This window comes from Enoplosus armatus, chromosome 20 (genome assembly GCF_043641665.1).
Source record: "Enoplosus armatus isolate fEnoArm2 chromosome 20, fEnoArm2.hap1, whole genome shotgun sequence".
NCBI classification, from domain to species: Eukaryota; Metazoa; Chordata; class Actinopteri; order Centrarchiformes; family Enoplosidae; genus Enoplosus; species Enoplosus armatus.
In genome coordinates this window covers 13,500,909-13,625,484 of record NC_092199.1, presented here as the reverse complement: position 1 = coordinate 13,625,484, position 124,576 = coordinate 13,500,909, and the positions used below count along the sequence as shown (strand labels likewise).

Sequence of the window (124,576 nt, the reverse complement as noted above, 5' to 3'; positions counted from 1 at the left end):
ATGATGGACATTATTAAATAAAACCTAGAAAAACACTCCCACATGTCAGACACACACAGAGTAAATGTGAAACCTTCATGAGACACAAAAACACGTCTCATGTCTCATCTCACATTTCACTATGAGCTCTTTTATTTAAAAGCTAAGATCAAACGCTTGTGAATCTTTTCCTGCACATACTTGAATTGATTGTAATGTGCGGCACTTTCACGGACCTCCCTCTCAATTTCAATGTCTCAAAAAAAATCCGTGTATTAAAAAACTTCATTAATACTTTGCTGTGGCTTGCATTAATCTGTTGCTTATGATTTGACATATCCTACACTGCCCACCCCTGGTCCTCATGCACACAGGCTGTTCACTGTTATATGTTGTTTGTTCATTTTGCAATGAAAGGCAAAAGCTGTGTGTCAACTTCTGGACTGTTAGTTAATATCTAATCGTATGGCAAATCACCAAAACACTTAATAATTGCTACTTCTTCATCCTAAATAGCAAACTATCGATTGATAACTGAAAACCATCATTAACAAGGTAATAATTAAAGCAGAGGTCCAATACAGCATTTTGTTCTATTCTTATATGATCAATTTTGCTAATTTTAGTAATAAGGCTGAATTCAGTAAAGAAAGCATATTCTTCATCATGTCTTCATTTTGGATGTGAGATGCTAGGCAATAGTTCTGGCAGTTTTAACATCAGTGCCAACAGCATCAACCTCAGTAGAATCACAGAAAATAACTGCTTGAGGTCGTCCATCATCTCAGCTCACAGCTTCATTTAACAGGAGAGATGAGGGAAATGTGATTCTTTGTGCTTGAAATAACTTTCATGGTTTTGAGCTCTGCTCCGATGCTTCAGAAAACACGACTCATTAACCTCAGGATTTATCCAAATACAAATCTCTGAATTTCAAATGTAGGAGCTGCTCGAGCTTGCCTCGAGACTGAAAAGCTCATAAACGAGCGTATTTGATAAGGTTTGGCCGGCCAGGGTTAACTTCAGCTTTTAGTTCAAACATGGGAGCAAATTGATGAAAACAGTAACAGAAGATAATGGTGACAAACGCTCATTGACTAAAGAACAACAAAGTAAATAAGTGACACAGACGTCAAGATGGAAAGCAAAGATTCAGATTAGCTGTGCAACAAAACGACAACAGAATATGACGGGAAAACATCCTGAGCAATAAAATGAAATAACATGGGAAAGAAGTGTGATAGTGTGTGGGAGGCTGTGCGTGTGTGAGTGTGTGTGTGTGCACGTCACTCTGTGGGATACTGTTGAGTTATGTGCAGTACGGTTCATTAGACAGGCCCCAGGTCTTTGTTTGAAACTTGTTATGAGATGCAAATTCATCGCTGCAGTGAATGTAATTACTCCACCGTGGAAAGAATCTGCATTATGAAGTCAGTCATAGTAACCGTGAGCAACTTACTGACCATGTTTACAAGTTTCACAACACTGGTGTAGTGTGGTCCTTCCACAGCTGGAAAGAAAGCAAAACTAAGCTGCACCACAACCAAATCATTATTAACTAGAGACCAACAAGTCGACGTTCTGACCCATGAGTACTGAGTACACCCACAGTACACCCACATACTAATGTAGTATTTTGCGTGAACGTCCGTGATCCACAACTTAAAACCAATGTGGGCCAGGGGTGTAAATGGCCCCTTTCATATTTCCTACCCCCCTACTTCCAGCCCCCTTGCTCGGACCACATCCATCTTCGAACAAGGCCTTCATTTTGATCTCAAATACACACCTGCAAAGTTTCGTGACTGCATCTTGCAAAGTTGTGATGCTATCACGTCGACAAAATAATATAAACACCTGGCAAAGTTCTCAACGCCGCTTCTGTGGTACAGTACAGTAGGTGTCTCCAGGTCCACACGTTGCCATGACGACACACACACACACACACACACACACATACACACACACACACTCACAAGGTGAAAACAAAACCTGCAGTCACTGCTGACTACATCTGATGTTTAACTTAATGAACCCTGGTGAGACTTTAAAGAAGACACACAGCCACTGTGTCTAAAAAGTGATTTGTTGATGGGTGCAGGTACATTCAGAAACGTATTTAACATAAATGTTCACATAACATAAAACTGTTGAAAATGTGTGCTGACCATTCACCATGTAGGGTCTACAGGCAGGCACTAGAGGGCAGCACCTGTTCATCATCCAGCAGGGACTGATACAGCACTCCTTCTAACCGCCAACAGCATGACTTTCTCACCATCTCACCCACCCTTAAAGGATATGCTCATGTGTTTTGACATCTTAATCCACACGCACACACTGGCCGTTGTAATTGTTCCTCTTGTCCATACAGGCCACAGATTAATCCCCTCTTGAAGCATTTTCAACAGACGTGATGGGACACAACGGAAAGATGCATTCTAAAGTTCAGCTAAAGCCAATATAAAGCTTCAGCAGTCTAAGTTAGACGGACCATATCTTCCAAATTTCAAATACAGTACATTCAACTCAGTTCAAAGGGGCTGTATTGATGACATGACATAATACATTATGAATGTGAGGTGTGTGGTACAGGTGTGTAGTTATGCAGGTGAGCCAGAGCCTGCCAGAGAGAAGTCAGGCTGGCGATAATGAGTTCACTCTAACCATGTGCCCCCACATATTTCACTCGTGAGCCTTGATAGTACTTGTTGCATAACTTTCCTCACAGATAGCTGGGAACTGTGTCATGTATTACTGGAGACAGAAAAAAACTGCTCTGATGGATGTGTTATGCAAGTCTGTTGGTTTTGGAAGTGACAACACCCTTTCTTTCGCCAGTCTTCTTCCTGAAACTGCCTTTGCTCGGCAGTCTGGTCTGGTATTAAACTAAATCCTGGTTGTGGTGCTATAGCAACTAATCCATCCAAAGTTTAGAACTTTTTAATTTAAGTTTTGTTTAATTCAATCATTTTAAAATAATATATATAAATATGTATATCTTTTATTATAAAAAATACATTTCTGCCTTTATTAGATAGTGACAGCTGAAGAGAGACTGGAAAGGCAGGAGCGAGAGGAGATGACATGCAGCAAAGGGCCGGGGCTGGAATCCAAAGTTTAGAACTTTTAAGACAAATACAAGTGAGCTGTACTTGACCAGCTAACGTTGTAAAAATGTTACCAAAATGTAGTAGGTTTTTGCCTTTGCCTTATTTGCCTTTATTTAAGCATCTTTAGACCAGGATGAGTAATTTTGTCATTTGGTTTCAAAGGTTTTCCAAATCTGAGCCTTTACAATGATTAATATATTTCCCCTCCTTCATAGAGCAGTATTTACCTACTTTTTGTGAAATAGCTGTGTACAACACTTGATGTACAACACTTGTATTTAATTCATCTACATGTGAAGTTTTCACAGAATTTGTAAATTTTCACAGATAGAAATAAATGGGTTGATTGTACATGAGAATATTTATGCGCATCAAGATGTTCCAAAACAAATTTGATAGAAATATTTCCAACGCTATGGGCCTTTTTCACAGAAGATATTTTAAGTGTAAATAATACAATTAATGATGGCTGAATTCCATTCAGCTGCTTCAGTGTCAGGGCCCTTCCTGTCCTTTCCTTTTTCAAATTGAACTCTGAACCCTGAACAAAAGCTCAAACCTTTAAACTTTTCCATTCACAATTCCTGCAGCCGTGTCGCCATATTCACATTAGAGCTATAATTAGACTTTCTGTTAGGTACCAAGAAGAGCCTCCTTCCTTTAAGGAAGCAAGTAAATAATCTCTTCATCAGGTCATCAGCAGTTTAATGGTTCACTGCATGTGCTGCAGAGCTCTTGCAGGTTCTCAACTCTCGGATACTCATTCTTTACATATTGAAGTGACTGCATTTATTCTGTCCTATGAAACATGTAGGAATATTTTCCTTTCCTGTTCGTGTGGACATCATCTGCATCTCTTAGCTCTCTGCACCCTAAGATACTGTATTACATAAAAAATAGCAGCCTTATATAATGAATGTTTCTGTTCAATGGCATTAAAGGTAATTACACATAATAATGCTGGCAGTGTAAAAGAGTCTCTAATATACTCTTTGCCTTCTTCAGCATTACTGGCTGATCAAAAGCACATCTTGTGGCACTTCCTGAAGGTTCCTGGTTACTGTAACAGTACGCACACACACACACACACACACACACACACACACACACACACACACACACACACAGTAGTGTGGGTGTCTTTTCCCATCAGAGGTGTGTTTCTGACTAATTATTCACCTCAGGGTTCCTTGTGTTTGTCAGTACACATAATAAATCCTTTCTTTACGTGATGGCAACTCGCCCTCCTGCACACGGAGAGGAGTTACCATGATTCTTGGTAAGAAAAATACCGCAGACCTATTTCCTTTTACTGCGCGGTAAATGAATGATGATATAATCACATGAATGATGATATAACCACATGAATGATGATATAATCACTTTTGTCACATTTTATTGAGCAAGCAGAATATAATATAATGATGGAGGTTCATAAACTAATCGGACTAAATCTTCAGTAATGTAAAAATGTAAAACTGATGTCATATTGTGGTGATATATTGCACAGATCCGTTTCATGTCACAGAGTTTGTGACAGTATGGAACAATGGCAATATATCACTTCTAGACATTTTTGATAAGCACTAAAACAATCCCTTGAAATGTAGGCCGGCTGGATTTGCTCACTGATGAAAGCAAGTTAACGCCCAAAACACTGAGTCTGTTTTCTCTTTGTCGACTGTAATGTAATGGTGTTGGCTGTATGCATCGTGTTTACTGATTAAACATGACCCAGCAATCACGTGCTGTATGTTTTAATAGTTCTATTGTGGCTCAGTCTTCCGTCACTGTACAAGTTCAAAACATTTGGTGCATGTGGCCTTCCAGCTGAGAGTTTTTGTTTGCCTTTCGAAATCTCAAAGCTCTGCTCGCTGCTCCATGAGGTCGTACTTAGGCTCAGCAGTGTTTTAACGTCATCCTGCTAACATGCTCACAATGACGATGCTAACATGCTGATGTTTAGCACCACCTAACATTTGCTAATTAACACTCGTATTGTGCAGCATTTTGATGGAAATACACTGACTGGTTTCAGTAACGCAGTCAACCCCTGCAGATATACGGTATTATCATCTCAGTTACAACAAGTCTCACTTACTGCCTCTTTATCATGGCTTAAAAGAAAGAGATTTTTCGTGTTGTCATATGCCACAAGGATATGCTGCCCAAAACCCTCCACAGTGTTTCTGATGCTGATTCACAATGATGCAACAACACTATGAATGCACGAAATGGCCCTGTACTCGCCCGTCAGCACCGATTGGTGTGAATGTTTAGTGGAAGAGGAGCACAGGGTCCTGCACAAACACAAAACTGCAGCCTTCCAGCTACAGAGTGCAAGAAGGGATTAACAATGTACTTAATGTGCTTCTTTTCCTGACGATTACCCCGTGAGTAGAGAATGCAGAGTTCTTTCAAGTTCACCAAGTTTTTCAGGGGAGGACGAGAGAGTCAGGAATAAAGCCGGGGCAGCAGATCCGTGAAGAGAGTGGGCAGACTACTGACCTCTCTCTGAGGGAATTTCCACAGGTCAGTGAAGCGTCCAGGAGAATACTTCAGTCACAGCTTGGAAATATCCTGGTCCCAGCCACTATTGTTTGTTGACTTCACTGTCAAATAATAATTGAAACTTAAGTAATTTAAATAATGTGAGGTCCATTTTCTTTTGCACATTCTCTAACTGATTACAATCCTACAAATGGGTTATTTAGGGACTGCAGGAAAGTTATTAGGATGGGGAGGGGGACGACATCATTTGTCCGTACCTTCCAAAACCTTTACAAATGATTGTAGAAAAATGAGTCCATTTTAGTTTTTAGTTAAAAATACAATGTTTAGTTGAAAATATAATGTTGACCATTGGTTGGAAACGGAAAACGAACAGCTGTTTCCTGTGTTTAAATAACTCTCAGCAGCTGTGATCTCAGTGTCACACTGCATGTGACAAGCCAAGTTAAAGTGTTTTTTTAGAAATAAACAAGCATTCATTACAAAAGATGAGCATGGGGTGTGGAGAGTGACTGCATCAGTAGTGGACAGAAAGCATGGATAAGTGTCGAAGGCAGGGAAAGCGAGAGGTCCTCAGGACAAAGTCATGCCCAATGCTTCAAACAGAAACAGCTGATCAGTCATGTGAGTAAAATGTTCGCTCCCTCCCTGACTGCGGACTCCTGAAGGAGAAGACAAGTTAGTCCAGTGCAGGCAGAAAGGGAGGCGTCTTGACAGCAGTGACATGTTTGTGACACCAGAACACACCTGAGCTACATGTCAAGGTGAGTGTGTCATCAGAGCTCTTAATACAACTTTACAAGAACACAAAGCCAGTTCAATCAGGAGAGACTTGATATGAGTGAACGTTCATTTATTCATTGGCACATGCAAATAAAGAAAATGCGATAAGTCCTCTGTGATTAGACCCCATCGTGGCGCCATCGTATTTGAAAGGGGGTTAGAGAGCCGTGATTATTAGGATGCCCCCCCATGGAGCCTAGACACTGGTGGTGGTGATGAGGGCTGAGATCGGCGGGTCGCAGCAATGCACTGAAATGACAACTGACAGCAAGCGAGAGGAGAACAGATTTAAGTTTTGACAGCCACACTATGATTGGCTGATGGAGATCATGGCAAGATCTGGTTGGATAGAGAGAATAACTCCCAGTCAGCTGAGATTGGCAGAGAGAGAGAGAGAGTGAGAGAGAGTAAGTCTCCCTTGTGTTACTTCACGCACATTTTGATGGCATGATTCATTCATGTGCCACATACAGTATTTTCTCTTCTTGACTGTGAGAAAATGGCATGTGGGCAGCATGCAAGTGTCAAAACGATACCAGGTCAAAGTATTTTCACATTTAGACTTCCTGCTTCCTTTGTTATAAATAGTAATCTTCGATATGACATAACTGAAATGTTAAAAGTAGGTTAGAAGACTAGACGGGAAGAGAACAGGAAATACTACAGATATCCTCTACAGTCTTCAATCCATACCACGATTATTTAAGTAATATACTGCATTTCCCGGGATTCCATCCAACAGCTTTTCTATTCATTTGATGGTGTATTTAAGCGTGGAGACTGACAGAGATAACAGTACTTGTCGTGAAAGTGTGCAACTTTTGGTCCATTGAGACTCCTGTCTGTGCAAAGGAATGTGCGTCAGCCTCCTTCTTGACAGATTTTTGATTGATAGCAGCTCTAACAAGAAGTCCTTGTGCCTCTCCATTCTGAGGGTCTGACACCAAACCTCAGGTCAGTATTAGTATTATTACACACAAACATCAGCCAATTTCCCACTCAGACTCTGCCATAACAATACATGCGCACCTCCTGACAAAGACATCAAGACACTGTCAGTTCCTCTTTTATGAGGAAAATGAACATTATGTGTACGGAAGAAAACTGTTTCTAATAAATTCAACAGTTTGAATCTGACATTCACTCCTGGATGTCTCATTCTTTTCCAAATCTTCGGGACAAGATGGAGATTCTTTTATTGGGTCCTACCAAAGACAAACAGTTACTCCAGGATAAACTCAGCTCACATTCACCTAAAACAACTAAACATTTGAAAGTGCTTTTTGACAACATGACTTTCAGCAGACAAGCGAAATGTCTTTCAAAAATAAGATCATTCCTTCTTTGAGGACACTTTGACAGCAGTAAATTCCCCAGTTTTGTCTCATCTGTATTATTCCAATACACTCGTGTCTCGGCCAAAATAGCATGCACCATTTTCAACTGCAACAAAATGCATCTGCACAGCTTTTAACCACATCCGGTAAATATGGATATACATGTAGATATAGACATGTTAGTCCTATTGTTGCTGGCCTCCATTGGCTCCCAGTTACTTTTAGAACTGATTTAAAATGTTTATTCTTAACTTAGAAACCCATTCATGGCCTTGCTCCGTCTTACATTAGTGACCTCTTGACCTCCAGGCTATACATTCGTTGACACTTGTGAAGTGTCAACGAATGCCTGTGGGTCAAGTGCACCGTTGTAGTCAGGGCCCTGAGGCTTTGGAACAGCTTGCCAGAAGATCTCAGGTCAGCTAGCTCTGTGTCTGCTTTTAGATATCTTTTTATTTTGTGTTTTCTCATGATATGTATGATTTCATTGGTGCTTGTGTTATCTGGCGTCTCACTCATACATACTTGTGTTATTACTTGACTGCTGTTTTTTTAACGTTTGTTGCTTTCATTTGTGCAGAACCATGTAACCTTGTTGACACTACATAAGTAAAGATTGTCATTGTCATAATTATTACTTTTGGCCAGTTATCCGCATGAACAAAAAAACATCACCAAAAAGCAAAATGTGTCCAGAGGTGTAGAAAACATCACCCGTAGCTTTGGCTGCATTTCTCTGTCACCATAAGAATCTCTTATATGCTCAAAACGACATTTGTAAAAACATTATGCTGCCCGCTCTCCTCTTCTGTATTCATTAAAGAGGGACATTTTGTTGCTTAAGTACAAATGTGATTTTATTAATATGAACAAGTGAGTTCTTGCAGGTGCATAAAAATTGGCAACAACACATTCATACAATAAACAGCAGAACAAAAGTAGAAGGTAATCAGTACGCGTCATCCCATTCTGCCTGCTGACAGCTTGTTTACCACACACACCAGATCTGATATAAGCTGGTAAAATATAACAGTAAAAAGTTAAAGTACTGTGAATGATATAGCTAATAAAAGGTGCATGATAATCTAGTGATAATATCTTTTTTTTCCATCTGTCATCAAACAGTTCAGCATTGACTGATGTATTAAAAACTGTGTGAGGAGAGAAACATAAAATACAGTTCAGTGTAAATATTCAACCTCTTCAACTCCACTTCAGTTTCCCCCTCAGGGGCTTCAAAGCTGAAAAAATATTATTTTTCTACTGTATGAAAACACACATTCTCTTGTACCTGCTCCCTCTAACGCTTCACTGAAGCTACATTATTCTTACACTGAGTGAAATACTCAAACCTAAGATGCCACGCTCCATTTGGTCCAATGGAAAGTCCATCTCATGGAATTTAGCATACTTTTATCTTTCCACTGCTGCTATCTCTTCAATCATTGCTACTAGAATTATGAGAGATATGAACAATGGCTGACAGACCCGTGGAAAGGTCTGTGGGGTTGAACAGGTTAAATATTTTACATGAAGACATGATAAATCAAAAAGATTTAAATAAACAGGAGCAGAAGAACATAACTTAGTCCAGGATTTGTAGTGTATAGTGTCACTGTGTGGTTCCCTAGCGGCTGTGGATGGACTCTGGCTGAATCTGAAGCCGGGTCTTGGTGGCCAGGGCTGCCTTGCGGGTCATGGTGGTGCAGCGAGTCAGGATCTCCTCAGTTTTGGGTCTGGGTGGTACCCTGGGAGCGACTGAGGCCGCCTCGCTGCAGCGGTCGGAGAGGCTGAGATCAGGGCTGCTGCGCTCACTGTCGCTGGCATCAGGCTGGTGCCGCTGATGCTGCGCCTCCTCTTTCAGACTGGAGGAGGAGTCGCTGCTCGAGGAGAAGCCGGAGAAGCTGAGCTCGGTGCTCGTGTTGCTCATGCTGCGCGTGCGGCCGTCAGGGACCGAGGCGCCCCTCTCTGTCTGCACCTGTGACCAGGTCTCAGAGAGGATGTCCAGGGACTGGGCCTTGTGGAGACGCCCGCTGGGCACACTGGGCTCTCCTCTGGACTGACCTGCAGGATGCAGCTGTGGGCTGTTCTCCTCGTTGATGCTGGGTGGATAAGAAGCCTGAGCCTCCCTGCTGGTGGCCAGGTTCAGAGTGGAGCTGTGCAGCTTTCTCTGCAGGCTGTAAAGGCCTGCACGTGGGTTGTTGTATGGTTGCAGGTACATGGAGGGGATGTAACCCGCCTTGCCATTGAATCTGAGGAGAGAAGGGAAGTTATTTCAAGCTGTAAATCATAATCCAACAGCGTCCAAACTCAGGCAACATGCTTATGGTTTTGTTTGCAGTGCAGACAGATAAAATCAGGATACCTGATGAGCCACCAGCCATCATCAGACTTCCTCAGCACCTCCACCACAGAGCCAATGGGCACAGACACCTCGTCAGCCTTCTTAGTCGAGTAACTCCTCACGGCACAGTACAGGGCACCTAAAGGTGACAAGAAAACAAACAAGCTCTAAACAAGAAAGCAGGCACTGCTGTACAGCTGAAATAAGGACAAATATGCACATTGTCTTTATAAAAATGATTAAAGGGCACCCCCCAGTGTTACTTCTTTGTAACAACTAGGCTTCACAGTAATATGCTGAGTATGTGCATCTCACAAAAGTACTGATCAAGCTTGTTAAACGAGATGTGTGACCTCTATGTGCCTTCTTGCACATTCAAATTCAACTGCGGCTACAAGTAAGTATCTCACCTCCTAGCTGGAATCCAGCGTCATTCTCTTCCTCTCCATCCCATAACTCCAGGAAGGGAGCAGGAAACCAAGCCAGGCGCTTGTCCTCGTTCTCCACCAGCCACCAGCCTGCAGAGAAAATAAAACACACGCTCAGCACCAACAGAGATGAGTGCGAAGGGAGCTGAAGTTCAGGGAAGAAGGTTTGTAGATGTTTAGATCAAATACTAAAGCGCTGACCTGCAGGGTCTTTGATGAGGACATCCAGCTTCTCGTCCACCGCAACCTTAAAAGGACGATTCTTGGTGTCCTTTGTCTCGTACGCAGCCACGCAGCGGTACGTCTGGGTGACGAACGGGTGAGTGACACCGCCCGCATGCTGGCGGGTCACATCACCCCCTCCTCCGCCTGGGCCATCGGGCAGATCATCACACAGCAGGATCATGATGCTGAGAGGGAGAGAGAAGTTGTGTTGAAAACTAACTTCTCACATCATTTGAACCAAACACAGACGGGACAAGCCTACCTGCTCTTGGTGAAGTCTGGCTGCAGGTCCTGGTCTTTGGGCATGAAGAACTGTGTGACCTCTGAGCTCTGGGTCACAGTTTGGTCGCACTTCAGCAGTTTGTCACAGTAACTCTCCAGGAACTTCATGCGCTGGACAGAGCGCTTGGATCCCTTCTGCTGGAGGCTGCTCCTCCTGGCCTTCCCTGGAGACAGCAGAGGAAACGCTTTCATGGTCAATACTACCTTTACCGGGAAGAAGACTAGCAGAAGAATGGAGGATGCTTCGAGGATACAACAATTGTGCCTCAGAGGAGAGTTAAACTGTTAGCAGAGATAAACTGTTTCAGTTGGCTCTTCCTCTGATTACTGTCTGCTTATTCAACAGGGTTTCACAGGGTTTGCTTATTGGAGACCATGTAAATGTAAATGGGTCAATCAGATCAGTTGAAATAATCTTACCTCTAAATTTGGGGATCACTCTGTCGTTTCTCCGGAAAGGGTTCATATGAGGGAACCTCTTTTTCAGCTGCCTCTGTTTGAAAACCCCCCCCCCAAAAAAAACATTTATATTAATTATTATTCCTACTACGTAAACAGCACACTGAGTACACTAACTGCTTTTTCTTTTTTTTTTTGGACTTACATGAAATTTCTTGAAATCCTGGAAGGACCTGTAAATAATCACTTCAGTCTCGTCAGACCACAACACAGACATCATGAACATCTGTGGAGACAGCACATATAAATGATCAGTCGGGCCGGAAACATTCTCAAATGCAGCAAAGATATATTCAACAATTCAAACAAATGACGTCTGAGGTCTTAACTCGCCTTGAGTTTTGGCGTGTCCCTGAGGACGGCTCCTATAACACGGGCCCTGATCACAAAGCGCTGTTCACCGGCCATCGTGCGCTTCTTTGTGTCTCTGCTGATGAATAGCTGCTCTGTTGGCCTTGAGTGTCTCCGGCTCACCTGCCTCTGCTGCTCTGCCAGCTCCGCCGGTCAGCTGCGGTAAATATACCTTTCACAGAACTGGGAGGGGGAGGGGGGAGGGGGGGGGCGGAGTCTGGAGTGAAAAACACCTGAGAGCTGGAGAAGAGGATGAAAACAGCAGCAGCAGCAGCAGCAGCGCTCTGACAGGTGACAGGTCACACATAACAGAGATCATGCAGGGGAATGCAGTAGAGCTGGAAAAGTCAATGTCATGAAAAGGATGAAACGGAATGACAGAAGAGGATTATTTAGGCTACACTAATAGCAATTAATGACTGACAATGTAGCCTAGAAACAAGTAAGAAGACCTGATTTGTTAACAATTTCATCACATCATTGGTTGAAAATATGCTACATGTCTCCCATATCTGCCCCTGTAGTCACCGCTTATGGTAATATAATCATTTATGTTATTGTAAAAGCTGGGATATTGTTACACCTTGACCGACTTGAACCCATTAAGAGATTCACTTTCTTGCCAAGAGATAGATGAGAAGACTGACACAGCCAGGAGGTGGTTAGCTTAGCTTAGCGCAAAGAGTGGAACCAGGAAGTTACTGCTCCTGGCCAAGAAGAAGGCCAGCACATATCCCCTCCCAAAACCACGATATGCCATTGTTTTGAGTTTAAGTTAATTCAGTTTTTGTATGAATTAAACAAACAAGAAATGACGCGTGAAGTAGTGAGCTTTACAGGTGCCGGCCGTTAGCTTTGGGCAGAGCCAGGCTATCTGTCCATTCTTTATGCTAAGCTAAGCTAACCACCTCCTGGCTGTAGCTTCATATTTAGCCGACACACATGAGAGTGGTATTAACCTTCTCGTGTAACTCTAAGAAAATAAGCATATTTCCCAAAATGAGGGTAGTGGAGGTATATTTCTCATAATACAGGTACATTTTTCAACTTTTAATGTTGACACAACCATTGGAAATAAAGATATTTCTTTGAAGCAAGCAAACATGTTTTTGTTTTCTCAAGAATTTATTACAACATCAGCTGCTCCACTCCTGTCTTTCTCAATCGCTTCCTGGCATCTCATGCATCCTCAACGCCCCTAATTAAAAGTTTCTTGCACGTGCAATCACTTCACACTTGTCATCTGGCAGCAATATCCCTTATCAGGAACCAGTGTGGAGAGCTGTGTGTGTGTGTGTGTGTGTGTGTGTGTCGGTTGGGACCGGCTAAACAGGTAAGAGCGTGCATGTGTGTGTGTGTATTGGGGGGAGCAGGTGTTTCTTCAAAGTGAGGGTTGCATGAGAGGACCAGAGTCAGAGGGGGTTATGTCAACCACTCATCAGATGGATGTGGGTGTGGAGTCCTTGTCTGAAGTGATGCCAGGATTTTATCATGCACACACACACACACACACACACACACAGACAGATACACACAAACACAGCGTTATGGTGTAAAAGGTCGGGACTGTCCAGCCTTGTGTATGACCTGAGAAGATGTCAACACCTGGGTGTAAAGCCACATGAAGTTTCCCACACTGAACAAGAGGACCATGACTCTGAATTTTTGGGGCATCTGTTGATGACACAAGAGCGGGCAACGGTACAGAGAGCAATACATGATGTGTACTGTATGTGGGTGCAAAAACACACTAAAACACGTGGAGTCATTCAGTCCATGGACACATAGGACGCACATGGCTTTATAGCATGCGTTGCGTGCGATCATGGCATGACAACAATCTTATATATGTCCGTTGTTATTCCTGAGGGGTAGGTCCACGCCTCGGAATATAGGGCTGCACTAGTGCAACGATGTCATCCACAATGTTTATCACACTAACTTCTGTCTTCACCTCTGCTCCACTATCAGCTTCACTGCCAGCAGGCAAATCGGTCTCAGATTTTGGGCCAAGAATTGATGCAGTAATTATGACAACATTTCACACAGATGTTTAATGGGATACAAGTGTTACCCAAAAGGTCAACTTCACTGTGATATCACGATAATTTTTCTGGCCATTATTCAACACCATAACTCAGGAACAGAAGGGGAGAGTGTGATCATATTTCACAGTTGGTCAGACACTGAATAGGCGACACTTCTGACTCAGAGGTCAAAGGTAATATAAGAATGAATTGGGCAATTCCAGATTTCTCATTTACAATGAGTAAACAATAATTAGCACAGTATGGGCGTCATTGGAATCACGTGACAACGTATTACATGAATCCGGACAGATATGGACGCAAACTTCAACATGACCGGTTGGCGGAGGGATACCACAGCAGGGCGGTAATTCCAGTTTAATCTTATCACAGTTTTCCCACAAAATAAAATCTAATCAGAAGTGATAACTCAAGACATATTTGAGGTAGCCTGGTTTCAAACCTTTGAAACACAGCCTAACAAAGAATGCATATTAAAATATTATATATAAACAATAATACAATAAGAATACATGAAATCTTAATTGGACTACATAATATTAAGTTATGTATGAATAGGCCACCAGATACTGTCTAGTCTAGTTCCTAGATGTCTGTAAATGTGATTACCTTCAATCAAAAAAAAAACAATCAACTAATCATTTTATATATTACATTATGTGAACACCATTTAAACATTTAAAGCATGAACTTTTTAAAAGATGTAGGTCTAGGTTTTGCGTGTAATGGGTTGTAATTGATTCTGAAGAAAGAAAACAAGAAACTTAACGAATTGGCAAAAATCTACAGGCTTGTTTTAACACTTGGTGTTTTGACGCCTAAACGAGACAACAACAGAACATTTCACTGCCTTAATTTCATTTCACCTGTCCTGTTTTTTTCTCACTTGGATCAAATCATAAGTCATCATAAATCTCCTCAGAGCAATGAACAATAGTTGATGAGTTGATGTTGTTTGTGTGCATTCCTCAGGGCGTCAACACAGAGGACTCAGGAGGATCATTTGTAGGCTTAATAGATGGTAAGATTTTATGTGAGTCTTTGTGAGGATCAGAGTTTAGCTATGCAGTGGATCTCTGTGTGTTAATAATGTCATAGCTGGGATTAATAGCTCCTTCTGTCAAAAAGACCTTTATTCTTGTCTTAAAGCAAAAGCATTTTTTCACCAGGACTTTCCACATAGCACCACACAGCATCATTTTGTCTGATTTGAACTGGCTTCACAATTCCTTCTTTGTTTGGCGTTGCCTTGAAACTGACAGTGGAAATGTCAGAGGAATTGTCCAGGTGCACAGCTCATACTGTAGCTTTCATTTTTGCTCTATCGCTCCCAAACATTTACAGAAATATGAGTGTTACCATCATGCAAAATTCATTAGCTGAAAACCAAAAACATGCACGTATTACCCTGACAGATTCTGTTGCATTGTAAGGGAGTGTTGAACAAGCAAGGAGAAGGAAGCAAAAATATGTTCCCTGTTTTATCATGAGGAAGTAATTTATGTTGTGTGTTTCACTGACAAGTTGCACGTGTATGTGTTCTACTGTACAAATCAGGAAAAAGCTCAGCCGACCAAAAAGCACACAGGTGAGAGGACGTGACCTGAGAGTTTATGGCTTTTAGCACAGCCCCTGACAGACACTGGCAAGCTCTTCAGGATGTAAAAGCATTGCATGCGGTCTTAGAATCATTAATGGGTAAGACGTGAACTTCATGTTTGCTATCAGTTACACAGACTTACATTACGCACTGAACCATTTGGCCTGCATTTAGTGGTTCACTTTTGGAGAACCATAGGAGGACATTGATGGTCTCACACATACTAGAGAAGTAGCTCAGTACTCAGTAGCTTAAAGAAATGTGTCAGTCTGTGATGAAACAAACAGATACCAAACGTCTGTTGCACCGATTCGCCTCCAGCCAAAGAAAACTGATTAGATTATATGTGTGAGTGTGACAATGTTATTGCGCCATAAAAGATAACATGATTTGGAAACTCTACTACTATTACAAGGAAGCTGCAGATATAGACTTGACACTAAACTTGCAACATAATGGGAAAGCTGTTAATTGATACCATTACGGAAAAGTATTTGGTAAATATAGGCTGTCCAGGAGTCTCCGCAGAAGAAGGTGGAGTCGTGGATAAGGGTGTTTTAGATAGTTGTTATCACAAGGAGCCAGAAGCTGTGCAGAAGTAAACAAACAAGTGACTGTACTCATACAGTCAAGGCCAGGAAATCTGGCCAAAGAGATACTGGCTGCAGTACTTGACACACCCTTGAGGAACATTAGTCACCCAAAATATAATAGGCGATGCTGAAATTACTCATGTGATTCACAGTTACGGTAAATGTTTTATCAATATTCTTTGTTTTTTGTTTCATTTTTAACCCTGTGTTTTATTTTTGGAACATGTCTATCCTCTGGTATTATTGTTTTGAGATTCCGTCCAGCTGTTGTGTGTGACACTGCAAACCCTTCAAATTATAAACCCCTCTGTAATGACTACGTGACTACTGACTGACTACAACTTAATTTGGTTTGGCAATCCACAGACTAAAGCCAACCAGAAGTAGCTCTAACCTATTTGTTATGACAAACTTCCTATTTCTGCAGGTGTTCATTTGGCTTTATTTTTTTTTTTTGTTCCACTTTTTAGGCATTTAGTGTGGTTTGGTAATTCTGATGCTCTTATTTGTAATGGATATTTATGACTACTGCTTTTTTTTTAAAAAGATAAGGCTTCTTAGGAAGAGTGAAGAGTCACACAAATCCATGACGTCACAAAGAAGACACACATGTTGTACAAGTTAGTCATCTTGTTCTTGGACTGTACATCTGACATACATGTACTTTACAATACTTCCTTCCACTTAGTGGGGATTGTAGTGGGAAAATACAACACATTCTTTTCCCACCCTTAAGAGTTCATTTATGGTCACAGGATTGCATTTGCATTGCTTTCTTTACGTTTTCTTGGCTGTGTGTTATCAGTTATCTGTAATTACCTTTTATTGGGGCTTTGTTTCCTACAAGGTAATGATTGTCAAAGAGAGTGACATACGTCTTACGAGTGTTCACATTCTTTGCTGTACATGCTGTGTAAAAGCAGACCACTCTGAGATGCAGTACGGTCAGCCGTCCGTCTGCAGACCACAAGAACAACTCCCTTCTGTTTCCTAAAATTCCCACGACAATTTTGGTGTCAGAAGTGGGATTCCTTGGGCGTGAGACGACAGCGGGAGACGACATTTTGCTGCTTATTATTGGCTGGTTCTGGAGAAAAGACCAGGGTCGGAATAGAAGGGGTTCTGTATAACCGACGGGTTACTAGGGCAGGTCCGGGACCGCTAGAGAACCGCCTACAATGGGTACCAGTAAAAGTAAAGAGACAGTACTGCGCAAGCCTATCAGGTACCAGAGGAGACTGGGCAATGGATGAGGCAGAGTAAGGAAGACCACCAGTGGCAAGAGAGTGTATGATGCTGAAAGTATGAATGTGTACAAGTGTCGTTTGTCGGTGTGTTGTCATGCTCAAAGGAGTGTTTGTATGTTGTCCAAAGAGGAAATTGACATCTTTGTGCAAACGGGTCACGCCCCAGATTCACCTGAGTTTGCAGATATTCCACATACTCTTTGGGCTAAAAGGGAATACGATGTGGAATTAATCGAAGGAGTGGCACCTGCGGAGGTGATGCCAAAATCTTGTTTTCGCCCACGTAAGGAACAATATCCATTAAAACCAGAAGCAGTGCAAGGACTAACACCTGTGTTTGAGTCACTGTTAAAAGCTAAAATCATTGTTCCATGTGAAACTTCACCAGTGCGTACATCTATCTTTCCAGTCAGGAAAGTTAGAGATGCTGGCAAGCCAGAGGAGTGGAGCTTTGTACAAGACCTGCAGGCAGTAAATTCAGAGGTGCACGCACGAGTACCAAATGTGCCTAATCCACGTACTGTTTTATCGCAAGTTCCACCAGAGAGTACAGTTTTCTGTTGTTGATATGGCAAATGCATTCTTCAGTGTTTAGGTTTTACCTGTTCTTGTGGAACTTCCATTCTGCTTGGTTTCATTGATTGAGTCAGTTGGGTGTTAACTTGATGTTTTTGTGCCTTGACTTTTTTGGGGAATTGATTCCCTTTTATGTGGACATGATGTTTACCATGTTCTCCATCTTCTTTTAGCATGTTAGCATGCTTACACTGCTGAGTGCTGCTGAGGCTGATGGGAATGTCATTGGTTTTGCAGGTTTTGGTCACAAACCAAAGTATTGGACAAATTTGACTTGATGATGGCGCTAGAGAAAAAGTGGGATCGCAAATCCTGAGAGGAACATGAATGCTTGATGTCGTTAGTTTTCGAAACATTTCCCTCAGAACCACAAATGCCAACCTAACCTCAAAAGTCAGGGGATCACCAAAGTCTCTAGGATTTTATTGTTGGGGAACCACGAATGTCTGTACAACATTTCATAGCAATCCATCCGGTAATTGTTGGGATATTTCAGTCTGGACCTAAATGGTGGACGACCGACTGACAGACCGACAGTGCCATAATGCTAGCATGGCTAGAAACCCATAGGACACTTTCAGAAGTGTTAAGGGTTCAATGTATTGATAAATGTGGCACATTTGTTTGTTTGAAATCAACTTCTTGAACTTTGTGACCTGCAAAACCCAAGAAACAGACTCCAAGTACTTTTTTTAATAGCACTTTTGTTGTTTTGTTGTTTAGAATTGATTACAGACAGTAATATAGACAGCATTTTATTGACAATGTGGTTTCTATTAATCAGGTCGTCTCTTTTGATTCATCTTGTGTTTATTAGTAATGACACTTCTGGAAATGAGGCGGCAGTGTCCGTGCCCAAAGTAACACAATGAAATAAAGCTGGTGCATTAGCTGGCAGCATTGTGGTTGTGCCAGTTACGCGGCCAAATTTCACGCCTTCGTCAGAAGAAACAAAGGATATTCCACTGAACCGCAACTACACACACACAAAGGCATGTGAAACTAATTACCAGTTGCCAATTCAGGGGAACTGGAATATGGTGTCATACCATTTATGTAATATATAGTTGTGCAGGTTTTGGCTAATCAGAATCAGAATCAGAATCAGAAACTGTTTATTGCCAAGTAACATACATTACAAGGAACTTGCCGTGGTCTGGTGGTGCTACATTTAGTTTTTTTAACATATAACATATAATCTGACAGACAACAAACAATATAAGGTAAATAGATAAATAATGTGCGAACATAAAACGTATAACTTGTGTTTGTGTGTGTTTGTGTGTGTGTGTGTGTGTGTGGGGGGGGGGGGGGGGGCAATGTAAGTCTTTGGCCATGCTCGTCAGGTTGACTGCAGAGGGGAAGAAACTTTGTGGCGGGAGGTTTTGGTCCTGATGGACCGCAGCCTCCTGCCAGAGGGGAGGGGGTCAAACAGATTGTGACCGGGGTGGGAGGGGTCGGCAGCGATCTTCCCTGCTCTCCTCAGGGTCCTGGAGGACCTCTCTGCGCGTCTGTCCTGATGATGTTCAGCTCCCACCGGAGGTCCTGGCTGATGATGGAGCCCAGGAAACGGAAGGACTCCACAGTGTCCACTGGAGAGTCACACAGGGTGATGGGGGCGGGTGGGGCTGCGCTCTTCCTAAAGTCTACAACCATCTCCACTGTCTTTGAAGCGTTAAGCTCCAGGTTGTTGTTGTTGTTGTTGTTGTTGTTGTTGTAGCTGGTGGGTGAGTGCGCGCTGTGCGTCCTGCACGTTGGCCTCCGGTGGAACGTAAACACCGACCAGAATGAATGAAGCGAACTGACGGGGGGAGTAGAAGGGTTTGCAGTTAATGAAGAGGGTGCTATGCCGTCGGATCACTGTCACGTCGTTACACCAGCTACTGTTGATGTAAAAACAAATACCTCCACCCTTTGTTTTGCCGGAGGGATGACCACGACACGATCCGCCTGATTCCTAATGCGCCTGCCAAAGCCACATCTTTTGTTTTGTGTATTAATACTGGCTGGCTGACTGACTGATAAACTACCAAAATGTTTGTATTGTGTTGTCTGCTGCGTGCTGCACCTGCTTTTGACCACATTCTTGACCGACCAAGCCTTGAAAAGTGAAGCCAAGTCAAACAGCCAGACAAGTTTGGTCTGAGGTTGCTGTGCAGCACAGAAGTTAAACCCTCTTCATGAGGGTGCCCTTCCTCTGCTGCCACCCTCAGGCCAGACTGCGTTGCTGCCCCACGCGTGGTGAGGATGTGAGATCGGCAAACCAGTTTCTTTATTTCTCACCATCCAAAAACGTCATCTTGCTCAGTTGAAGGTTTGTTTGCCGGTATCACTTCTGCCGTCACTGGAAACTCTACATTCCTGAGTAGACAACGGCACAGTTATTACAGTAGGGGGCTTAACAGTGACAGATCCACATTCCAGTCTGATTTATGTTGCAACATGTCAGGCCTGCAGGTAACACATACACTCACATGTTCACACAAAGTACACGTATACATTTCATGAGTACTTTCAAAATGTTGGCAAACCACACAACTGACACATGAGAGGCAGTGCCTTAAGACAACTAGCTTTTTTTCTTTTTTGTCTAAGCCTGAAGGACCAGGAGCCTCTTGTTTTGTGTCATTTTTCTTGTTTCCTTACTGCGCTTTTTCTTTCTTCACTTTGGTAAAACAGACTTGTGCTTTCTGTGGCACTGTAACTGTCTAAAGTTCAAAAATGCAAGCTGTATGTGTTTTACCTGTGCAGTTTCCACTCAGAAGCAGGCACAAGAGCAAAGATAGTCACAAACTCTGCAGCCTGGTGGAAATGATGGCGTCCAGCACTTAGATTGTGAACCTACAAGAAGAGGAAAACACCTGCGGGAAATGGGGACAATTTCAAAAGCAGAGAGCTGGCTAGAAACGTAAGCCATGTTTTAGCCATGCTAGCAGCTTTTGGTCCAGACTGAAATATCTCTACAACTATTATATGTATTGCCATTTTGTTTCGTTGAGAGATCCATGGTGACCAGAGGATGAATCCTAAGGACTTTGGTGCCACCAACAGGTTAAATTCTGTGAAATATCTTAACGTCTACTGGATGGATCGGCACAAAATGACTGGTGATCCCTAATTTTTCCTCTGGCGAACCATATGGTTTACATTTATGGTTTTGAATGAAATGTCTCAACAACTGTTGGACAAACTGCCATGAAATCTGCTACACACAGCTCTTTCAAATGATTAGTCCAACATGTCCATATTGCTACTCCCTCTGTGTTCCTGCTTCAGAAATGCTACATGCTTTATTATGAACGACCCTAATTGCTGTAAAAAAAGACACAAGATTTAAAGATTCAGATGTCTGTCAAAGTTACACAGTACCTTTAAGCCATGTTGGTGCATGCTTTTTGTACATATCCCCACCAGTGGGCAGTGCAGGGTAAAAAGTGACAGTTCAGCACTAGGACTCTCGTATAGCATGCAAATACACTACCAAGTTTATTGTTTGAGGAAATCATTTTTTCTATCAGTCAAATTTTGATGAACTGTATACAATTCACAGTCTGATTTAGCCTTTAAGATGAGTAAATAACTTGATAAGTAATGCGGTATGAAAATATTAAAAACATAATGCGGTATATTGGTCAAACAAGCAAGACACAGTGAAGGGGGTTTTGATATGATTTTTTTTTAAAATCCATAATCCATTCTTTACAGTCACGCCATCAATCAAATCCAGGCTTATTCTCAAACAAACACACTTCTGATCTGTTATAATACAACTCTGATAAGCTTTAGAAAGATGGCACCGTCACATGGAGAGGGAAAATGATTAGGGAGTGTTTTCATAGGCAATTTAACAAAAATATTTCCTTTAATGAAGATAGATTCTTTTTTTCCATATACTATAAGGATAGAATAAAATTTTGTCTCTGAAAACTGAAGGTTTTTATGTTGGGAGAGTGCTATGTTGAAAGTGTTGCATAGTCGAGGAGACATAAATGTAGGGATCTTAATTTAAAATGACACATAAGGGAGTAGAAAGCTCTTTGTTTGACGCAGAGTGCAGGGTAAAAATACTCTCTCTTTTTGAATACTTTTATGTGATTGTTTTGGTTCTTAATGCCCCCACCCAGTCAAACCCTTAAAAACTAGTGAAAAAGCTTGACCTGCCACCTTGATGCTTGTGTGCACGTGAGTGTAAAATCCTGACTGCAAGCATTAGTAACGTATAGTTCATCTTTGTGCAAATGTAACTCAATAGAACAAGATCCACAGCAATCACGTGATAATAATCTCCCAAGCAGTTGTATGAACACGGGGGGAAAAAAGCTCGTTTTGTGTCACTCACATCGCAGCCTTTAAAAGTGCCACTCTGCATCCATCATCTAGAGTAAAATAACAAAATATCTTCTTGGCAGGGAAACAAAGAACCAGCTTAGCTTTAAAAAAAAAAAAGAAAAAAAGAAATACTGTCATTCTAGCTTATGGGCTGATTAAAGCTCCAATCAATCATGAACTCACACTTCTCTCTTGCTTTGTCTTCCACACAGACTTGGTGATTCACTTCTTTAGGGATTGTTTATAAGAGCCGACTCCTCATGAGGAATCCTTGTCCAATGGCAGTCAAATGTGTTTATGTTGTTCACTCCGCGTCGGCTGGATGAAAGCTGGAAAACTTTCCTAGTCGCAAAACAAGAAGGGGAATTCCCAGCTCAGCTTATAAAGTGTCTCGAGATACTGTGCCAAGCGTTTTTTAAAACCAGACGTTAAAACAAATGAAGAAAGGGGTACACTATATGAGCCACGCCCAGTCTCTGCTGCTGGTTCTAACTTTACAAGCTCCAGCCCGGGAGCAGAGCTGCACTTTCCTCTCATCTCATACATACATTCATTTGTCCAATATCCCGCCCACTGGTCCATTAGCTGTCCATCCACTTATTGGGAGCAAGTAAGAGTTTGCACTTCTCCAAAGCCCAAATTCTCATCCCCAGTCGTTCTCCTTTTCCTCCTCAGTAGCATCCACAGACCTCTGCTTTGCCTGAAGTCTCTGTCCATCATAAAAAAAAAAGATCCACCGGCTGATGTCACCGGAACTCGTAGATGGCTGCACTGTGCTCCGGAACGTGGGTGAGGTTTAGAGACTGGTACCTGCAGTGTAACAACACAGTATATGTTAGAATATGTGTATGTGTTAGAAGTACATGGCATAGGTTAGAAAAACACAAGGGTGTATACGGCAATCTTGAATAATCACAAGCTCCCTATTTTATGAAATCTTAATCTGAAAAAGCATGTACATGATGCATAGGCATGTTTGCTTATTCGTCAAGGCTTTTAGGCTGCATAACATCGCTGTTCAGAGAAAACCATGCATCTCCAAATCATGAACTTTTCATGAGCTAAAATAAACCTTTTCAGCCTCGTTGAAAATGCTTTTTTTCAGATATTCCAAAGGTTTATTTAGTTTAAAGACGTAATCCTTAAGATTTTATTTGGATGCTGTTTATTGTCTGCATTTTTTCTGCAATAGTCATTCAATGTATTTACATTCAGAAATGATCTTTTTATATTTTAGTTTTGATTGTTAGTGGCGGAGTGTGCCATTCCCACACTGCCTTCACATGCACGGAACATGCACGTAATCCAGTGTAATTTTATCTCATTGATATCAGCCTCTCTGCTTACTGTTCACTGTCGTTACACCATATTAGAGGTGAATTAAGTTACTGCTGCTGCTTCACATTAAAAGCGTTCAACTAGCAAAACACGGAGTGGCTTTTAAAAGTGAAGAAGTTACCGGAAACACAATGTATTTGTCACGAGGTTAGCGCTGACCGTGGTCGTTCATCAAAAATGCATCTACAAAATAAGACAATAGCCATTTCCAGCATTTCTTTTTTTACAGCTGATCAGTTTAACTTTTTGCAGCGAATAACATGAAGAGAACAAGAAGGAGCAGCCACAGTGAGCTGTTCAATGAAGCGCTGCAAGTGACAAGCTGCACACCTTCAACTCCTCAGCAAGGTAACCGACTTTTACTATGCCCTGCTGTTGTGTGGTAAACCACTTGGGCCATGAGCAGCATGAAATCAGATCGAAGTTGCTCATAGCATGATGGAAAAAGGCAGACTACTGACTGACATATTTATTAAAACTATGTGAGCTTGTTTGGCTTTACAGTAAACAGACACACCAGCTGCTCTCCTGTTGGAGAGCTGGAGGAGTTTGCTGTCGTATTAAACTGCACTTGCTGTCACAGCGTTAACCGGGGGTGTCACCGAGGATAGGACTGAAATTTGAAGAATAAAAAATGAGAGTTATTATTATTCACCCAAATCATGTTTGGAGTTTATCAAAAGTCTGAAGTATTTATTCCTTCCAGTTGGTTCATTAGGCCAGGTGAGAGCAATACCAGGCACTCATTTGTTGTTCTAAAATGTGCCTGAAAAATCTGAATTCACTTGATTCTTCTGACACAACAGCAGTCCAGTTTGTCAAAAACAACCCCAAAATGAAAGGGTTTGCTAGAATGAAACGATGGATGTTGACATCTGAAAGCCAAAAGATAATTATACTTGAGGAACAAAATGAATCGAGGGCAAACCACAGTCTGGGCTGATGCTCATATTCAGCTATTTCTTCATAGGTGGTTTGCAGGCTTCACACCAGAAATGGTAAAAGGCAGCAAAGAGCACAGAGTCGTTCCAATAAACAAGCTACCTATACGTCCATAAACAATATTCACATCACAGTTGATGCTGTTTTCTGTCCTAAAGTCATAGTAAGCGAGACACAGGCGCAGACTGATCATTTTCCACTTTTGTATTCTGCGATCGGAAAGGGAAACAAAACTGCTTCCAAGTATTTGGTCAGAGAAGGGAATAAAAAAATAAAAAAAAACACTGCATGGAATGGAATCAGAGGGCGTTTGAAACAATACCTAAACCATTATGTGCAGAGGGAGTTGAAAGAAATGCCAAAGAATGTCAAATAAAAATGAAAACACTAAAGATGGAGTACAAGCAGGTCTATAACCAGGCAGTACAACCACATAAATCAAATGCAACAAACTGTGGGTCCGATTGTGCTGCTTCATCCATATAAGGTTATACACAGTCCAACCTGGAGCTCCCACATTCATTTACTAATCATCTGAGCAGCTCCCATAGAAAAAATAAAAATTAAGGGCACCTTGATAGAAGCTGCAGAAAGCTGGACATTGTGTCTGTTAATGAATATCCCCACCCAAATGTTACAGCTGGTCTGGGATTTGATCCAGCAACCTTTCAGCCACAAGCCTGCTGATCCGTAAAATTACTCAACTTCACCTCACAGTAACTAGTGTTGTGCTGCGTTACCATTCAGAGCTCCTGTGGTAGTAGTAGCCCTCAATTGTTGCTGTGGATTTCTGGAAGCAGATGTAGTAGAATCCGGCAAAGGAAGCTCCGCTAATGTCTTTGATTGTGTGGTCAGGGACCAGAAACTGCTCCTGAGGGGACAGAAATAGCAGCAGCTGCAGTTCAGAGGTTGACTTACTACGACATATGGTCAGGCTCAATTTAGGCAGTACCTTACCTTCCACCTCATGAAAATATAGTCAGAGTTCTTCAGATCCTCGTAGTCAAAATCATCCGAGTTGAATGTCTTTGCATACTGGTAGAAGGCCTGGAACTTGCCCTAGAGACAAAAAGTAGAAAAGCATTATGTCACGATAAACCAGCTTGCTGTAGAGCACTTGCGTAGACTATTAATGAACAAGCTTACCCAGTGTTTACGATCCACATCTTCATCTGCATCCCATTTGCGAGTGAGAAAAGGCCGCTTCCTGCTGATGATCTCTCCAGCGAAGAACGTGGTCAGAGTTGGGTATTCCTGCGAGGGTGAACAAAACAGAGAAACCGATGTTTTGTTTGCTCTGGTGCAGCCAACATGCCCTTTTGTATTTTCTCATCTTTGTAAGTGAAAGAACGTCACACCCAATGCTGATGATATATAATACTGTAAATTATGATATTTTTATACACACTAGGAATACTATGTCAATACTAATACTAAGTCAATATTTCTCACAGAATTGCTTCTTTAATACTTGTGAATGCCAACTACATTATAGCTTGACTTTACCCTGCAGTCCAATGAGATTGATTTTACCTAGGTAATGCCTTTTCATGGCATTTTACGGCCATTCTAGCCAGTGTGGCAACAAAGTCTTGCTTACTGCACCTTTAAAAGTTGACATGTTACTGAGCCATACTGTCACATGCGTGCTTTATTTACCACTACAGGCCTATGATTCAGGAAAGGTTTTCTGTCATGTTCTGTGTGTTTGTTAGTTTGCCAGGTAGCTTTGCTGTGCTTGAATCTGTAGTAGCATAACATGACATCCTCTAGAATGGGAGAGCCTGGACCTGGACTTGGACTGTACCAGTATCTTAAAAAGGACACACACACACACACACCCACTATGAGCAGTGGCCAGACCTAGCTTAAATCAAACACAATGACCAGACCCAGCTTAAATTATTTATGTTTGTGGCTTAATAAAGGGAATTACTCCTCTCACCTCGGTCAGCCCTTTTATCTTCAGGTAGCCACACAAGTAGGAATCCTCCATGGTGACATGCTTACAAAGAAAACACAATAAACAACAGAGAATGTTGACATTTACTTCATATGTGTATTACGTGGTTTCTTCTACATTCAAATGACAGTGAGTGGGAATGCTGTGATGTGATTTTATGAACTGAATGAAAGATATCTGACGTTAATATCCTCTCACACGACACAGCCATAAACGTGCAGGTTTGAAATGGTCTTCGTACAAATGCAGAAGCCAAAAATGATTAAATCTCTATAAAGTGGTATCTTTGACAATAACATTAAATAAAATGTCTCTTAATAATTGAATAGGGATCCTAGTAAACAGTCGCTGGCACTGCTACATCCACAGCTAGCTAAGCGAGTTACTCAACGACAGGCCAGGGCTCATTGATTTCCCAGCTGTCAGTCATCACGCAGCCCGTTTGACAGTTCATCAAATGCCCCTGACAGCTCGCCTGAATAGTAAAATATCCGCTACACAGCCCCACCTGCAAAACAACTTCTACGTCGTAGGAGTTCCCTTTGCTCTTCTGGTGGCCCCTGAACTTGGAGCCGCTGTACAGCAGCGACGTGACAACACCGGGCTGCTGGGTGTTTATCGGTGGCGGCGGGATAAGCGAGGCCGAGGATATGAAGGCCGCGGCTGGGGAGTCGCTGAGGTATCCAGCGGGGACAGGCATGGCTCCCGCTTCGCTGGCTGGGCACCGACCGCGGGCAATTGCCGTCTGAGCGATGGACTCTGTCGGTACGAAGAGGTGAAGGGGCACTGAAGAGGTCCACCAACATTCAAATTCCCCCTGATACCTCCACAGTTTAGTTTACCGGGAACCAAGCTCCCAGAAAAGTAAGTGGACTTCTACGCGGCGCCGTAGGCAGCAGAATCCGCCCTTCTCATTGGCCGACTGAGTTCACCTTGCTAACATCTTCAACGCTCATTGGTTCAAATTGCGGAAGGCTTTATGGGAATATTGGGGTGTAGTTTGTTCCTGTTGTGTAAGGGTGAGTAGAAGCACTTATAAAACTACATTTCCCAACTATTCAAAGTAGTAGTGACGCTATCTGTTAAGCACAGAAGGTCACACGCGTGCTTTTGAACACAGGAGCTGCTATGTGAAAGCTGAGGAAGAAATGTGCGGCAGTATATAGAGAGATAGTATGCAGTTTTCCAGTACAGTATAAACGGAAATAGATGCAAATACTAAAAACACCCACTCGTATAACAATGTTGCATCTAATTAACTAACGAACTGCGGTCAGAAACAGGTAGCCTAGCAGAAACAAATAGCTAGCTGTTCAGCTAGCTTTTCTTAAAAACATTACATCTTCACACGTAACTACAACTATGTTTAGGAACCTTGTTAGACTTCAGAGTCAGCTTGGAAATGCCATATTTCTCGGTAAAGTGTGCCCAAGAAATCAGCACTTTCGCTTTGCTTTGAAATACTCCACAGCCACAGCAGGTAAGATAAATTATCAATGTGGATAGAAAATCTGCTGCAGCAATACGTTTGTATAACTTAACCTCGTTGTGCGAGTGTTGACTGATGTGATGTTTCCTGCTGTTTCCAGAAAGAAAAAGATTTTATCAAGATGTCAGTATATCTCAAGGTGAAGGTAAGTGTCAAATGTCACTAGTTAATACTAGGTCGAGTATGGCTGTTCTGCTATGGAGCTTTCTTTGTTGGTAAATAAGTGCATATTTAATGTTTTTGATATAGAGACAACGGTGTTACTCAGCTGTTCCATGTCATTCCTCTGCTTAATGAATATTTCCAATTTCTACATTTTCATGTAGGTGGTTTATATGAGATAAACCTAGACAGACGGAAACTGAAATCTCCTGGAGGGAAGCTGTTCACAGTGCCAAATGAAGCCCTGGCCATCGCCGTGGCAACCGAGTGGGATGCTCAAAGGGACACACTCAAGTTCTACACTATGCACCTGGTACGGCCTTTGACCGGCAATTGGAGAGAATTAAAGTAGTGTTTCTTATACTTGGGGTCAGACCCAATTTAGTTTTGCTTTTACAAACAACTATGTTTTTAAAGATGTTTTCGCTCACTTCCACAATACATATGGAGCTCCCTCTATGCTACCTGACAGGACAACTTGATAGTTCTTCTTATGGAAGGTGGCGAGAATTTGGGACGGGAAAACTAGGTCCTGGTTTCCCAAAAGTATGAGAAGCCCTGATTTATTGTATGTGTGTGAGACAAAGAAATGTAGGTTATGCTATGAGCAGCTGCAACCCAGGCAGCCTATGGGTTGACACATGGGGGTTTACTCCAGAACTAACTGTGAACTAATTCTCAGAGAAAATATTTCTAGAAATAATCTTTACCATAAAGTTCTTGCCATGTTTTTAGTATTTTCAAGACACTTGTAGAGTAATGACTGAAAGAGTAATGTTGGCACACTCTTCCTGCAGACTACACTGTGCAATACAGCTCTGGACAATCCCACCCAGCGTAACAAGGACCAAATGATCAATGCTGCCCTGAAGTTCCTGGAGACTGATACTGTCTGGTATATTACTCATTTTGTTATTGACTTTAACCTTTTATTAAATTAATCATTTTTAAAACAGGATTTTATTGTTGCAATAAATACCAACAATAGCTCATTCAGTGTTCTTTACATCCATATATTAGCCAGAGCTAATTCCTAACAATACTCCCTTAATAGGGATTAAAGGTCAATATAGCAATTGTTTACACATCAGTGTATTTAATGACAGCAGAAGCCAGAGATCAACACAGTTGTAGTCGGGCCTTTAAATGTTAATGGTGTTTGTGCTTTGTGTAGTTACAGAGTAGATGAGCCCCACGGTTTGGTTGAGCTACAGAAGAATGAGTGGGACCCGGTGCTGCACTGGATTGAAAATAGGTAACAGCAGCATTAGCTTTTGTCATAGCCGAGGCACAAGTGGCCCCCAAATGGCGATACAGCCCTTTGTAAATTAAGCTACTATATTAAGCTCTTTCCTAATTGTCTTTGTCTCCCACAACTCAATTCCAGATATAATGTCACTATTGGCTCCTCGTCGAGTATTTTGGGTCCTGAGATCCCGGAGGCAACCAAAGACACTTTCCGGCAACACCTGAATTCTTACAACTTCTGGTCCCTGACAGGTAAAACATCTCCAAACTGATCCAAGATAAGCTTGTTTAACAGTTACGTGCTTTTTTGAAACAGGCCTTGATTTAGATATGGTATACATATACCTGTTGTGCTAAATATTACCATGACAAGATTATATGTACAGAAGACTTTTCGTTCGGTTGTGTGGTAACTGTAAATTGTACAACTAAAAATAAGGAAATAGACAGGTGAGGGGGATGTGTAATAGTTGTGATATTTCATCCTATTGCTTGGGTAAACATTATTGTTATGAGCGGTAATGGTAGTAAGGCAGAGTTATACAGTAATGCGGTTTCTCCTCCGCAGGGCTCGAGTATGTGATCACCCAGCTGAAGTCTGTTGTGCTCTCGCTGGGGATGATTGACAGACATCTGAGTGTGGAACAGGCTGTGCTGCTCTCCAGACTGGAGGAGGAATACCAGGTAGGAGAGGAGCAGAATGGTTTTTCCATCAACTTTTTTAGTTAGTATCCCTTAGCATAATTGTTCCTATAATAACCATAAACAAATTAGACCTTGGTCAAGATGCTTGGTGGCCTCTATCTTGTGACACTGTTATCATTTCTGCTTCTCATAACCACATTTCCCAGAATCCTGGTAACATTTGTTTGTCAATATTTTAATTGGCTTTATTGAAGAGCAGAAAAAACATTTTGAAAGTGTTGTTCTGTCACTATGCCCCCCATCAGTAATTGCCAGAAACTCAAAAGGTTTGCTTCATTTACTCTGGAAGAACAGCACCCTCCTCTGTTTTCAACATATTTCTGGTAACACCTAACCTGGTAGCACACAATGTACAATGCTGTGTAGAGGCTGACTTTGCTCTTCTGAGTCCAGGTTTTACTTGTTTACAGGACTTCCACAAAAGTCTTTGCTAACAGTAATGATTGTTCGATCTTGCGCTGCTGCATGTAGTGTTCACAGTGTAACAATTGAGAAACACAAAGGTTGACCTGCTGCTCTTCCTGCATATAGTCTTCATTCTGTGTTTATCCCTAACATATTTCATTTCTCCTGCACAGATTCGGAGCTGGGGAAATGTGGAGTGGGCCCACGACTACGACACGTATGAGCTGAGGGCACGGACTGCTGCTGGAGCTCTTTTTGTTCACCTCTCATCTGAAAGTTCAACTGTCAAACGCAAACTTATGCAGGACTGAGAAGGATACGCTCAGACATAAAACTCTGTGAGCACAGAGCAAAATAACGAGCACCTAAGTTCCATCCTTCTACATCCATGCAGACAAACACAACACATCCTGTTTGTTCTATTTAGCGGTGACAACTGCTCTGTCTGGGATCTGTTATAGAGTCATCTCAATCCAGTAAAACATTGGCTGTGTTTTTGCAGTGTTTACATGTGGCAGCTGCCAAGTGTGACACCACCCTTCACCGAGTTTCCAGTCGGTTCTCAGTCATCCGTGACATTTTGGACACAGCGCATGGTTTCAAGAGAATGGTGACTAATGTTGTGGTCTGTTTGGTGGTGGAATGTGAATTCCATGCCTGTTTTCTCCGATGTTACGGCAAAGCACATATGCTATCCTAATAGCACACTGTCCATGCTTAGTGCTCAGTGTTTAGTGTTTGTAATGGTACACTGCATATAAAAATATTCCCTTACAGTAGGTGAAACATACTGCATTCAAATTATTTTCTATTCTATTCAGTAATTAAGAGTGTCATTGTTCATGTTGTTTGTGGTTTGGCATTTTCAGTGTGGCAATGAGGTGAAAGATTGAATGCTGTACTCAAAGTCTTTTCATTAGTACCATCTCTACTGCACAGCTTTGTTTCTGTACTACATCCTCATCCAGTAGTCATTTTCATGTACAAAGCTGACGATTTTGTTGCTTTTACAGTTGAAATGGATCAAAGTAATTAAAAGAATGGAATTATCTGACTCGTTTGTCTGTGCCCTTTCCGATTATTGTATGCAAAATATGTCAGCAAAGTTTATTGTGAATTAAAACCCAAACAAGGCAAAACATTATGGCATGTGTCTGTCATGAGTAATTACTATATGTACATATTCTGCGTTTGTACCGTCTCGTATCAGAATGCTACAGTCATAAAATAGCCATTCAAGTTTTATTGATGCAACCTTTGGTGCCTTTTATTTACAATCGCCCAACTCTCGTGATGGGTGTTCTAGCTGTCCAATCACGCCAAAGGTCAGGATTTCTTGGCCAATTACGTTTCTGTGTGGGCGGGACTTACAGGACGTTTCCTCATGTATCATCATCATCCCATGGACTGACTTGTTTGTTGTAGAGCAAGATGGAGTTCCTTTTGGGAAATCCTTACAGTACCCCTGTGGGGCATTGCATTGGTATGTAACCAGATGTTTAGGAAACTACACCGCGTGTAGATAGATGTGCATGTCCTGGAAATGTATCTATTTTGTGCGATAGTCATTTACAGGCTTGTTGCCTTTAGCATGCTAACGTCCCTGAATGAGTTCTGTACAGCTGGAAAGCCACCGTTAGCCGCCTAGCTAACTAGTAGTAACGGTAACATCTGCTGTCATTGTGATAGCAATACCGTGAACAAAGTAAATGTCTGTTTTCTGCCATTTTCAACTTTTAGCTCAGCGCTAAAAACATTAACGAATACAATTACTTCTAGTCCAAAAAATGACTAATAGCTGAGTTAGCTAACAGTTAGCTAGCAGGCATCGTCATGTAGTTGGTCTGCTGTGTTTTACTGAGACGTCTTTGTAGGTTATTTTCTTTACTAGCTAACGATACATGTGTCTTCCAGAGAGAGCCACTGATGGCTCTCTGCAAAGTGAAGACTGGACCCTCAACATGGAGATATGTGACATCATCAATGAAACAGAGGATGGGTGAGTACAATAACTAACCATATCGGTTATTGATTAACTCTTATTCACTAGTTTAATTCTGTATTCCTTGTTTCTGTGCTATTTATATTATGCTTTGGTACAGAAAGATCAGAGTCAGTCCATTTCCTCTTTTCTTCATCTGTCTCAAGAGGAGAAGCCTAGCTGTGGCTGTGTAAGGTGGCTTTTTGCAAGGCCTCATTGCTTATCTCATTCGTCCATTAACCTTGTACTGTATGTTTAAGCTGGTGTGTGACGCCCAGGTCTTGTTTGATTAGTGGGTTGTAAACAGGTTTAGTTGGGTCTAGGCTAGTGCAGTGTGCTGTATGTCTGCAGTCTATAAAAAGAGTAAAAAGAGGCTAGGACTCTACTTTTTTCCTCTCTGGGGAATGCAAGGGGTGTCATACGCCCACTGCTGTGAGGCTGATTTCATCTGTTAGTAGTGGTCAAAGAAGGTAATGATTCCTACTTCAGAGTAAAACAGTCATATAACAGTCAAGTCAAAGAAGCATTGACATGTGCCCACGCCTGGTATTCAGCTTCCCAATTCAAGCAGTTGTGTCCATCATCCTGTCAGTGACATACAAACTGCCCCTTAAAGCCCTCAGTCATTAAGGTCTTGGTAACTGCGTTTGTCCTGCTTGGAATGACTTACTAGTCCATTTAAAAGCTGTGGGTGTATGGTGCTATGCTATCCCTGTGTGTTTAATGGGTGCTTTTACTTGTGTGTATGTGTGCAGACCTAAGGATGCCATTAGAGCAGTGAAGAAGAGGCTGAATGGCAACAGGAACTATAGGGAAGTGATGTTGGCCTTAACGGTGAGTTAAAAGTGGGCAAGAGGAGGGCAGTATTGAAAACGTTATTCGTGTAGTATAGTTCTCCTAATGTCACAAATTAGACGAATAAGTAACATGCCAAAAAAAATGTTCTCTCACAAAATGTAATGGTGTGTAAAGCAAATCACTTTGGGTCACATTCACAGAGAATTTGCAATCCAAAATATCATGTCCATTCGATGTCTGGGTTGCAAAGCTCTTTGACATGCCTATAACATGACTTGATTCACAGTTTTGCCAGACTTTTTTATATTCTGACTGCAATTTCTCCGCATCTATCAGGTCCTGGAGACGTGTGTGAAGAACTGCGGCCATCGTTTTCATGCTTTGGTCACGAGCAGGGACTTTGTTGATGGCGTGCTTGTTAAAATCATCTCCCCTAAAAACAACCCGCCTACAATCGTTCAAGATAAAGTGCTGGCTCTGATTCAGGTAAGATAACAGTAAAATTGATTGCACCTAGTGTGGGTTTGTGTTGTGTAGCTTGTTAGGCTAGTCAGTGCTTGTCTTAAAGCTTAATAGGTTATTCCCATGACAGGTACTGAGTCTCTACATTTCCTTTTTTAATGCCATACATCAATGTGAGAGAAAACTGGTGCTTCTGATTGAGTCAGTTAGTGAGAAGTTTACAGCGTACGTGTTTATTATAGTATGTGTGACTGCACAGCAGCTCAGAAGGTGTCCTGTCATTCCCAGGCAGAGCCTCAGGTAAAGTACAGTGTCTCCAGGGCCTCAGCCAGGAGCAGCTCTAGTTACCTCTCACAGCTCGGGTAACACTGCAAGGCTCATGTGGGCTGCTCTTATTTCCACCAGGGAAACCATGTGACTACAGCTTACAGCGTGGATCCAGGAGGGGGGGGGGCATACAGTAACTGTGAGGGGAGACTCAAAATGTTTCTTGTTTGTCTAGTCATTGGACTAACAAGTTTGTGAGAGGAGGGTTTGCTGGGAAAACTGTGTGGAAAATGTATTTAACAGCACTCCCTTTACACAACAGCAAGAGTATTGTTGGCATTTCTTTCAGCAAGATGCGTAATACCCAGTCAGGCAACAGACTGCGGTTGTGTTGTACAGCTCCCTAACCACCTGTCTCATCTCTCAGGTGATAATCTATGTGCCTTGGAGTTGATAAGCATGTGCACAGTTAATAGTCCTTACAGCATTTAAATTTAAAGTTGTTCTAAGTTGATATATTCTAGCCAAATTCTTGCAGGCTGCGGTTGGAGTATTGTTGTTGCATCAGCCTTATGTTGTTTTCAGACACACTTCAACCAAACTAAGTGAGCCATCGTGGAAATTTGCATTTTCGACCAAACTGGCTTGCAGTTTGAAGCGCCTGAGTAGAACACTTTTGCATAAGGTGTTGTAATGGCCCAGTTTAGCTTTAGCCTGCCCACAGCTGAGAGAGCGAGAGAAGCCAAGAGCTTTGTGGTTTGCCAACTGAATGTATTCAGGGCAGACAAACAGAAATGATCAGAGAACAGGCCTCTTTTACTATTCTGACATCCTTTGCTTTGTTTGCTGTGTCAGCCCTCCCTTTACCCATTGTTCTTTTTTTTTCACTCTCTCTTCCTCTCTTTTCTTTTAACTCTTTTCTTTCTCTGCTTTCTCCAGGCATGGGCTGATGCATTCAGGAGCAGTCCAGACCTTACAGGCGTAGTCCAAATTTATGAGGAGCTAAAGAGGAAAGGCATCGAGTTCCCCATGTCAGAGCTGGAGACCCTGTCACCTATACACACACCTCAGCGGGTAGGAGGCATCACACTTAGCAGCTTAAATTTGTACAGAAGTTTCTGTGTAAAGACCAACCACAGTGAGATTATCTTCCCAGATACTTTGTATATTATCTCTTTCTCTGTTGCTTCCAGGCGGCATCTGCTCCAGAGGGCGACTCTGCCCTAACTAAGTACAGCACTACTACTACTACTACTACTACTACTACTCAGCCCACACCACAAGCTGTCCCACCAGCTTACACCACCCCTCAGGTCCCCAACATTCATGCCTCTGGATCCATCAATCCTACACCTGAACAGGTACAATGATACTCCCACAAACGCTGAAAGTGAACAGCTGGTTCAGATATGTACTCACCCGGTTGCAAATATACTCCTACATTTTCAGGTTTCATCGTTGGTGTGTGCACTTTGGTTCAAACAAACCAAACAAAATGATTCAACACTCCAGAGTTTGAATACACTGCTGCAAGCATTTCCTTGGTGTAACAATGTCCCAATCCCAACCTTTTTCACCAGACGTACCCACACAGCCCCGTCAGATAAACTCAAGACCACCTGTCATGTTCCAAATATGGTCTTATGAATGGATTATAAACTGGATATTTTTTAGCACTATTCGTTATGTTGAAGTGGATATTTTTGCAATATTTTTTCATATAATTGAATTTTCAGTTTTAAGGTTGCTTTAGTTAAGCGTATATTCATACTACTATATGTTTCAACAACTGTTTATTCATTACTTTTAGCTAACTAGTTCAACTACTTCCATGATTCCAAACCAGGGGTTCTTGTACTTGCACCCCTGGTTTGGAATCACAAGTAATACTATTGGCTACTACTATTTGCCTAATAATAAACTAACTGTAGATAAATTGAACTCTATGACTTCCAGATTTGCCGGCTGCGCAGCGAGTTGGATATTGTTCGTGGAAACACTAAGGTGATGTCAGAGATGTTGACTGAGATGATCCCGGGACAGGAGGATGCTTCAGACTATGAGTTACTACAGGCAAGGAACCACTGACTGCCTGTCAGTCTGCCTCTGTGTCTGTGTGTACTTTCCTGAAGTGTGTGTGAATGAACAAAGTATTAGGAAAATGGTAACCCACTATGCATACGTGTGTGTCTGAATGTATATACACTGTGTGTGTGTTTAGGAGCTGAACAGGACTTGTAGAGCCATGCAGCAGAGGATAGTGGAGCTCATCTCCTGTGTTTCCAATGAGGCGGTGACTGAGGAGCTGCTGCATGTCAACGATGACCTCAACAACATTTTCCTACGCTACGAAAGGTTAGAACACACTGACAAACACACATATATTTGCAGGTGTGAAAAAAGTATGCACATCCGAACTCATCTTTACCCCGACATCTTTGCATGTTTGCACAGATTTGGTTAGGTAAACATTTTCATTCCTTTCTTTGCCTCAGGTATGAGAGGTTCAGGTCTGGGAGGTCCTCAGCTCAGAGTGTCAACAATGGGGTGAGTCAGCAGATAGTAACGGCCAATGTTTGCATCGCTGCTCATGTTTTCTCATTCTCTGATGTCGGCACCGTTCAGTATCATAGTGTGGACTGGCATGTTACATTACCAGTCAGGCTTTACGATGTCTTTCAAGTGCTGTTATCTGTCAAGTTCCTGTCAGTGATTTACCAGCTTTACAGGCCTAATTAAATGGAAACCCAGCAAAGACTTACAGTTGATGCATTTACTTTTCATCATAAAATGCAAAGCAAATAACATTTATTTACATGTTTGTTTTCCTGCTCTCCATTGTCTGTCTGCAACGCAGTCAGAGCAGCAGGCCTGTTGCATTTTCGTTCCGTCCAGTAGGGGGAAACATTGTTGAAAGCCTAGTTTCAAGCATCATGTAGAGTTTTCTTTTACTTTTATCTAACATATGGAAGCCTCACTGTTTTCTGATCAGCTTCCATTTGTCATTCTTTGTCAAAGCTGTACTGAAGTGTGTTCCCGCCTTGCAATGTTTCAAACTTACCTGCCAAAACAAGAACAGTTAACAATGTCCAAATGTAGATTGAGAGCAAATATCAAGCAACACATTAGTTTACTAACAGCTCCATGTGCTGCACATCACATGCCCGCAGCTGCTTACAGTAGAAGCCTTTCTTGCTTCATGTCTTTTGTCTGTTTCCTGTTGTCTCCACATCATCTTTGTATGAACTGATTTACATTTTCTTAGTTATACACCCAAAATGTAAACGGACCAAAAACATTGCCAGGAATCTGATGAAAAGCACGAGGCACATACTTGCCTCTTCATTGGGTTTCCAGTTTTATTTAGGCACGGTATATCTTCCATAGTTACCATGCCATTACATTGTGTCCCTGCACAGGCATGTTAACGGTATTCACTGTCTCTTCCTTTCTGTTCTTTTCTGTTTCTGTGGCTAGCTGAGACAGGCAAGTATGAAAATATTGTCAACCTCCCTAAAATGACCAGTGTCACCCCACAGCGCCTGTTGAAACATGGCTATATAATATGGGCCCTGCCTCCACCAGTATCTGTCACCCCATATGGCATGTTTTGACTATGCAGCCCCCCCAACAGCCAATGATACAATGAACCTGTAGGTAGATTGACAGTGACACAAGCTTAAGATGGCACTAGAGTCACTGTCATGTTGTGTTTGCATTATCTCAAACAGCCAGTGTTTGGGATTTGCAATGTTATTTTTGATATATTGACTCCTCCAGAGCCCAAAGGTTCAATCTACCCTCCTCCCTCCCTGCTATATTTCTACCTTCTTAAGGGGATTGTTTTGTCTTTATGGATAATCAGCACGTCTATAGTTGATAATTGATGGCGAGTTTGGCCATTTCCTCCAGTCAAACACTTTTAAAACCTAATTATACCTCTAATATAGAGCAATATCCTTTGGGCCCCCTTAAGAAACACTTTTTCAGAAATGTACTTAATTTCCTGCTATCCTCCGTTAAAGACATTTTCATGCTCTCCTGAAGCTAACCGACACGTTTTCCAAAATGTAATCATCATGCAGTCATGTTTGATTTAGCCCACACATTTAGTTTTTGTCTTGTTTTTTTTTTCATCCGTCATTTTTCAGACACAGTCAAGGAACTATATTCTGTATAATCCTGCCTACCCGTAGCCTCCCACAAAAGGATTTGTTTTGCTGCTCATGAGCCAGAAACCCCCAAAATCCTCCTCTCAGCTTCTACATGAAACAACAGTGTGTCTCTTCAGGGTTTTTTTTTCTTCCACCAGGTCCTGAGTGAGGCTACAGAGGACAACCTCATAGACCTCGGCCCAGGCTCCCCAGCGGTGGTCAGCAACATGACGAACGCAGCCCCAACCAGCTTGCCCCCCAGCATCACAGCCCCCGCGGGAAGGCCCTCCTCCCCGGCCACCTTGGCCTCCCGCCTGGCTGGTCTTGGTATGCACGTCTTACCTCAGACATTAGTGCTCTCTCTGATAAAAAAAATGACCATCACAGATATCAGAGTGGTATTGATCTTCTCATCTAACTCTCAGCAGGAAAGCGAATAAGTAATTCCCAAAAAGTTGAACTATCCCTTTAACCACTGCCCCTGCACCACTACAGTTTGTTGTAGACTTAATTTAGCCTCCAGCTGATTCTGCATTTGCTCTCCTCTATTTTAGCACCAGCAGTGGTTGCTAGAGGATTTTTGACATAATTGCAAAGCCTCTGTAGAAAATATGTGAAAAATGGACTCTATTCAAGTATCTTATTATGCAGTGAAATTCTGTTTTATGTTGTAGACAACCAAGTGTATTTTTCTTTCCCCTCCAGACATGGGTGCAGACAGTGTGAGCAGCACCCTGAGCTCTCTGTCCAGCTGTAAGCCTCCTCCCTCCCAGGATGACTTTGATGTGTTTGCTCAAACCAGGACTGGAGCTCTGTCTGAACCACATAAGAGGTAAGGAAAGGTATTGTTGATTCTACAATATATTCATATTTTAGGCATTAAAATGTACAGTTTGTGCTGTTTTAGATGGAGAGTGTAAGTTTGGCTTTTCAGATCCCACAGGTCATTTTGAGGCCTGGTGATTAATCATTTGGTCTGTAATATGTTAGTAGATAGTGAAAAATGTTCATCACAGTTTCCCAGAGTCCTTTGTGTAACAGTCCAAAATCCAAAGATGTAAAGATTGCAATTCTATAAAACAGAAAAGCAACAAATGCTCACATTGGAGAAGCTGTAACCAGAAGATTTGTGGCATTTATGTTTAAATGTGACGATTATCAAAATTGTTGCTGATAATTAAGTCAAGAAAAATTAGGCAGAACAAGTTCTCAACAGTATGTTAAAAAGCCCATGTCTACCTCTTGTCTCAGCTGTACAGCAGAAGACAGTGGTGCCCCTGGCGGCCCCCCTCCCACTCTGGACGTCCTACAGCCGACTGCAGGAGCGGTGAGTCTCAATGACACAGGCTTTTATGTCCTGTTTGGGCGATCATTCTCAGTCAGTGTTTTCATAACCGCTTTTCATAAACACACCTTTTGGAGCGTGTGTTTGTATGTGCACCATGCCCTGAGCTTGTACCATGACGAAGCAGACATTTTTTCTCATGCTTTAACGCAGCTAACCGCTTATCACTCAAGTAGTTAACAAATTGAGAAAACGAGTTTGAGCTTGATTTAGTTTTTGTCTTTTTGTGTCGTTAACTGAGCCTGCAGTTTTAACACCAACATCTTTATAGCAATATCAGGGCTACATTTCCATCAGTTTTGTCTTTGCTCAGTGTCCAGTGCATTTCATTCCTTAAGCCTCTTAAATGCTACCCCGTTCTTGGCTGTTGTTTTTTCACGTATTTCATAATTACTAACTAAGACTGACAGATTTCGTCGTGTCCGCTGTAGTGTGTGCACTTGACACTGCTGCTGCTCCACTCCTAACGTGCTTCCTGTGAATGTGCTCTGTGGGTTGTTGACTGTAAATGGTGAAATTAAAGTTATGCGTGTGGTTACTGGCTGAAGCGACCCGCTGTGCTGTCAGATGACGTTTGCTTGCTGTATTCATCTTCACCAGCTTGTGTGTGACGTGCTCAGTGTTCTTTTCGAGCGCCTCCTTGTCATTACCATCAGTGTGTGTGATGTGCGACGCCATCCACAAACATTGATCTCCATTCCATTTTCTTTATATTTTTTTTTCCCCCCCACAGAATACTTTCTTACGTTGCATTTGAGTTAACACTGAAGTTCATTTAAGTCATATTTTTTTGTTGTGTTTGGGGTGGGATTTTTTTTTTTCTGATGTGGCATTGCTGCCCTCTCCTCGACCACCTGTGGCGGCCTTGATGCTGCCTCGTAGGGTGTCGGAGGCCAGTCCTCTGTCATGGATGACATAGAGGAATGGCTGTGTACTGATGTGGTGAGCCCATCATGATTTTTATTTCTGCCTGCAGTTCTCTCTCCCTTTCTCTTTCCTTTTTCACTGTGTTTTATCCCCTTATCCCATTTTTAAAGTAACATATTCCTCTCATATTTCCTCACTTTTGGATCAATCATGTATTAATACAAGTTACTAACTGTGTGCTGTGGGGACAAACTGACCTTATTATGACAACATTTTGTGAAATGAGCATGAGGTTTTGAATGCGTTGCTGCCCACAGAGACGATGCTGTCCCACCACCAGTGGACACACTCTTATAACTATATACTGTAATACCTATAATATGGTGGTGTTCGTCTGCCCTCAGCTCTGACAACCAGGTTACAGTTTTAGTTGTAGCTGTACATTTATATATAAAGTGTCCTAACGTGGATCAAATTGTTTTTGCTGCCTAACCTTAACCAAAACATAGGACTCTCCTAAGCTTTTCCAACAGTTTCCAACTTTTTAATTTGTCATTTTGTGTCTGTGGTCCAGAATGAGTGATAAAGCATGCTCATTTTACACACCTTAGACTGTGTTGCATTATTGAGTGGTAATATCCAGCTGATTTGTTTAGGAAACAACTGGGTGGATTTGTTTTCATAGCATGTGTGATGATTTCCAAACTTGTTTGCACAATTTTGGGTGAGTGGTACTGACGGGTGAACTGGTGAGTGTGTGAAAAATACATGTGGTGTTGTTATGGGTGGTTTTTGGGCACATGGATCAGAATTGTACTTGGTTTGGGGTGGTTTACAGTGGATTAAGTTTTGCAGAGTCCACTCCCAGGTGTGACATTGTTGTCTTTATTTTTCAACAGAAAGGAGATGAAGGTGAGGAAGGCGTGACAAGTGAAGGTAGGACAACGTGAATCTCCTTTTTCTCTAATGTTCCCAGCTACATTTTTGACTGCGTCTCCTCTCACGCTCTCTTCCTCCTCTTTTTTATCTAATGCTTCCAGAGTTCGACAAGTTCCTGGAGGAGAGAGCCAAAGCTGCAGAGATGGTCCCCAGCCTACCGTCGCCCCCCAGCGGCGACCCAGGCGCGACGCAGGGAACCCCCAGCCGCAAGAAGCCAGAGAGGCCAGAGGACGCTTTGCTCGCCATGTAGACCTTCCACCTTTTAGACCTCTGATCCCCAGGACCCGACCAGCCGAGCAAGCATCACCCGAGGACGGACTAACACTAAAACACATCCACCTCTGCTCTGATTCATCGCGACACTATTCAGCTACACTACAGAGACATTCCTTTATTTAAAAAAAGGGATTTATTCATGTTCTCTATTAATTTCTCACAAGAAAGGGAAAACCAAGCAAATGGCCTATTTTGATATGCCCCCAGACGATGGATCTCCCCCACATGATGACCCGTGTCAGAGACTGTGAGGCCTCCTGCTCCCTCTCCCTCCGCCTGTTGTGGACTGCAGAGCTTCATGTTGCAGCTAATCCCCAAAACACCATGTAGAGTTTTATAAAAGAGGCGTCCTGCTGTCCTTGTCGTTAGTAGGAAATCACCTTCTTACCCAAGCCCACAAAGCATGCATTCACACCACCAAAACTTGGATCATTTAAGTCGTTACAATAAAAAAAAAAACAACAAAAAAAAAACAATAACAAAAAAAACCCCAGACAGAAACATTAAGGTTGTTAATGCAGAAATGCCCGTTAATGGGCAGAACCCACGAGGATATTGTTTTGGTGTTTTGTTTCAGTCCCTTTGCAAGTCAGTCTGAGTTGAATTTGTAAATCTGTAAATGACAAATGTCAAGTTTATTAGTCGTGTGTATATTTGAGCTACATATGTATGAAAGAGATGTTGATTTAATGTAGATTTTTTTTGAAAAGAGGGTTTATCTTCCAGCTGCTCTGACGATAGGGATGTGCCTCACTGGGGTCAAAGGGAATAGTAAACATCTGATACTTTACAAAGAGAGAGAAGAGACGACGAAGAAGAAGAAGAAGAAGGGAATTTAGTTTTTGTGATTGGCATAATTGCGCACCACACCAACAAACGTGTTCTTTTACCTTCCTCTAAATCACCTGTTGTAGATTTTGTCTTTGAGAAAACTTACCTGCGTTGTTTGATGATATGTTGGTCACAAGAGATTATTTTGCTGAGATGTTATTAGCCTAAAGCTGCTGTCTGGATCTTTGGTTGGTGTTAATACCAACTGCTGAAACGTGCTGTCTAATTATTCCCTTTCATGTAATCATCTTTATACAGAACACAGATGAGTCCATGACTGGTACCTGAAGAGACGCGTGCTGTCGTTTTTGAGTTTTTACTCATTGACTGTAGGTTTTAACTCCTTTTTGAGTAGATTGTGCTGTATGAAATTGAGTTCAGAGGACCAAATTTGTGCTTTTCTTCTGGATGTGGAAGGCGAATACTGGATAATTGGGTTGTTCACACACAATCCGGCCCTTTCTTTGACTCCAGGGATGTAATGAGAATTCAATATCACACCGCAGACGCTGTTTGCACATGATCGCTGTGCATTTTCTCCATTATTTCTTTTATGCTGACATCTTTTAAAAGGCCTGACCTTTTCAACGTAACATTTGTTTTTTTTCCAGAAATGGGCTGGCTGCAGACATAGAGCTACAAATGAGACATTTTTCTCCTTTCGACAATAATAAATGCAACATGTTACACAATCACAACAAGCTTAAAACAAGCGCGCACTTTGACAGCCGCGTTACCTTTCAGCCTGTACTGTAAATCACTTAACACTTAACCGGATGTAATTATTGAGAATTGTTGGAGCAGAAGTGTAGAAATAATTTATTCAGCACTAAATGTTTTGGTTTTTTTCCTTCAGATCAGTATTTTAAATCATTTTATCGTACAAAAGGAAAATGGGGAACTGAACTAATGTTTAGGGACAGAATGAGAAGTTGTCACAGTGTGTTTTAGTTTAGTTTTTTTGGCTTTTGTTTATGGAGTTCAGATTTTCCTTTTTATACATTGCTGCTGGCTAATGTATTTGTCATGTTTATGTGGATATATTTTTTTTGTCCGTTGAATGTGTCCACACAGTGAAAATATGGACATGTTTAAGGGCGGTCCATCACTGACTCATAGCTGGAAGAGAATCAGACCAGTTCTGCCACTTATCTCATGAAGGGTACATGTGTTTTCATAGTTGCACTCATAATTTGATGGACTGGCGAGCACATGACAAAACCGACATAATCAACTTACTTTGGACACTTTGGACAAAGCATCAACATTGCACATTTTGGAAGGGAAACCTCCCTTTCTCCTTCTGTTTCCTTATTGTAGTGTTCAACGTGTGTGTGTGTGTGTGTGTGTCAGCTGTTCTGTAACGCAGAAACGTTTTATCTCAGTTGATTTAAGACAACAAAAAAGAAGCCTCCAAATGTGTGTTTAAAGAATACATGTCGTTACTATCCTGTTTGATCGACCTGGTTTATATCAGTGTGAGCTCCGTCAGTGATTTGTGACCGAATGCCCAAAACGTCCTCTCAAAGAGTTTTGAGTTTTTGCAGAGGAACAGTCCTTTTCTTTGTACGTCTCTGGATGATATGAAGAGATGCTGATAAGGGAGGCTGCGCTGTGTGACTGCTACCTTCCTGAGTTGCCTCATCTCTCGTTTCTCTTTGTGTTGTTTGACTTATGCATGAACTCTAATAAAACATTAGCAGTGTGTCCGCATTCCTTGTTTTTCTGTCTTCATTTTGTCTTATATTGATCAGAATCTGCAGTGTGTAACTGTTATTTGTGCTGCCACCACTCCAGTCCTCTCCTTGGCACACGATCCTTCGCCTTTCTTCAGATGGTAATGGCTAAAGCTGACCTGTAGCCCCCCCCCCCGCCTCTCTCTGGAGGCCCGTGGGCCCCACACCAGGGGCTTCCCCCATTGGTCGTCTGGAATCGCCTCATCCCACAACATGGCCCCTCACATTCTGCCTCAGCCACTGGAGCGTTTTTTCCCGGTCAAAAAGAGAGAGGGGTGTGTCTGTCTGTCGGACAGTAGACCGGAACACGGCAGCACACAGGATCCCTGTTCGACTCAACATGTGCTGTTTGGAAATGACCTGCTGGATTTCTCTTTAAGAGGTAAACAGATGCTTTTTATGTTTTCGAGATAAAGGAAAATTTGATTCAAACAAAAGCCTTGTTTTTTTTTATGTAGTTTGAATTGCTGCAGGAAAAACACTCAGATCTGGTGGACATTCAGAAGACAAATCATGTTTAACCGGTAGCTGAGGCACCATGCTGCTTGTTGGTGTAAGGTTGTGTAATGTTACTGTGTGTGTGTGTGTGTGTGTGAAAGCATGTGCTACCACAGCTACTGCTACAAGGTACTGTATGTGTACTGTAAATTCAACACTGCGTCTCTGTGCGTGTTCTCCCCCTTCAAATGAATAATAGGCACATTGGTCATATTTTGGCAGACATCACATTAACCCTGACATCAAGACCTCTGTTGCAGAGTCCCGAGCGTACGGAGCTGCTGGAGAATTATTTCACTGAAGAATAAAAATATGAAGGATCCACTTTTCCCTTTGTGGTCCCCCTCTCCACATGCAGCTAGTTAGCACTCCCTGATGGCTGGACTACGGAGCCTGATCTCTCTCTCTCTCTCTCTCTCACACACACACACACACACACACACACACACACACACACACACACACACACACACACACACACACACACACACACACACACACACACACACACACACACACAGACGTGTCAGAGGTCAAATTAAGTGGAAAAAGATCTGAGTGATGAGAAAATGATCATCCAACAACTTGAACCATCAATACAGCTGAATAGACCGCTGTATCGCGTGAAGCAGCATAGAACTACAATCAGAAAAGAAGAGGAGTCTCCACATCTGCTGGATCAACCGTCCGCCAAATGAACCAAAGGCGAGTGGGCATGCTGGCCAGAGCTGTGGTGCATTGTAGTTGCATTGCATGTCACGCTCACACAGTGCAATGGATCTGCTTTGCAACACAGAACTTGGTCATATAACAGCTCACTACTTCAACGCATTTGTTCTTATACAGTGACTCCTTTACATCAAGATAAGCTATAGGAATACACAAATGTACCCATGTTTTCCTGCTACTTTAAGATCACTACATTTATGTCTTTATTTACCGGACAGAGTGTAGGTATAAAAATTATGCCAGTGTAATTTTGGGGGACATTTTATGGAGAGATGACAGGAAATGACATCCCGGCCAGACGGATGTTTTCGTGCTGGTGCCTTAACCTCTAGGCCACCAGTGTACACCTGTCATTTTCATAATTTAGAGATATCAGAAACGGTTTGAATCGCCCCCGGGACTTTAATATTTCAGATGTCAAGTACCTGTTATCACAACTCATTATGTTTCATCTATTGTGAGGGAATTCAGTTGACCCTATGATATTCTGTTATTTCCGAGCCCTGTCTGCTGTATAGCTGGGACCATTTTCAAGTGGTGAAAAGTAACTAAGTACATTTACTCAAGTACTATACTTAAGTACAGTTTTGAGGTACTTGTATTTCTATTTTCTGCTACTTTACACTTTTAACTCCGCTACATGTAATGAGGAAAATATACTTTTTACCCAACACATAACTTTTGTTACTATTTACTTTGCAGCTTCAGATTAATAATACAAAATATAATTATGTTGTATTATGTGTACCCAGCAGTATATAAAGTATTTAAAAGCCCACCTGTACCAGCTGTAACAATAAAGTGATACTGGACATATTGCAAGGCCTTACTGTTATTTGTCTAGTTTATATCTTAGTGGCTTTCTGCTGCAGATGAAATCAAACAGTGGGTCAAAAGGTCAAATAGGGACCCTCTAGTGTAAGAAATACTTCAACTTTACCACAGGTGAAGTGTTTATCAAATGAGAACAAACAGATATCTGGCAGGTTTCTGAGTTATATTTTCATTTTGAATGTCAGACCCTTTCCTTTATTAAATTGCTTGTTTTCCATTTTCTTCATGGGAAAAAAAAACGCTTCTGGTCACCTCCCATCAACCACTTCCACTGTATTCCTGGCAGGGACGTCCTTCCAACAGTCAACAAATGTAAACACGTCTCCCAACTGCCATTGATTGACATGCTGTGTTGATTTTCTCATTACTGACACACACACTTGAAGCCATTTAAAAATAATAGCATATTCCAGCCTTAAAGTACCTGCAGCAGCTCTGCACAAGCCATCAAATGGCAAAGGGCAGCGATGTGTGTATGTCAGAGTCCTCAGGCTGTTTCACTGATCTTCATTAGCTGGTGGCTCATACTGATATGAAAGTCTTTCCAGTGTAGACCATTCCCACTCCTCCCACCACAGCTCAAGGAAACGGTTAAGCACAGAGAAATTACGCTACAGAGATCTCATGAGAAGAAAACAAGACACTCGTATTTATCTTCATCCCGTAATCCTCACCACAGCCTCAGTGAAATCCAATCGCCAAACGAGCACTCAAGATTAAATGACCTATTTGTGTTTATGATTTACTTTATATTAACGTTGCAGATCAATGGTTTCCCAATTTCCTCTACCTGCAATTCCCCAGTTTCCTGCCCCTGAGCTGCTCATTTTACCTGGCAGCACACACATAATGAAGTCAGACAAAATACATTTCCACGCTCCTAGAAATGAGAAATATCATGGTGTAATTATAAACAACTGGCTCCAGATGTTAGGATTAACCAGGAGTGAATCAAAAAGGGATGAACTTAGTAGTTATTTAATAGAGGCCACTGGTTGGGACACTGTTGCCAGTAGCTACACTTTCACTGACAACATAATATGTGCATTGACTTTTTCGGGCCTGACTGGTGCCTTGCTTTCTCTTTAGCTGCCTCAGAAGACCCCCCCCCCCCGCCCCCGTCAGTCGCCTCGGAGCACTTTATGCTAAGTTAATTTACCCAAATATATCCGCGGCATCACGGCGGCGGCAGCAGCCCCCACTATTCAACATCAACAACTTTGTTAATGGAAACTTGCTGATCCATAAACGTTTGTGCCGCCGCAGACGTTTGCTGGGGGGCAGTTCACATATGAATGTTAAAAACCCCTCAGATCGATGAGGGCCATTTGCAAAGGAGGCATAAGGTGTGTTTAATTATAATCCGCGTCATGTGGTGTGTGTGTGTTTGTTGGGGGAGGTGTTGCTGTTGAGGCTTAGCAGGGGCCCCTGATGTATTTAAATAGGGTCACATCTCGGCCTCACCTTGCAAGTGTTATGCTATATTAAATGCCACTCATGTTAAGTGTGTTGAAACCCTCCCCTGATGTAGCCAAGACATAATATAAAGGTTAAATTGAAAAATGTCCCTTCAACGGCGCAGGAACACGCCATGATTGATCTCCCTTGTACAGGCAGCAAAATGTTAGCCAGACCTCTGTTTCATTAGGCCTCTTTTTAAGTGTGTGAATACAATGTGTTGTAATAAGGAGTGACTGGATTAGAATTTAAGTGTCAGTCAATCAGGATTTCAAAAGGTCAATGAAGAAATTTGCAAAATGCGGGTGTGAAACGACTGAGCTCAGTCAGAACAGAATATGTACTAAAAGCACAGAGTTAGTAATAACATTAACGCCGGCTCTGTTAAATTCAAGTGTCCTAATGAGCCACAACAGTGTCAGCTGCTCTCAAATCCATACTACATACTGATTCGAAGCATTTTTTGTGGCCAAATGGAAGATACTCAAACTAGACAGTGTGCATACTAAATACGATAGATCGATCGTGCTGTTGGTGGACACTCTTCTCCCACAATGCAATGCACAAAGGGAAAAGGCCTGTTGCCAACTTTGTCAGAAAAAGAAAGGACTGGAGGCATGCAGGCGTGAAAACACCTACTGTATTTGCTTTGAGAAAATTCAAACTACAATTAGCATTCGGAAAACTTTTCAACTGAAACATTGAGCTAAAACAAGGCAGATAATTCGCTTCTTTCTGCTAATATTGTTTCCAAGTTAAAATTTCACTCTGAGATGTGTTTGCCTTCCTGTTACTTCACTGTTTGAGCGTCACTGTGCAGACTGATGAGAGTTTGACTTCAGCATTTGTATTCATCTGTCGGAGGAGGAAAGTTTATATTGCTGATTTGTCCTGACCTTCACTACAATAAGGTAGGAGAAACTGCATGACCACATTAATCAGAAATACATCTGAATTACATAAAGCATATTCAGGTCTGACAGTTGAACATTGTCCGACTGAAAGAAGAAAACCATCTCAACTGAAGATAATCCATCCAAGAAATGGAGTTTGACCTAATCTGACTTTTTAAGCATTTTTAAACACATGACACTTGAGCTCACAGCTCCTGTGTATATACATATAGAGAACACTGTAAACCTAGTCTATGTCAGCACTGGACACTGCACATACGGTATAATGACAATATTGTTCTGCATTGTTCACATTTTATCTTTTGGATGAATTCTTAGACAATATGATGCTTTAAGTTTTCCATCTAGAATCCATCTCACAATACTGTACCTCTTTACTGTGTTCCTCATTTACATTTTCAAGTCAGTAAAGATCCTCTTCTGTCTCTGGATGTCCTCGCGGTACTCCCCAGGGGACACAGACGATAATGAAGGAGTGAGTTCGGTCTCTGCTTACAGAGTCCAGAAGTGCAGGTTCAGATGTTGGGGCTCCAGAACATGTATGGGCGGCCCCGTGGGCCCTATGTGAACAGGGCCGTGGGAGGACCTGAACCCAGGCAGGGGTGGATCCGGAGTGGATAGGATGTAGTCAATGCTAAACTTGATCTCTGACTCTGGTTTCCCCTGCTGGGAGGGGTTTGGGATGAGGTGGTTTTGCTGGGGGCCCGGCCTCGGCCTTTCTGGGCTCAAAGGGCAGAGGGTGGAGTCGGGTTCAGGGCGCCGAGCTGCGGGTACGTGCTGATTGCTGTGGCTCTCCAAAGGGTGGAAAGGGGTTTCTCCTGAATCACGGAAACCGATTTTCATGTTCCTCCTGCGCCTTCGACGCCGGAAGTTGCCGTTTTCAAACAGGTCGAGCATGGATTCACAGCCGGTGGCAAAAGTCCAGTAGTTTCCCTTTCCCTTCTCATTGCCCTCTGTCCGAGGAACCTGTGGGAGACATGAAAAACACTTGGTAATGATTCAAAATATTACACAACCAATAATAATACTAGGGAGAAATACACTCCTATAACTGGGGAAAAGAAAAAATGTCACTAAACTACAAATGTTTCTCCTTCTCCAGTATGAGAAGATAAAAAAAGGACGTAATAGAAAAGCAACATCAACATGCCTTGATGAAGCAGCTGTTGAGGGACAGGTTGTGTCTGATGGAGTTCTGCCAGGCTCTCTGGTTGGAGCGATAGTAAGGGAACCTCTTCATGATGAACTCGTAGATGCCTGACAGAGTGACGCGCTGCTCGGGGCTCTGCTGGATGGCCATGGCGATCAGAGCTATGTAGCTGACACACACACACACACACACACACACACACACACACACACACACACACACACACACTTCAGTCAGTTCAGGTTAATCAGACTTGTTAGCCTTGTGTTGTGTTGCCATTTTCTTCACGTTATCCACCAGTGTGGTTACTGCTGTATGTGTAAAAATAGTAATAAATAGTAAGTGATAATAATAATACATTGTCCTTGAATATTTTTCTTTTCTTCTGGCCTTATTGAAACCCAACACACAGAAACGTCATGACGGGAACCCTTTCATTTGCAACAAACTGGACTTAACAATTCAATGACGCAATCTAGAAATGACCATAATGCATTGTTATTACAACAAATAAAAATATATTTTATTTTATATTTTATGTCTTATATGTTGTTATAAAGACTCCAATAACAGAAATCTAAATGGACTTATTTGGGTTTTGGGAGTTGTAATGCAGTCAGCACCAATCACAGACACAGAGAATATGAGAATCCATTGTATTTAACGTTTTAACTGGGGTCTCTGAGAAGTAACGTGCCATTTGTAGTGGCTGACCTTTGAAACATGTCATCACTTCAACATTATGTTGATGAGCGATTCTCATAAGATCAGGAAACGAAAGTATCAAGCTGATGAAACAGCATTAGGTGTGTTTTCTGAGCTGTTAAAGAGGACCTAACAGAACATTTACGGTCAACTCAGTGCGGATGGAATTGAAAGTTTTGAATATTATGTTCAATTTCACTTTGTGGTTAATATCCAGTTGATTTAAAAAGTATTTTGTCACAGTAAAATAATATAAAATGTAAATGATGATCTTAATACAGCAGCGTAGTTTCTTGTGACTTCATGCGTCTGTTTAGCACTGTAGATCTAACTCTTAATGCAAGGTTCATTTTGATTAGTTATATCTTTTAAAAGCTATTATACTAAATGTACATTTTGTGTGAAACTGAACAAGGTTGCAGTAAAAAAAAATCTTTTTGTTTTGCCCAGACTTTTTCATGGAAAAAAAAAAAAGTTTCATTTTGAAAGGGAACATAAAAATTAGGAAATCATACACATTAAAGGCCAAATATAAGCCAGGTCAAAATTTTTTATAATTAATCAAATTTTAAAACCTATAAATGTATATATGGTGGTAGATAAAGTTAGTTACATGAAATACAAATAAAAGATAAACTAGAAAATTGAAAATGGTCCACACCTGTACGCGGGTCTGCACATTTTCTTCTCTTCGTCTGTGCTGGAGGAAGGGTATCCGTCTCCATCGTAGTTGAAACAGTTGAAGGGGTAGTTAGAGTTATCAAACATATCTACACCTTGAGGAGTTGGACGCGTGATCCAAAGTGTGTCTGGCTCCTCTGACTCTCCTGGCCAAAGTCCAGCAGCAACACCCGGTCCTGCTGCTCTGCTCTGCCACCATGCTCTGCTCAGCCAGCTGACACTCACTGAGCTCTGGTGATGACGGCTGCCTCCAGCCCCCCCACCACCCTCCCCCCTCCCCCTCCTCATCCCAGCTGCTCTCCAGGAACGGCTGCAGGTCTCAAGACCCTGGACCACCTTTCTCCACCTCTTTAAACTCTTGTTCTGGTCTTGTAAGTGTTTATTTCATGAATTTCAGATTCACAAATCCAGATTTTCATATTTATTTTGTCACACTTTCTCACCTTTCAAATGAACCTATTTTAGTGCAGACAATACTAGACTACAAAATATTTAAAACCTTAACACACTTTAAACTTGAACTTACTTTAAAGACTCCTGCACTTAAAGTTTTACATAAGTGAAATCAGTAAAATAAAAAGGGGATTCCCTTTTTTCAGAAAAAGTCTTAGTCTTAAATTATTGCCCAGGATATTCATTTGAATATTGTAGATGCTCTGACTGTGCAGTTTCTGGCAATACTTTATTTGGTTTTATCTTAATTGGCTATGTTTTTGTGATTAAAACTTAATTCTGTAAAGTTACGACAACACAGCAGAACCAGAAATGCCGTCTTTTTTCATTCCATGCATTCTTCTTCTTTGTCAAAGCCTGGCACCGGCATTACCCACAATGCCCCAGGCAGAGATGAGGAGCGGGCTACAGAGGTCTGGTGAGCTCACGTCTTTCTAACTTCACACCAACAGATTTTTTTTTCAAACTTTTAGTCTTCAGCCCCAGCCGACGCCGACTCAACTGACATCACTTGAGGCTGTTCACCAGACGTCACGCAGCTCCCTCTGGAGCCACAAAAGGCTTGACACGCCTTTCTTCACATGCTGTACGTTGTACTCCACAACACCTGTGAACAGACTTCGACGTGTCAAGTCGGTGTTCCCTTTAACTTGGACTTGACTAAGCTGGTCCAGTCCAGGCTGGTCGTCTGAACCCGGATCGAGTGTGCCGGACAAAGCGCTCCTCTCCCCCACCTCCAGCAGGATTCTGGGTGGTCCGCTAAACTCGTAGGCTGCCTTCATGTTTTATTTTGCTTCTTTTTATAGCCTAATCTCTCTAACTGTACTGAAAACAGCCAACCCCAAACCAACAAACAAGATCCTTTGCATCTTTGTTTTCTTTTTCTCTCCGTTAACTCTTTGGGGTGTGTGTGTGTCCACTCTGGCAGACGTTTAGTCAACAACGGGAAGTTTTGTAGATGCTATCTATAATGCTCTATAATGGCCATAAATTGTTTCCGTGTCTATAAAACAGGGGGATGTGTATTTTGAAGGGCTCTTAACGGGGCAATTGGAGGTCTCCCGTGAGGCGACAGAGGCCGGGAAAACAGCCCGAGGTCTGCCAGGCCTCTGTGTGTGGCCCCGCTGGTGCAGGAGAGGCCTATAGACACACACACACACACACACACACACACATATCGGTCGACCCAGAGACATTAAAGCAATTCTCTCTTTATTTCTGAAGGTCAACGCTGTTCTCAATTTTAGGTGCAGGCTCAGGCTTTTTAAGTGGCTTCATAAAAAGCTGTAGCACATCTTGAAGCATGAAAAAGAATCTGGATTGATATCTCTGGTCTCTAAAATATATCGTCTTCTTCTGTGAGTTTAGGGGTTTTAAGAACCTGAGGGGGAGTTTACATTCTTCTATTAAAAACTAACACAACATGTTGTAGGCTGCTGCCAGCATTTTTTTTTTACTCTCTCTCTATAATTTCTACTTCATTTAAACCTGTGAATATAAACATAAATACGTCTAAATATATGTAGACCTTTCCTGTTGGTAAATAAACTTTACAGGCAATATAACTGAACAGTTAAAGGGGCATCTCACTGGTTTTGAGAAGCACCACTCAGCCTGTGAAAACTGTTGTATAAAGTCTTCCGTGGCTCTTGAGGGAGTTTTCCAAAGTCAATTAAGAATTAAAGAAAGTTGCGGCTTGTCATTATGTGCTCTGTTTAGTTGAGTTGTTTTCAAATTTTTCAATACATTTTCTGTCTTTCTGTCTTTTAAAAAAAAATCTTTTTGAAATGATAAAATATTGCATTTTGCACTTCAGGGCCTCCGTACAGGGCGCATGCTTTTTTTGCTTGATCAAATGTTTGGTATCAGCTAAGCCACACCCACATGTCTCAGGCTTTCAATTGAGTATATCTCATCTCTATATTAAACAAAACTCTTCTGTTCAAATAGTTCGGAAAACAATTGAATGTTCCCTCATAATGTTTTTTGCTTAATCAGCACTACGATGGAGTACCATTAGTGGTGGTACTGAAGACATTTACATTTACTCAGGTACTGTACTTAAGTACAAATCATTTTTACTTAACTTGAGTATTACTATTTCACGGTACATCACACTCCAGTACAGTTTAGAAGGAAATACAGATGACCACATTTATTTGACAGCTATAACTACTACTCAGTTTACAAATTCAGATTTTACATACAAAAACATGATGTATTGGTTTAGATTAAACTAGCCAACAGTATAATAAGTCATAGTTAAAATGAGTGCCACCTTTACAAACTACAGCAGCAAAATGCTTCCACATTGATGGCTCAGCAATAGACATATAATATAATATATAATGATATACCTCTCTGAGAGGGCTTTTTCTGCATTGAGTGCTTTTACTTTTGATACTTTAAGTACATTTTGCTAATAATATTTAAATACCTTTTCTCAATGACTTCGTTAAGTTAAAGGATCTGAATACTTCCACCACTATCGAGTACTACGTTACTGCGTTGGTCTGTTCCATTTTTGGTTTACACACTAAACCACAAAGCTTCATCAATCTGGGCCTGTTCACTCCAGACAAAACAGATTGATTCATACGAAGCTGTAAACAGGACCAACAGAGAGGAGCATTGTAGAGGAGAGGAGGAGGTCACCGTATCAGGCTGGTTTGAACTGGGATCTGATAAGCGCCTCATGGTTCACTCCCATGACGAGGCTTCCTCTGGCGTCCTGTCTGCGGCCGGCCGCTGTGATTACAGCCCTTAGTTCTCCTCTGGCTGCTCTCCGTCCCTCTGATGGTTGTCTCAGACTCTGCTTCCTCCATTCATAGCTCCATCTGCCTGTGTGTGTGTGTGTGTGTGTGTGTGTGTGTGTGTACATGCATTTATGTAAACCAACCAAGTAGCTTTTCCGGGGGCTGTTCTGTGAGGAAAGGTTATCAAAACACAACAGTGCACTGGAAACTGTAAACATGCTTATGCACCGAGCTTGGGCTGAGGGCCATTTTCCTTTGCACTGTACTGTGCAGCCATCCTCACTGCCACCACTCACTGTCAAATTACACTGGGTTACAGAGTGCTACAGATAAGACCTCCAGAACAGGCCTGTGTTCACCTGGGTGTTCACTCTGTGTTTATCTTGATTGGAGCTAATAGCTGCAGTTGTGCAGAGGAACTTGGATTCATCATTGGCACAAAATGCTGAGGATCGTAAAATTAAAAATTAACTTATAAGGAATCAAAAAGTCTGTTTGCATCCGATCAGGTTTCACAAAAACAAAACCACACCTTCAGTACACCACCACCTTTCCCGTCACTGTTTTTTTGAGCTACATCAAATGACTCTTTAAACACAGGACTAGTTTTTAAAGATTACTAAAGTCGAAAATGGTGATGGTAAGCAAACAGGGCCAGGCTAGTTGTTTCCCCCGTTTCCAGTCTTTATGCTAAGCTAGGCTAAATACACACCTGGCTCCAGCTCTACGCACACACAAGACATGAGATCATCTCATCTCACTCTTGTAAAGAAAGCTGATGAGCACATTTCATTCAGGAATATCTGGAATATGCATTATCTGTGTAAGGATTCATTTCATATGTATTGCCTGTTTTATAGACATCACTTTTTTTTCATGGGTGTCAAAGGACCATTTGTGATGAAGCTTGAAACAGCATTAGGGAGTAGAGGCTGAATTGCTGAATGAACTGTTGAATGAGAGAAAAAGATGTTGTAATTATGTCTGGTCCCCAGTTTAGGTCAAATAAGGTCAAAGTACTTACTGTAGCGGTCCTTTAAATGGGTACTCAACTGATGTTACATGTCAAGGTCAATTTACCAGACATGGGAATAACTAGTCGTCTAAGAGCAGGCTCCACCTTGAACAGCATCCGCTCAGTATTTTCCTCATTATACTTCAGCTGGCTGGATGCGTCCTGTGTTTTCACATTCATGAATGATCACATGGGTTTTACAGGATGGCTAAACTATCTTCCATTATGAATAAATATGAATCATCTCTTAAATACATGTTAAAACATGCATATGAAACAAATACAGCTGGTACTGCTGAGGAAAACATAGAATCGCTGTAATATTCTGCTTATTTTGTTTTATTGCACTTTTACTATGATGCAAAGAAATGTAAAAAAAAACAAAAAAAAAAAAATCCCACAAAAATGAATTGTTGAAAAAAAAAGCATTTTTACTTTTAAGAACACATCATCTAAAGGTTCTCCATGGACCACCCATACGTCCACACACACTGTACTGACCTGACACGGGACAATGGAAACTGTATAATAAAACCTTTATGGAACAGATGGAGTCAGCACACACATATATGTCGACCTCTGCTTCTTATCTATAGCTCGTACCCGGGAGGAGTTCAAACCATTTCCCCGCTATGGAACCAGACATTCAAGTATTTCTATCTTTGCACAGGCACTAGATTTTCCTACTGTATATATTAACTTTCAGCCAGCGACTGAATCGTTGACACCAACAGTTAAACTATCAGCTGTTGGTGATGAATGAAATATACATCCTGAAAAATAATCTCTCCACAACAGCAACATCTGGACATCAAATATATTACAAAGAAACAATAATATAAAACTATTAGTGTCACATTTGGCTTTTGGTACCATAAATCTAACCTCATATATCTGCTGCACTGAAGGAAAGAAAACAGAAACAGTAGCTGGATTAAATGTTGTAAACACAGGCTTAGATTTAGCTCATCTGAATCTAACCAATACTTGTGGTAGCTAAAAACCAATTTTAAAGCGAGCTGGATGCTTGGAAATATGGAGAAGGTTAACTTTACTGAGAGGCCTGGCAGCTTCTTTTGCACATGTTCAGTTTGCCCTCTTTTGGACAAATGAGGAAGTGCACCACTGTGATGTAAATTCAATACCTCATTACAACAGGAAACTGATGATGTTGTGTCACTGATTAGTATTCCTTTCAAACAATAAATATGAATTTTAATAAATACTCTCTCAAGTACAAGTAACATTTATGGGCAAAATTAATCCAGGAGTAAACCCGCACTCCAATCAAATATCTCCATCTTGAATACCAATGATAGAAGCTGAATCGGCTCAGCAGAAATAAAATGTAAAAAAAAAAGAAAAAAAAGACACAATGCAATAGAACATATTTTTCAGCAAATCAATAAAACATCATTTTTATAATTAAGACAACAGGAAGTCAACCTCCGCCTCCTCCTCCGTGAATGTTCATCCGAAACACTTGCGATACCGACGATACGTATAACCACATAATTCAGCTTGTGAAGGGAGGGGAGGGCAGGGAGATGCTTTACAAGTCCCTCAGAATTCACTGAATTCAAAAAAGGGTCCCGAACAAGACAGAAAGAAGGCGTCTCTTGCAAGACTTTCATGGTTTGGTAGTGCTGCGGCGGGTCGGTGGGTGTTTGGGTCAGCTGTGGTGACACTATCCTACACTAGAGTCAGGGTCGGATATTTTAAGGAGTCTGGGTGATATGGGGGGAGGGGTTCAGTTTCGTTTGTGACCCGGCCCCAGATCCATCCAGAAGTCTTCGACATCACCTGCGTCTCGAGCATCAGTACGAGTCAAGTGATTGCACTGTTTGTCAAAGTCCAGTCCTATCCAGCAGGCCTCCACTTCCACACAGCTTATATTAACCTCAGGCAGGTGGGCATCCCTGTAAGTTCAGCGAAAAAAAAAAATCAAGCCCTCTGAGAAATTCAGTACAGATGGAGCTCATCTGTATTACAGGGTGGCAGTTCAGTTTTAAGAGATCTGCTCAGTCCAGAGATTCAGTCCTATCCCGCTGCCAGCGCCCACAGACAGCTACCTCCGTCGTGGGCCGGTGTGGGCGTGGTCTGTCCCCTGGAGGTCGTCCTCGACAACGTAACTGTAGCCCTCTTTCTCAATGCATTCTGCAACCACATTCAGCACCTAGTGGCAATAAAACACCACAAGACAAGCGAAAAGGTTTCAGAGTTGAATGAAGGAGAAAGCTGTTGTTATTCTTTGTAGTCACAATCAGAGGTCAAATACGGTTAAAGTATTTCATGGCCTTTTAAAAAGACACACTGAATAGCAGCTAGCTTGGCTCTGTCCAGAGGTAACAAAAATCTATCTGCCTTCCAGCACCTCTAGAAGTTTTAGAGATGTCCGTAGGCTGATGTTGTCACCTCAGAACAGAGCGAGGCAAGCTGTTTCCAGTCTTTATGCTAAGCTAAGCTAACCATCTCCTGGCTGTAACTGAATATTTAACGGACACACATGTGGGCGGTTTCGATCTTCTCACCTAAATCTCGGCAAGAAAGTGAATACACATAATAGCAAAAATGTTGAACTGTCCCTTTAAAGATTCAAACAAGGAGACAGAAAACCAGACGAGGCACACTGTGTAAAATGAGTGTGCAGCACTGACCTGGCGTAGCCGTCGGTCCATGGCATCCAGGTGTGGCTGGATGAGGATGGGACTGAGGCGGTCCCTCACCAGGGATTCTGCCACGAGCATGGACAGCTTGTATTCTTCCTTAGCCAGCAGCTGCAGACGCAAGTGGGTCGACTTCCTTACCCTGCAGAAAGAGAGCAGCCGGGGGAAAAGAGTTTTACCCACGTACCCACATGCTCTGCAGTACTGACACTGTGAGTAGGAGGCAACTAATCACATGTGAAAACCCTGCTTCCACTTTGCACTGCGCTCAAAAAAGCCATCACACCCTTCTCATCAAGCTACGTTAAATCAACAGCAAAGAAGTCTCACCTGCAGCACTGGGTCAGTGGCACCAGAATGGACACCTCATCATGGGAGTGCTTTCCAAAGCTAAGGTGAAAGATAGAAGCATGGATGGTTTTAAAGGAGATGACTAGTATTTAAATCTTTTTCCAATGCTGTTGTGCAATTTGTCTGCAGCTTTCATCGTGCGATTGCTGTCACGCATACTTCTTCTTCTGCTTAATTCTATGCTGTTTCCTGCATTTTCATAAAAAAGGTTTAATGAGCTACCCCTGGAAAACATGATTTTTTTTTAACTTAATGAATTTAAAGACAATCCCCATAGACATCCATTGCATACTGTATATCAACAACTGTATAGGACAAACTCCATTCAAATTTCAAAATGCTCAGTATTACACACTGTCCAACTGTTTATACATCATATACTGTAATGCATTTAACTCTTAGGCTTACCCTCTGCCATTGTCCAGATGGATGATAAAGGTCTCATTTCCAAACTTTTCAAACGTCTCATAATGGTGACGATCCATGTTTCCTGTGTTGGAATACAAGTAAACAGCCAAGAGTGAAATCGAGGTAAAATTAGTTTGTTTTTTTTATATATAAGTTACATATTGTTTACACTACGTGTGTGTGTGCATATAACAATGTTTTGCCCATTATTGACCTCTGAAACAGTGCTCACCAGGGGACAGTGACATCCTGGGTGATGAGATTTGTTTGGGTGAATTAGCATCACCTTAGAACACATTCGACAATCGGACTTTTCAGAAGTTGGAAGAAAACACGTTTGTCTTGTGTCGGACGTGCCAACTCACCCATGAGGAAGTCAAAGATGGTCATGTCCATGATGTCCAGCAGTCGTGTCCCACTGTCGTAAGGTGGAGTCTGTTTGACTTCCTCGCAGTAGTCCGGGTCCACCTCCCATCTGAAGAGTTTAACATATCACACGAACAACATCTTGTTTACATCTTGAATTTTTCATTTATAAGAAATGATGCATCTGCTTTGCAAAAATATCACCAAAATCCAATTTGTTTTTTTTATCATGACAAGAGTTAAGTGTTTTCTTCCATGACATGACCAATACAGTTTGTTGTGTTTTATTTGGATGTCAGTCAGCTTTGACACATGGTTTACAAGATATTGCCCCTGGTAACTGACAGCGAGTGTAATAAATACCCTCTGACAGCCGGACCTACAGGACTCTACAGTGAATCCCTCAGTGTCTGCTTCATTCAGTGAAAGCAGCGCTGTCTGAGTGCAGTATCGATCTCTTACTCTGCCTTCTTGCGTTTGTGGTAGGAGCGTCTCCACGGGTTCCTCCAGGTCTTGCGTTTGGCGAGGGCCAGGTCTGGGAGGAAGGCAGCCAGGGATCCTTCTATCTGGTCTGGTTTACCGCACAGAGCATGCTCAGTGGAGCAGTAGTACGAACACTCTCCATAGAAACACACGTTGTTGGCTAAGAATTGGAAACAGAACACACATTGTTGTTTGTTAAAGAAATGAGTGACTGTTAGATATATTCTATCATACTACTCCGTGTTAAATTCTTTAAACGGAGCAACACCTTCTTTCTGCCCTTTTGAAATGCGCACCACATACATTTAAAGCCCAATTTCCACAAGATTAAAATGACCTGGGGACATTCAGTGACTTGTATTAATTGCTGAGACTGTCAGTAATTTTAATCCTGCAAAAGTTTTCCATGTGTATAATATGTAAAGGAGAGGTTGCATCACTAATTAACTGTCTAAGCTAACGTCCCCTGATAATACTAATTCCATGCAAATGAATATCCCAGCAATTCAGGACACAGAACAAACTTTGCTCTACATTACATCAACTGTTTCTGCTCGGCTTTAACTTTTGCATGATGGAAAAATAGTTGGAAACTGCACTGAGCATGTAATTATAAACAAAAATAATAAAAAAATAATAACAGGAACTACAAAGAGTAGAATCTTTTGCATTTTTATTAATCCTGTGGCTGTAGCAAAATCAATCTCATGGTATCTTGGTTAATACGTTTTTCCCTTCTAGATGTGTCTCTGAAAACCAATAACTCTGCCCTTTTTCAGTGTGTACCTGGTGAAATGAAGAAGGTCCTCCAGAGCTTTTTGTCTCGTGTGACATCTCGGATCTCCTTTGTCATGTTGACAAGCCTGCCGGCCACTGGAGGAACGCGACGAAAGTCCAGGATCCTACAGGACAGAGACACATACTGAGGGGTTACACTCTGCCTTGAGAATAAGACTGAAAAGCTCATTGATTCAGGGGGGTGCTGGAGAACTGAAGGGGGGGCATGGAGGGAGAGACCTGAGGCAAAGATACTGCATGAGGTAAAAGGGACAGCTGCATGTGTCCTAAAAACAACAGGAATATAGCTGTAGTTTGGCCTGCTGATTTGGGCCACTCACTCACTCTTCATGCACGCAATTAACATCCTTTAACCCAACTGTTGAAATTTAGTCAAATCTGGACACACAGACATGATACACATATTTGTAGATTCAATGTGACTTACATGTTCCTCAGCTATCACTATCTCCAACATCCATCACAAAGAAATGTCTATAAGTCCGCTTAGAAACAATAAAACGCCAGAACTAAAAGGGAGGGCAGTAGTCATCTCTTGTTTTGAATTATTGGCTGACAATAAGCTCGATAATTTTGCTTTGTTTTAGATGTTAGAGAGAGATGTTTAAATTTTCACCAACATATGTATCAAAGAACTGCCTGCAGTTGAAACTTCACCCCAGATGGGACTTGAATCCACAATCCATGGCAATCCATTAGGCCACTGGGGCAGACCACATGCCTGTGTGTGGCCATGTAATTTTACATCACTGCCAACAGGGGGCACTGTGACATAAGTAATGGCCCGACTGTTACACCACATGGTGGTAAACCTCCCAGTGGTTTTTATGTGGCTATCATTCCACATCAAACACATTTTTAACTTCCACACGCAGCTTTCTGATGCGATATATTTCAAGATATTCTCAATACTTTCTGGGAACCTTTAACTCTCTCGGCCATTGTGATATTGTGTCTTTGCATCTGTGTGTCTGTATGATAGATGAAGACGGGAAGGTTTAATAAAGCTGTCTTTTACTGAAAGATGCCGTGGCCGTCTCCCTGTGTGCGTGCCACATGCCTATTTTATGCATGTGTAGCCTGTCTACAGCATCAGCACGGGCTCTTTAAAAATTGATACCCCCGACAACACCTAATGGCCAAGGCCTGAGGGCAGACAGACACTGGAGGAGAGAGAGAGACTGAGAGACACGGAATCTGGTGGAGAAGGAGAGGGGAAGAGAGCTCGTCGAACAAATGATGCCATCAAGTAGCGTGGCGGTGGGTGGAGTGAGACAAGACGCACACAGTCGTGTCTCTTTCCTCGGACACAGGATGAAGCACCGCACAGCGCCGTCTGGCCTGCTGGGCCCGGGCCTGCTGCCATGTTAAAGGGAAGGACTTCATCACTCACACTTTTTCTTCCATCCCTGTCCCTTTGATGAATCGTATTCCCATGGTGGCCGTTTTAAACTTGTGTTATAATCAGGGTTTAATTGTGAAACTGTGCATGAACAACAGTGGAATCATCACTTCGCATATTCCCAGCTGAAAAAGGTATAAGACGCCAGTGTGTCTCATGAATTTGGAGCTATAAGGTTTAATATCTTGAGGTCATATTGGTCCTTGTGTGTCTTCATATCTGCTAGCTCTCTCTTCCCCACCTAATGCAGCAATACCAAGTGCACTTCCCATTTAAATCCAATCACATAATTAATGATGCTTACAGCAGTGTAGCCTATATAAGGAAAGACAAGTGGCTCTGTGTGTGTGTGTGTGTGCACACGCCTGTGAGAATGCTGCTTTTAAAAGAGCCTGTGTGTGTCTGTGGGCCCCCTGGGAGGCAGTGTAGCCTAAGCCTCTGCACCAGCAGCAGCGGCAGCAGCAGCTCTGTAGCCAGGCTCTAATTTAGAACAGACAAAATAAGGAAAAAAAATAAAGCGCTGCTTTTGGCAAACCCTGCCTGGCTTATATTTAGAATGGGCACAGGGCCTTTCATGCCTTTGGTTTCCTCCTCTTCCCCTTAACCCACACATATGCCGGGAGTGTGTGAGCGTATTTTCGTGTGTGTGTGTGTGTGTGTGTGTGTGTGTGTGTGTGTATATAGAGGACCAGATGTGTAGCAGACTGGTGAAGAAAGCTGCTGCTAATGCAATTGCTGCTGAACTGTGTCATTGTGCCTGAAGGAAAAGCAGATTCAACATCACTACCCTCTGTGGCCTCATTGTGTGTGTGCGTACATGTGAGTGGACATGTGTGGTATCATCTCGTATCACCAGCATGACACCACAACACGACCCCTCTGCTCATAATAACACACAACGTCAGCTGGGCTCTCATAGCAAACGCCGCTGCTGAAACTCATCGCTTTCTTTCGCCCATCAGAGAGCCTCATGAGGTTTTCTCTTTTCATTAAAGTCTCTCCAGCGGGCAGGTTCGGCCATAAAGTGTTAACCTTGTAAAGTGAAGTCAGAGAGCGTGGTGGTTAGCTAAGCAAGGAGGCTGCAGTCATTGTTCAGTCAGATGCTAGCTGCGGGAGGGCGGCATTCATTCTCTATGACTCATGGCCTCTCGGAGCTCACAGCCTCTACTGTAAGGGCCCCGGCTCACACCGCTCGCTGTGTTCGAAGAAAAAAAAAAAGTTTCTGAGGGAATGGAACGGTGAGAAGGAGAAGCTAATGTACAATTAAGCACAGAGACAGAAATCTGGAGTACACGCAGGGCGTTCATGCACAGAAGAGAAATGGATATGCCTGCAGTCGTGCCTGCATACAAGACACACATGGATCAGTACTGCTATACTTGGGTGGGGGGGGCTTACAAACACATATCTTAAAGCTTTACTGTAAAACAGAGGTACCCAGTGCTGCAGGTTTTCGTTCCCCCAGGGTGGTTAATGAGCTGACACGTGGAGAGACACATAAGCAATCAGGGAGGAACAAAACCTGCAGGACACTGGTCCTCCAGGATGGAAAGAAGTACTTGGGCTTGAAGGAGTTAGATCAGGTGGAAGAGCATCAGGTTTTTCCTTATTGAGTTGAAAATGCTCGTAGCGTCCGGGGACGTTTCTGGACCAGACATCCGCTGCTGCCCCTGAGGGTAATGTAAGGCCCCAGGCTTTGACAAGGAAGAAGGGTGCGTGGAATAAAAACATGCTGGTTCCACTGCATCAATCAGTTTTTAAAAAACTGTCCATCATGAGATGGACAGCGTTACATGAGTGCAATGCTCAATCAGAGGATACTAAAATGCTGTGCTTTTGACCAACAGCAGCACTGTTAAAGGTGTTATTGATCGAATCTGTATGTCTTCTTTTCCACCCCTTCAGCTGGTGGTGCCCTGAGCGCCTGCCTACCTTGCCTGTGCTTAAAAGTGTCCAGGTGTAGCAGGAAGCTACTTTGCAGGGGGGAGATGTGACGGACAGATGATGTGACAATGTGATGTCCCAAACAACAACCACACAGCCCTTGAGACTGGCTAATGCCGACTCACCTGTCCAGATGGAAGGCAGCGATCTCAGCATTGTGTCTTTCAAAGTCAGAGAAATAGAAGAAGTCCGGTGGGGTCTCCTGCTCCCGGGTCTGCCTGCAGAGGTACAAGGAAAAGGGCTTAGAGGTTAGGTATAACTGTCATGCAAAGCCGAGGTTTTGACAGTCAGCAATATGCAAAAGGCTTAACCTGACAATGCAGCACGCTAAAACTAGAGCTGCAACTAACTTATTTTCTCGATGAATGGTTTGGTTCTATAGAATGTCAGATCTCAGAGGTCCCAAAATGATGTCTTTAATTGATTTGTTTAGTCTGGCCAAAGTCCAAGAGCCAAAGATATTCAATTTACTTTCATAAAAGACTAAAGAAAACAGAAAATAAACGTGAATTTTTGCTTGACAAATTTCTTGAATGATTAATTGATTAAGTAAACTCATCTAACATCATATATTTGGGTCTGGATTTCACAAAACAGGTAGCAAGTGTACAAGACGACATGCTAACAGCTATTCAGTATTACGGTATTTGCTGGGCATACGGCACATTGATGTTGGTGCGTTGGATTCAAATCAATCCATGTGTAATTTAGACGTACTCAACACAACTTCACATTTCCAAAGACGTCTCACTTCAAGAGGGGCGCAGTCAGTGATAAAACACTTGGGCTTTACGCCTGTGTACCTAATACTGCGAACACCATTTGTGAGCAATAACCAAGGCACAATAAACGAGTGTCCTTGCCTCACAAAAAAGGCCCTCGCCAGAGTTACTGTGGGTGTTTTGTGGGGCAACAAGAAGCGGGGACAATTGAAGGTCAGATACTTCCTCCTGAAGCATCCCCTCCTGTTCTCGATCTGTACCTATTTCTGTCCGGCTCTGATCCTTCCCCCCAAAAAAACTGCTTTCCACACACATTCGGCCTTAAAGCTCTTATTGGAGGGAAAAAGAGGCTCTTAAAGGCTTAAATCCCAGAGCTAATGGAACACGGGCCAGGACGGGGCAGGACAGACAGGACGGCCAGGGTAAAAAGGCGAAGTCAAAGGAGGCGGAGGTGAAAAGACTCCCTGAGAAGGTGCTGGGCACAGAAAATATGCTAATGTCTTTGAACAATACAAGGACAGCAGCGCAGCCCATCATCAAATTGCAGTCTTTCCACAGAAGAGCTGCATATTTTAGTTATTTTTTCCTTTTATACACACTGCCTTCTCTTTGCTTTTTTTTTATTGACAACAGTAAATACTTTCCAGGAAGGCAGCTGAGTGTAATGATTTGGACTGCAGCCGCTGCCATTTCTGCCTCAGCTCGTTGAGGGAGGATGAGAAGAATGGAAACTATCTTGGCAACTTCCCTCTCTCTCTCTCTCTCTACTCCCTCCGGATGCCTCTCTGTGTTTATTTCGCTCAAAATCCTCTATCTCACCTCCTCTGCTTCGCCGCTCTCCCTCACGCAGAACTGTTTCCTCGGCTTTTCTCTGTGCGTCCACGGCTTTAATACTTTATATCTTTTCTCTCTCTCTCTCTCTCTCTCTCTCCGTTCCATCCGTCGCTTCCTTTCCTCAGCTGGCTGGCTGATTGTGACTCCACAGCTGCGTGGCTGACATATGCACCAGTCATTAACTAACCCACCATGGAGCCCAGAAACACACTCATCCATGAAAAAAATCCCTCAATTTCCTCCTCTCTTTATCACTCTGTCTTTCTCCATCCTCCCTGTCCCTGCGAGTGTTTGACAGGCAGCCACCAGGGTTTGACCAAAGTAAACAGAAAATCATAACGTGCTACATTTTGTGTTTCAGCTCCCATTTTCGCAGTGACCAGCATCGAGATTTAACATAAGCAGCATGTCATGGTTCCTCCTTCTTATTCATCTCAACCTCAGTTTCCTCCCTCGCTTCCCCTCTCTCCTGCTCATCCCTCACTTCTGCCAGTCTGTTGATTGTATCGCTCCCTTCTTCTGGGTAGCCTTGCTTCAGGGACGCAGCTCTCGCTCAACATCAAGGAAAAATGAGAATGACTTTGAAAGCAGAGAGCAGGGTCTATTTACACCAGTGCTGCTCGGCCCCGCCAACAGGACATTATAGTTCAGTCCAGCGCATGAAGCGACTACGACTGCTTTATCGATGGGGACAGTTGTGCTAAGTCAGGGCTTGGATTTGTTTCCCGCCAGATGTCTTGGGCGAATAAATCAGTGATGTTTTTCTGGAGACTATAATATATAAAGTCTGGCATAAATTTGTGTTTTGGGAGTGAAGTGAGTGTGAGGTGGAAGGACCAAAAGTGACGTCCAATGAAATCATTTGGTGGAACGGCATGAAAGGCAAAAAAAACAACATGTTTAAGAAGCTCTCCTCTCTCTGTTGAGAAATGCTGGTCTGTTCTTTTTTTTTCCAGCCAGTTGACAATAGCTGGTCGATGGTAGATTTACCCCTAAAAACTCCCAAAAAGCATGATAACTGATATGATATGAATCCAAGGTCGTTTCTATCTAAGCACTGAGAGGTATGGATTCAGGAAATTCATGATAAAATGAATATGCAACCCAACAACATTAGTAAATTACAAGGCGACCAGTGGAAACTGCAGGAAGTGAGATGTTAAGTGTTGAGGTCTTAATTAGTAAGCTGTAGAGGTGCTGGTAGATGTTACCTTTGGACAGAGCCAAGCTAGCTAATGTTCCCCCGGTTTCCACTCTTTATGCTAAGCTAAGCAAACTGCTGGCTGTAGCTTGATATTTAACAGACTGAAGAGTAGTATTGATCTTCTCATCTAACTCTTGGCAAGACTGAATAAGTGTATTTCCCAAAATGTCAATCAAAACTATTCCTTTGAATTGGTGCCCGACTCAGTTTCTGAAAAGCAGAACTTTTGGGGATACTGTGTTTTTACATTTAACAACAATATGACATAGCATCAAAAACAAATGAGGTAAGTCCGTTCTTATGTAAACCACCCATTGGTTGATTTCCAGCGCTGCCTGACATGATCACGTATTGTAAAATAAAGATAATCTATTCACATTCACAAGATAAAAAACTTGCAGTTGCGTTCAAGTACCACAGACAAAATGACTGATAGTGGAGTTCTGACTTGCCTGTGTTTCATGACCGTGCCGACCGTACAGGAGTCATGGAGGTTTCTTGGAGGATAAGCATGAGCAAACATCCTAGTGCAATAATTCATGGCCATTCGACCTTAAGGAAACCCACAAGCATACTTCACACGGTCCCACCACATTGCTGTCTCTATAGGGGAAGACGCCACAATACGCAGCTTTATTCATGCTTCTATTCTTAAGCTCCTATATGCACCGATATACAACTCAATGAGGTGTACATGTTTCGTGTCGCTGCTTTTCTATGTAAGTGAATGCTAATATGAGCGAACAGCATGTGAACAGAGGCATGTGTTTGCATTTGAGGCAGATTTCTCTGCCTGTGGCTTGAGATGCGGCTGCACTGATGCTCTCCTCTCACTGAATGCCAGCCAGGAAGCAGGAAGGCTGGATAATTACCGTGATCCACATCCAATTCAAATGTCAATAAAGTTATTTAGAGCATGGCATGACGCCCCCCGCTGACCTGGAGAGAGGACAACTGGAGAGAGAGGAAGTAAAGTAAAGAAAGGAGAAGAGATTAACTGTGACAAAGGCAGTGGAGTTAAATGGGGGAGAATAACCAGGGACAGTGTAGAGGACAAACTACAGTGGATGTTTCTTGGTGTTCTTTGAACTAACAAATATGCAACTGTTACGCGTTACGTAACGTTGTGTTTGAATCCATCTAACAGCAGCACCTGTGTTCGGGCAAATCTGTGCGTGTTCTGATCAAGCAAACCATTAGGGGCATGTCGTCTCGAGGAAGCTGCGCCGTCAAAGCAAGGCAGAGGAAACATACATAAATGCATGACCACATAATAAAGTCTATAAATGTTTGAGCGCACAGTATGCACTGAGCTCAGAGAAAACAGAGCGGAGGGCAGGGAATGTTGGTTGCTCAAGAGCTACTCGTCCCTTTCACTTTGGACTGCCTGGTTGAGCTTAACCTTTAAAATATTTACAAATCCATAGCAGGTTTATGCTGAATGATAAGTAGATATCTCGCACCACATTGCCAGGAGAAGCACACATTTCTTTTCCTGCTGTGAGGCATAGTAGAGCTCCCAAATGCTGCTCTGTAAGGGCAGCAGAAACGGTGTATTTTTTAAGCAGGCTTTGGTGGCGCCACTATAGCCGCCTGTCTACACCGACATCAGATCCTTTATCATCAGCAGCAGGTGAGACATACTGAGCCGAGCATGCCCAGTGTGACCCTGGCCTTGCTGTAAACACATAGTTTACACTAGGTGGCCAGACAGTTTCTTGGCTCCGCTCCCCGCTCTGAGGGGCCCCGGCAGCCAGCGGGGCCGCGGAGGTCTCGCTGCAAACACACAGCAGTGTGAGAGTATGAAGGTGAATGAGAGTGCTGCATCTGGAAAGTCTACCTGTGCATACAGGGCATAGCTGACCTCTGCAACACCAGCAGGAGAGAGAGAAGGAGGAGGGACAGGAAGAGGCATTTCCGTTTGCCCTGTTAATGACATCAAGTCAGAAAAAAAGGTATTTTGCCTCAAGCTGCAAATAAAAATACACTCTGTCCGAATGGAATTCTGGTGTTGGCCACTTTCCTGCCTTCAGCGATCAGCTGAAAAGAAGTGAAAGGCATCCTCCTACACAGCAAAGCTGAACACTAGCTTGTCCCTTTTGGTATAAAACGATCACAGATCGACCAGCATGGTAAACCTGGTGCATGAGTCTGCTGTGTGCAGTTCGCTGACACACTGATGCAGGATTTCTGGGTATCAAAGTTCAGTTTACTGCAGCGATTTAGTGTTGTTTTTCCACAAAGCAGGGATGGGTTAAAAAAAAAAGCAGCAGAGGAAGAGATATTCCAACTGTTTGCACCTTGTTTAGGTCAGGCTCCAAACAAGCTAGATTATTAATGAGAATTATTTCCCATAAAGCAACATAACAGCGTCTTCTATTAGACTTCCCCTACTCGGTAAATACCCACATCTTCCTTTCATCCTTTAACTCTCCCTGCTTACAGAAATTGCAGCAACCAACATGAGACATTGTGTAGCATAGCGACTTGTTCACCTCGCTAGCTGCTCCATGTCATATTATACATATTTAACAAAATTCCTTTAGTTGGGCACTTCACCCCAAACCCATGCCCCCACCCCCCCCACCCCTTTTTAAGGCATCAGTGTTGCATCTCAGTGGCTACAAGTTATTCATCATGACGAATCCAAAAGTTGCGACGGCTCAGCATTATGCATGAAGCATTTCCCTGTGGATTCCTTCCACACAACTGAATGCACAGTGGGCTTTATTTTCTTTCTCTTTTCATGTTTTTCATGGTCCAACCTGCTCACTTTTGAACAACCCTTGCTCACGCTCCAGTATCCATCGCCAGTGTTCATTTTTAACTGAACCTGTGCTGAATCATGGAAACTAAACTTCATCAAAATGTTGTTTCCTTTGACTTTACAATTAGAGTGAATATCTCATCCAACTTAATGCATAATACCCAAAGTAGCAGCGTGTCATGGTGCATTTGGGCGTAGTGTAGAGAGGATGTTTTATGTAGTTTCAAAGTCAAACTGCTAATCGATCACCATAAGCCTATAGCGATGGTCGCAGGCCACAGCGTAGAGGGGAAGCAGAGCAGAGGAGTAAAAAGATATGCTGTAAAATATAAAAGGACAAGGGCATCTTCCAGCCCCAGCGGGTTCCCACCAAAGGGCTGACTCCACACACTTGTCACACATCATCCGTCAAATCCATGGGCACGGCAAAGGCAGTGCACGCTCGCACGCACACACACAAAACTTACACTTCTATATACCCACACACAAACATCATACTGTACATGCACACACACACACACACACACACACACACACACACAGAAGAGGTAACAGCTTGAAAGAGCTTTTTTTTAAACCTCAAGAGGGGGATGTTGAGCTGCGAGGAACCAGGTGAGCTTTAAATGCATGAGAGGGTAAGATAGCGAATCCCATGTAAAGGGTCAACAAGAATAAAAAAAAAAAATCCCCCACCATCCCGACCACAGGGAGACTGGAGATTAGAGGAGGTGGTACATTGTTTTATCTCAAGCATAACGCGTGTGAAGGATGACCTTTTGAGCAACGACATTTGATAAATTGAGAAAAAAAGCCTCTCACCAGCAAATGAGACAGGCGTACCTGCGCATTTGCATCTGACGATATGTGTTCCTGTTTACTGGTGTTGCCGCTATAACCCTCCGCTGTAATCTTATGTCTGCAAAGTGGATTTGGCGCACAAATGGGAAGCTGTGACAGGTTATTTTATATGAGTAAGTGCCCTGTAGGTGGAGTGTGGAGATGACATTTTGTGTTTGAGAATGAAAGGACATACAGAGAAAGACAGCAAGACAGAAAGAGGGGAAGAAGAAACGTAGGAAGGAAAGAAAACAGGAAGGAAGGAAAGAAGGAAGGGTAGAGGAAAGGAAGTAAACAAAGTAGGAAAGAGAGAAGAAGGAAAGGAAGGGAAAAAAGGAAAGAAAACAAAAACAGGAAGGAAACAAGGATATATGCAGGAAAGAAAGAAGATCAGCCACATAAGGTATCTGCTGTCATATAATTAAATTGCTTTATTTACTCATTTAAATAGATTAATATATCCTCCACCATTGAACACAGTTGACCCATGATGGCAGAACGTTGTTTCAAAGGCTTAGAAACATTCAAAAGAAAGTAGAAACATTCAAAAGAAAGTTGACTTGAAATGAGTCAAATATAAAGGCGCCAGCTGATTTCAAGTATCGGCCTTCAAAGCCCACAAAGTCAGCCCGTGGTGTGTGTACAGTTATCATGCGTCAGGTAGTACAAATATTTCACTCAAGGATTTTTAATCAGCACACCACACACACACACACACACACACACACACACCCCCCCCCCAAGGGCTCGCTAAACAGCCTTCACACCGTGATCCAGGTGTTTGTGTGTGTCATGTCCTTATGTGTGGTTTGGGTTATGTGTGTGTCGCCGTTCCGTAGTGTGATGGCTGTCACAGCTCCCCAGGCACTGCAGTGGCCTTCATCCTCCTCCTCTTTTACTCCCTTACCCTTTCAGATCCCAGGCCTGACATACAGAGAGACAGCTGTTTCCTTCCAGCTCTCTCTCTCTCTCTCTCTCTTTGACACATTGACACACACACACACACATATAGGTAAGTGCGTGCACACACACATTTGGGAGAGACAGATTAGGATAGACACAGAGAAGGAACAGAAGAGAGCCACGAACAGGCATATATAGGCTACTCAGAAAAAGAGACACACACACTGGCAAGTGATGAAAGTATAGAAAGCTAGCGTACTGACACACACACACACACAAAACACTGTCACAGCCTGCCTCCTATCTAGAAATTAGCCATGGAAAACAGCTATGCATTCATGTTAAATGCACCCTCCTTCTGAGACCAATTCACAGACGTAACCATGATTCACATACATCACAATGTGTATGAATAAAAATAATGTCAATATAATCACTTATGCAAAAGAGAGGATTTTAAAAGAAACTACATCCTGTTTCAAGTTCAGCCTCTGAGTCCTCGGGGGCCAGCACCATGTAAATGAAGCCATCCCTGAATAAATCGCCAGCGCCCTCTCAACACTACAGACTTGTTGTTTTTGTTTTTTTTTTCAATCTGGAGCCACTTCAAAGAAGGCCTGTGCTTTAGCAAAGAATAGTCCTAAATGAAAATCACTGAGCAAAACACAGCTATTAGAGGTTTAGCGCATGGCAAGACACCATGTTAGCTGCGAGAGGGAGGAGGAGGAGGAGGAGGAGGAGGAGTGAGAGGCTGGAAGAAGGATGTTCAACTAGATTGTTATCAAAAGGCTTTTTAGATGACGGCGACAGACAAGGGGCAGAGAGGTTAAATTTGTGTGCCATTTGTTTAAGTCTACAAGGATTTGCGTTCTCTTTGCATTAATCCTTCGTGGAGAGGCGCAGAGCGCACATAACCATCCCAGGAGCTACACTGCTCCGCCCGGCCTCCTCTCCCTCTCCTGCTCTGCCTGAGCTGTTGTCATGTCATCCTGTAAATATCCTGGGCAGATAAACAGGCCGTAAAGATGAAGCCATCATCTCAACATAATCTCAGACAGATATACCGCTGCCTCTGACAGCAGGATGCCTCCTCCAAACTGTACACGTCCTAATACAGCACCACCTCTCATCTCTGCACCTCTATCTTCCTTACTGTCTCTGTAAGTCTTTCTTTATAAGAAAAAAAAAACCCCATCAAACCTACTGCCTCTGACTGTCAGCTTCTCTCTCCATCTGGATCCGAAAAAAAAAAAAAAATAGGCCTGACGCTTTGACTCTTTTTTTTGGGAATATGTTTCTTTGTGGTTTGACTGGGCGAACACGCATACAGCAGAGCACAGCAGCTCTCCTACATGAGAGAAGACAGTTCCAGGAGTCGTCCTTCCAGTGCTGGAAAATTCCTAAGAAATATCCAATCACTTTTTATTTCGTTTCAAATGCATCAAAGCCAGCAGGAAATCAGGAAGGGCTCCAAGTTAATTAAATTGCCTTGGATTAAAAATTGAGTTTGGGAATGCAATTAAGCATTGCAAAACGACTAATGCCATTCCTTCTACCTTCAAAGGTGGAGTGGAAGGGTTGGACAGAGCAAGACCAGGATGGATGGATGCCTCAGTGCGAAGTGGCAAAAATGAATGGAGGAAAGGTTAAAAAAGTCAGAAATACATAAATGTAGATAGCTAGATGGAGAGATAAGAGACAAGAAAAACTCTCTGCTTAGCAAATCAAATACTTCAGCGTTTCCCACAGGGAGAAGAAATCCCATTTTCCATGCACCAAGCCAAGAAATGAAACATGAAGGCACGATAAAACGTGCCGAAGATTTGAACTGAATCTCTTAACAGAATGTAAACATGCATCATTGAATTCCCATATAAGCTATATAAGAGGGCAACTGAACTGTTTTCTAATCTCCATTCCTAAAGCAGAGGTGGATTACACGCGCATGTGTCTCCTGAGTGGGAAGGGGAGATGATGAATTTCCCCGTATGGCATAAAAGATGATCCTTAATCTGCACCATTCATTCAGTTTTCAAAACGAATGGCATCAATGAAGCGGTGCCACCGTCAGTCGGCTCGTGCGGGGCTGCTCAGGAGTGCAGCACGCCATCCTGAATACTGACCGGATAATCACATTATGCTACACAGCCGTATGGACAGTGAACATATAGCGAGTTGAATTGTGCCTTCGAAATACGTATTGTGATGCATGGGTACAACTTTCAGGACATAAATTGTGTCGAGGGGAGAACATTAGAGAATACAGTATTTGTGATATGCACAGTTTGAATAAATCAGGTGTTTATTGTGATTTGATTTTGTAGGTCAAGGCCTCTACAGTGCAGGCAAACCACCAGCTCAAAAGAGTTTAACCCTCAGTTTCTTTTAAAGAAACAGTTACTACTGTACTTCTTTTGAATTTACAGAAGTCAGTGTCAGTATTCTGAAAGACTGAATGAGGTGTCGTTAGCCCTAGTGTCTGTCTAAAGTAGATTTAAACAAGATTAAGAGTCTACAGTCATGCTAGCAGCTCTGTTTAGGCTGTACTTATAGGTATAGTGGTGCTTTGTGCTAGATGCTAACAGCTTGTCTGGCTAATGCGAACATGCTGTTGTTAAGGAGGTATAATGTTTAATATGTTCACCGTCAGTCACAATTCTTGCTAATTAGCTTTATTTATTTCAGCCTGGACCAAAGTGGTGGACCGACCAACTGCCATTCACCGAGTCGTGCCGCTAGCCGCTAAAATCCTAGCAGATGCGTCTGTAAGCGAACTGAAATGAAACAAAGTGAACTTAATGTGATTCATTGCTTTTTGCTGCAATTTGTATCAGTAACCACCGGCCAAACATTTCCTAAATGTTCCTAAATGAAATTACACTACAGTTACAGCTGCAATAATAACAATTACACGTGACTGATTTTTATTGCAGTTGAAAAGGAAGTAGAGCTTTGGTTAAACAAGCTTTTCTCTGAGGCAGAAACCATTTGATTGGTCGAGTTCATCCTCAATGGTGGAGAGAAAAGCAGCTACAGTATTATTACGAAGCCCCACTCTCTTGATGAACGCTAGCCATTTTTGATCAGGGTTATTTATTTGCCATTCAAGCTTTGCCAGTTAGCAATCTGTGGTCTTGGCTCTGCCCTTTTGGGTTTAACTCGAGCACTGAGAGATTATATCTCTACGTGAAGTCTGACCTGCAGCTGTAACATTCACATCACAGCAAGTCGTACTTTTAGCGGTAAAAGACAAAAGAGTATCAAACAGCAGTAATACATTATAAACAGCCATGGTTTACGACAGACAGTGAATGCGTCATCACATTCAATTATCCATATCTGTAATTGCTGCATATTTGACTTCATTGGAAGAGCTTCAAGTGCCAGTTTGTAAAAATAGCCTCCATTCAGAATGAGAAGCTCCACTGGATGATTAGGGGACGGGCTCGGCTAAGACTGATTGCTGTGGCCTTTCCACGGCTATTCAGGCTCTGCTGAGTGTGTGCCTTCCACTCAACATTGATCTATCGACCCACAGTCCAGTAAAACCTCGCTCAGACCAAAAGGTGAATCTCATTTCTAAACACACACACACACACACACAGGCACAGCCAAGCCCACGCATGCGCACGCAAACACACAGACACAGACTAACAAGCATGTTGATTTTTGATGACAAGATTGATGTAGCCTCTCTGAATTCTCCTTGCGTCAACAATAGCCGGCCACTCTTGCTCTCCAGTGTGTGTGATTGTGTGTGTGTGTGTGTGTGTGTGTGTGGTCGTGCACCATTGAACAGCCTTGTAGGCTTTGTGACAGCGTTGCAATCACCGCAGTGTAATTGGAATTGAGCAGCTCATCCATGTGACTGCACGGCTCGGTAGGTAGGGTTAGGAAAACGATTGCTATTGCCTGTGATAATGAGATGCAGGTTGGCGCCTCGGGGTCAAAGGTTAGTTATAGAAGACATTGTCATATTTGTAGGAAAAAAAGGAACTGCAAGCCACTGTCAAGATGATCAGAGCGCAATGCTGCCTCTTTTATTATATATATTCTTCTTCTTCCTTTTAAATACATTTATTATGACATTTTAAGATGAATAATTTAAGAGAAAAGTGTAAAAAGTGAGGAATCAGTCTCTTAAGTTTCAAGACTTACTGAAAGCCTTCCTTCTCTGTTCAACTCTCAGCTGCAATTTTTTCTCCATCATCTGTGAGCTCAGTCACCTACGCTGAGCTTTCCTCTCCAGTGTGCAGCGACAAAAGCTTACGGCCGCAGCCTCTATGTAACTCCACACAGGGCTCCTCTACAGCTCCGTCATGGCCGCTCTTTCTCTCTCTTTATGTCTGCATTTCACCCCACCCGCAGGGCAGTCAACTGTGCAGAAGGAAAGCCTTTTCTTTTTACAGCTCTGTGTTTACAGTGCACAAGTGTCAGGACCACAGGTCTTCATTGTGCACTTTGCTGGTACGTTATTTCCTCATATGACATGCTGTAGTCTTTTTTTCTCTTTTGTGTGTTTTCTCAGGCTGCTTTATTTATGTCCACCTGACCTGCCGTAAACATGCAAATAAATATTGAAATCTTCACGAGATCATAATCTGTAGTTAGCTGGTTATTGTGCAAATATGTCGAAGTTCATTGCAGGCAGTTTGGCTATCAGGTTGTACTTTGCACAACAGATAACCCAGCTGCCTCCTGTAAAATGCATTATCTTTGGAGATGTCTAAGGCATAGCATAGTTTTTGTCAAAACATGATTTGTCTTACTAAGTAAAAGTGAAACAGAAATTACACTTTCAAGTCTTAACCCTGTGGCCTTATGTTAATTGTTCTTTTGATATACAAGATATTAACAAGATAAATCCCTCTCCTTTCTTGTAAAAAGAGAGAAAAACAACAACAATATTTCTGATGACTCATCAAACTTGAACTTGGGGGGGCGTATAACTTTTTGGTCTTGGCGACGAGCTAAACCCGGCAGTCACATTAAACCACACTGGACTGTTGGCTCGTAGCAGCTGGCAGAGCAATATCATAGCAGGATGAGTGTGTTTAGTGAAAAAACTATTTTTTTTTATCACCAAAGAATGTAGTTGAGGTAAAATGTACTTAATTTCTCCATCGTCCTCCTCCGTGAGGAAGGTGTGGGTGGAGGCCAGCAGTCTGTCACAGCCCCGCATCTCACTGCATAGCTCCGTATTTGCTAAGTCAAGCCCACCTTTGAGCGATTCAATCAAATCAGAGGGACTTGATTTAAATTATACCCTGTTCATATAGTCCATTTCATACAGAAATACATCACATCACTGAAACTTAAGGCGCGAAAACTTCTCCTACATTATTCGTCCATTTGCGACAAAACCTGGAGGGTGACACAACTAGGTGATGGTGGTTCAAACTGATTTTACATTTCACACTGATTGGCCTGATGAGGACTTTGGCTTAAAATTTCGGAGGTCAGCATTTGTGACATTTGTGAGACAACACATCCATAACATTTGTGGGGGGGTCTACATTTTGCATTGTCTACCAACCACCACTCATACTGCCGTATCTACTGTACCTCAGGAGCTACTTTGACTTAGCGTTTCATGAATAAAAAGCTATATGACAGTTAATGAAACATAGAGCTGAAACGATGAGTCAGTCGATAGAAAGAAAAATAATTAATGGTTCCAGCTTCTTAAAAGGGAACATGTTCAATAATGCGCTTGTTTGTCTTATAGTAACGTCTCATAGACATTTGATGACATCACCTTGGTTTCAAGGCACTCGTGAGGGACATTTTTAATTACTTTTTGATGTTTTGAATATTTATTGTTTTATATTCATTCTCTAATCAGGACATTAATCTGCAGATTAGGCGATAATGAAAATATATTTGGTGCAGTCCTAATGAAATCAAATATTTCCACAGACTTTCTCTATGGTGCTGGGATCACATGAAATGTAATATAACATCGTTTAGAACAAACACGGCAGAGAACAGGAGAAACTCTCCGACATAAACAGAGAAGCGCCTGAGATGAAACTCACACCAATTTTTTTTTTTCTCCCTCCCTGAACATTTACTGCTAATTATCAGCTGCTCTGCCCTCCTCAGCTTCTGCCGTTAGCACTCAAAGCACGTAGCACACATCCATCCGCTTGCTTCTCAGGCCATTCTTCTCCGGTTCTATCTCCCTCTCCCTCTGCACACGCAGCTTCGTCTGCCTGTAACCAAAACAGCACAGGAGGAAGCCCGGGTGTCGCCGGGCCTGATGGGACAGCGTGAGTTCTGGCGCTTTTCATTATTCACGGCCGCCCTCCTCCCCCGCCGCAACTCTCTCTTCTTCCTTCCCTCAATCCCCTCATCCGCCCTTTTGCTCTCACAGCGTGCAATGGATTTATTAGACGGTATTACCAAGAAGGCCCGGTGTTACCGTGCCTACATCCTGATGGACACAATGCAGGAAGGAGAGGAGAGGAGAGGAGGAGAGGGAATACTTGGAGAGGAGGTGGATCAGACATGGGAGGAAGTAACACAACAGCAACACAGCAAGCCTTTTAAATGTTCTTTAAAATACATTTTTTATAATCTGTGCCTGCAATAACACACAATTATTTTTTAATGATGCTGTGTGGCTTCACTGAAGCTGTGTTTTGTATTAACATGAGTATGTGACTTTTGTCTTTGCACTGAACCTGCATGTGTCTCTCTTTGTTTCTGTCTCTTCCTGTTCAATACAAAGTGAACTGGCCTGCTTTGCAACAACTACTGGAGCCTCATGGGAGCAGTTGCTGGATGGGCTGCGTTCATCATCACATTGCATCCTAGGAGTTAAGGCTGGAGCCCCCTGACTGTACACACCATAGACTGCATATAAAGATGGCTGACACGTCTCCACTTCCTCCCATTGTGAAAAGATTAAGCCAAAATATCCTGGAGACGGCTGCTGCCATCTTGCGCTGGTGACGTCATTTGTAGAGTCTAAGCATTAGAAATTGGGGGTCGAGCCACGAGGTCCCACCCATACACCTGCCCGACCCAATCGCGAGCACACCACAGTCAATTACAGCTGTCAATCATGATGTCACACCCACTTTTTATAGCATGAAATAACTAATTAAAACCAAACTTATCAGAAAAGGATTAACACTTGAACAAACATCAGCGTGATAAGAATTACCTAAAAGGACGGAAACATTTATTTGACGTGTACTTTTTTAGTTTTGCCCACGTGCCATCCGCTAACAAGGAGGGGCGGGGCTTATGACCTCAACTGCAGCCAGCCACCAGGGGGTGATCGGGATGTTTTGACTTCACTTTTGGGGAGCTGTCATGACACACACACACAAACATTAGCACACTTTCATGACACATGTTGGTGAGCTGATGTTTTTTTTTTAATCTAGGCAGAACATTAATGATGACCAAGTCAGACTATCTCCATGCCAGAGACTGTTCATTCCAGATTATGGCTCTCTGTTTGACACAGCTTAATGGCACAAACACACACTGCAGACGGGCAATATTAATCTTCCTTCACACACACACACATAAAAGCACACACATGCGCAGAGGCAGCAGAGACATGCTTGTGCATTTGCATATATGTCTCTAGGTTTGCTCATTTATGGGTACGCAAGTGTATAATAGTGACACACACACACACACACACACACACACACTTAAGGTGCTATATCATACCATTTCTGGCATCAGAAACAGAGCATGAAAGACACAGGCCTTTCCTAAGCTCATCAAGCGCCTCTCAGAGCTGATAGACTGCAGCTTACTGTACCAGCAGCAGTGGTTGCAAGAGGCTACACTGCTGAGAACAAAGCCAAGGCTCTCTGAAACATCACACAGGCCAGCGCCACCCAAACCCCAGAAGAACCTCTCCATCGCGCTGCTCATTGTGCCGCCGACTTATCAGGCCATTCCTGAATAGGAGGCGCTAATAGAATTATGAGGAGGGAATGAAAGGAGGAGAGAATGGCAGCGATGTTTCTGTTGAGAGCCGATTCATTTCCAGAGGAGGCGACGGCCTCGTGGACATATGTTGAAGCCATTGTGCAGACTCCAGTCAATAAGGCCGTGGCTGACACTAAATGAACTCCCAGGAACAGGAGTAAGAGCACCCGGGGGAGTCACATCCACATCTGTGATTGGGGAGCAGGCGAGAGAGGGAGGGATGTGAACTGCAGGCAATGCTATTTCCAGCGAGGTTTGATGCTGAGCGAGCAGGTGGAAAAGTCGAATTTCAAATCGTACACAGACGCAGGCTACCAGCTGTCTTACACACACACACACACACACACACACACACACACACACATCTTTAGGCTGTAGAGTGTATAGTGATGCTTGTCAAGTGTGTGTGTGTTTCCCCAGGAGAGAGGCTGGGGCCAAAGCGGCAGACTATCTGGAAACAGCTGGACATGGCCGGTCAACGCTGGCAGAACCTCACACCGGGGTCAATCAGCTCAGCAGCGTGACACATCGTGCTTTAATAGTTTATACTGCACCAGGGTCCTGTCTCACATTATTACCTTTGTGGTAAAGTGTTTAAAGTCATTTAAAATGCATTTACACTGCGTATACGCTTATGGGTTTCTCAAATGGGTTCTGATTCAAAACAACGATAAAGAAATCCCATTGTAAAAACATTATAATTAAGACAAAAATGTGTTATTATCATCCATGTTTTTTCCCACAAAATGAGAGTTCACAAACACTGCTCATCACAGGAGGACTGCTGGCAGGAAAATTAGACTCAAACTCAAGGAAAGATTCTCTTCACAGCAGGTTCGGACATCTTTGCTGAGCCCAAGCTTCCACTCTACAAAGTGCATGTTCGCTGCTATTTAGAAGACAGCTTTGTGTTTTGCACTTGCTTCTCAGCACGCGGGACCCAGCATCAATTATTTGGCCAAATAAAGTAAATTACAGCATCTCAATGACAGAGGACAGCCAGTTCTTCGCCATTGCAGACGTAATTTGTGACTGATAAGATGGGAATATTTTCACACAAAAATTAAGTCTAGTCTATTATATATATTTTTTTTCCAAAATGGATTGAAACTATTTGAATTTAAAATTAGTCATTTGCTTTAAATTGAATCCTTTAACACTTTCTGTTGTAAAAGGGCACCTCTGTAGTTTATATGCACCTCAGTGCAGGCTGCCATGCTGCGCTCATATTACTCAGGTTGACACACAAATGGCTCCACTGGGTACAGACTCCAATTGTGAACTGGATGGATAACGACATGTCCGCACTTTGAGCACACGATTGGGTTTCACAGGACACACCACTGCCCTTGGGGATACGCATATGCCAAATTGGAAATTTAGTTATCCAAACATTTAAAGGAGCCAGAGCTTCTCTGGAGGCAGACCTGATCTCATTGGCTGAGAATAACCTCGGTGGGCCGGGCCAAAGTGCACAGTTGTTGAGTTGATGAGATGCATTGCAAATTGAACCAAAGAACTCTAATCAAAAAAAGAAAATGAAATTTGTGAGTAGTAATGACTTTTTCTTTTCATTCATTCATGCCATGGTATTCATGTAGGGCTGCAACGAATGATTCTTTTGTGTTATTTTGGTCTATAAAACAGTAGAAAACAGTGAGGAATACCCATCATATAATCAATGAAGCCAAGGTGATGACATGATGTCAACTGTCCAAAATTGTCAAAACAAGACAAACAGAAAAGCAATAAATTCTGTCATTTGAGAACCTGGAACCATCAAATGATTGGCTTTTTTACTTGAAAAATTACTTAATTATTGATTATCGAAATGTATGAACACAGGTGCACATTGGAAACTCTTTCAAAAGTGCACACTCACAAAATCAAACATACCCAAGCTCTTAACACAATCAACATGCATGTTACTCCGCCTCTACTTTCTCCAGCTGTGTAACGTTACACAACAGGTTGTGAGACTAGCTGCCACACCCAGTGTGTCTACAACCATGTAGCTTCATGTCATGCATCTCTGCTGCTCAAATAGCTACTCCCAACAACAGACGACTTTCTAACATCTCCACAGCAACCCCTCTGACTTGAGAGTGAAGATCCTGTAATCTCCCCAGTTGGGGCACTTGGGGGTATGTGGTGATTGAATAATGTACGTGTGCCCCCCAGAGGCTTTCTGTGTGTTCCAAATGGCCTGGCTACATGTAGATGCCATCAGATTGCCTCTGATTGGGGCTGAAGCCATCTCTCTCCTCTTCTTGTCTTTCATGTTGGCTACATTAGTGACAGGAGAGTAATCAAAGCTGCCATTAATGCCTGGCCATTTCCTCTGCCCTTGTCATGCAGGCCCACAGGGTAGGACTAGGCTTCCACTGGACTGAAGTACAGTGTGTTGGGAGGGGGGGGGGGGGGGGCTAAAACCACCCAGCTAATGGATTTTCCTCATTTCCTGTGGCTTTGGACTTGAAAGACAGAAAAAAAACACAAAGATGCTGGTGATGTAAGTAGGGTAGCAATTTGTTAAGAGTGCTAATATAGACACACATACAGAAAGGTTTATGCAGCATGGCAGAAGCATAATTAAACCTTCTCTTGATAAGTTTCTATCATAAATGGATGATAAATACAAGGCAACGCAGGTAATAATGTAGAATTTTCCCAGGATTTAATTTAACTTTTCTTAGGCATTCGCCTTTTTCTGTTCTTCAGTATATAAAAAAAGTTAGATTAGTTTGCATATTAGCTTTAAAGTTTTTTTTACCTTTGGACAGAACCAAGCTAGCCGTTTCCAGTCTTGAAGCTAAGCAAAGCTAATCGCCTCCTGGCTCTTGCTTCATATTCAGCATACAGACACGAGAGTGGCATCGATCTTCTCATGCTAACTCTCTGCAACAAAGCAAATAATCGCATTTCCCAAAATGTTGAAATCTTCCTTTGAAATGTTTGGTTTAAATAATTGGTTTTATTCATTATAAATATCTTTGATATTTATTTTACAAATACTTTTATTGTGCAATACAAATGAAACCGCAAAACATGTCCACAAACTGTTCTCAAATGCTAATTCAGACATTTTTGATGAAAAATTCCGTAACCTGGTTAAGGGAAGTTTAATATGTCACACACTCGGATGTAACCTATATATAAATGTCATTAGGATTGGAGGAAAGGATTTTTTCCCAGCATTCACCTGTAGTGTCCGACAATGAGGACAGAGTGGAGCAGAATTAGACATGAGAAGATAAACCATTCATACATCCGTTAGCAACGTCCCATTAAATCCAGTTGAAGTGGCCCATTCTGCCAGGCAGCACTTCATCCTGTCTGCCTCCCACGTTGTCTCTCTCTCTCTCTCTCTCTGAGTCATACAGCACACTACAAACTACCAACGTGCTTTTTTTTATTCTTAGTCTTGTGGCTGCTGTGCACAATTTCATTTTAGTATGCCTCAACTTGTGAGTTTTACTTTAATCAAACCTGGCTTCAAATTATCCACCATCCACCACTGCGCCAGTCTCTGGCATGAAACCTATGTCTTGTCCCGGCGCTCTGAACATGGGCTGCAAACTATGTGAGTAATTTGTAATGCAACCCCCCCCAAATTCTTTCATGTCTGGATCAAAATTTATTGCTGAGACAATTAGTCTAATTATACTGTTTGCCGCCTGGTTAAGAAGGCGGTGGCATGCCACTGCAACAGGATCCAACTTGTGTGTGGGTCTCCTCTTTTGACTCACGTTATTGCAGAAACAGGGACTGTGGAAAAATGTGCACTGATGTGATTTGGCAACACGCCCTGGTAGGCGACTAGCATGTCTGATTTATGACACATCTCAGCGGATCACAGTTCACACCTCATAGCTAAAGTAATACACACATGACAGGAACGGAGGAGAGTTTAAGCTGGTGTTCGTCTTTCGTTTCTGGAGAGAACCACTGAGGGGCAGCGAGGGACTCAAGAGTCTCAGAGCTGCGAACGTTTTGAGAGAGAGGGCTGACGGACGAGAGAGAAACCCCAAAAAGTGGGTTAGCAGAGAGAGAGAGAAATAATAAAAGCTGGGTGGTGAAAAAAAATAAACCAGCAGGACACAAATCAAGGGATTTTGGGAACACTTTAGTAAAAAGCAGCGATCGAGAGAGGGGGAGGACAGGCATCAAGGTCTGGTGAGCTATGAGTGACTGCAGCCAGGGCCTGTGGTGTCCTGAAATCCCAGGGCTGTGTCTGGTAAATTGGTGGGTGGGGTACACGGTGGCTGTTGATAAGCAGATAGAAAACAGGGCTCAGCGCCTTTAAATATACTATAAATACACATAGGGAAACCCTGGAGCCATGGGACTAGCATGGCAAGGGCGCTGGGGGAGGGGAGGGAGTGCTACAGCAGAAATACTCAGGGAATAACAGAGAGCTGTAGATGAGAGAGGGATGTATGGAGGTGGAAATAAACTATAAGAGAGAGAAGAGAAGCAGAAACAAAAACACTGAGAGAACAAATCAGATGGAATGAGGGAGGTATCCAGGAGATTGAACTACAAAACACACAAGCAACAAACTTTATCAGATCTCACTAACACCATGAGTCATTTCTTCTGTTATGTAATAGCAGTAAACGAAGGGAAAAGGTGCATCTTATTCCTCCAACCTCAGAGGGACCAACCTCTTTTTTTTTTTATTTCACCACCATTATAACCTCACAAACACACGAGGAAGCCGAACGGATGGACGTTACTGGAAAGTACAATCCAAAACTGACCTTGTTAAGCATTTATAAGGACTGTCTGGGAGGCTTTATGAGCAGAGCAAAAACAAGTTTTGCAAGAGGAGGAGCAATAAACGCCAGATTCAGATTTTCCAGGGATGCGAGGGCTGCGAGAGTAAGTGGAAGAATGAAACTCACAGGAGAGGAGGGAAGGGACAGCGCAAAGAGAGATTTTCTCCCAGCGGAATCACTCATATCATATCAGCAGAAAATGAGAGGACGGAGGTGTTGTTGGAGGGAGCTAGAGCAGTACTCTCCTCTCGCTTTCTGTTCTCCCAGGACCAGAGATAGAGAGGTGTGGCCGGAGGAAAAAAAATAAAGGAGTGATGGTTTAAAGGAGAGAAAAGGGACAGAGAAAAACAGGAAATGGCCTAGGGATGGCTACAAAAGAAGCAGAGAGGTGAATGAGGAACGAAAACAGTAAAAAAACAAGACAAAGACCGAGGATGAGCAACAAAGGAAGACAGACTGTGACTGTGGGAGATTTAAGATCATACAATACCAAAGATATTAAAGGATAGGTTCACACTTTTTTTCAAGTCTGCTTTAAAACAATACCTACATTCTAATACGAACATTCATCCTGTCCATACCAGCCATGAAGAGATCCCTTACTAACACGGTTCCAATGTAAGCGATGGAGGACGAAATCCATAATCCTCGTTTTGTAACAGTTCAGTTCGGCTGATTCATAATATGACTCATAACATGAGTTAGACAAATTGCGAACCTATCCTTTAAACAAGATGGAGGGGTGTGTTTGAGGAACGAGGAAGAGTTTTTTTTCGCGTCTACAAACTTTCCGTTCAGTGGCATGCAGTTTTGCGTATCTCCTACATTAGCAAAGAAACTGTGCAAGTAAAGAGGCAGAAAGCCGACTGACTATCAAGGTCCTTGTGTGCTGTCACACGTTTTCCAACAAGAGAACCAAGCAGTAAAATCAGCTAGCAACAGTTACTAATGATGTGCACGCCACGGCAGATGCATGCACATTTAATCTAGGAAATGGTAAAAAAAAAACAAAAATATAACAAAAGAAGATCTGTAAATTTGCTTATTTAATATACCGTCTGTTGCACTTAACTGCAGCTCTTCCGTTATGCAGAATAAACGAGTGAATATTGGCTGAGAGCTCAAACAAACTGCTTTTAATGTGTCCTTACACAGCGTGACAGATGTGAAAGCCCCTCTTCAGACTGACTAATAAATTATGAGTTGTACTCTTATATTTAGCAGAGGGAGCGTTTTGGATAGTGCGGGCTGCATGTTTAAGTGCTCTGCCTGCTTGAGTTGTTCATGTACAGTGAATTAGGGGAGGACATGTGGAATTAAAGGTGAAAGCCCTGCCCTGTTCCAGGCACTGGGCTTGGATTTTAGCGGATCATTACTTCGAATGATGAGGCAGACACGCCCCCCTCCGAAGTTAGCTCGTGCTTGGACAAGAACTGAGACTCCAAAGCTCATATTTGAATAAGCGCTGGACAAACACCATAAATGCCCCCCCAATCCCTCCCTCTCCCACCCCAGCGTTACACTGAGTTAACTGAACACACAGCGCAGCATCACAGTTGGTAGGAAAACCGTGCACTCTCTCTCTCTCTCTCTCTCTCTCTCTCTCTCTCTCGCAGCACACTAATCCGTGCCATTTTGCCAAGCTGCTTTCTCGTCCCTGGGCCTAACAATGCCGAAGTCACTTTTTTTTGCGAACAACAACAAATCATAATCCTTTGGTGAGCCCGACCATATGGTCTTTTCTTTATCCTTTCTTTATCCACACCCCACTGACATTAATAATCTGTAGGAGTGGGGAGATGGTATAGGGCCAAAATGCTCCCAACATTCAAATAATCCCACAGTCATTTCTGTATTTCTTTGAGCTGAAACTGACATTGTCATTGAAATGGATTGTTTTAAAAAAAAAAAAAAAAAACATTGATATGCCAATATTTTAGTGCAAGTGATGAGGATCACACTCCAAGATCCTACTGATCCTACACGATTCATAGAACATTTAAAGCTACAATAGTCCGTTTTAAACAGTAGTTTAAATGACTGCAGGACTCATTGTGACAGACCCACAAAGAATCAGTCAGAAAAAGTTAGCTTGGAGTTTTCAAAGCGCGACTGATTTATGACTCCAAGGAGTGCTATTTAGTGCTAGCATGTTACCCCTGTCTGCTGTATAATATGCCAGTGTTGTGTTTAGTGGCCAAACAAATAAATCAAAACTGCTTCACTAACAGTCTGCACACATAAAAAGTCTCTTGTCTTTGAACTTGTTACGACTTGAGACAGACAAGGCATTCATAATGAAAAAAAAGATCCATATTTTATGTTCTTCCGTTCAGTCAGTTCATTTCTGTTATTTCATGTTTTTGTTTCAGCAATGAGTACATTTGCATTTTGTGCCAATAAAACATAAACACAACATAAACGGTAATGAAACTGAATTGTTATACACTACAGTTCAAATTGGTTCAAAAGTGTGCCAATAAAAAATAGGCAACTCAGTCTGAGTATATTATTGTGCCACTTAAGCAGCACATCCCAAGTGAAACAAATTACATGCTGTCATCACATTTAAAATATGCTCATTTCGGAGACAACCCGAGCTGTTCTGAGTGCAGAGCCTGACTGGTGCGGTACAGTACACGCAACCTTTTCCATCCTGTTTCATGTGAGGCAGCGATTCATGTTGAGACTTGGGTGTTATGGATTTAATCTCCCCATCTGAGGTTGGTTGCATCACTTGTTTTGACTATCTGACCTTCTTTTCCTCAGAACGTCAGCGGTGAGGTGTGGGGGGGGGGGGGGGGGGTTGCAGATATTGAATTGTAAGAGCAGACTACTTTAATCAAGCTCATACAGTATGCAGCAGTGTGGAACAGATGTTGTTTAATCCGCATCTATACCATAGCCAGAGCACTGACAGCTGTGGTTCACACAACCTCTTTCCTGCCATAACCTGAGTCGCCGCTCTGCTGTTTGCTAATTACGTATCACAACATGCCCTCATAATGCCACGCTCCTGAACGCCTCCCTCGGAGGGCCACTCTTCAGGGGGAAGAGAAAGCCTAATTAGACCAAGTGTCCATCTGCTGAAAGGGAGAGGTGGAGGGTGAGTTGAAGAAATGAGATAAATGCAGTAAAAAAAAAAACGGGACGCCCAAAGACCTTGCAGGGCTATAATTAAACCTGACAATCAGGAATGTTGGAGAGCGACGGGTGAACATGGCATTTTACCTCCTGCTTCATTACAGTCTAATGATCCCCCTAAGGTGTTTTCCCTGACACTAACTACAGCTTATAAAAAGGATCGGTTTTCTGCCGCCGGGAGAGTGCGAAGAGACTGGAAGCTTTAATGGCCAAGTGAAGGTGAAGACAGAAGGCAAGGAGGAAGATCACAGGAGAAACCTTGAGATCTGCAGGACCAGACTGAAGATCCATCACACTATAAAACGCTGGATACTTCTGTAAAACCAGAGTCGTCTCGCCCCGTGGCAGGATAACAGATACTGCGTGTTTTATATGAACCACAGAGCACGGCTGTTTCAAGATCAAAAACACGTTTGGTTCACTTTTTTTAAAGGTATGTTTGCCCCATTCAGAACATTTTTCTTTAACTGCTAAATCAAAGCACATTCTCCCTCTATAATTAATGAGACGGACGGCACTTTCACCCAAAACACATTTGGAGCCGTTTCATCAAACTCTGGGAGCGTTCACAAGTTTATTTGGCCAGAACATTCCGGCTCAAATGACCGAAAACCAAGACAGGTGGAAATGCTTCTTCCAAGAGGAGTGTGGTGCTGTTTCTAAGAAATGAAAATGTATCTGGGCCAACTGCAGGAAAGAACCCAAAAAACACAGGGTTTGAATAGTACACGAAGACGGATGTTGACATTCGATAGCCGGCAGCCGAGCAAAAAACAATCTGCAGTCAGGGACGATGCTCATGCTCCGTTATTTCTTCACATGCTCTTAAGTGGTATAAACAGCACAGAAAGTAAATGAGTCCATGATTCTTGGCTAAAGTTAAAGGGACTCAAGTTAGATTTATTTAGATTCACCCAGCTGCCAAGATCTCTAACCTCGTAAGATGACAGGTTTCCAAAGCTCCGTCCAGTAAACGAGCGAGCTGTGAGTCAGTCTGACTGTTGTTTATGAGACCTGGTTTTCTTGTAATCATGCAGCCTGGGATACAAAAATGTAATAAAGTTAATATGGATTGGCCCCGCAAAAAGCATCTTATAGTGTAATCACACCATTAAAAGGTGTCAAGAACAACAATCTAAGCTTTACATGTGTTTTTAATGAAGTTCATTTTTAGCCTGAAGAATATTCAGTTTGTAATCTGCTGGTGTTTCCACTTAACTCAAGCATGCGATACCAAATACAGGACGCATGACACTGTCCTTCTCTCTCTCTTTGTTCATAAAAGGCTCATTTCCAGTCATGGAACACCCTCTGCGCCTTCAGCATCTGGTCCTCAATGAGAGCGGCAGCGCGGCGGGCCGGGCCCAGGCCAGATGAATCAATGTCTGCTGCGATTGTCACATCGGCTGCTGAGATGTGCTGCGTCCAGACAAGAGAGTAAAGCCCGCCTTTGAGTGACAGCTCCTTCAGAGCAAAGAGAAAAGATGACAGATGGTATCACAGCCCGCACTCCCGCAGAAACACGGAGCTGGATCAGGTTTTATGGGCGAGTAATTAAGCTTCTTTTTTTTTATTATTTCTAAGAAACAATGAATGAGTTTATCAGGGATGAACTGCCGATTGTGACGGGCCAGGAACAACTTGCCTCTGAGACTGCGGAGAAATGGCAGCACGGCACGCATTCGAAATGCACGAGTGTGTGCGTGTGAGCGCGCACACACAGATGGCAGAGGAATTTAGTCGAGGCTTTGATATGCAGATTGGATGCTGGCTTGTCATTTCTGCTGGCTGCAACACTGTGTTATCGTTCCTTCAGAGCAACATTAGAGCTGATAACATTTACCTGAAGGGGGCAGTTGACTGATAATATCGTCAAGACATTTCTGCTGCTGGAAGGCCTGAGCGAGGGCTGCGCAGAATTTGCCATAACAGTATCACTGCAGTGCAAGTATAAGACACACACACACACACACACACACATCAGCACACACAGACAAAGAAATATGACCACTTTCTGTCTCCTAGGCAACTACATTACAAATGCTGTGACAGTTTGGAACGCTGTATGTCCAAAGTCGTCAGAGGTGGCAGCAAGACTGTCACACACACACACACACACACACACACACGCACACACACACACAGGGATCTCAAGTGCAGCGACAGCGTTGCAGAGGGAGGAAGTCGTGAGACTGGATGCTGATGTTTGAGTTTTTAGAAAGTGCAGGAAAAAAGTGTAAAACAGAAGACAGGGAGTGGGTGTTAGCATCTAGCAGACATGTCAAACTTAACGATTATGCTAATCAACCACACTGATTAAAACTGGCACTGTGTGTTGGAATACATTACTGGGGAAAACATCACTGGCTTAATAGTATCTAGGTTCTACATAAATCATGATGGCTGATTACTGTAGATGGCAGAACGCCAACAGTACATTAACAGATTATTACAGTGGGATACTTTTTTTCCACATCCCCACCAGGCCATAGATTAGTTGCATAAGCTTCTGTTGTTCTGTTAGCATGTTTTTCGACAGCGCAGTGGGCCACGGGTCTGCATTGCGTATTGTCCATCACCATGACAACTTCAGCCCCATATTAAAAGGTTATTATCAGGGTGGGCCAGTTTACCCTTTATTTAATTACCAGGTGTTTCACAGCTGCATCTGTTTGATAAAGAGGTCCTCAACCACTTTTACACCAGAAGATAAAATTCACTTAACACAGCCAGCTTATTTTTGTCCTGTGTCCATGTACAAGAAAAGTGTTTCATTTAGTAGCCTTTTAGAGGCAGCGATAGGGGCTAAAAAGCCTTTCCATGTAGGCCATTCTTTGACCAATGAGCCCTGGAATACACACAATTTATCCATGAAACACTCTCTATTTTTATAGAAAACATGCACAACCCTTATTTTGGGCCTTGACCGCCTGGTTGAATAAAAAGCAATGATTTATTGGAACCAGGCCACTGAATAACACGGCTTGCATCAATGCCCTCGGGCACCACCGTGTCCAATATCGATCCTTTCAGTTGTGCTAAGTTAAGCCGAAATTGAAGAGAATAAAAAGGAGCAGGTTCATTTTTCTGTAAATTTCAAACAATGCGAATCTGGCAAAATGAAAGCTTTGTATAACTCTACCTTCTATTTCTTCCTTCTATTTTTCTAACATTTTTCAGTCATTTCAGCATCTTTTCACCAGTTCTTCAAGGATGAATACAGGTGTATTAGCCTGGTATCCACGGTCAGTAAGTCTTACAGTATATTTCTAAGGCTCTGTAGCATTACGGTGGATAGTTTCATCAGTTTTCCTCCATCTCTCTACATGTGCGAAGAACAGACGGGGGGGAAACACAGTGCGGCTGTGCTCTACATGATCCTGCTGCACCAATGGCCTGCAGTGTGTCACGGTCTCTGCAGGGAAGACGGTAAAGGGGGTCAGATTACTAAGCCTGAGGGCTCCATTTGATCATTGGTATCACTCTGAAAAATATGTTCAGCTCCTGCAAATTTCATCTCCAGTACATGCGACGACTGGTGTGTGTGTGTACTTCACGTGCTTGTGTGTGAGCACTTGAACACACATTTCTGTTCCTCCGACAATTTTGCCATAAACGCTTAAATTTCTGCTTCAGCACAAACTGCATAGCGCACAATAATACCCCGGTGAAACAATTATAACATAGGGGGAACAGTCAAAACATTAAGCAGAGAGCAGTGCCGAGCCTTAAGTGCTGCTTAATCACACATCTCACAGTGGCTGTAATTTCTAGATTAATTATTCAACTGTTTTCTCCACCAACAGAACCGGCAGTACAGCACAAACGAACAGAACAGAGATATTTTCCTGAGGTCAGCGAGTGCGTTTACAAGCGTTTATAATACTCCGCCATTATTCATGATCCCCGAGTGTTCTGCTTAAGATGTGGAACATGTGCACGCCAGTCCAGGTAGACTCATATTCTGATTATGAGAAACTTGAATGTGATAGCTGAGAGATGTCTATGGCCGCTGAGACACAAAGATGTAGAAGTGTAGCCAATTCTTTTTCATTACATTCTGTTTACTTGTGCACTGTAACTTAAGTGTCTACAAAAACTGCTTATATCAGATATAACCTTTACTTGAATTGAAAGCATGTAATGCATGCAAATACAGTCACAGGGGATTTCCTTGCCGTGCTACCTATTGTATGCCATAAGCGTGTACAGTGTAGGGTTTAATTAATTACTATGTGCACTGTATATATCCAACTATTCGTGTGTTAGTGTTTAAATGCTTTACGACATGGTTCAATGCAGCTACCGAAATGTGTGTAGCACCATTTCCAGATATGGGGGCCAGCAGTTTGAGGGTTAAGACAGTACTTTCTGCCCCCCACACCACCCGCCCCCCCAGCTCTAGCGTTGCCACTGTGCTGCTGTGAATTTCCTCTATTTCCAAACAGAGCTGCACTCATCATCTGTGTTCTGAATGACTTGTCCTGAGGCGGTTCATCCCTTTATTTCCTGACTCAAAGTCAGAGCACAGGCACAGAAGACCTTGTGAATACAATATAACACAGTAAACAAGCGCGCATGCACACACGCTGACAAACAAACAACCAAACCGGCAACATACATACAAAAACGAGGGGCAAAAAAACTGAGGTTAGTCCACAAAGGAGCCAGTTGTTTGACATCCTTTTGTCTGGCGGCACACAGGAACTATCGCTGAATTGTCCTGTTTTTATCAGTCTCTCCGTGTTCAGTCTTTGTCTTGTTTGAGGACAAATCTGGGCAGCTTTAAGCAAGGATAATAAGGGTTTTTGTTGAGACATGCCCTCTCCATCTTCAGACAAAGCTCCTTCAATCTTATTCTTTCACCTCCCACGGCTGATGCAGCTTGATGATACAACATCAACTCTTACACGCACCCAATTTGCCACTAATATTTCACATTTAACACAGACATTTCCTCCAGGCTGTTATTTGTGTAGCTGTCAATATGTTATTGACACAAACGAGGTGACATTATGTGGCTCCCGTCTCTTGCTCCCCGATGTGTCAATCAAAAATTACTCATGGACCCGAATCAGCACAGATATAGATCGCTCGGCGGGGAGGAGAATTCTTCTAGGAATGCTCGGATTGATTTGCGTGTGACTGAGGCAACAGTCGGCTGATTGACAAGCAATACAATTAAGTGGAAGCGAGAAGGAACGGAAGACCATCATTATATCAATCATCAGTCCTTCCCCCGCCTTCCTTCGTCGATCATCTGCGCTCATCATCTAATGGGCTTTGTGTGCGCTGAGACTAATTTCACTGTAAATATTACAATCATGTGTCCCCGGTTCACAATAGCACAAAACAAAAAGATAGAAAGACAGAAACAAAAAGAAGGAAAGACAGAAAGAGTCACTGTCAGTGTTCTCTACCCAGACACTCAGGTTCAAAGTTCTGTAAAGTACAATGCTACAGCTGGGACTCAAACATACCATATGGCACAGGTATATTTCAGGTACTTGTAACAAAGGTCCCTGGTGGTCCTTAAGGTATTAAACGCATACCTTTTTGGTAGATGGACATTTATTACAACAAAAGGCACATTACATGTATCAGTATTATTTTAACTTGAAGGTAAGCCTTTGAAGGTACAAAGGGCTGCCATGGGCTACAAGTCTCAAGCTGTAGTCATTTCCCCATAGCTTCTTGCAAGAATGGTCATAATTGGTGAGATTTTTAGCAATGTAGCATTAAGTTAGCCAATGGGACTTGTAATTCAGCAGGACTTACGGTATGGTTAATGAAAAAGCTAAGAGGCAAAAGTTATCATTGTGCACTCGCAGCGATAATAAGCCTCATGAGCAGGTGGGCATGTGAAGTTTCACCTGTAAGGCAACATAAAAGATGCCCTAACCCTGTGATTGGTGGAGGCTGTTGGAAACACTATTCAGCACAGAATGAAAACCACTGTGCAAGAATTAAAGTTAAAACTGTATGTGTCTTCTTCTATTATAGTACAATAGTATTCATATTAATGATGAATCATCGATCTGTCCAGAAATGAATATCCAAATGTATGCAGATGACACAGCCTTTTATGTACATGCTAATTCTAGTATTCGATTATTCTGTATGTGTATTATATTATAAAAATATAATTATTTGTTTCAGCCAAACACTTGATTTAGCAGCAGTATTTTAGCATATTCAACTTAAAAAAAAACACTAGCTGAGCCCACAAGCTACAGCATAGCCGCACTGTAAAACTAAACCACTGGGACTATGTAGTTCTTGTTATACCAAAGCATCAATGTGCATTTTTTTCCATTTGAGGTAGAAATTTCAGGTTAAGTCCCTGTACGTTGTCTTCTAATGGCCAATATGCTGCATAGTTTGAGGGTTATGTGAAAAGTCGAAATGTTTTTACCTACATATGTTTAGTTGACAGCATAAAGTGTTTATGAGAACAAAAGCAGAAATTATGGAAATGTCGTAATTCTGGGTTATTTCAGTCCTGGCCACAGGCATAACAGGATGCAGAGGATGACGAAGATGATAATTGAGCTTAGTCATCTTTATTCAGGTTACAATGTAGTTGTTGTGACAGGGCACAACTACGATGTTTTCAGCTGTCTACTTTAGCAACACAGGGCTGGGCATCGGCTGGGATTTTTAATGCCATCCCATGAAGCCTTTCTGATTTCACAAGACCTGTTGTCTTGTGAAATGTTGCAAAACAAGCCTTGAGTTAGATTAGACTAGTTAAGAGTGGGTTTATTCCAAGTCTGGACCGCAGATCAGTGAGGTGATTCATCTGTGTTACATCATAGCGGACAGGTTCTGCTGGCCAATTTGTGGTGTCTCAATACAGTAGAAGCTGATTAAGTCAGGCTAAGATGTGTTTGGCTGGACCAACACATAAAGAGGAACCCTGCCACCACAAAACAGAGGCACTGACCCTAGTATCTGATCATTCGCTCTCTCTCTCTCTGAAAAGAGAATACCTAAAGGATCGATACGGCAAGCCTGTTAATGGATTTCTTCATCTGTACTGTTCGTTAAAGAACGTGCGCGAGAGAAAAACAAACTGCAGATACAGAGAATGATGGAGAATACTAAGAATGAGAAAGAGACAGAGGGGCCGATAAACAGAGAGAGCAGGGCGGCGAGAGTGCAGGATTCCACAGATATGGATGGTTGGAGGGTTGATCGTTACCCCGACACCACATGCCTGCCTGCCTGCCTGCCTGCCTGCCTTCGCTGCCTGATTGCCTGGCACACATTTGCATTAGAGTTGAGAGGAGCCGAGCAGAAGAGCACAGCCGGAGAAGTCTTTGATCTCTCAGCCTCTGTCTCTTTGATGCACCATGTGGAAACACACCAGCAGATTTGGGAACCAGGAGATGATGTTGGGTGTTAAGTGGATGTGTGTGTGTGCGTGTGTGTGTGTGTGTGTGTGTGTGTATGTGTGTGTGTGTGTGATCTCTGCGAGGGAAATTATGTATGTAGCGGGAATGACTGTACAAATCTGTCAAGACCTTGATTGCAGTCCAAATGAGCACACACACACACACACACACACACAAGCCAGCATGGGTTGCCCTATTTTGTTAAAGTCAAGTGCATTCAAGCAGGAGGGAATGAACAAGCCCCCCCACCCACCCACCCCGCCCCCTTCACTCTTGCCGTTTTTCAGGATTATCAAACATCAACGGCGGCTCTGACAACCACAACTGTCAAGCAACAGATTTACATCCAACCCCATGCTTTTCTCGGAAAATGTCATTTCACATTTCTGGGTTAAAATTTGAGTCAGTGCACCGGGATAATCTGTGGATTTTGACTGTGCGTGTATTGACAACACTCTCTACCCACGCCTCCTCGCCCCCCCCCGCCCCATCTCCTCTAGTCCTTGGCCCCTCACCTCTCCTCTCGCATCCCTTCCCTCCTCTCACCTCGCTCTCATCTCGCCTCTTCCCGGCCTGTCAGGATGATTTCAGGCTTGTTGCGTCTGGCCTGACTTAGTGTGGTACGATTGAAGCAGTAATTACAACAGTCTCTGAATAGCTTTTCCTCCCACGGAAAAACCTCGCTACCTATCATCCACAGGCTTAACCCCGCTCTCCATGCTGACATGCAGGGGCCAGACAACAGCCTGTGTAGAAAACCATTAACCCACAATTAAATTACAATCACCATAACAAAGGAGGGGTGACATTTAAATCCACCAATCGAGGAGGGATTAGGAGCACAGAGCACTTCTCTTGGGATGCGTTATCGTCTAAATATGACAGTGTGGATAAAGGAAATGTGAATTAATCAAATACTACGCAGTATCTACTGGTGGGGCAGTTTTGGGTACACTTATCCCCTCTACAAGTTAAGCCAAGGTGTATTACAGGGCATGCAGAGGTAAGCTGAGGTTCAAAAGGAAAAGGAAAGTGTTGCTTTCTGCTCCTCTTCACCTCTTTATGTGAGACATTAATGATATGCTGTAGCTCACCGCTTGGATCTTCTCATATCACAGCTGGAATAGGATTCAGAAGGAGATGAGGCAAGGAACAGAGGCTTAGCGGTTGGATCACAAAGCTCACAGCAATTATGTCTGGCACCATAACAGAGGACCAGCTAAGGAAAAATAACGACAAAATATGTAGCCCCTGGGTTAGCAAGAGTGATACCTGAGTGGCTGCTGCCTTTAGGCACGGCTGGGCACTAAACCAGGAATACATACCTTAAATTATACATTAAACTCGGCTGTTAAATGATTAATTATATACTTTAATACTTCTTCTTCAGCTGCATTTTCGATTATTTCAGGGACCAACATGGGAGAAATTCATCTCTATAATGGCTGTTTCACTTGTGACAAATTTAAGAAGACGATAAGAGTGTATAGACATGTTAGCTACTCTGTAGCTGTACTTAGGCACAGTGGTGCTTTGCGCTAAATGCTGATGTCATCATACTAACATGCTCCCAATGACAATGCTGACATGCTGATGTTTAGCAGGTATATTCACCATCTTAGCTTAGCGTGTTTACATCTTCTAATTAGCGTTAAATACAAAACACAGCTGAGGCTGAAGGGAATATCATTAGTTTTGCAGGTATTTAGTTATGGTGACAAATTCACATTTTTACCTCACCAAAGTTATTACAGTTCACCCTGAAGGGGACATGAATGTGTGCACCAAATTTCATGGTAATCCAACCTCTAGGTGTTCAGATATTTAACTCAAAACCACAAATGTCAACCTCATGGTGCCGCTATATGAAAAGGCAGAGAATCACCAAAGTCATTAGTATTCATGCTCTGGGCGCCATAGATATATGTACCAAATTTCATTTCAATCTATCCAATAGCTGTAGAGACATTTCAGTTTGGACCAAAGTGGTGGACCAACCAACCGACCAAAAGACCAACATGGCCATTCCTAGAGCCACACCGCCAGCATACTGTATGGCTGCAAAGTTCCATGTGGAAACAAGTGAAAGTCTGAAAAGGTCAAGGTTCCCAAATTCTCCATTGGTTTATGAGCACTACAAGCTGTAGCGAGCAAGCACGCAAATCACACATTGACAACAAGACAGTGACATTTAGCAGACAAGATGGTTTGACATTATCAAACCACAGAAAATTGATCAGATGAATCAGGCATAAAATGACACAGTGAGAGCTGCCTGAGGGGCTGAGGACGTCCAACATGGCCACAAAAGAATGTGTCGTGTCACCTGACAGCCCTATGAGGTGAAATGCCTACTCAACATTTGGCTCTGACACAGCAGAATGATGTCGGCCTTCAATCCAATATCAAGGTTGTGCTGAAATGAAAGCAATTTGATATAGCCAGAGAGGAAAAAGAGGAAATGAGATTGATGTTGTGAGGAGAATGAGTAGGTGGTGGGATGCGAAAAGGAAGTTAGTGGAGGTAGAAAGCTGCATAGTTGGTGTTTTATGCTGAAACGGCACTCAAGCTTTAACACGATACGAAAGAGACTGCTTGAGAAAGAGAGTGGACCCAACAGTAGAGGAGGAGAGACGAAAGGGCAGTTTAACCAGAGGAACAATAGGGCTAGCAGCAGGGCACTATTTTTAAGACACATACGACACATAAAATGCATTTTTACTGAAAAGCAACATAACTTACTTCATGGGTTTAAAGAGGGCCTGGCCGTAGTTCTGGAAGGTCATGATGAGCTTGAGCTGAGTGCCACCAGACTTCATTGCTGTTGAAGTAAAACAGACAAGACGGCTGTTAACGACACATTAACTGAAGTCAACTATAAATATTTTACTGTTACACCACAGAAATGAACGGTTTTAATGGGCTTACAATCTTTTGCGCTTTACCCACCGCAGTTTAGTTTTAGTTACACACCAAATTAGCTTGTGGCGTTAGCTACTTAGCCTTGCTGACCTTTAAAATTCAAACGAGCCAAACTGCAGTATTCAGGTAAGCTAATGAAATAGGCTGCTGACTGTCCAACATAATGAATAACTGAATTTTTTTGAACAGTGTTCAACTTTAGCCCAATCAGGTTTGTGACTTAGCCAATTAGTATATGACTTAGCTTTTTTCACCTCCAGAGAAAATACATCTGATTGAACGGCTGCAACAAATTAACACGAGACATTAGAAAATTGTGAAACTTGACCAGCACAAATTCCTAAAACCCAGTTTAAATTGTTTGTTTTGTCCAAACAGCAATCCAAAACTAAAACCAAAATAATTTACAATAATATAAAACAGAGAAAACCTGCAAATCCTCACATTTGACAACCAGAAAAAAAGGGGTTGCCTGACAATTCTGCCTAATAAATTAGATTTAATGATTAATTGTTAGTGTGGCTCTGTCTATTTCTTGAAAATGCGCTCTTGAGCCATAGAGTCCAAGCAGTTGATGGACGCTTCAATGAAACTCAAATCCATGTGCTTCATTTTAACTGTTAACTGACTTTCTCCCTCAAAATACAAATGAATACAAATGAACCATGGTTGGAAAATGCAAAAACACATGCAAAGCATGATGAGCACTGCCAAAGGCTAATGTGCTCACCAGGCTCCATAACTCTAACATCTAAATTCACTAACAAGCACAGACATATTCTGCATATTAACCAACCAGAAGTGTAGAGTATGTAGAGTATGGCCACTATTAAGTATTCTACAATTACTACAAAACTACTTATCATTAGCGAATTAAATGAGACCAAATATCAGCTATTTACGAATATTTCTCCACTGCATTAAAGGCTAAAAAATGTATAAATAATCAAAATGGTTGTCAATTACTTTTCTGCTGATCAACTCTTTAATAAAGCAATTAATCATTAATTATCGATTGTTCATTGTCAGTAGAGTGTCACATAAGGAGAAGAAAACACATGAAACTCCATAAGTCCATATACACATGATCAAATTATATTCACCTCAATGTGACACTGACTGACACTGACTGAGACCTGTCATTGTACACCTGAAGCCTGAAACGTCACTTTCCTCTGCCTTGTTGGTGAAGCACACTGTTATGTATGTAAGCTTGTGTATGAGCGTAGATGTGTGTTTCTGAGTCTTTGTGTGTGTGTGTGTGTGTGTGCCTGCGCTCTGAGCGCTGATGTCACAGTGTTTGTTTGACGGGAAGGGAGAGTGAGGGGGTGAAGGACAGCCAGTGCTCGCCCGACGCTCTCTGTTCCTCCGCTGTTTACTCTCTTTGTGTATTCTCTGGAGGGTCCATCTCTCTCTGTCTCTTTGTGTTCCTATTCATCCCTCTATCCTTCATGTTTTCTCCCTTTTTGTACATGATAATGCAGTCTAAAGGCACTCGTGGGACTGGGCTCGGTGCTGGAGCGAGGACTATACAGGGCTGAAATACAAGGAAATTCTGTAAAAAATCTTTTTAAAAAAGAGCAGAGCAGCCACCGTGCCTGTTCTTTCTTTGACTGATCGATTGGAAACAGTGTTTTGGTGGCCTTTTGCCAAAGAACAACCCTCTCAATCAATGTTCTCATTTATTTTTACATATGGGAATCATGCAGACAAGCAAAATGTTTACAGAGAAAGCAAATTACAAGTGAAAAAGATCAATGCCTGTCTGACCTCACCTGCTGCTGAGTGAAGTTGCGTACATTTTAGATAAAGGCAAATCTGACTGTAATTACAAAGAACTCATGCATGCAGAGTGACAATGAGTGTATACAGGGACCATGAATGCAATCATTACAACCTCCACTCACAGTATGCAAAGCCTGTTTGTCGAGATTTCATGCTGCGAAAATGTTGTCCTCTGTCTCTTTTTGGGCCGTGCACTGCAGCCATCAAAGTTGCAGGTTTCACTATGATCTACACAAACATTTATCATATTTGCTGCTTTTGCACGCTATGTCTTCATTGATGAACGCTGCTCCAAATAGGTTATAGTGTATAATGCATCCAAGCACTCCTGTCCTTGAGTTTGGATAATAACCGGCTAGCTATTGGCTTCTATTGGTATTCTGCCCCAGGCCTGTGTTAAGGCTCTGTAATTACTGAGCCACCATGTATTTAGCTGGCTAGAGACGATGAGAACTGCTTCCTCTATCCACCCAGCCTGAGAGACAGAAAGCAAGAGGGAGAAAATCTGAGAAAATTAGAGAACATCTGGAGTAGAAAGACAGAAGAGAAAGAAATAAATTCCTGCTTTAGTGACCAGGCAGTGGATGCTAGTTTTATAAACAGCTAATCCTAATCCCAAGATAAATGTTTAATCTTTGCTATAGGCCAGTTACAGTTTCATTGGCAGATGGACCTGAAATCTGCAATCACTTTTTACAGCGAGCACAAGATGGGCGACCTTGAGTACTCTTGGAATGTGGGAGCTGGACTGAGCCAAAAAGAAAGACAATCTCCCGAAAAAGAAAAAAAAAAGCAGAAATAGAGTCCATATAACTGCCCCAGCATGGATTATCGCCTCTGTCAGGTATCTGCTTGCACTTGCAGCGAAGGCTTTGCTAGATCTACCGTGCGCTTGTCAATCAAATAAAAAGCCACGCCGTTTTGATTTGAATCAAACCGTGATGAGTATCTACATGATTTGCATCCGGACCAGGTGTTCTCTCAGGCTTTGTGGGGGGGGGGGGGGGGGGGGGGGGGGGGGGTGTTGAACGCATGAGAGAAGACTGTGCTGTTTTATTTACTCCTTCAGGCAGCATCGTGCAGGCCGATCAGACCCAGCGCTTGTTGTATGATAGCCTGCAGCCGACTTCCATCTCCATGCATACTTGCGTGTGTGTTTGAGTGTGTGCTCACGTCGTCAGTGCCATCGCTGAGCAGCGCCTCCTCTCACTCTTAAGCGGTAGACCCAGTTGCATTAGAGTCACACATTCCTTTGGTTTACTGTTAAAACTGACACTCTGTGTTTCCAGATTAGGCTGTTTTACACCCAGTTTGGCTACTTCTTATTTGACTGGACCTTTTTTTGCTTTTGTTTGAAAACTTAAGAGTCAAGTCGGCAGGTATTATGATAATCTTGTGAAAATATCATCACACACCTCAATCTGATTGGGCTACTTGGCGTGCTGACACTGACTCTTTAAAATGAACTTTGACCTCTGCACTGCACACAGAGACACCTGTAGCGATAGGATGCCAAAATGCCAAAATGGCACAGGTTCAATCCATGAGCACAAGCAATGTCTGTGTCCATCAGTAGACAAGGGGCCTGTCGAAGTATCCTTGAGCAAGAGGTCCTCCATAGTAGCTTGTTTATTATAGGTCGGCAATGATGTAGTGTTGATACTAGAAAGATGGGTAAACTATTCAACCTCCAGCTAGTGTCGTGTGGCAAGCAGCCACCAATATGAGCACACGTTAAACCTCCAAAAAGGTGTGTCATAATGACTTGTGTCAGCCTACAAGGAAACCGTTTTCTGCAATATCAGCATGGTGTCTTCAGAGTAAAGTGTAATTCTGACCCTCCATCTGTGCGCCGAAAGCCCTCCTGCAGGCTGCTGTTGCCACTGAGTCACCCCCCACCCCCCATGTTTCTTTATGACTCACCGACGCTGGTGATCCTCTGGGTGACCAGGTCTTTCAGGAGAGCATCGATGACCGGGTTGTGTCTGGAGTACAGCTCGTATCTATTAATCCCAATGTGGAAGCGGAGCCAGTTGGGGTAGGAGTCGGCCGTCAGCTCCCCTGTTGGGCTGAACTCATCCACGTTGCCTTCAGTATTCCTGGATGAGGTGAGGAGGAGGAGGAGGAGGAGGAGGTAGAGGGAAAAGGAGAAAGAGGATTGTGAGGTGTTTATGTAAAGAGTGACAGGTGTTGTGCAATGAGCACACATGCAGAATGACCATATGGGAGTGCACACTGAACTATAAGCCCGTCCATGTGATGTTATGCTCTTTGGGCAAATTACAAAATGTTTATTTTTGTCATCAGAGTTGATTGTGACATGCTTCAGGTTTTCCTACACAGCTGACTTTATGGGCAAAACACGTTACCATGCCTGATCCTCTGCTGCTTTGGGGTCAAATCTGATGTCCGTGTTGACGTTGAACAGCGTGTCCTCGTCTGTCAGAGGTGGCACGGACCTTTTATATATGGGATGGTCATAGAGAGCCGACAACCTTGAGCCCTTCACCGGCATGTTCTTGGCCACCGTGGCGTCCTGGATGAGCTGCCTCTTCCTGTCGCCGCGTTGCCCGTGATGCTCGAGCCTCCGGAGAGCCTGTGTTTTCTTGTCGCCTGTAGCCGGGATCCTTTCCAGGGAGTGGGAGGAAACGTTGGAGCTGGGCTCGTTGCTGAAGTCCTGGAGGATCCGCAGGGTGTGCTTGTTAGGCCAGCCCTGCTTCCCCCAGCTCTGAGGCTCCTCGCTCGGCGTGTGCGAGCAGGAGCAGCCGCTGTTGCTGTGCCTCTCCAGCTTTGGTAACAAGTCTATCATTATGTGCATCGAGCACGCAATAAGGAACACCATGAGGATCAGAAACCGGAATTTGCGCAGGAGAATCATCTTCATGGTCTCCCTTTTGAGCAGATGTGAGTATTTACTGCAAATGATCAGCACGCAGATGAACAGGCTGACTACATCGCTGATGATGTTTATTAGACTGGACGCCAATCTGATGAAATAAACATTAAACACGTAGGACCCATCTTCACTTGCCGTCTTGAGTAAAGGATTCAGTGTTCAGCCTTTGTATTTTCAACATCAGAGTCCTGCTTTACTCGCGCAGGGAGGAGGGGGGGGGGGGGGGTGTCCGGGCGAGATTTCACAAGCGCAAAATCATCCGCAAGCGTCCAGGTAAAACAGGTCGAGTCGGTTCAGACCAGCGGTCGATTTGCGCAAGCCACATCGTCTTCACGCCGCCGCTCTCCCCCCTCTCCCGTCGACCACCGGGTATTTCAGAGAGAAAGCAGACCTGCAGACGAGTGAGTAGCGTCCAAAAGCGGCGGCGACACGCGGGGGGGAATGATCCGCGAAACGTGCGTGTCCAAGAGGTTCGAGGGCGCGCATCGGTCTCACCATCCAGCCTCGAGTCCCGTGCAAGGGGAAGAGCAGCCGCGGATCAGCTGGGACTTCGGCCCCGGAAAAGAAAACTCACAGGGAAGTGCAGCTCGTCACGTTTACTAAATGTTTTGAGGGGAAAGTCGACAAGGGAAAAAGTAGTCGACGTGTGTGCTCTCATCCGGCCCGGCGATCCCGGGACGCGTAATGCTGTCACACCAGAGTCCAGACTAATCACCCGAGGCGAGCCAGCGCTGTAAACTGCACAGGTAACAGGAGAAAGAAATCCCTCCCGCAGGGTGGGGGGGGGGGGGGTGGGGGTGGGCAGGCAACCTCTAGGAGTACAGCGGGATAAGAGAATACACCTCTTGTAGCATGTGTGAATCTGGGTGGGTGTGTTAAATATGATGATGAAGCCAAGACTAGATCCAGCCTTTGCGCAGCGTCACTGTGAGCAGATTGGCTGAGGAGGGAGAGAGAGAGAGGGAGAGAGAGAGAGAGAGAGAGAGAGAGACCATGTGAAGCATATAACTGCTCGTCTGTATTCCACTTGGAATGAAATCCTCCCTGCACATCCCGCCTGCGCAAGAAGAGGGCGTCTTCCCACTGGCCAACACTCAACACCGGGCTCGCACGCAGCAGCAAAAGCGGCCTTTTTGTCCTGAAACGCGTCTGCTGGAATCCCTCTGAAAGCGTCTCCTCCGAGACGGCAGCCAATCCATCGATGATACATTAGACAGGCCTATTAGAGCGCTCGTCAGTCTGAGGATCCACTTCCATCCTGCACTGCTGCCACTCAGCCGCAATCACATCTTCAATAATGCTGAAAGGCTGCATGAAATGAAAACCACAAAGCAAACCTTTCAGCGCTGCGCTTTTCTGAAAGAAAAAAAAAAAAAGGCACTTGTGCAGTAGAGAAATAAACTGACTCCACGCTTTTCTGCAGCTCTGGCCTCTAACCTATATACCACCAAACCTCCGACATCCAGCCAGTGCTCTAATGTCTCTGATTTACGGCTAGTTGGCACACCATTATGGCTGAGGCAGGGTAATAACCTGCTTGCATTTCATAGTATGGCATATATGCATGAGTGACTGATCATGCTGTGATTACCTCCCTAGATTAGTTTAAAATTAGAAAGAGCCCAGAGAGAGAGGGGGGGGGGGGGGGGGGCTGTTGTACTAACAGATTCATAAGAGAGAAGAGTGGAGATGGCTTAAGATAGGCTCTATGGGGGGATTTACCCAGTGGAACAAAACATTAGTTGTGAATGTTAATGAAGCTGATATAGAGGCAAAATTAAAACAGCAGCATGGAGATCTTTGCTAATCTGAAGCTCTAAACTGTGTGTGTGTGTGTGTGTGTGTGTGTGTGTGTGGTACAGTGAGCTGGTTTGTTCCAGGAAGAAGCATCAGGTGTCAAGTGACTGACAATGGATTGAGCAAACATGCTGCATTGTCTATTGTGTTAGACATAGAGAAAAGATTGTTGCATTTCGGCTGAAGGAAGTGTTCCCCTAAATGACTGTGTAATAGGGGGGGTTTCCGCACATAAGATACACCGACCACTGACATTTTGGGGTCCTTTAACAGTGACTAATTCCCAACAAAGCAAAAGGTCCATCAGATCGCCTCCTCTGGTGTTTGATGTCAGTGATAGTGCGAGTGCTGAAGACAAAGCGAGGCTTGTTGCCTGTCCAAATCTCACGCCGGCCACTGTAGCCTGTGGCCTACTAGCCCGAGGTGAAACAAGCAGAGATGAATGTGTATTGATGTCAGTCAGACATGGATCACAGCAGTCGATGGGTCAGTGGTTCCTCACAAGGCCTGTCTTGTGCAATTGTAGCTGAGCTTTTCATGAGGAATCCACGGGACTGCTTGATTCTCTCGCTGCTGGGCTGATGCGTCAACACATTTTTTTTCTTTTTTACTCTCATTTTATGTGCTGTCAAATGGCATTAGTGCTTCACGTCTGGTAATAGAAGTGGACTGTTGTGAGATGACAATTTGCAACTCCAAATTAATAATCTCACTCTATTACTGGGCAGAAATGCAAGCTATCGTGACTACGCACATCGCGGGAAAACAACAAAGCCACAGACAAAAAGATCCAACTCCTGTGTCAAATTTCATCCTTTGAAAAGGGACATTGATATTTTTCTATGACCAAGCTTTTCTCCTTCTGATCCCAATCTGTGACATAACAGGCTGATTGAGAAACAACCATCTTCTGATATCCCATGTGACAACAGTATTAAAAGCACCCACACCTTGTACAGACAAGATCAGGAGGAGGAGGAGGAGGAGGGAAGGGCATCCTAACAGATAGCTGACTACAGCACAGGTCGTAAATACACAAGATTTATGTCCTCTACACTTCACAGTGTCTCTCAGTGAGATAGCACGGGGGATAGCAAGATAGCACTATCCGTGTTCCTATCTGCACTGTCGTACTGAAGGCTGAGGTTAGCTACTGTACAAAGTCTGGCTAACGGAGTCAAGGAAAGGGGTGATTCAAGTCAAAGTGAAATATGACTTTTTATTTATATCGTGTTAGCTGATATTCCATATCATAACGTACCTCTATTTAGTGTAACCGTTTCCCTCTTAGTTCTGTATCAAAATACCTTTCTTTTTCCCTTGTCATTTTTTATCTTTAGTGGTGACTTCATGGCCAACTAGACACTTTTTAAAGTCTCTTGCTGTATCATTTGTCACTTTAACTCCCTGTTTCAAGCAGGAGCGAATCAAATTAAGGGCAAGACACCACAAGAAGTTACATGGATATTTTATATTTCTATTTGTACATAGTTATCAGGTTCGGTTCTGTGAAATAGATGGTTACAATTAGTGCATGATTTCGGCTGCAGTTGTAACCATGGCAGCATTGGGCACATTTTACAGTAAAAGGCTTTAGAAATGTACATTCAGTTAAAATGAAATGTGAAAGTCACCCTGAAGCTGCATGGGAATAATATGCTGACAGTTGTTTATTATTATAAGAAAAGAAAGTGAGGGCTGGTTGGACGGCGTACTGACCTGGCCTGGACCTCTCTGCCTCACATCCCTGCACTGTTTCTGCCATTCATACGTCCCCCTGTATCGCCAGCGTTCCATATGTATTGTCTGAGTTAATTCATTTGTCTGAATTTGCCCTTGGCGTGACCAGGGCTGAGTGGGGAACAAGACTAATTTCCATCCCTGAGCAGCACGGCACTCACTGCATCTGATACGGCACATTTGAATGGATATTACAGATAACAATGCCCTCTGTTGGCCCCAATAAGCCTCACGCCGCTCTCGCTGCTCCTCCGTCTCCTCCGTCTCCTCGACCCTCCTCCTCCTCCTCCTCCTCCTCCTCTTCCTCTTACTCTTTAGTGGGCCCCTCCTCACCTCCTTTTACAGTTGCTCAGTTCATAAGCCAGATGTGTCAACACAGACACATTTAAACTGTCGTGATAATCACTTCTGTAAAAGCAACAGCAATCACAGGAGACCTGGTGACATTTTGAAATCATCCGATTTGTTTCTGAAGTCTCACCCAAAGCGGCTCTTCTTTTATTGTCACTGCGTGGCTGTTCTCGATACTGTTTGTATTCTTTTGTCATCCCTTTTCATCTACATCCTTATAACGTTTGAATGAATGATGCGCCTTTTGTTTATACAATTATCACTTGTGGGTGTCAGCACAAAGCAAGGTTGACATTCTGCTTGATTGCATATTAGGGATGTGCGAGAGAGATGTGCGTTCTCTTTGTGATCATTACTTTGTTCTTACTTACAGAAGGATGGAAGTTGTTGATAAAAATAATTGGCATCTCATTTACAAGAAATGTAATATTCATAAAGACTTCATTGTTTCTCAAGATGATGCCCGAGGGCTTTAAAAAACACTTCTTGGCAGCTCTTTACAGATCAGTAGCTCTACACCAGTATTAGTGTATCTACAAAATACAACATATTCCTTCATGAATAATAATGACAAAACAGTAAATTAAAGTGGGCTGTTTAGTTCTCATTAGTATAATCACAATCAGTGAGTTGACAACTAAAGTTACCTGTAGCCCATATTTTATGCCAGTACAATGTAAATGGCTCACAGTTTCACACAAAAAAAGTCAAAGTACCATAAATAAATAATAATGAATAAAAGTGAACTGAAATGAAAAGGAATGTTTAGAAGTCAGGGTTTTCCCACTAATATCTTTTCTTGCAGGATGGAAAACGCCTGCAAACCGTCATGAAAAGCAGAAACCCACTATTAACAAAACTACAAGTCTGCAGTACAGCCATGCTAGAGGCTTTATAAGGCTGTACTGTGGAAAGCAACAATGACAATGCTAACATGCTGATGCTAAGCATATGCTATACTGTTTAACGTCTGTACAAAATTTAACAGAAAACCACAGTTTTAGGATTAGGATTTATCCTCTGGGGACCAAGGATGTCTTTAATGGAAATCCATTAGACCATCCAATAGTTGTTGAAAAGTTTCACCATCCCCCCACAAGTGTCAACCTCTTGGTGGCACTACAAGAAAAGTCACCAAAGTCATTACAATTCATCCTCTGGGAACCATAAATGTCAGTAAAACATTTCATGGCAATTCCTCCAATAGTTATTGAGATATTGTGGTCTGGACCAAAAGGTGGTGGACCAAACAACCATCATTGCCATTCCTAAAGCCATGTCGCTGGCATGGCTAAAAACCTGAGCAAATGAAAACTGATGGAACATTTTGTAAGGGTTTGACTTCCAGTTCTGCAGCATGCCAAACTTGAATGTTGGCAAGTACAACAATTTCCTCATTTCAGTCGTATCAGCAACCAGGAAACTGATTTACTGATCTAACCCCAAGGGAATGAATGAAGGACCTAAAACAGAAGGAGGTCCTGTGAGCTAAAGCTGCCTACAGTATACCAAATATCTAGAAAGTAGAAAAGGATGCATGTCCCCCCTCGAATCAGGACTCTTAAGTGGTGATACAGGCTCCCCAGGGTCATCTCTTAAAACATCTTAAAAGCCCAGACTGTCTGTGGCTATAATAAGATGTTATTGAGAAGACTTCTCCTGACCCTGTCTGCCTCCCTCCGCTATCAGGCTATGGGACTGTCTCTCCTTGCTGCTCCACCTTGGGGTTATTTTTAAGTCTGTTTGGGAGGCACACGGTCAGCACTATACTTACCCAGGTATATGTCTTGTTTGGCTTGTGTGTGTTAGTGTGTTAGTTCAAACTCTGAGAGTGTATACAGCGTCCTGCGGAGAGGGAGAGAAAGACGAGCACTGTGTAAATGAGTGTTTGGGGTTTGTGCAGGAGTGTGTGTGTGTGTGTGTGTGTGTGTGTGTGTGTGTGCCTGTGGGTGGATACCTGGGTCACTAGGTACAGTGATCAGTGTGTTTTGGGGCAGCTGTATCCAACCAGAGGCCCTTGCTGTGTTTGTCCTGCTGGCTGCCCTGTAATCCTATAATTAGAGGTTGGGCGGACCACTTTAATGAAGGCTGGCTTGGTTGGGTGAGTGTTCCTGTTTGGATCATTTCGGTGTGTTTATTTTAGAGTGTGGCTCTGTCGACCGCCGGGCCTCCCCAGCATGGCGCTCGCTGCTCAGGTCTAGATATAGCAACGACCCTCAGCACCTTCCGCGATCCTCGACAAAAACAGTCACCTGCGGTCAATTTGTTTGTTAACTTTTACTCTGATTGCCTGAGATGCTCCCTGACCTGTAGGCTCACCTTTGAAATTATGCTGCGTCATGAGGTTAGATGAGAAAACTGACACCAGCAGCTGGTTAGCTTAGCTTAGCATAAAGACTAGACTGCTTCTGTTCAAAGATAGCAGAATCCACCTACTAGCACCACTAAAGCTCATTAATAATATTTAAGTTATATCTTGTTTGCTCAATCAGCCAGGTTCCAGCTCCTAAATTGTGAGGATTTGCTGCTTTCCTCAGTTTTTTGTCATTGTAAACTTTCAGAGATTTGACCAGTTGGTTGGATAAAACAAGCAATTTGAAGATGTCACCCTTGTTAATGGCCAATTCTTTTCACAATTCTTTTTACATTTTTATACATACAGAATAAACGATAATGATAGGGGCAGCCCAACTTTCAGTAATTGATTTAACTGACGAAGTGGAACTTAACTTTTCTACCTCAAATGTAAGTACTTTGAGTCACACTTTTCTCATATTGTTTAATATGAGTGCATTTTCAATGATGGGTTTCCTACTTTTATGTAAGCAGAGTTTTGCACCAACTTCATTTAAAGTTTTAGGGTATGGCACTTTTTTCCATCCCAGCTAAACTGCTTTGCTCTCTCTCTTATGTCTGTACCTTTCATTCTCAACGTTATTTTTCCACATGCCCACATATTCAATTTCATGCAAATATTTGAATTAATCACTGTAACCACCATTTGAGCAAAAAAAAACATTCTTATCTTGTGACATGCTCCTTTTGCTAAACAATTTTTTTGCTCCCTCTACGCTTTTACATGACCCCTTTTACAGATACCATCTCGCAAAATCAACATTTATATTAGAACATTTTATGGGTTTAGTGCAGACCGCCCTTCACAAGTAGAGGGTGTGCTGCGAGAGCAAAGCCTCATGTTGGGACCTGAAAAGGATATTAACATCCTGGTGGCTTGAAAACACTGAAATCTCACTATTAATCCAGCCGTCTGCTCGGCAGAGACATGTTTGGGTTGCTAAATGCAGAGGGAGTGGAGGACTCGCTCTGCAGTAAATCTCAACAGTTATGACAGCCGAGCTAAAATGGAGCTAAATGGAGACGGACCCTGAAGTTGTTAAGTAATAATGAGAGAGAAAAAGAGATATCTCAAAGATTTGACTCAGGGCCAACACCATTAGGAGAATGATATATGAACCTATTCCATCCGGGATCTTTACTCATAGTGGACAATGCACACACACACACACACACACACACAAACAACTAACTTGCCTATACCAGCGGTTCTCTGCAACTCACCTAGGAGCTCACACACACACACCTGTCTCCTGACTGCTGACTTTGCAACTCATGCCTCCCTCCTCTCAAGTTTGTCTCCTCCTCTTCAACGTTTTCTTCTTCCCTTTTCAAAACACTCCCAACTGTAGACCTGTCACAGGGCTCCTCTCCTCTCCTCTCATTATGTTCTTATTTCTTCTCTTTCCTCGTATTATCTCGTGCCTGCTTTCCTCTTCCTTTCGCTCAGCTCCCCACTTCTGCTGTGGCGTGTCAACAAAGTCCCATCACTGTCAGCCAGAACCACACAAACTGTCTGCATAAACATGAGGTTTGTAAGAGGTAGCGGGCTCTACTTGGCAACGCTGCCCTGGCTTCTCAGTGTGTTGCTTGTGTGTGTGTGTGTGTGTGTGTGTGTGTGTGTGTGTGTGTGCGTATGACTGTGTGGGAGGATAACCAGTCATGGTGACATAGTGAAAGAGGCACTCGTCTTTGTTTTTCTGCTGGAGTTACACGTCTGGCTTCAGACTCACACACACAGTGTGGAACCACAAAGCCACAAAACTGCAGTTAGAGGGATTTCGATGGATGAAGTGTATTTTGAGGATATTATTTCAACGAGTTATTGTGCTGCTGGGTCATAAAGCCATACAAAAACACTTAGCAAAATTTTATATTGTAGCCCCTTTTATGATCCGTTTTATATGTCTGTTCAACCAAACGGCCACTATATGATCAATGATGAATTGATCAACAATGCAGCTTTCATTCAAGGGTCTGTTTTACTGCCAACGTTTTTATCTGAGAACTTACTGGCTTGCAGTTGTACCAAGATAAACTTTCTGTTAGAGTGCAGGAAACTCTGGTATGTGAGTAAAGGGAGAATTACCGTCTTTGTTGCAGTCATTCACAAGGCCACTGGACCAGTGGTGTGTACAGTAAGTGGGGGGTGATTTAGCAACAAACCTGACCAAGTCCAACAATCAGGTGTAAAGCTGCCAGTATACTCCATCAGAAGTGCTTGTCGCAAACCCTCTCTCCCTTCACCTTTCCGAAGCTGGAATTGTGGAGGCTGTAACTTTCCAAAACCGACAATCTGACATTCACACCCACTTCACTTTTTATGTGAACTAACAAGTGCAAAACAATGAATGTCTTCCTAGAGAGACTGAAAATGTGTGCTGTTATCCCCGTATTTAAACTATATCGGTCGGCTTTTCACCCCGCCTTCAGGTGTGGCCATTTGTAACAGATATTGACACATAACACAACCCGTAGGATGTGTATATGCAAGTCTTTGGTTCTGAGTGTAAATAACTGTAATGCTTGTCTGTGTGATTGTGTATTTACAAATATGCAAATTAAGTTTTTTGTTAGCCTTCCACGGCCGTCAGCCAAACAGATTTTTACCTGTTGGTTATGCCTGCCTGTCAATAAGACTAAGCTAGCTGAAAACCTCAAGAAACAATGGGTATGTTGATCCAGATCTGAGATTAATTCCATTTGACAATTTGAATCACAAAGACCATGAGACTACCGCATTTCAGGTCCATTCAACATATGATTTATATACAGTAAGATGGAGAAAGCTTCAGCGTTGGTGGATACTTGCTTCCTAGTTCCAATTACATTTATTTCATGTTGCTGTTGCTCCTTTTGTTTTGTAAGGCACTTTGTGATCCCATTTTTGAAAGGCGCTATATAAACATAAATATGCTTAAATGTTAAAATTGGGTGTGTTAAAGAAAGAAACACACAGAGCAGCGACAGAGCGAAAGGGCAGTGTAAATGCGAAAGACACAGGTTGCATTTCTGACATCAACAGAGTGTTAGATGCCCATCTATATTCACGGCGATCAAAAGGTCAAAGCGTTGTTCTGACATTCTCTACACCTTTGGAGCTCATATCCCCCCGCCGGGTCGTGGAAATGTTATTGTAAGAGAGATGATAGCTGGACGGAGCCCAGTATGGCACGGGAAGTGTGTATCCTGAATGGAGTTTCCATGAGATTCGGAGAGGCTTGACCTTTCAGTGATAGCCTCAATGTGAGGTACTTTCCCCTCAGGGTAAAAAGAAAAGGCGCGTCTGCTGTTTTCCTCCCCTCAATGGGAGCTTTATTGAACGGGGGATTGAGAGAAAGAAGGGCGGCTGTTTCTCCTCAACTTTCCTTATCGAATGTCGGGCAAAATTGTGATAAAGTCTGACCCTCATCCATTTCGCAACCTTGGAGAGCAAACAGATTTTGTTTTTCTTTTACAGAAACAGTCTCACCATGCAAATGCATTAGGGACGGCAAGTGTATTAAAAATTGACACCATTCAGGGTATGGGACATGTTCCAATGTACTCCCCAACGCTGGGTGATATGAGCCATGAAACATGCATGTCTTTATGTCTGTGCTTTGTGCATCCATAATTTTATTGTTTTTGTGATTTTATACTGCAGCTTACTGGATTTTGCTTTATGGCATTTACTGCAACATAGGCGGCGGAGGATAGGATCAGTTGGAATAAAATACGACAAACCTTGGAGTATTATGGCCTCATAAAACATACACATCAGACTCTATTACTCCTAACGCTATCAAATGGACAGCGCATGCAAGACCGCTGCCGTCAGTGTCTTTGCCATTCAAAGGACATATTGATTTAGCTTTACACAAAACCGTTCCCGTCTTATTTCCCTCAAGACTGCAGTGACTAAAGCCCCTTGTGCTCATGTTGTAGATATTGAACTGTTACCCTTAATAGATCAACACACTCAGAGCACACCTTTGGCTTCATCCTCTTAACCCAGAGGACACGTCATCTGTCAGGTGAAACTTCACGCGTACAAAATGTTAATTTCTCAGCGTGACACACAAACAGTTATTTTCTCTTTGAAATGGTTTCACATGCTGGAGGGTGTTGGATTGTCTAAACCTATAAAGGACCATGTAATCCTTCAATTGAATTTAAAACATAAGAGGGGGTTTTCACATGACAACAGCAAAATGTAAAAGAGCTTTGAAATGAAACTCGGGTGAATCAGCCGTGCTCATAATGTGTGTGTTTTACTTAATCTTATTTAGTTCGGCATAAAGGCCGCACAAAGCCGCACTGGATTCAGTTTCTGCCTCTCTACCTTCCCTCCCATCTCTCATTCCTTCATTCCACTTCTCCATTGCAGTCCTTCTAAAGACAGAGGCTCTGTGTCTATGTGCGTAAGAGACAAAAGCTCTGTTGTAATAGGTGGTGGTTTGCGGTGGAAAGGGCAGGTGGCTGGCCTTGATTGCATTAGACTGATGACGAGCTTGAAACGCCAGAGGAGAAGAAAAAGGTAGAGGGTTTGTTTCCTGCCACCTGCCAGCGGTTTCCCAGTAGAAGAAAAAGGAAAACAGTATGAAAAAGTATGTGAGATACAGAATGGTATGAGGGCGGGGACAGAGGTGGGATTAAAGGTGCGTACTGAGAATAGAGCCAGATGAATATGAGATCGACATGATGAGGGGAATGTCACCGCTCGAGAGAACAAAATGTGCATTCAGTATCAGCATTTCCTGATCCTTTATACCGACATCAAATGGCAACACATTGCGACGCTAATTTTCCTCTGAACACAAAGCAAACATTAAAGCCTCAGTTTTCTGTTTTCCTCAGATTACCGGGCCCCAGTGTATCTCAATGATTTCCCTCTATCTGATTCCCTGTTGTCTGAGCTCCCACCCGCTTGCCTGGGCTTTTTGCCGGAGCTTTGTTGGGCCCTGAGAGCAGCTTAATACCTGTGGCTGATCTTAAACCGACACAAGGCTTTCTCTCAGGCCTCCCGCCGCATCTCATTTCCTTCCATCGATGGTTCTTCACTGACAAGACGCGACCAGAACACTAAAAGGCGGAGGATGAATACAGGGTATTAAGAAAGGTGGTCCTGACGGGTTACTGTGAGCCACCAAGGTCTTGAAGTTGTGTAGTACAAGGATGGACAGATTCAGGGTCATCTTTTGAATCCCAAGTGGTCCAAGAAGGTTGCAACTGACACCAAGCTCTTTCTGACTGTTTGGATGATTGTGTCCATCGAAATACCAATGGCTGCACGGCTCCTTGCTCTCCATCAGCGCAGATATTCATGACTCTAGCAATCACCAATAGGGATGAGGTTGAAATGGTTCTCGGCAGGGCTCATATTTGCTGCTTGTTTGTTGAACATAATAGAGTTAGGGCGCTGTTCTGTTCAATGTCCCAGACTTTTAAAGAGGCTTGAATTCAAAGGAAGTGCCTACAGAGTCCAGTGCATCTCAGAGCAATGGAAGCTGTGCCAAGGTAAATACGATAGAAAGCCAGCTGATTTGTAACAGCACTCACCTAAATGGATACCACTCGCTAACACTGAAAAGCGGAGTCTGTGTACAATGACAAATTCAAACCAAGCGTAGATGTACTCTGTGGCCAGTGATCACAATCAAGCTCAAAGACACTAATACCCTCTATCTCTATCTGTCATTTAGCCCACTTTAAATTAAGGCGAGCAAGGGAAAACAATTCAGGGCCTCTGAATAGATCGTGGTCAAATGAGGGTAAAAAAAAAAAGTAAATTGGATTCGTAGTCTTCAATCATTCAATCCCACTATTGATCCCCAGCCAGAGGAAATATCTGGAGGGCTGCTGCAGTATCCAAAGTAGGATTGATTTGGAAAATGGGACGGACAGGAGCTGATTTAGTTGATACATCCAATCACTTCCAAGTTCCACAAACACCCAGTAGCCTCTGAAATCTGTTCACCCCTGAAATACACACACACTTATACAAGCTACATTTAAAGTGAGACTAGGTAACTTTTGAAACTAGAAATAGCACATTCATTTTCTTAAGAATTAAAAGTTGAACTCACAACCTTGGTCCCTTGGTCACACTCCGGAGTCTAACATTGCCTGGTATGACCAGTAGCTTATGGTGGCTAATGTTGGCAAACTAGGTTGACAATGGCCCCTGTTCAGTTACAGAGTATCCAGTTATTCAGTAGCACGTTACTTAGTGATGCATTACAGTAATGTGATTACTGTTGATGGTCAGTAAATACCTCTAAACCATAGGCTGACTGCTTGTTAAAGGAATGAGGAATGTTTAAAATCACCTTTGATGGAGCTGGGCTGGTATTTCTGTTGTTCTTAACAGTGATAATTCGGCAGACAGCTGTGTTGCCCCCCACCAACTCCACCACATCTACTGAGACGTACAGATCACCACTCAGCTGCCACTCAGTTTACCCACAGTCCTGCCTTTAGCATGAAATGCAACACTGCAGAGATCAATAAAACACTCACGTGCTGAGATAGATGTCGATTTCTTAGCAACTCACAGAATCAGTCTCCTGAATATAGCAGTGTGATAGGCAGATGCAAGTTTAGAAAGACACAGTAGCATCCACCCCCGCACACGTAGACACACACTTAAAAATTACTTATATTGAATGGATTTGATGGCTACGACTTCACATTACCACAGCAGCTCCTATAATTTACATGAGAAAAACCCTCTAAATGCAGGTCTCCACACGCTGCACACGCTGGTCTGAGTGGACTGATTTCAGTGATTGTGGGAGAGGGGTGTGTGTGTGTGGGGGGGGGGGGGGGGGGGGGGGGGGGGGGGTATTTGATTTGTTTATTGGAGTTTGGTTAAAACTAGATTTTGAAAAATGCAACAACTTAAAATGTACCCATCCAAACTAAACCAATCAAATCATCTTCATCAAATGTCTTGGATTATATATGCAGCTATAACTACAGGGGAGTCAAGATTAGCATCCTATGGAGACCCATTATGGTTGTCAACAGCAGGAATTCCAACAAAATTGTCAGAAGCTGTTTAGAAGACGGGAGTAAGATTACTGGAGCTGTAAACAACAGACATGTTTAGTTAGGGGGTGATATATCACCATGCACAAAAACAGGCATGGTGCACCTTTTTGGCTGGAGAAAAGGGCGTTTCAGCCTTTGGGGTTGAGCAATGATTTAGTCACTGGAACTGATCAACAACCCTTATCGACCCCCATCACATCATTTTGTTCTTTGGGGCAATGAAAGTCTTTCTTGTTGGTCCTTTTTAAGTAGAGCGAAATGATGCCAGGGAAACGTCCCACACCGTAACAGATCTGCCAGATTTCATTAAGTTTCGCTCAGTGTTTCCTGTTCGTTATTGTGTGCAGGGAAGGTGGCACTGAATGGTCGGACCAGTTGAGCTGCAATCAGGTTCCCTGTGCGTCTGCGGCCCTCCTCAGCCTGCTCTCACTGTGTCTTGTGAGACTTAGACTACTACTCAGACTACTAGGCAGCACAAGTCAAACATGCGCACACACACACACACACACACACACAGTGGACCCTGGCCTTGAGAAAAGAGCAATCATAATTCCATCGGTTGACATGTAGGTGAAATCATATCTATATTACTCACAGGGCTGTTGAGACTTGTTCAGACAAGCACATTCAGAGTTTTGGTCAGGTTTTTTCTTTCTTTTTTCTTTTCCCTGCCATTCTGTCTCCTGTCTCCTGTTTCCTCTCCTCTGTATCCTGTGCTCTCTCTCTCTCTCTCTCTCGTCGTTTATGACATGCCTCCTCTCTGTCCTCGCTATTACGAGGGCGTGATCTGGTGCTGAAAGGGTAAGAGACTCAATAACTCATCTGATCTGACCGTCAACATGTTTCCCCAGCTGCTGGAGGGATGCTGGTACATGAACTTGTGAATTCGTATGCCTCATGATGACATAGACGGGATGTCTTGTTGAAATAACCACGTATGACCAGTGCCTGAATTGGAGCAAAAAAGGTACCAGTACCCTAATTCAGCAGTTGCATGACATGATCATGGCATGTGTCTTTGATATATTTATATTTATGTGCATAACTTGGTAATATATCCCACTTTTTTTCTTTGTCCACAAATATAATATTGCATATATGCTAGAATGAAACTGAAAATATATCTGTTGGCCTACAGATTAAATTGGATAATAACAAGGAATACCAAAGAAAAGTCCATAATGTATGAGCCAGACGACATGATGCAGTCACATCAAATGTCACCTTGAAGTACAGTGTGTCAAATCAACATAAACTGAATATGACTGAAACTTTCTTTATCTTCTGGTAAATCAACATTTCCCCTTGCAATAATGGTACTGAAAGCATGAGAATAGTATTTAACTTACTTACATTGTTGCATTGGCTCAGGCCTGAAAACATGCAGGCCTTCAGCGCTTTGTTGTCATACTTTTTTTTGACGTTCAAAATTGGTTAAAAGCAGATGAATGTCATATAAGACCTGTATTATGTCTATATGAACCCTTGTCAGTTGCTAAAGTTTCTCCCTGGTCCTTTTTCTTTTGCCGTTTTTAATCCAGTTTAACGAGGACATTTTCAGCGGTACACAATAAGAAGTAAAGGTACTCATGTGGACAAAAATCAGAAGTGCCAGTACTCAGTACCGGTGAGTACCGGCCCATTTCAGGCACTGCATGAGACATGTACAGTACGGCCTTAATACACAAATCAGGCATCATACTCATTGATTCTTCAGTGGCTTTGAATGAAATTGAACTTTAGGGCCTTGTTTTTCTCATGATCTTGTTAAGTGGAGTTGTTTCAGTAAAACAAAAAGAAATTAAAGCTGTATTTCTGCAAAAATCTATACTATGGTTTTATTTTCAGGATGTGGCTCATTGATCCTCAGATGAAAAGAAATCCAGAGAGCTGACATGCATTGATGAACAAATGATTTATGTTTCTCAAACTCACAAACATTCAAGATTTTAAAAGTGAGACCCTGGCTAATGTTTGAATCTCCACCTTCACTTCAAAGCAGTGATTACTCAATTTATCTTCTGAATTAGCAAAAAAAAATCTGTTTTCAAACCGCAAGACCTCCGGTAACCGATGTTTTCAATAAAAAGGAAGGTAGACACATTAAGCCTGTGGCGTCTGCTATTTGAAAGATAGACACATGGAGATTGTGATAACATACATGAAATATCACCATCATTATTAGTCGTCCAGCACGTCTGACAGACGGGGCCCATCTCAAAATGGCCGTCGTTGTCTTATCTGGGCAGTGGCAGATTGAAATGTTAATGAGGCCTTTTGATCAACCGCAGCCCTGTCTGTCAAGCTAGCCTTTAAACTGATCGGTTTGTTTGTCCAGAGGATGAAAAATCAAGCCTCCGCGCCGATGACCTCTTAGTTGAATTAAGAGATACAAATAGTTTTGTCTGTTGCTGCCGGTGGTTGGTTCCTCGCCTCCTGCTGTTTCCAGGTATTGATTTAGTCTTGAAAAGAAAGGCAGAAGAAAAGGGTCTTTGATGGGAAAGGAGAATTTGTTCGAGACATCCCAAATGGCGATGAGTTTCAGAGGAGAGAAGCTGAACAGAGAGCAACTGCCAAGAGAGAAAAGCAGCAGATTGAGAGGGAAGGAATGAATATATTCATCTAGAGTTGAGAAGGAACAAAGAGCAGATCTTTGATGTTTCTCAATCTCCACGGTTTCAGTGAAGAGCATAACTTCATTATGGCTGACAATAGAGACAGGGATGAATGGCTCTAGCATGTCTCACTATCATCATCACTGAAACCGTCACTGAGAGCGTCCGCTGCTCAGTGTTAATATGAGTGCTGATTGCAAATTGGTCCCCAGGGACTAATTTGTCAGACAATTTCCCCACATATCCGGAAATCCTGTTTAAGCACTACTTTCTATACATCTGAGAATCAGCATGAATATAAGGACATAAGCTAAGATGTCAATCTAAATGTTTCAGTGACATCTCCTCAAGCAGAAAGTGTTTCCTCATTTCATTTGCAGTTGGTGTCATATGTGCACACTGTATGTGCTGCCATGCTTTCCTTAACAGGCTGCGAGAGCCCGAGTGATTCGCAGATGAAAAAAAAAACCCACACATCTGCCTCCTTTAGAAAACAATCTTTAATTCTCTCCCACCTCAGCAATGGCAAACATTGCGCTGACAGGAGTGGATGAGGTGCTGTGAGGGACAACACCTTTTACACAGCCTGTACCGCGATTAGAAGACAACAAATGAACAGGAAGGCCATAAACAAACCAAAGGTAACGTCAAGTGGGAATTAGTGCTAATGTTAGCAAATGGAAGCTAGTTAGCCTGGCTTGCTAGCTTCCCCTTTCAAGTGGAATACAGACAGCACAATGGGTCCTCCCAAATGTTGGATGTTGTAAAGGGACAGACGTCTTAAATCACTAATGGTTGATAACAAACGCTTTGTGGATTTGTTGGAAAAGGGGGAAAAACGTCTTGTATCAATTTCCGTGGGCTGGACAGGCTATTAGTTCCAGGCTCCAGTCAGTGGAGTGCCATGGAAGTTTACAGCTGGAAGCTCAGTCAAGTGCTGAGCATTGGAAATGCCCTTTCAGAGACTTGAAGCTTCAACACTTAGAAACTGGGTTCGGATGTTGGCTGAATGGATGAGGTGGACATGTCTCAAGGTTATTAAACTGGCACCATGTCATGTCTCCCGAGGGCCCCCACTTACCCTGCTTATTAGACCTGTACTTGTCCACACCTACACTACCCTGACACACAGCACCTACACATATAGTCCAACACGATTGCCTTGTCACTGAAAGTCCATTCATTGCCTATAGAGCTACAGTATGTGTAGAAAGGTCACTCATTCATTATTGTCAGCCTCCTCAGTCCAATAATATACTGTACTTGTATGAATACAATATGATCTTCATTTGGTGATGCTCATATTGTTGCTGCTAGAAAACCCGGAGTGGTTTGTACAGCCGTCTTTTGTTACTTAAAGTAAAGGATCATGTGCTTTATGATTTGAGAAATTCTCAGAAATCTTAAACAACTCTTTCAAACAAACCACTAAATAAACTCACAATGTCTTACCTTCAACTCAAGGTAAAACAAAAAAAGTATTATTTTTACAGCCTGAAAAGGGACATTTTAGAGCTGCAAGGTTTTCTTTTCACCTGACGGTGACAATATCTTATCTTTAATTGAAGGACTCCACACTCGCCTGTGGGTTCAGATATTTATACAGCCCTTGGTTTATGCAACCCTGTCAAAAAGCGAGTGGATATACTGGAAAGCTGCAAAACACGGCTGTTTCTATGAATCATATATCACTGTAGCCTCTGAGCAATCTCTAGGACAAAGACCTAATCAGCACCCAAAAAAAGAAATAATGACCTTAATTATTGCCATTCAAAAACATTTTTGAGTAATACCTCTTCAACACTGTTAGGACAAGGGTCATGAGGAACACAACTGCGCCAAGTGCCCCTCAACTGCACATCTACGTCACGCGTTCATTGTTCCAACATGAGATATACAATGTCTCATTTATCTCGCTGTGCTCTCCTCATTAACCATGCTAGACTCTGAGATGGTCTCTGGAGGCCTAATAGCTGCAATTAGCAAAAGAGCTGCTCTGTGGCGCAAGGATCATGGCACACATGACACTCAGACCCTCCTCCACACACACACACACACACACACACACACACTGGGGCTGGAAACCTGTCAGAGGGAATTGTAGCCCTGTTATGTTGAGTGAGAGTAAGATGGAGGGAGAGACAGACCCAGCAGGCAAAGGCAGAGTTTCTTGTGCATTTGCTAATAATGTTGGGCTGTGGGTGCCAGGCTTGATTTCATTGGCTGTCAGGGAGAGGACCACTGGGCCTGGATTAGCACTGGGGGTAGGGGAAGAAAAAAAAACTCACTATGAATTAAAGTCTGTTTTAAAAAAGGGCTGTTTTTTTTTTTAAATGTCACTAGAAGTACCCCCATTAGCTGTGTTTAAACCACTTTATCCGTTTAAATATAATCTCAGCCCTGGTGGATAAACAATTGACTTTGTGAAGGCCACTGGCGCAAATGTTCCATAATTTTAGTTTCATTAGTTAATCCTCATTTCACTAAGTGTTTCTAATATACAGTAAAGGAAATTGACAGGTCTGGTTGGGATGAGGGACGTTATGTAATCCAATTATCCGTGGCCTGTGCTTTTTAGTGATCAGCCCCGTTAATTCCACTTTTTTGGATGATTGATTTGTTGATCCATCATTTAATTAATTGATGTGTCCTGGCATTGCTCTTTTATTTCCTCATTTGTGCATTTATTTGTTGCATACATTTGTTCATTTATGCATGTGTTTATTTATTCAGTAAATTATTGATTTATTGATTGATTGACTGACGCGCCAGCTAGTACCACTGCACAGAGAATATTATATTTAAATATATTTAAACTTTTAAAACTATTCCATAATCTCTCTCTTGCACGGTACAGCATGTAAATGAATTTCACATGGCTGCCCACATCTCTATCATGTGCCACTGTTGTTTAAAGGAAGAGACATTTAGGGAAATATTCTAATAAGCTTTCTTAATGAGAAAATCTATATTAATCTCATGTCTGTGCAATAACTATGGGGATAGAGGCCCTTTTTAGCTTAGCAAAATGACTGAAAGCAGGGGGAAACTGCTAGCCTGCTTCCAGTCTTTATGCTAAGCTAAACTAATCGACTCCCAGCTCTAGCTCCATAGTGAATGCACAGACATGAGAGCATTGTCAGTCTTCTCATAAAACTCTCCAGAAGAAAGTGAATAAGTACATATCCCAAAACATGATGATAATAATGCATTTAAACCTGCAATAACTGATTTTCTTGGACAGTATATGGAATCAAGCTGCAAACACAACACTGACATATTACCTTCTAAGCTGATAAGGCAGCTGTGAGAGTGATGAGAGTGAACCAAAGCAGTAAAGTTGCACGCCTGAAAACCAAAACAATGAGCTGAAAGTCACTATGCAGCTCCGTAGAACTGACGGGAACTGTCGAGTCAGGTGATAACTGTGAAATCTGTGTGTTTATTACCATGACCGACCCCTTTCACATGAAATCAGTCATGTGCTTATTCATCAGGTCAAGCCACAAAATGCATCACTGGACAGAATCTGTATTGGACAGTTCTCTCTATGAGGACAGCTGTCAAGGTCCTACATAAAGGAGAAGGAGAAGGTGATAGGGGAGAGGGGAGAGTATGACAAGGAAGGAATGAGGAGAAGGATGAGGATGAGTGGCTGATCTCTTCTTCTCTCTTCCTTTGCCAAGTATCTATATACAGGTACTGTATATAGATACTTGCCAATCTATATACAGTACCTGAAAAAGGGGAAGTAGGAGGAGAAGATGAGGAGAAAGATGAAGAGTGAGCAAAAGGAAAAAATGAAAATAAAGAAGGTGACAGGGACTGTGACAGAGTGGGAGTCGGTTTAATTGCTTCGACAACCTCACCAGCCGTGGTTTAAAACAGGAGCTGGGACAAGAGGAGAAACTGAGAGGCTGATGTGGACAGAAGAAGGCCCAGTAATCTTCCAGAGAAGCTCCTATTATCTGCCATGCTGTCTCGGAGCCGAGAGCCTGATCCCTGGGGTGCAGCTTGTGCCTCTGCTCAGACGCACACATGCAGGTAAACCACACAGCTACACACAGGAGAACGGCCGAGAGGCAGACAGATAATCTGACAAGCAGAGAGACACGCACGCAACCACGCAGAGAGACAGACAGGCAGGCAGGTAGACGTGCAGTTAGAGGCGGGCAGGCAGACAGGCAGGAGGGCAGGCCGGCTATGCTGAGGCACCCAATGTCCCCAAGCAGCTAGAGATATTGCTGCTCCACTGAACAGCATAATAACAGTCTCTTCTACTTCACATGGGCCGGCCGATGTGAAAATCTACTCATAGTCATTCTGTGCTTCAATTTCATCAGGAGAATACGCCGAGGCGGGTCCCTAAAAGAGCAAATATGGGAGTAAATGACTGCAGGGCTTAAATGGGGGGGGGGGGGGGGGGGCTGACTTGAGGGCAGGTTACTTTGCATTGTATCTACATGACGGTAAATGAACAGACATTTCCAGTTCCTCTGTTTGAGCAGTGGAGATAAAGTAAGTGTGTGTGCAGTGCAGATCTATCTTCAGATGAGCTCCAGACCCACACTACACTCCAAGCTTAGAAGGGAGAGAGAGGCCTTCTGGTGAGGTCCTAACACACACACACACACACACACACACAGAAAACACAACCCGTCCTCGATTAGGACAGATGAACACTTCTTCTCGCGAGTCGTTGCTATGGCTACTTTGTCAAGCCAGCTCAAAGGTTTGAATTATAGCTCTGGATTCCCGCTGTGGTCCATCTTACACATGCACAACCACACACACACACACACACACACACTCACATTTAGTTCCCCCTGCTCAGTCAGTCACTCTCCTCTTTTCGTTATCCAGATGATTCACAAGGAAATTATATCATCTGGCGCAATGATGCAGACTCCGGAGTGTGATAGCGTGTTTTATTTGGTCTGATAGGATGGCAATTAGCCACGTAATGGATGGGCAGCCTATCATACAAGGCTAATTAAACAAGCACTCACGCTACAGTAATTGGGTTTTTAGTTCAGAGAGCCATCCAACCAGTTTCCACCCCGTGGTTCAAGGTGCTGTACAGAGCGCCACATCACCTATCTATTCACAAGTTTTCCGATTTCTCACATCCAGTTTTTATCATGTCTTTATTTATTTTACCCGGATCCCCGCCGCTGCCCCGTGCGGTTTGAATTACTTGCTGAAGCCTCTCTTTCTTATATGGTAATCTCTGTGTTTACCTGAACGGACATTTGCTTATATGCTGTGTTTCTTGGTGGGAAAGTGTGTACTTGTGAAATAACTGAAGAACTGTGAAATGAATCAATTAGACTGTGACCACAGATAGGTGAATGTTACTTTTTCTTTGCTTTGTTTGAATAAAAATAAATTCTGTGCACAATGCCTGAAGGCCTTTATTTTTCAAGATTGCATAGTGGCTATTGTGGTTTTTAAATTACAGTAGTTGCAGGATAGTGTGTGTGGGTTTTTTAGGGGTTTTTTTTGTGCAGCACAGACTCAAACTTTTAATGCACTATTCATTAATGTGCTTCTTCAGCAGATAGTGCGGTGAAGATAACCTCAGTCACTCACAGCTATGCCTCCTCCTTTTGGGAGGGAACCGAAAAAGACAAGAAAGCAATTATATCTCTACCACCACACTCATTTTCAGGTACTCTCTCTCTCTCTCTCTCTCTCTCCCTCTCTCTCTCTCTGTTCTCCCAGGCTGATGACAAATGGAGGAAAAGGAACAGAGCTGCAGGTGCTGATGGTGTGTGTGTGTGTGTGTGTGATGGTGGTGGTGGTGGTGGTGGGTGGGGGGAGGGAGATCATGCTTCATTTCAGCTCATGTTATGCTGGAGGAGCGCTGCTGACCACAGGCACCGACAGTTTTTAGGGCTTTTAGCTGCCACTCTTCACTCCTAAAATCAGACTTAATGGCTACATTTTAGAGCGAAGCGGCAACCGGCCATACTCTGCTTCCTGTGTGAGATCTTTTTTTCTGGTTGAGCTGTGCACCCTGCAACTAACCCTGTAACTGAGCGTGTCTGCTCCCACAAATAGACCAGTTAAAGGGTCTGTTCGCCCACAATATGAACAAATTTCAAGGTCAAGTTTCCCAGTTGCTCATGATTGTTTGGCTGGAGAGCGTGATTATGGGTTGCCATTACGTCTCCATGGCAGCTCATTGTCTGCTTCAAGTAAGGATGTATTGTTATCGACCTCTCAGACAGAGGCAGGATATGACCGCCGTACTGCTGATCCTGATTCACAACCTTGAGAGAGCATGACAGACATTCAAAGTGAAGGTGTGGCAGCACAGACCACCTCAGCCAGCCATGAATGACCTGTTAATTAACCACAGACATTCTCATACCTGTCTTTTTGGGCAAGATTCTAAAATCCGATCATCTAAAGTGTCTCTTGAAAGCACCACAGTGCCTGTGGGTATAGTGATAATGAGCAATTGTGATACTTGACCTCATAAAGCATTTTAATCATTCTTAGTGCCTTATGGTTGTTGTTTCAAGACACAAAAGAGCTTTACAGCAATGTATGCAGGTTATTGAGCTGCTTCTTCAGGTTTGTTGACATAAAATGCTTTTCCCAAGCACATTCATTGTGTAATTTTCCCCTGGAGATCAATAAAGTATTTCTGATTCTGATTCTGATTCAAAGTCTGAATGACGGCTGCGCATCGTTGCCAGTTCACAGCAGAATCTTGCGTTGTTTTTCTACTGATTTTGACTTTCCTTGTTTCGGTTTTGCTTACAGGTGCAAACGCATGCAGTGTTGTACCTGCCAGATC

General features: G+C 42.8%; 6 protein-coding genes across 6 annotated transcripts; 2 read left to right on the top strand and 4 right to left on the bottom strand.

Annotated features, from left to right (window-relative positions):
- Nucleotides 1–9,298: 9,298 nt before the first annotated feature.
- On the bottom strand, nucleotides 9,299–11,869 carry noxo1b (NADPH oxidase organizer 1b). The gene is made up of 8 exons (XM_070926897.1): nucleotides 11,795–11,869; nucleotides 11,607–11,687; nucleotides 11,423–11,495; nucleotides 10,983–11,166; nucleotides 10,697–10,905; nucleotides 10,478–10,585; nucleotides 10,089–10,206; nucleotides 9,299–9,975 (listed from the first exon to the last, which is right to left on the bottom strand). Exons 1-8 carry the CDS (start codon nucleotides 11,867–11,869, stop codon nucleotides 9,351–9,353), a joined length of 1,473 nt encoding a protein of 490 aa, XP_070782998.1. The 3' UTR covers nucleotides 9,299–9,350.
- Nucleotides 11,870–21,513: 9,644 nt separating this feature from the next.
- Nucleotides 21,514–27,269, bottom strand: LOC139303172 (glucose-induced degradation protein 4 homolog). Its single transcript, XM_070926899.1, has 6 exons — nucleotides 26,957–27,269; nucleotides 26,431–26,490; nucleotides 25,632–25,739; nucleotides 25,443–25,544; nucleotides 25,226–25,356; nucleotides 21,514–23,015 (listed from the first exon to the last, which is right to left on the bottom strand). Exons 1-6 carry the CDS (start codon nucleotides 27,146–27,148, stop codon nucleotides 22,952–22,954), a joined length of 657 nt encoding a protein of 218 aa, XP_070783000.1. The 5' UTR covers nucleotides 27,149–27,269; the 3' UTR covers nucleotides 21,514–22,951.
- Nucleotides 27,270–27,619: 350 nt separating this feature from the next.
- atpaf2 (ATP synthase mitochondrial F1 complex assembly factor 2) lies at nucleotides 27,620–31,601 on the top strand. Its single transcript, XM_070926675.1, has 8 exons — nucleotides 27,620–27,928; nucleotides 28,038–28,082; nucleotides 28,264–28,412; nucleotides 28,897–28,994; nucleotides 29,274–29,354; nucleotides 29,487–29,599; nucleotides 29,916–30,031; nucleotides 30,631–31,601. Exons 1-8 carry the CDS (start codon nucleotides 27,811–27,813, stop codon nucleotides 30,766–30,768), a joined length of 858 nt encoding a protein of 285 aa, XP_070782776.1. The 5' UTR covers nucleotides 27,620–27,810; the 3' UTR covers nucleotides 30,769–31,601.
- Nucleotides 31,602–31,883: 282 nt separating this feature from the next.
- Nucleotides 31,884–44,090, top strand: tom1l2 (target of myb1 like 2 membrane trafficking protein). Its single transcript, XM_070926674.1, has 15 exons — nucleotides 31,884–31,940; nucleotides 32,372–32,456; nucleotides 33,194–33,272; nucleotides 33,573–33,722; nucleotides 34,905–35,039; nucleotides 35,159–35,326; nucleotides 35,922–36,038; nucleotides 36,187–36,320; nucleotides 36,461–36,512; nucleotides 38,278–38,446; nucleotides 38,825–38,951; nucleotides 39,371–39,446; nucleotides 40,347–40,406; nucleotides 41,231–41,267; nucleotides 41,372–44,090. The coding sequence occupies exons 1-15, from the start codon at nucleotides 31,889–31,891 to the stop codon at nucleotides 41,518–41,520; spliced, it is 1,590 nt and encodes a 529-aa protein (XP_070782775.1). The 5' UTR covers nucleotides 31,884–31,888; the 3' UTR covers nucleotides 41,521–44,090.
- Nucleotides 44,091–48,263: 4,173 nt separating this feature from the next.
- On the bottom strand, nucleotides 48,264–51,271 carry foxl3 (forkhead box L3). Its single transcript, XM_070927267.1, has 3 exons — nucleotides 51,063–51,271; nucleotides 49,697–49,865; nucleotides 48,264–49,512 (listed from the first exon to the last, which is right to left on the bottom strand). Exons 1-3 carry the CDS (start codon nucleotides 51,167–51,169, stop codon nucleotides 49,039–49,041), a joined length of 750 nt encoding a protein of 249 aa, XP_070783368.1. The 5' UTR covers nucleotides 51,170–51,271; the 3' UTR covers nucleotides 48,264–49,038.
- Nucleotides 51,272–55,712: 4,441 nt separating this feature from the next.
- fam20cb (FAM20C golgi associated secretory pathway kinase b) lies at nucleotides 55,713–102,227 on the bottom strand. Its single transcript, XM_070926583.1, has 11 exons — nucleotides 101,349–102,227; nucleotides 100,903–101,078; nucleotides 97,015–97,093; nucleotides 63,850–63,942; nucleotides 60,367–60,482; nucleotides 59,560–59,740; nucleotides 59,097–59,206; nucleotides 58,732–58,813; nucleotides 58,303–58,362; nucleotides 57,964–58,114; nucleotides 55,713–57,482 (listed from the first exon to the last, which is right to left on the bottom strand). Exons 1-11 carry the CDS (start codon nucleotides 101,861–101,863, stop codon nucleotides 57,375–57,377), a joined length of 1,671 nt encoding a protein of 556 aa, XP_070782684.1. The 5' UTR covers nucleotides 101,864–102,227; the 3' UTR covers nucleotides 55,713–57,374.
- Nucleotides 102,228–124,576: the final 22,349 nt, after the last annotated feature.

Excerpts from the sequence above, each read along its gene's own strand:
- fam20cb (XM_070926583.1), bottom strand. The coding sequence starts at position 101,863 with ATGAAGATGATTCTCCTGCGCAAATTCCGGTTTCTGATCCTCATGGTG. Across the intron at positions 101,079-101,348 it reads GCAGCAGAGGATCAGGCATG|GAATACTGAAGGCAACGTGG; the intron begins GTAACGTGTTTT and ends CACCTCATCCAG. Across the intron at positions 60,483-63,849 it reads GCTGCCTTCCATCTGGACAG|GATCCTGGACTTTCGTCGCG; the intron begins GTGAGTCGGCAT and ends TCTGTCCTGTAG.
- LOC139303172 (XM_070926899.1), bottom strand. The coding sequence starts at position 27,148 with ATGCCTGTCCCCGCTGGATACCTCAGCGACTCCCCAGCCGCGGCCTTC. Across the intron at positions 25,545-25,631 it reads ATGTGGATCGTAAACACTGG|GGCAAGTTCCAGGCCTTCTA; the intron begins GTAAGCTTGTTC and ends TTTTGTCTCTAG. Across the intron at positions 25,357-25,442 it reads ATATTTTCATGAGGTGGAAG|GAGCAGTTTCTGGTCCCTGA; the intron begins GTAAGGTACTGC and ends CTGTCCCCTCAG.
- atpaf2 (XM_070926675.1), top strand. The coding sequence starts at position 27,811 with ATGTTTAGGAACCTTGTTAGACTTCAGAGTCAGCTTGGAAATGCCATA. Across the intron at positions 27,929-28,037 it reads ATACTCCACAGCCACAGCAG|AAAGAAAAAGATTTTATCAA; the intron begins GTAAGATAAATT and ends TGCTGTTTCCAG. Across the intron at positions 30,032-30,630 it reads GACTGGAGGAGGAATACCAG|ATTCGGAGCTGGGGAAATGT; the intron begins GTAGGAGAGGAG and ends TCTCCTGCACAG.
- foxl3 (XM_070927267.1), bottom strand. The coding sequence starts at position 51,169 with ATGTTTGATAACTCTAACTACCCCTTCAACTGTTTCAACTACGATGGA. Across the intron at positions 49,866-51,062 it reads ATGTGCAGACCCGCGTACAG|CTACATAGCTCTGATCGCCA; the intron begins GTGTGGACCATT and ends TGTGTGTGTCAG. Across the intron at positions 49,513-49,696 it reads TCAACAGCTGCTTCATCAAG|GTTCCTCGGACAGAGGGCAA; the intron begins GCATGTTGATGT and ends TGTCTCCCACAG.
- tom1l2 (XM_070926674.1), top strand. The coding sequence starts at position 31,889 with ATGGAGTTCCTTTTGGGAAATCCTTACAGTACCCCTGTGGGGCATTGC. Across the intron at positions 32,457-33,193 it reads ATCAATGAAACAGAGGATGG|ACCTAAGGATGCCATTAGAG; the intron begins GTGAGTACAATA and ends GTATGTGTGCAG. Across the intron at positions 38,447-38,824 it reads CTCCCGCCTGGCTGGTCTTG|ACATGGGTGCAGACAGTGTG; the intron begins GTATGCACGTCT and ends TTTCCCCTCCAG.
- noxo1b (XM_070926897.1), bottom strand. The coding sequence starts at position 11,869 with ATGGCCGGTGAACAGCGCTTTGTGATCAGGGCCCGTGTTATAGGAGCC. Across the intron at positions 10,586-10,696 it reads CCTCATCAAAGACCCTGCAG|GCTGGTGGCTGGTGGAGAAC; the intron begins GTCAGCGCTTTA and ends TTTTCTCTGCAG. Across the intron at positions 9,976-10,088 it reads GATGGCTGGTGGCTCATCAG|ATTCAATGGCAAGGCGGGTT; the intron begins GTATCCTGATTT and ends TTCTCTCCTCAG.